The sequence below is a fragment of the Lucilia sericata genome, unplaced genomic scaffold, assembly GCF_015586225.1.
Source record: "Lucilia sericata isolate MDLA Ls3-8-SP2 unplaced genomic scaffold, ASM1558622v1 Contig000691F_arrow, whole genome shotgun sequence".
Classification (NCBI taxonomy): Eukaryota; Metazoa; Arthropoda; class Insecta; order Diptera; family Calliphoridae; genus Lucilia; species Lucilia sericata.
The window spans coordinates 63,714-180,000 of record NW_023994694.1 but is presented as its reverse complement, the minus strand read 5'-3'; the positions used below and the strand labels follow the sequence as shown (position 1 = coordinate 180,000).

At 30.6% G+C, this 116,287-nt stretch overlaps 8 protein-coding genes and 1 pseudogene across 12 annotated transcripts; 5 read left to right on the top strand and 4 right to left on the bottom strand.

Moving 5' to 3' along the window:
* The first annotated feature begins 2,067 nt into the window (after positions 1–2,067).
* LOC119607388 (pre-mRNA-splicing factor ATP-dependent RNA helicase DHX16) lies at positions 2,068–5,277 on the top strand. The gene is made up of 7 exons (XM_037961269.1): positions 2,068–2,488; positions 2,554–2,690; positions 2,746–3,062; positions 3,132–3,348; positions 3,412–3,680; positions 3,738–4,501; positions 4,564–5,277. The coding sequence occupies exons 1-7, from the start codon at positions 2,145–2,147 to the stop codon at positions 5,189–5,191; spliced, it is 2,676 nt and encodes an 891-aa protein (XP_037817197.1). The 5' UTR covers positions 2,068–2,144; the 3' UTR covers positions 5,192–5,277.
* A 7,341-nt stretch (positions 5,278–12,618) lies between these two features.
* On the bottom strand, positions 12,619–30,793 carry LOC119607376 (probable phospholipid-transporting ATPase IA). 4 transcript variants are annotated; one of them, XM_037961252.1, is made up of 3 exons: positions 30,296–30,561; positions 22,247–22,412; positions 12,619–17,859 (listed from the first exon to the last, which is right to left on the bottom strand). In XM_037961252.1, exons 2-3 carry the CDS (start codon positions 22,264–22,266, stop codon positions 14,322–14,324), a joined length of 3,558 nt encoding a protein of 1,185 aa, XP_037817180.1. In that variant the 5' UTR covers positions 22,267–22,412; positions 30,296–30,561; the 3' UTR covers positions 12,619–14,321. The 4 variants fall into 4 exon arrangements, with proteins under 4 accessions (XP_037817180.1, XP_037817181.1, XP_037817183.1 ...); XM_037961253.1 differs by having other exon boundaries at positions 22,247–22,407; XM_037961255.1 differs by lacking the exon at positions 22,247–22,412.
* An 825-nt stretch (positions 30,794–31,618) lies between these two features.
* Positions 31,619–33,409, top strand: LOC119607386 (protein l(2)37Cc). The gene is made up of 3 exons (XM_037961265.1): positions 31,619–31,758; positions 31,976–32,420; positions 32,492–33,409. The coding sequence occupies exons 2-3, from the start codon at positions 31,989–31,991 to the stop codon at positions 32,885–32,887; spliced, it is 828 nt and encodes a 275-aa protein (XP_037817193.1). The 5' UTR covers positions 31,619–31,758; positions 31,976–31,988; the 3' UTR covers positions 32,888–33,409.
* Positions 33,402–35,156, bottom strand: LOC119607385 (annotated as a pseudogene).
* Positions 35,157–45,356: 10,200 nt separating this feature from the next.
* LOC119607387 (aromatic-L-amino-acid decarboxylase) lies at positions 45,357–54,446 on the top strand. 2 transcript variants are annotated; one of them, XM_037961268.1, is made up of 5 exons: positions 45,357–45,884; positions 49,530–49,615; positions 52,572–52,806; positions 52,874–53,272; positions 53,340–54,446. In XM_037961268.1, exons 2-5 carry the CDS (start codon positions 49,536–49,538, stop codon positions 54,051–54,053), a joined length of 1,428 nt encoding a protein of 475 aa, XP_037817196.1. In that variant the 5' UTR covers positions 45,357–45,884; positions 49,530–49,535; the 3' UTR covers positions 54,054–54,446. The 2 variants fall into 2 exon arrangements, with proteins under 2 accessions (XP_037817196.1, XP_037817195.1); XM_037961267.1 differs by lacking the exon at positions 45,357–45,884 and adding an exon at positions 48,076–48,177 and having other exon boundaries at positions 53,340–54,438.
* A 1,651-nt stretch (positions 54,447–56,097) lies between these two features.
* On the bottom strand, positions 56,098–58,119 carry LOC119607390 (protein anon-37Cs). Its single transcript, XM_037961271.1, has 2 exons — positions 57,925–58,119; positions 56,098–57,721 (listed from the first exon to the last, which is right to left on the bottom strand). The coding sequence occupies exons 1-2, from the start codon at positions 57,930–57,932 to the stop codon at positions 56,230–56,232; spliced, it is 1,500 nt and encodes a 499-aa protein (XP_037817199.1). The 5' UTR covers positions 57,933–58,119; the 3' UTR covers positions 56,098–56,229.
* Positions 58,120–65,975: 7,856 nt separating this feature from the next.
* Positions 65,976–74,933, top strand: LOC119607392 (3,4-dihydroxyphenylacetaldehyde synthase 2). The gene is made up of 3 exons (XM_037961275.1): positions 65,976–66,192; positions 66,288–66,522; positions 73,698–74,933. Exons 1-3 carry the CDS (start codon positions 66,113–66,115, stop codon positions 74,922–74,924), a joined length of 1,542 nt encoding a protein of 513 aa, XP_037817203.1. The 5' UTR covers positions 65,976–66,112; the 3' UTR covers positions 74,925–74,933.
* A 9,442-nt stretch (positions 74,934–84,375) lies between these two features.
* Positions 84,376–85,206, top strand: LOC119607389. The gene has a single exon (XM_037961270.1). The coding sequence runs from the start codon at positions 84,376–84,378 to the stop codon at positions 85,204–85,206; it is 831 nt and encodes a 276-aa protein (XP_037817198.1).
* Positions 85,207–108,591: 23,385 nt separating this feature from the next.
* Positions 108,592–109,563, bottom strand: LOC119607403 (protein roadkill-like). The gene has a single exon (XM_037961286.1). The coding sequence runs from the start codon at positions 109,511–109,513 to the stop codon at positions 108,689–108,691; it is 825 nt and encodes a 274-aa protein (XP_037817214.1). The 5' UTR covers positions 109,514–109,563; the 3' UTR covers positions 108,592–108,688.
* Positions 109,564–116,287: the final 6,724 nt, after the last annotated feature.

Sequence of the window (116,287 nt, the reverse complement as noted above, 5' to 3'; positions counted from 1 at the left end):
TATCTATCTATCTATCTATCTATCTATCTATCTATCTATCTATCTATCAATCTATCTATCTATCTATCTATCTATCTATCTATCTATCTATCTATCTATCTATCTATCTATCTATCTATCTATCTATCTATCTATCTATCTGTCTATCTATCTATCTATCTATCTATCTATCTATCTATCTATCTATCTATCTATCTATCTATCTATCTATCTATCTCTATCTATTTATCTACCTACCACCATCTATCTATCTATCTACCTATCTATCTAACTGTCTATGTACAATGTACATACTTATGGATGTGGTATAGGGTATAGAATTCTTTATAGTTCAGATTTCATTTATAACGCGAGACCAAAAATAATCAGATTTTCATATAACCTGTTTTTAGCAATATTTGCGAGAGATTGATCGATTATATTTACTGGATAAACTTACAGTTTCTCTCTGTAATGTCTGATTGATGTGATATATGACATACATATGTATACATACATATATATATACTGTAAAAAAAGTGAATACAATTATGAAAATACAAAGGGACCAGCATTTCACATGCAAGTTTAGCTGTGTGTTTGTTGCTGAATCTGAACTAAATATGTTTGAGTCGTGATCACTTAGTAGGCAATTGAATGTCAGCTAAACCAATTACCGGAAAAATGTTATTATCATGTAAGTTAAATGATAAATTAATACATACATATGTGTATTCTGCAAGAATAACGGTTAAAATTTATCAAATTTAAAATTTATAAAAAATACAAATTCTCTTATAAAAGTGAAACTTGTAGTGTTTATTTTCAGAGTATTTCTATTAAATTTAGTAAAAACGATGCATTAATGCTAAAATTTACACAAGTAGTAGTTGAAATCCTCTTTTTTATATCAAACATTTTTATTTAAACTTATTATTTGTTTAATGCTAACATATTTGACGGTTTGTTAATTATACCTATGTTTCAAACTGTAACCACAAAGTCTACATCTCAATTACCAACAGTTCAAATAAAAGTGATTTATTGAGAGAATAAATTTGCTTTTCCGCAGCATGATCATACAATTATTTAGGGAATTTGTAACTAAAACAAAGGGGGACTTTGTGTATTTGATACTATGTACATACATTGAACATACTTTGCTGCACAGTTTAATTAAACTAATATAGGAAATAAATGTATACAGTGACTATAGTATGACTACACAGCATTAACCCCTTGAATATTTGACATCATTTTGTTTAAACATAATATGGGGGTGAGTGGGGTGTTTGTACGATCAACAAAATTATGATAAATGCCATAAAATGCAGACCGATGGAAAAATTGTATACAAAATATTAAGAGGAGAACATAAACATACTGTAAATTTAAAATTAAACCATCCAATGTTTAAAATATAAAATGAGCTACAGTAGGGCAGAAGTAAAACAAAATTAAAACTAAATCTCTTATTTGTGATGGAATCATGAGGTTTCTGAACATACCTTAAAGCCAGTTTAGACTATACCACAAGTCAAAATTTAGTTTACGGATGTAATCAAACCATCTTAATTTTTTTAAATAAATAAAAACACAAGCACATTTCTTTTGTTTTTCTTTAATACTTAAAGTCTTTCATTGTACCACAACTAATATGATCTGTCGAAATTTGCATTATTTATTTAATTATTTATTTATTTATTTATCAAAAATATAAAAAAATCATGAAATCCTCAAAAACCTTTTATTCATTGATTTACCCCACCAAATATTGACGCAGAATAAAAATTCTGAGAAACGGTATCATAATGTACATACTTTATGGGGTTACAAAATGTATTATGGATAGCAGTACAAACAAAATGACAATCTAATATATAACCTTTTCATGAAGGTATGTATAGAAATCACCTGTTTTTTTAATAAATAATACATACTCATTAATCCACTCTCCCACAAACTAAAAAATTCAACAACAAAAGTTTATGAAAACCCACTTAAAAAAACGCCATTTAATTTGTTAACAATATGGCATCTCTAATGCACAGCTGTATATGTTTATCGATTATTATCGTTTATTTGTTTTGTTTACAAACACATCTCTAATGATTGTGGGTTAAAAACGTTTAAACGCTGCCGCAAGTTGGAATACCATTGAAATCATGTCCAGAAATCGTAAACGCGATGCTCAAAGTAGCAGCTCCGAAGAAATTGACAGTGAGGAGGAGACACGACGTAAAGATTTAAAGGAAAGAGATGAATTTGCCGAAAGACTAAAGAAAAAAGATGAAGGACGAACACGCAAAGTACTGGAGTCTAGCTCCAGTCGTAAGGCAATTGAAGAAGCTGCTAAGCGTTTAAAATTAGAACATGATGATAGAGATAAAATTTTGCCACAATTACGTATACAATCGAGAAGAAAGTATTTGGAAAAACGGAAAGAAGATAAAGTGGCTGAATTGGAAGCGGATATATTGGATGATGAATATTTGTTTGAGGAGTCGGTGTAAGTTGAATGAAAAAAGAAAATGTTAGTTAACTATTTCAACTAAATTATGTAATTTATTACAGTTTAACCGACAAGGAGCGTCAGGAAAGAGAATACAAGAAGCAATTGTTAACCATAGCCAAGGAACATGAAAAGGCACGTGAATTGGAACGCATACAGCGTTATCATATGCCTAGAGATTTAAAAAAGGGAGAAAAAGGTAGATTGTTATAAAAATATTAATATAAACCATGTTAAAGTATGAATATTTGCAGAGGAGTATGTGGAAGTTGATGAAAATGAAAGACTACCCAATTCCGAACAAAAAAAATGGGAGGCAGAACAATTGGCTTCAGCCAGATTTCAATTTGGTGCTAAAGATGCTAAAGCTCAAGAAGAATATGAACTTTTACTAGATGATCAAATCGATTTCATACAAGCCCTTACCATGGACGGTTCAAAAGATAAAATCTCAAAAGAACCTGAAATGACAGAAGCAGAACGTAAACGTATGACTATAGAGGAAACACGTAAATCTCTACCGGTGTATCCCTTTAAGGAGGATTTAATAACAGCCATTAAAGAGCATCAAGTAAGTGTAAAAGCTAAATAAAGTTATAAAAGGAAAAAAGTTTAACACCTATGTATATGATAAAAATAGATTCTCATAATTGAAGGAGAAACTGGTTCGGGTAAGACAACACAAATACCACAATTTTTGGTGGATGCAGGTTTTACAAAAGATAAAAAGAAAATTGGTTGTACCCAACCACGTCGTGTGGCGGCTATGTCTGTGGCGGCACGTGTGGCCGAAGAAATGGGTGTTAAATTAGGCAATGAAGTAGGCTACAGTATACGTTTTGAGGATTGTACTTCGGGTAAGTAGTTAAATAAAGTTTCTTTTTATTCATTACTAATTTGTTATTAAAACGTTATTTTAGAAAGAACTGTTTTAAAATACATGACTGATGGTACTTTACATAGAGAATTTTTGTCAGAACCAGATTTAGGTTCTTATAGTGTTATGATTATTGATGAGGCTCATGAACGTACCTTACATACCGATATTTTATTTGGTCTAGTTAAAGATATAGCACGTTTTCGTCCTGAATTAAAATTATTAATATCAAGTGCCACTTTAGATGCTGAGAAATTTTCACAATTCTTTGATGATGCTCCCATATTTCGTATACCAGGCAGAAGATATCCAGTGAGTTAAAGCTATTAAAATAATTACTTTATTATTAATATTGTATCTTATCTATAGGTGGATATATTTTATACTAAAGCTCCAGAAGCTGATTACATTGATGCTTGTTGTGTGTCCGTTTTGCAAATTCATGCTACTCAACCTCTGGGAGATATTTTAGTGTTCCTTACGGGTCAAGATGAAATTGAGACTTGTCAGGAGATTCTGCAAGATCGTGTTAAACGTTTAGGCTCTAAAATTCGCGAACTGGTTATAATACCGGTCTATGCAAATTTACCCAGTGACATGCAGGCGAAAATTTTCGAACCCACTCCTCCCAATGCCCGCAAAGTTATTTTGGCCACCAATATTGCTGAAACTTCTCTAACCATAGACAATATTATTTATGTTATTGATCCTGGTTTTGCTAAACAGAATAATTTCAACTCTCGCACAGGCATGGAATCCTTAATGGTTGTGCCGATTTCAAAAGCCTCAGCTAATCAAAGAGCTGGTCGTGCTGGACGTACAGCACCAGGAAAATGTTTTCGTTTATATACCGCCTGGGCCTACAAGCATGAATTGGAAGATAATACAGTGCCCGAAATACAACGTATTAATTTGGGAAATGCTGTACTAATGCTTAAAGCTTTAGGCATAAATGATTTGATACATTTTGATTTTCTGGATCCCCCACCTCATGAAACTTTAGTGTTGGCTTTAGAGCAGTTGTATGCTTTGGGCGCATTAAATCATCATGGAGAATTAACAAAATTAGGCAGACGTATGGCCGAATTTCCAGTAGATCCTATGATGGGGAAAATGTTGCTGGCTAGTGAAAAGCAAGTATTGGTATCTAAAAAAAACCTTAAAAACATTCTTAACACACAATTTTTCCTTACAGGTACAAATGTTCCGAAGAATTGGTGACCATAGCAGCTATGCTTTCGGTTAATAGTGCAATTTTCTATAGACCCAAAGACAAAATCATACATGCCGATACAGCACGTAAAAATTTCAATCACATACACGGCGATCACTTATCTCTTATGCAGGTTTACAATCAATGGGCCGAAACAGACTACAGTACCCAATGGTGTTATGAGAATTTCATACAATATCGTTCCATGAAGAGAGCACGCGACGTTCGTGAGCAATTGGTGGGTCTAATGCAAAGAGTTGAAATCGATATGGTCTCCTGTTTGCCAGAAACAATTAATATACGCAAATCAATAACAGCTGGTTATTTTTATCATGTGGCACGCCTATCGAAAGGTGGTAATTACAAGACAATTAAACACAATCAAACAGTAATGATCCATCCAAATTCATCTTTATTCGAGGAGTTACCACGCTGGGTACTGTATCATGAGCTGGTATTTACAACGAAAGAATATATGAGACAAGTAATAGAAATCGAAAGTAAATGGTTGTTGGAAGTAGCGCCACACTACTATAAGGCCAAGGAGCTGGAAGATTCAACAAATAAAAAAATGCCTAAAGGACAGGGTAGAGCTACAATGACTGAGTAATGTTTTTGTCTGGGGAGTGCCGAAATAAAGAGTTTACATGTTAGTTTTTTTGTAAATATATGAATAAAGTACATTTTTGTAAAAAAGTTTTTTTTTTAATTTTTTAAGATGTCTCTAAAATAAAGAAACAAATTTCGAAAATTTTTAAATAAAAAGAGCTACAGTCAAAGAATAAATGCTACAGTCATCAAATTTTGTATGAAAAGCATTGACATCCATATGAACACATGAGGATTAAATGGGCAGCCTAGCTTTAGTGGGCGTGGCTCCTCCCATATAAAGAAAACTTTCGGTGACACTTTAGTATCAATATGACTGTTTGGGACAAAAAATGGGCAGACTAGAAATAGGGGGTCCCATCCCATACTGATTGAATACAAAAATTTTATAATTTTGGACGAACTACTGTGACATCCATGTGAATATTTGGGTAATAAATTGGCGGACTAGATTATGAGTTAGAATCTAGCTATTGGAGCTAGAGTCTTTAAATTTTGTACGAAGAATTTTAACATCCATTCGAACATTTTATTAGGGTGGCCTGTAACCTCCATATGACTTAAGTACAAAAATTCATATATCTGGGAAACTATTAGAGCTAGAATCTTAAATTATGCACGAAGAACTCTGATACTCATGTGAACATTTGGGTAATAATTTAGCGGACTTTCAATAGGGGTTTGGCACCTCCCATTTGAATTAAATATAAAAATTCGTATATCTGGGAAACTGTTAGAGCAGTTAGAGTTAGAGAGGGTAGCAAAGCACACAATTTTCGATAGTTTTCTACAAAAAAAAAGTAAAATCTTCAAAGATTTTCTAAAATTTTAAAAAATTGTCAAAAAAAAGTTCGAAAATTGAAATTTTCTACAAAAAAAAAATTTCGAAAAATTTCCCTAAAATTAAGAAGTTTTTGCAAATTTTTCATAAAATTGAGAAATTTTCTATATAAAATCTAATTGAATCTGCAAAGATTTCCTATAAATAGTTATTCGAAAATATTCTTTAAGTAACGAAATTATTTAAAAAATTTTTGCATTTAGAAACTTTTTCGTAAAAAGAAAGTAAAACTCACCTTTTTTCAGCCCTGTTCAAATGATTTTCTGAAGGGACACTTGCATGGGACCGACCGCACCCATGTTATAGACCGATCATGAAAAAATCTTGAAATAGAATTTTTGTATACCAAACTAATATTTGTGCCAAATTTTGTATCAATAGCTTTATTTGGTAATGAGTAATGTGCGTATAAGGGATTTTCGTAAAAGGACCTTGTATGGGAGCTAGGACCAATTATGCATATAAAGACAAAATTTCAAAATTCTGTATCTATATCATTATTTGGCAATGAATATTGTGCATTTAAGTGATTTTCGGGAGGTGACCTTGTATGGGAGCTGTGACCAATTATGGACCGATCGGAAAAAACGTCCATACTAATATTTCTGTATATATGAGCAATATTTGTATCAAATTTTATATGAATATCTTAATTTAGTAATGAGTTATGTGCGTTTAAGTGATTTTCGGAAGGGGACCTTGTAAAGGAGCTATGACAAATTATGGACTGATCGGAAAAAAACTTCATAGTAATATTTCTATATGTGAGAGCTATACTTGCACCAAACTTTATATGGATATTTTAATTTAGTAATGAGTTATGTGTGTTTAAGTGATTTTCGGGAGGGGACCTTGTATGGGAGCTATGACCAATTATGGACCGATCGGAAAAAAATTTCATAGTAATATTTCTGTATGCGAGAGCAATAATTGTATCAAATTTTATATGGATATCTTGATTTAGTAATAAGTTATGTGTGTTTAAGTGATTTTCGGGAGGGGACCTTGTATGGGAGCTATGACCAATTATGGACCGATCGGAAAAAAATTTCATAGTAATTTTTCTGTGCATATGAGCAATACTTGTACCAAATTTTATATGGATATCTTAATTTAGTAATGAGTTATGCGCGTTTAAGTGATTTTCGGGAGGGGACCTTGTATGGGAGCTATGTCCAATTTTGGACCGATCCAGAAAATGTTTTCTCCCAATGAATTCTATTGACATAAGATTTTAACTTGTAAAATTTTGTGAAGATATCAACATTCTAACGGAAGTTATTAACAAAAAACTCATTTTCCGGGAATATGTACTTTTGTATGGGAGGTATATGAAATTATGGACCGATTCTTGCAATTTTCAGCAGAAATCAATATCTTGTGTAGAAACGAATGTATGATGACTTTCATGAAATTATCTTGCCTAGTTTTCGAGAAAATTACATCAGAATGTGTAAAAAATGCTTATTTTTTTCGGAGTTGTTTTAAATTTTGATTCATAAATTTTCCCGATGTGAACCGATTTTGCTCATTTTCAATACCAAACTGTACCGGATAATAATGAATATTTTGGGTGAATTTGGTTAAATTATATTGCTTCGTTTTAACGTGAGTGTGTTTTACACAGACAGACAGACAGACGGACGGACGGACATAGCTAAATCGACTCAGAATTTCATAAGGACCCAGAATATATATACTTTGTTGGGTCTCAGATGAATATTTCTTGGTGTTACACACGGAATGACAAAGTTATATATACCCTCTATCACCACTGATGGTGGTGGAGGGTATAAAAATTCGTATATCTGGGAAACTGTTAGAGCAGTTAGAGTTAGAGAGGGTAGCAAAGCACACTGTGTATAACTAGTTTTCTATAAAAATATAAAATTTTCGATAGTTTTCTACAAAAAAGTAAAATCTTCAAAGATTTTCTGTAAAGACAGATAATTTTCAAAAATTGTTAAAAAAAATTCGAAAATTGAAATTTTCTACAAAAAAAAAAAAAAATGTTGAAAAATTTCCCTAAAATTAAGAAGTTTTTGCAAATTTTTCATAAAATTTAGAAATTTTCTATATAAAATCTAATTGAATCTGCAAAGATTTCCTATAAATAGTTATTCGAAAATATTCTTTAAGTAACGAAATTATTTAAAAAATTTTTGCATTTAGAAACTTTTTCGTAAAAAGAAAGTAAAACTCACCTTTTTTAAGCCGTTAATAAATAATTAATAAACATTAATTGTATATCTATTATGTTGTTGTTGAGATTTAACAAAAAGAAAAAGCATTATAGTTTTATTATTAAAATAAACCATTATAATTTAATACATGTAATTGTAAAATAAGAAAATAAATAAAAACAAAATGCCCAAAATAAAGATCATAAATATTAATTAATTACAAAATACTTATTACACTATACAGAATTTCAAAATGAAATTTATAAAATAAATATTAAGAGAAGGATTTCGATTTTTTTTAAGGTTTTCATATATAAATTTGAAATTTTCAACTAACAGTTAGGTTTGGTGCTAAATTTTTATTAAAATAGTGTAACAAAGGTTTTGGTTTTTACGTTTTTTTTTTTTGTTTATTAGTATTGAATTTATTTATTTATTTATAATTTAAGTTATATATATAAATAATGACTTATAAAATATATTAAGAAAGAAAAAAAACAATAAACAAATACAATTAGTATAAAAATATATGTATGCTGGTAATTATAATAAGAAGTTTTGGGGTTTCTTTTTAATATTTAATAATGTCTTGTTATATGAAATTTCAGTTTAATAATAAATTATGTTTTTTTTAAGAATAATGAAAACTATAAAATAATAAATAATTAACACTTAAGTATTAAATTTATTAAGACACGTAGAATAGTTTTTAGGAGATTATGTATGTATATAAAATATATGCATGTGTATTTAAGTATAGTTTTAATGTAAAGTAAATATTTATGATTTTGTTTTGTATACATATATATAGTTTTGTTCTTTGAGAAGTGAAATATGTAGTTAAATACTAATATTCTGAGCTTATAAATGATACATTTTCAAATACATTATTGTAACTTAAAACTTAATTAATTTAAAGTTTAGTTTTTGCTTGTGTTGTCTTACAAATAAGCTCAGAATATTTTAGTTTTAAGTGTTGTAGTTTTTTGTTCTTTTATTTATTTTTTATTTTATAAATTTAGTAATTTTTTCTTTTTTTTTACACTTTACTGCAATTAACAACATATAAGTTTTTGCACTTTTTGTTATTTAAAACTTAAAAACTATTGAAAACATAAAATTGTTTAACAACATAGTATTTTTGCATGTAATATGTTTTTGATATTAATTATGTATTTTCTACATATTGTTTTTAACATTTTCCATTTAACTAATATTAATGATACACATATTTTTTGAAAATATAATTTTTAAATAGTTTTTTTTTAGTTTTTTTTCTTTTGTTTATAGTGCTTCTTTGGCCTTTAAAATATTTTGACTATATATTCGTTTTCTTTATGTATGTTGATTGATTTGTTTTATCTCTTTTGTTTTTAAGTTATAAATTTAAAATATTTTTAACAATTTGTTTATTGTTGTTATAAAAAAAATAAGAAATATTTGTGGTTAACATAAACTGTTTCACAGTGTTGTACAAGACAAAAATTTAATATAAGATGGTTTATTTTAAGAAACGTATGATAGAATAGCGAAAGAAATGTTTAAGAAAAAAATGTTTTTCCAAATGATTTGTTTGTTTAAGAAATAATTTTTATAAGTTAAACAATAATTAAGGCAATTATTAATTTTTAGATTATATTCGAAATAGAAGAAGAAATCTAGTACAATTACCTATGGGTCAGTTTGGCCCCTGATTATTAATATTTTTCTCATGCACTGCCTATGAAAAACTCTTTCTAACTGATAATGTTAGAATTGCTTTTGATTAAGAGAAAATTCTTAAATGTTTTTGGTTAGCAAACGTATCAATTGAAAAACAAGTAAGAAAGTATAGTCGGGCGTGGCCGACCATATGATACCCTACACCAGTTATGAATATTAAATGTGATTTATTTTTCATAATATCGCATTTATCTTCAATATTCCCTTGTTCCGATACATATAAGCAATTTATGGATGAAAAACTAATTTTCTGAAAGAGGCTTTATATGGGGGCTAGGGGCAAATATGGACCAAGCCCGATAAAATTTTGTGAATATATTTACATAATATTTTATTGTGCTGAATTTCATCGCGATATTTGTGTTTATAAGTTAATTTGGGACATTCAAGTAATTTTCTGAAGGGGACTTTGTATGGGAGCTAGGGTCAAATGGGGCCCGATCTTTATGAAATTTGGCAGGGTTATCAAGACTTCTATAAAACTTAGTTGTGCCGTATTTTATCGATATATCTGTATATTTAACATAATTATGAGCTCAGAAGCCCTTTTCGGGCAGTTCTGTTCTATGGGGGCTAGGTGAAATAATGGACCGATTTTAACCATTTTCAATAGGCTTCGTCCTTGGGTCAAATAAAACGTGCGTGCCAAATTTCATCCAATTATCTTGAAAATTGCGACCTGTAGCTTGCGCACAAGGTTTACATGGACAGCCAGCCAGCCAGACGGACGGACGGACATAGCTTAATCGACTCAGAAAACGATTCTAAGCCGATTGGTATACTTTAAGGTCTAGGACGAATATTTTTATATGTTACAAACATCAGCACAAATCCAATATACCCTCCCCACTAAAGTGGTGTAGGGTATAACAATATTACTTAATATTCCATCTCTGCTTAAGATTTATATAAATAGCATCTTATACTCTATAAAAAAGTAGTGTATACTTTTAGGCATGAAATAATTATTCCCTTAAGGGAATGAAGAGCTGATTTCAGTGACGCGTGACTGGATTATTATATTCCTTATAAACGAATGGGTGGAAAAACTTAAACAAATATTTGCAAAAGTTTTCTACGAATTACGTCTACTTGATCAGGGTAATTCCCTTCGCGGAATTACGGATTATGATATTAAGACTCTAGACATCGGGGATTGGCTTGTATACGATAGACTGTTTGAGGGGTGTGAAGTCTTCACTAAAGGGTCCAAGTGTCTATATCGCTTATATCAACATAAAACGGTCTTTCAGACTCTCTGACGAATGTAGTGTCTTCCAAGCAGAGATCCTAGCGATCTGGAAAGCGACGGAACTGATACGGAATCATATCGATCCGGGGTCGGTTGTAACTATATATGTTGATAGTCAAGCTGCTCTCAGTGACACGGTACATTAACACCTGGTTGCAGCTTGTAGGAAACTGTTTGTCGTTAGATTGTGTTGGGTGCCAGGGCACTGTAACGTGCATGGTAATAAGGTTGCGGACGAACTAGATAGATTAGATTCGAACCTTGATATTGCGGACCAGGGAAAGGATGGTAAAAAAAACCCATTTGTCACTATAATAGGTTGATATTCGAGAGAATATGTGATATCATCAACCAGTCCTAGAATAGTAGATTGGATTGCAAAATATCAAAGGCCCTCTGGCCAAAACTTGATATGGGTGCTACCAAAATACTTATAGGACTGGATAGACACAGTCTAAGGGCTCTGATAGGGATTTTAACTGGACACTGCTCAGTCAGCAACTTAGTCAGTAAATGGGACAGTAGTATACTGGACTTTGGCAGGTTATGCGAAGATGAGGAGGAGAATCTCAGGCTGAAATGACTAGGGAATAGGTTCCACGACGAATTGGGGGAAATTGCGGGACCTAACCTTAAAAAGAGAAATTTTCGCAAATATTCTAATAAAAAAAGGGAATTTTTGAAAAAATTTTATGGAAAAGTCACATTTTATTTTCTATAAAAAGAGAATTTATAGAAAATTTTCTATGGAAAAGAGAAATTTTCTATGAATAAAAGAGAAATTTTCGAATTTTTTTTATGAAGAGAAATTTCGGAAATTTTTCTATAAAAAAGAGTAATTTTCTATGCAAAAAGAAATTTCTGAACATTTTCTATAACAGTGAGAAATTTTCGAAGAATGCTATTTTTGAAAATTTTCCAATAAAGAGAGAAATTTTTGAAAATATGGTAAAGAAAAAATTTTTATAAAAAAGAGAAATTTTGGAAAATTTTCTAATAAAAAAAACTTTCAAAAATATTCCAAAAAACAGCAATTTTTGAAAATTTTCTAAAAAAAGTAAATTTCGAAGATTTTCAATCAAAAAGAGAAATTTATTGAAAAAATTTATGAAAAAGTGAAATTTTCGAATTTTTTAGAGAATTTTCAGAAAATTTTCTATAAAAAATGGCATTTTTGAAAAATGTTAATAAAATAAACATTTTCAATGATTTTGTATTAAAAAGAGAAATTTTTAAATAATTTCTATGATTTTATTTTTTTTTACAATTTTAAAGATTTTCTACAAAAAATATTTTAAAAATATTCTGATAAAAAGAAATATTTTCCAAAAACAATTCTAATATTTTAGAAAAAAAGTAAATTTTCGAAACTTTTTTATAAAAAAAAGTGGAATTTTCAAAAATTCTTTTGAACTTTTTCTCAAATGATTATCAATTAGATATAAAACTTTTATAAAAGAAAATAGTTAACATAGAAACAGACAACGGGATAATTTTAGGTAATTTGTTCATACATTTATTAGCTGAACTAATCCTAATTACTACAAATATTATAAAATTACTATACATGTTGTATATATGCCAATAATTAAATAAATTAATAATAATTTATATGTGTTACTTTAAGTAGATGTTACATAAAGTAATAATATCAATAGTAACTATTTCTTTAAACATACAAATCATTTGAAATAATTATGTATATAATTTCTGTGTTTTTTATTAATAACTTTAAAATGAATAAAAGTTGACAAAAGCGTTTCACACAGTGATAATTCAATATTAAATGCAATAAAAATACAAGTCTTAAAAAAGTTAAGATTAAAAAAAAAAAATTACCCAAAATACCAACTTATTTGGACAGTATATTACAAAAGATATGAACAAATCGGAATCACTTTTTTATCCTTAGTGATAACCGCAAAGTAATTTTAAATAATTGAGAATTTGTTAAGTATTTGCTATAAGAAAATAATGTGAAACCTTTTTTTTTAAATTTTCTTTAGGTTGCCTTTACAACAAAAACATTACATTTATAACAGCTTGATTGCCAATAAAGTTAAACGTAAAAATATATGATGTACTATAAAAATGTTTGGAAATAAAATTTCCTCCCTATATATGTTTGTTTTCGTTTGAATATTTTACTAAGTTAATATTTTACTAAATCCCTTGTATAGCTGATTTCAGCTAAAAATGGGGGGCGGGAAGATAATATAAACTATTTGGCAGTTATTAAGCAAGAACATTGAAAAATAACAAAAATTATTAAGAACAATACGTTTTAAAGATTTTAGTAATCGATAGTTTTCATTACAGCCTGACAATAGTTATTAGTTCATTGTATAGTGTCTTTACTTTAGTTTTGACTAGCAAGCAGTCTTTTTTCTAATCTATAATTTAGTTAATAGTCATGAGTATAGTTTAAAGTCTAAAGACTATTGACTAAACTATAGACCAAACTATAGACTAATCTGTATACTATAGTTTAGACAGAATACTTAAGACTATTGATTAAACTACTAGACTATAGACTAAGCTATTGCTTAGTATTTACTTTAGTATTGTACGGACTATAGTTTATAGACTATTTAATAGTCCATTTTCTAGTTAAGTCAAAAGTACAATTAAAACTGTAGATAAGATTATAGACTAGACTATAAACTCTCCTTTATGCAAGACTAGACTAATATTTAGCCTGGTCTAGTTTATAGTCAAGTCTATTATCTAATCTTGACTATAATTTAGTTTATAATCTAGTTAATAGTCTAGTATATGTGTTAGTCTTCGCTATAGTTAGGTATATTATTTCGTTAAGAGTTTAACTAAAATCTAGAAAATGAAACTGTGACTGCAAACATTTTTTTTCAAAAGGCCAAATATTTATTATCTGTCTCTCTCCCTTTAACAGCTGATCTTAATTATCTTTATAAATAAATAATAAATTGTTTGACTAAGGTGTTTTCTTGAAAAGTTAATAAAAAATCTATCGAATTTATTTTATATGTATTATGTATGATATTCAAGTAAGTATTAGTATGTATATGCACGTAGTAAGTAGATAATTAATGTATGTATATAATTTTTGTAATTTATATTAAAATCTTTGTCTTGCCCAATACTGTTTACTATTCTAGTTACCACGCGGTTTTTGTTTATTCGTATCATAAGATCGTATAATATCAGATTGTGATACAGCGCCGCCTTCCTCTTGTGAGAAAGCATAACCGTGTGATAATTCAACATCGGTATCAACCCGGGTATTGGCACGTCTTATAAAAACACTACGCAAAAGGCGAGCTGTTTCGGTAAACGATGATCGTGTTTCATTCATAACATCATCGGGATCATGTTTACGTATTTCGGATTCCCGTACGGCCTCGGTAAGAGATTTGAATACGGTGTTTTGTACAAGTTTAAAGATAACATCGACTAGTAGTGTAGTGATAGGTACTAATAATAAGCCAAACCAAAAGACGGGCGTGGTGAATATCATTCTTTCCATGCCCAAAAAGTTGGCTGCCACCGGTAGCACCGGCCAGAAGTTGGAATATATTACAATAAAAATAAACCATAGACCTATGGAACCCCATATGGAGCAGTGAGTTAGCCAAGTCCAAGAATTGGTAGAAAGACCAGCTTTCAAACAGACGGTAACCACCACATAGGTGTAAACAAAATTGCCTAATAAAAGATAATCGGATATTTTGCCGCTAGACCAGATAATTTCCGATTGTAGGGCACCCAGTGGCAGCCAGAATAGAATGATTGAATGCAACAAAGCATTGATGATCCACACCCAGAATACTTGTACATTGAAAAGTTTTGCACTTTGTGAGGGCTTATAGAGGAAGGGATATTTTAACATAGTTTCAGCTGAACATACCTTTTCAAAGATACCAATGGCGAAAGGAGGTAAGGCGGTAAATACCACATTGTATAAGCCAATAGTCCAACGTTCGAATAATATTTGTCCTGACCAGCCGGAATAAATTGCAAACCACAATTCTATAACATAAAGACAGACATTTTTATAAAATGAATATAAAATAAGTTTGGTAATACGTCTATAATTCCAAGCGCCATGGACAAGAAGTAAACGTTTCAAGAAACGAAATTGTCCTATGGAATAATCTGATGCACAGGCAGCTTGTAAGCCTTCGACTCCTGAAATACCTACGCCCACATTGGCTTTTTGTATCATGGCCACATCGTTGGCACCATCACCAATGGCCAGAGTAACAGCTTTAGTACTAGAAGTGACTAGTTCCACAACTTCGGCTTTTTGTATGGGAGAGACGCGACAGCAAATGACCACTCGACAGCCTGTGCAAAGTTCTTGAAATTCACGTCGTAAGTCACAGCTCAAAGCATATTTAAGTGTCTTGCCGTCTATGATTAGGGCTACATTACAGTTTTTATTAATGGAGGTTTGCAATTCACTCGAATGTCGATGTATAACTTCTCGTGTGGTATCTAAGCTTTCTTCATTCAGTATTATAATGTCCATAGTGGGTGATATCAGTTTGCAGGAGTGACCAATATTAATGGCGGTTTCTTGTTTGTCACCCGTTAATACCCATATATAGATGCCTGCATCTAGCAGAGAAGCTATTGTTTCAGGCACACCCTCTTGAAGTTTATCCTCTATAGCGGTGGCTCCTAAAAGGTGAAGATCGTTTTCTATCAAATTGGCCGCTTCATCTACTTTTCTTTCACGTTCATTTACAGCCGTCGAAGCCTTATGGTAAGTAGCCTGCCAATCGTTGTAGACATCATCGGGAATATTCGATACGGCACAACATAAAGTACGTAGACCTTCTGCTGCAAATTCTTCAAGATGGCTGAGAGTAACATCTCTAAACGATTGACCTTCTTGGGCCAAACGCTCATAGATAACACTATCGGCCCCTTTGCAATACAACTTTATGTTTCCTTCGGGAGTGCGAACAATTACCGACATGCGTTTACGGGTCGAGGTGAATTCTAAAACATTGAGTATTTCATAACGTTCTCGAGTGCCCAAAGCATTAATCTCGACATAATGAGGAGTGCGGGTGTCAAAAACAAAACCATATTGTTTAGCACCATCTACCAAAGCCCGTTCATCAGGACTGGCAGCATGATAGGTAATCGAACCATCAGGATTTTTCTCTGGTATAACGGTATGACATACTGACAGTAAGACTAGAAACTCTTTAATAATATTCGCACTTTGATGTTTACTTAACAAATGCTGAACCACTAAACTTTGTTCGGGAGTATTTTCGGTCTGATACATTTGTCGGGCTATGGAACATTTTTTAAAAACCATTTCATTGCGTGTCAAGGTACCGGTTTTATCTGAAAATATATACTTGACCATGCCCAATTCTTCATTCAGATTAGAGGTACGAGCCATAGCAGGAGTATTCGATTCCACATGATACATTTGTATGTCACAGTTGATAAACTGAGCCTGTAGAAATCTCACCAGTTCTAGGGTAACTTGCAGGGAGATGGGTATCAAGTTGTTGAATAATATAAAAAATGTTAAGAGATTATAGCCAAAGTTTTTACTTTTAAAATCATCCAAACCCAAATACCAATCGGAAACAAAATAGTTGCGGGTCCAGATGAAATTGAAGATGGCACTAGTTAGGCAAAGCACCAATAATATCATAAATAACATTAATATCTGCGTATTGGTCAGGCGATCTACAGTGGAACGCTTTAGGGGAGCAGAGGTAGAATTTTTCATAAGTTTTGTATCGTGTCCCGTATAAACAACAATACCAAATATCCATGAGGTGTTACGCAAAACAGCGCCTCTTTGTAAAATCTGATCGGGTCCCAAAGAAACCGCCGGTTTATCATGCTCCTTTAAAACACCATTGAATTCATACAACAATCTATTGGGCAGCTCACATTCCACCACCCCCTTTAGTTCTATCAAATCTTTAGTTTCCAATAATTTGGCTGTTGCCGGCACACCTTGTCTAATTTTCAAATTTGTTTCACCGTCCAAATTTGAGGTCTCTATAAAGCACATGGCTTGAGGCTCACTAGATGACATTAATATCAAATCGGCTGGGAAAAATGTATTATTTGGAATTTTTACTATATCGCCCACAGACAACTCTTCCCAGCGTACTGTTGTCCAGGCACCATCTTTTAGTTTCTCCACCGTTCTATGATTAATTTCATTATCCGCCCGATGTCTTTTATAATCTTCTACGATTTCCTTAATGCCACTCACCGATAAAATGAAAATCAATGGCACCAAAGTGGTATAACGACCCGTGGGCGATACATCGGGTATCTGCTGCAGCAGAGCAATAAGTAAGAAAAAACAATTTGAATAACGCCGAAATTGCTCGAATAGGAACGATGGTAGAAAACTTATAAAACTATATTTTGCCGTCGAAATATGATTATTGCAGAATTTCTGCATTTGCGGCCGATTAACAAAAATTACACGTTTTTCACCATCATCTAAGTTGGCGGACGATGGTGTCCTAACATCATCGCAGGGTGTAGTAAGCGGTGGTGTACGCATATGTATGCGTCCACGTAATTCTTGCCACAAACGTTGACCCCACCACAAATGCAGTTGTCGTCGTTCATGATTTAAATTTTCGTTTCCGCTTCCGTTTGAGTTATTGTAGTTGTTTTCCATATTAACATTGCTTCTACAAATAGAACAAAAAAAAAAAGGGAAAGAGAAGAAAAAAACCCAAGAAATTATTAGAAAATATTGATTTTCTGTTTTAGTTTGTAAGAAAAGGAGAAAAATGTAAAAAAAAACACAGTGTAAAGACGTGACTTGATGTTTGGGAAATAATAAATGTAAAATGAAACAGAATTTATGTTTTGATTTAATTAAGGTTTAAATACCAATGAATTTAAAATAAAACACACACACACAAATAAACAAAATACAGTTTCAATTGTTTGTAACCGAAAAACCCAATTTTTAACTATATTCGACATGCTTTAACTGACCGAAGACATCTTTGTTTATAAAATTTTTTATTACTTCTGAAAGTGTAATCTGTCGCCTTTAAATAAGGATTTAACATTTGTTGTATCTTCTTCCTACTTCGAGATATCTTTACCCAAAGTTAAAAGCAATTATAAATTCTAAGAAAATAGATATTGCCTTTATTTTAAGCTAAAATTTTAACTGGCGATGTCTCTTCAAATAGAAGATATTTTGAAGTAATAAAAAAGTAAAAAAAGTTTTATGGAACAAATTTGTCATTTATATTGGTTCTAAGTTTCAGTTTTAGATATCTAGAAGAATGAAGACAATATAAGATAGTTTAAACCTTTATATTAAAGCCGACAGTTTGGACTTTCAGATGATATAACAACGCGCTATTATAACGTCTGCAAAATGGCCAAAAACGCATATCTTTCAAACTTTATGACACGATATCTTAAAGAACGGATTTGATGGATAAATTCTGATATAAATTTATATTCTTATTAACCGTTACTCAATCTTTTACAAAAGTATACTTTGATGTCTGTATTTAACAATTGTTAGCCTTTGTAATTAACTAAAAATATGAAACTAATATACTTTAAATAATAAAACTTAACTGTAGCAAAAAACTATTACTAATTTTCAATTTTTTTACATTATTTGAAATGAAAATTTGTTATCATTTCCATAGGAAATATGTAATAGTTTTTTGTTACTAATAAATACTAAATATATTGTTTTAAACGAGAACTAAATTGAATGATAACTAAAATTAAACTAAAATACTGAATACTCAAATCAAATCAAAACACTGTTTTTTTTTTCTTTCATTTTTATTTAGTTACAATATGACATTTACTATTCGACCACAATTTAACACAACATGTACACATACACTATATAAAAGTAGAATATATATAGATAAATACGGCTAACTAAAAAGGACGAAATGTAATTACATTTATTACTTTCTGTGTACTAGTCTTTAGAGTAATTCAGAAATATTTTTAACATACATTTTCATATATTATATAGTATCTATTGGTTAGTCGGTTGGTATTAAAAAGTGCTAATCGCAGTAAACAGAATTTACAAAAATATCCTATATAAGAATAATAAATTACTTTGTCTATAGTATTAATATATTGTACATTGTTAACCATTTGTTAGGATGATGACGAGCAGTCACGCAAATGGACACAACACACTAGACAATATTAACCGAAAATATTCTATTGTAATTAAAGGCTTCTTTCCGCTTCAATAAAACGCACACACTATTTACGTGTGTTTATTAGAAAACAGCAGCTAACGTTGTAGTAATGTAAACAATAAATGTCAGTCAACTAGAAGGTGTTGTAAAAATTTTAATTTTGAGTACATTTTTCCATGTAATAATTAATTGTGTGAATATTAATTTTTAATTAAAAACAATCAGTTAGAAGTAAAGGTTTTACCAGTTAATTTATTGTAAAAATTAATCAATCACAAAATTTTTTCTATTTAGATAATTTCTATGAACTTTCTGTGTAACAGTTTCAAAAGGAAAACTAACCATTAGCTGTATTTCTCAAAGCTAGTTCGTCCATTAGGTTAGTCGACTTTATATAAAAAGAGAGAGAGAGTAAGATCTCTTCAAAGTAGTCGTCTCACAGGAGTAGTATAGTTTGAATTACTGCCTTTGCAAAATCGATTATTAAGTTAACAATGGTCATTAAAGCCTGTTTTTATATGGAAAAAGTGTGTAGTAAACCATTGTTAACTTTAATAATCGTTTTTGTATAAGGCAGTTAATCTTTAATCTTAATATAGTAAATACAAATTTTCAAATGTAATTACTTAACTATTTTAAAACTTTTAAATAAAGTTTAAAATTGTAAAAAATAATAAAGTTTTACTAGCACCATTTTAATAGGTATTGTGTTACTAACGAACAATAGCAATTTTAGAAAAAAATTTGAACTTATAACCGTGTAAAATTATAGATATTAACTTTCAGACATTAAAAAAAAATTAATTAAAAATATACTAATTAAGGAATGCAGTCAGCATTCTTCATAATATTTATTAGTATGTACGTTAAGTAAGCTTGGAAAATTCTAGTTACAGTACTAGATATAACAGATACACTCTAGTTCCCACGACAATTGGACCTTCGCTCCGGAACGACCCGAGTCATACTAGGCCAAAGATTGTCAACCCAGCGACAGCTGCATCAACCGAAAATTTTTCCCAAAAAATAACTATCGGCTATAGTTTCGTCTATAATCTAGTCTATAGTCTAGTCTATAGTCTAGTCTATAGTCTAGTCTATAGTCTAGTCTATAGTCTAGTCTATAGTCTAGTCTATAGTCTAGTCTATAGTCTAGTCTATAGTCTAGTCTATAGTCTAGTCTATAGTCTAGTCTATAGTCTAGTCTATAGTCTAGTCTATAGTCTAGTCTATAGTCTAGTCTATAGTCTAGTCTATAGTCTAGTCTATAGTCTAGTCTATAGTCTAGTCTATAGTCTAGTCTATAGTCTAGTCTATAGTCTAGTCTATAGTCTAGTCTATAGTCTAGTCTATAGTCTAGTCTATAGTCTAGTCTATAGTCTAGTCTATAGTCTAGTCTATAGTCTAGTCTATAGTCTAGTCTATAGTCTAGTCTATAGTCTAGTCTATAGTCTAGTCTATAGTCTAGTCTATAGTCTAGTCTATAGTCTAGTCTATAGTCTAGTCTATAGTCTAGTCTATAGTCTAGTCTATAGTCTAGTCTATAGTCTAGTCTATAGTCTAGTCTATAGTCTAGTCTATAGTCTAGTCTATAGTCTAGTCTATAGTCTAGTCTATAGTCTAGTCTATAGTCTAGTCTATAGTCTAGTCTATAGTCTAGTCTATAGTCTAGTCTATAGTCTAGTCTATAGTCTAGTCTATAGTCTAGTCTATAGTCTAGTCTATAGTCTAGTCTATAGTTTAGTCTATAGTCTAGTCTATAGTCTAGTCTATAGTCTAGTCTATAGTCTAGTGTATAGTTTAGTCTATAGTCTAGTCTATAGTCTAGTCTATAGTCTAGTCTATAGTCTAGTCTATAGTCTAGTCTATAGTCTAGTCTATAGTCTAGTCTATAGTCTAGTCTATAGTCTAGTCTATAGTCTAGTCTATAGTCTAGTCTATAGTCTAGTCTATAGTCTAGTCTATAGTCTAGTCTATAGTCTAGTCTATAGTCTAGTCTATAGTCTAGTCTAGTCTATAGTCTAGTCTAGTCTATAGTCTAGTCTATAGTCTAGTCTATAGTCTAGTCATAGCCTACTCTATAGTCTACTCTATAGTCTAGTCTATAGTCTAGTCTATAGTCTAGTCAATAGTCTAGTCTTTAGTCTAGTCTATAGTCTAGTCTATAGCCTATAGTGTAATCTATAGCATATAGTATAATCTATATCTATGGTATATCTATTAATCTAGTCTATAGTCTAGTCTTTGCAAATGATATTTTTTTAAATATTTTTGTTTATTCTCCCCACAAGTTGTACATATTAAATATTTTTTCTTGTTTGCGTGTAATAATTAAAAACTAATCGGAAATTATTTTATTTATATACAAAAAAAATATATGTTTATAATGACAAATCTAGACAAAAATAGAAAAAAAAATATTTATAGCCTAATAAATTTTAAACTTGTTTAAATAATTTACTTTATAATACTATAAAAATAAACATTTTGTCCAATTTGCCGCCAAATATTCGTAAGGAGAAACACACAAGAAAAAAAAACTGAAATAAGTTTTAGATGAAATTCTTATTAAAAATAATGGCAAAAGTATATTACAAATATATTATTTTAATGTATTTTTTACAATTTCAAATATGCTAGTTCCATAAATAACACAAAACACTTCACTATAAATAATAGAGGTACTTTTCAAACACAATCAAATCTATTAATCATAAACATTTATTAAGATTATACATAAATGAAGTGCTAAACAAATACAAAAAGTTTATTGAAATGAATAGTCAAGCAAATAATATAATGAATAATTTCAATTTATGTTTATAAAATATAAATATGAAGGAAAAGGAACAAGAATTTTTATTGTTTAAAATACCTTAAATCTTCATAAGACATTTTGGTAATTTAAAAATTTTGTGTTAGGCGTTTTTCCAATTTACTCGTTTCAATTTTAATTTTTTTTTTGTTTGCAATAAGAATGCGCAGCAACTCACACACTATTTACTTAATTATTATTTACTAGCTATACCCAGTGTGCTTCGCTACCCTCATCGTAATGGAATAAAATAAATATTATTGTAAATGTATATATATCTGCAATATCAAAAAGTCCCCTATTTAAATTTATGTTTATATATTCAATATTTAAGAAAACTCAAAAAGTACCAATGAAGTACGAAAAAGTAACAAAAGACCTCTTTTATTTAATTTCATGTTCCTAAGTTCAATATTATAGAAAATTAAAAAAGTACCAGTTGAAGAACGAAAAATTACTAAAGGGTCCCCTTTTATAGATTCTCATTAACTCCGGGCTCCACATGGTTAATTTCATGTTATAAAAAACACAAAAAGTACCTTTTGAAGAACGAAAAATTACCAAAAAGTCCTCTTTTATATGTTCTCACTTACTCCGGGCTCTACGTACTTAATTTCATGTTTCTAGGTTCAATATTATAGAAAATTCAAAAAGTACCTTTTGAAGAACGAAAAAGTGCCGAAAAGTCCCCTTTTATAGGTTATCACTTAATCTTGGCTGTAGTTGCTTAATTTCATGCTTCTAGGATCAATATTATAGAAAATTCAAAAAGTACCTTTTGAAGAACGAAAAAGTACCAAAAAGTCCCCTTTTATAGATTCTCATTTACTCCAGGCTCTACATGCTTAATTTCATGCTTCTAGGATCAATATTATAGAAAATTCAAAAAGTACTTTTTGAAGAACGAAAAAGTACCAAAAAGTCCCCTTTTATAGGTCCTCACTTAATTCGGTCTCTACATGTTTAATTTCATGTTTCTAGGTTCAATATTATAGAAAATTCAAAAAGTACCTTTTGAAGAACAAAAAAGTACCAAAAAGTCCCCTTTTATAGTTTCTCACTTAATCCAGGCTCTACATGCATACTTTCATGTTTCTATTTTCAATATTATAGAAAATTCATAAAGTACCTTTTGAAGAACGAAAAAGTACCAAAAAGTCCCCTTTTATAGATTCTCATTTACTACGGGCTCTAAATGCTTATTTTCATGTTTCTAGGTTCAATTTAATAGAAAACTCAAAAAGTACCAGTCGAAGGACGAAAAAGTACCAAAAAGTCCCCTTTTATAGATTCTCATTTACTCCGGGCTCTACATGCTTAATTTCATGTTTCTAGGTTAAATTTTATAGAAAACTCAAAAAGTACCAGTCGAAAGACGAAAAAGTACCAAATAGTCCCCTTTTATAGATTCTCATTTACTAAAGGCTCTACATGCTTAATTTTATGTTTCTAGGTTAAATTTTATAGAAAACTCAAAAAGTACCAGTCGAAGGACGAAAAAGTACCAAAAAGTCCCCTTTTATAGATTCTCATTAACTAAGGCCTCCGCATGCTTAATTTCATGTTTCTAGGTTAAATTTTATAGAAAACTCAAAAAGTACCAGTCGAAGGACGAAAAAGTACCAAAAAGTCCCCTTTTATAGATTCTCATTTACTCCGGGCTCTACATGCTTAATTTCATGTTTCTAGGTTAAATTTTATAGAAAACTCAAAAAGTACCAGTCGAAGGACGAAAAAGTACCAAAAAGTCCCCTTTTATAGATTCTCATTTACTCCGGTCTCTACATGTTTAATTTCACGTTTCTAGGTTCAATATTATAGAAAATTCAAAAAGTACCTTTTGAAGAACGAAAAAGTACCAAAAAGTCCCATTTTATAGATTCTCATTTACTCCGAGCTCTACATGCTTAATTTCATGTTTCTAGGTTTAATTTTAAAGAAAACTCAAAAAAGTACCTGTGTAGAACGAAAAAGTAGCGAAAAGTCCCTTTATTATTAATTTCATGTTTCTATTTCAATATCATAGAAAACTCAAAAAGGACCAGTTGGAGAATGAAAAGTACCAAAAAAATATCACTTGATACCGGGGTTAAAAATAACACCCCATTAGGATATTTAGTGTTTCTAAATTTAAAAATTTTATCTAAATTGGATCATTGTGGTTGAATAAAATCAAATTTCTCGTTTTTACCCCTTTTGGTACTTTTTTCTTCCCCATTAACGAAATAAAAATTCTATTCCAAAAATTTGCAACATCGTAGTGGGAGCTCGTTTTTATGTATTCATATGTATAAGTTAATAAACCAAAAACAATGTTTTATGAAAAAAGTACCAAAAATAGGTACAATTTTAACCCCTTAAATGTCCGAATATCCAAAAAGTACTAAATTCATATTTTTATTTTTTCGTTAAGTTATGAAGGAGTCAAAAATATTTTTTGAATGTGCACTGGTTTAAAAGATACATGGGGTGCGAAAAAAGTACCAAAATACAGTTTTTACCCGTTTATTCCCTAAAGGGGCCGAATTTTAAAAAAGTACCAGACACCTGTCCGTTTATTTTTTAAATGAACGGCGAGAAGCTTTAAACTGTTTTTGTATCTTTTCTAGTTTAGGAGATATAAGGTTACCGAATTTACCCGTTTTTACCCTTTTTTACCCCCTAAACATTCGAATTTCCAAAAATCCCGTCTTAGTGGATCTATTTGGCGGGAGACCAACCTCCTGTCCAAATTTCAGCTCTTTAGCTTCAACCGTTTAGGCTGTGCGATGATGAATCAGTCAGTGAATCAGTCAGTCAGTCAGTCAGTCAGTAACGTTAGAATTTTATATATATAGATGACTATAAACTAAAAACCGAAAAAAGTATTGCTGTAAATAAATAAAAATAAATGAATAGATTTTGTATTCGAAAAAAAAAAAAAAAACAGATAGTGCAATTTAAAAATGTTGTGAGAATAAACAAATGTCAGCATTATTGTATCAGATACGAGGGTTACTACTTTTCAATTGAAAAAGAAAATAACAAATGATTATTAATCAAGTCAATAGTCCAGAGCCAATGTTTCAAACTAATTATTAAAAGGTTTGAAACTATTTTTTTCTAAAACAAATTTCAATCGGAATCTTTTATAATTTATCCAAAAAATAAAAACTTATAATACAACTCTTTAACGTAAAACGTTATTGTTATATATCAACATTTAAATAGTAACCCTCGCATATCTGTTATCAAAATAAAAAATTACGATTAAAATTTTTAAATTATTTATATTTTAAAATAATTAGTCACTGCGATTTTCATACTTTAAGTCCAAGTTAAGTATTTTGTTAAAGTAATCTTTCCTTGAATTTTCTAATGAAATGAGTTTATTTCTAAATATGAACGCCCATTTTTTTATTAATAATGGGTATAAAAATCAAATTGTTTTGCAATCTTTATTAAAAAAACAACTAGGTAAATTGATAAGAAAGATTTCTTTATTGTCTTTATTCTGTGATAAGATTGTGTACGAAAGAAATTTGCTATAATTATCTATTTAACGTCATTGATATGTATTCTATGCATGTGAGTAATATAATAATGATAAAAAAAGAAAATAAATTATAATTACCACGTATAGACAAGGGTTTACTTAAGGTCATATGTATGTGTAAGTATTTACGTTTATTTATAAATAATATTATTGATCGAACATTAGTGAAAATTCATGTGTGTACTGTTGTTGTCTCTGTATATAGAAACTCCATAATTGATTCATACATGTATGGGCCATTAAGCCAACAAACAATTTACATATAAATTGTATTTAATGAAAAAAGAATATTTAAGTTCTCGATGAACACATTTACGTGGACAACAAATATTGAAAACAGCTTTCAAAGTTCCGGCAGATATAATGGGTTCTTATTATCACGTTGCTAAAATTCTAACCTATTGTCTAGAATTTATGTAGTTTTGTCTATAGTCGAATTTATAGTCTGAATTATTATCTTGTCTATATTAAGTACTCTTGTGAATTGTAAAAAGTGGAGCATAGTGCATAGTCTAGTTTATAGCCTAAGCTATAGTCAAGTCTTCAGTCTTGTCTATATTCTGGGCTATAGTCTAGTCTAAAGTATGGACTATAGATTGGCCTATAGTTTGTACTATCGATTAGCCTATAGTCTTGACCATAGTCTAGCTTATAGCCTGAAATATAGTCTATAGTCCACACTAAAGTCAATAGTATGGACTATAGTTTGTCTATTGGACTAAAGTCTAATCTATAGTCAGGGCTATAATATAATTTATAGTCTGGACTATAGTTTAGTCAGGGCTTTTCTCTGGAATAGCCTATAGTCTGGACTATAGTCAACTCTATAATCTGGACTATAATATAGTTTAGTCTTACATTAGAGTCTGAAAATTTTCATTGAAATTTGTTTTTGTTACCAAATTTCTTAATTATTTTACCAATAAATTAACCCATAATATACATTATTAAATATAACATATTTAACTTTTATCTTTAAAACTTTTTCATCATTTCTATTAAAGAGTGCAAAAGGCGAGGTCTTTTATCACACCTCTTACGGAAAACACAAATACATATTTCACAAGTATTGTACGAATACAACATAATAAAAAACTATATTAAAAGAAAAAAATCCTCCCAGCCCAACAGGTGGCAATAAAAAAAACAATAAAATAGGGAAATGGAAAAATTACAATAACGAAAATTAATGTAGTATATAAAATATACTACTTGTATGTCAACAAGAAAAATATAAAAACCACTGATTGTTTTTATATGATAAAATTTCATAATGATTTTAATGAAAACTCCATGGAGAGATGACATTAAAAGACAGCAACAAATAACACACTGACACACTCTCTAATCTATCTCAGCCTTTCTAAGTGTCCTTCAAAAATGTCCGTATGGTTTAGAAAATGTAATTATGGTCTTACACAAGGTAAAGAGAATGAGAGACACGGAAAATGTGTAATACTAAAGATAATGGAGAAAAATTGTCTTAAAAATAATCAGAATAAAATCGTCCTCATGATATCATCACTAACTTATAAAAACCAGAGAGAAAGAGTCATAAGCAAATGAATGAATAATATGGCATTGTGGGGTAAAATACAAAAATAATGTATATTTATACAGTTAACGACAAAAAGTTTGCACAATGCTTTACAATGTTTGTTTTTTTTAATTTAACTTCTTTAACAACTAACTTGAGATAAAAATCTATATAAAAATTAAAATGTAAATATTTATTTAGTGTTTGTTTACTTTTATATTATAAATTATTATCACAATCTGTGCTTGAGATAAGAAATTGTAGTATGGATGTAATTTTTTCTACAATATTACTTGTAAACACGAACATTGCTAAATGTTAAATATTACTTAGTCAGGTGTAGTTTCAACTATTTCTTTTTTCTTAACGATTTCGTTAAAGAAGAAAGTTGATGTGTGTTTTTGGGATGCTGGCCACCAGTAAATAAAATTTTAAGAAATATGTCCACATTTAAAGTTTTTTCTTTTCGTTAAATTAGAAAAGAAAAGTTTAATTATAAAAAATAAAGAACTATAACAAGAGCTAAATTTTTGGGTGTAAATACTTTGGGGACCACAAAATAATAGCTGAAGGCTAAATATATTTAATTTTTATCAGAAAAAAAAAATATAAAAACAAATGCATACGTTAAAAAATACATATGTATTTTTATCACTTTTAGCTTCAAATTTGTAAACTAAAACCACAAATCTAATCTAATATGCAGAACTGAGTACAAGATTAAATATTAGTACTTTACCAATAACAGGTTATAAGGTATATACAGTGGACGTCCAATAGTACGTACACTCTTTATTACGAATATCCAATAATACGAATGGCAAAATTGTTGCATTGTCTACTCTATAGTACGAATAAAGTCACAATTTTTCTGTTCGATAGTACGAAAAACGCATTTTTTATGGGAATTTTGGTTTTATTTACGTATGAATGAAGTTTTTATTATGTTTTTATTTTATTATTTCGGTATCATTCACCTTAAGCTCAGTAATTTTGAAGTTTTTTTGTATTTATTACAAGTGTTTTGTATTTTTAAAAATCCTATACACACAATTTACTGCATGTATATTTACAAATCAACAGTTATTTAGGAAAGTATTTTATTAGTTCCCGACATTAACTCTGCTGAGAACAATATTGAAGCCTCAAAAGCGCTGTTATTGAAAAAGCCCTAAGAATCATTTTACAATGTAATAAACATCGATGTTAAATGATTGATGTTTTAATAAGTAAAATGATATTTATATACATATGTATGAACTGTTAATTTTGAAAGTAGTGTGACTCCACATTCCAAACAATGGGTTTAAGGATAACTATTCTAATTTTTAAGAGAAAATTATAAATTAGAAAATTGTGGTATATTCCATTCAAGTTTCTAATAAAAGTTTTATGTAATCTGAACATTTTAATACATTTTAGAACACATATATAAATTGCAAATTGTCTTTGGCACACATCTTTTTAAAAACATTAAAATTTAAAACCTTCTACATATATCTCATTTCAACCATTGGACTCACGAGACTATCAAAATTAACAATTCATATACGTCAATATGTCCCTTTTATGCCTGTTTATGTACAAGAAATTTATTTAAAATAATACACATTTATTATATTTTGTTCCGTTATGTAATTTTTCATGAAAAATAAAACAAAAATAAATAAAATCCATTATTTTATGTGTATTATTTGAATTTAAACATACAAAATGTGTTGTTTAATAATACGAATTTTTCGGTATTACGAAAGGTCCTGACACTATATAATTCGTACTAGTGGACGTCCACTGTAAATAATAAAAAGGGTCTTACACTTAACCAATAGTTTATATCTAGTCTAGTATTCATTCTATACTCTATAGGTTACAGACCAGTCTGTAGTCTAATATATAGTAAAATTTATAGCCCAGTCCATAGTCTAGTCTACAGTTTATCCTATAGTCTAGTGTAATTTATTAACTAATCTATAGCTTTTTTTGTACATAGTCTAGTCTATAGTCTTGTTTAGTCTATAGTCCAATCTAGTCTAAGGTTTAGTCTATAGCAGGCGCGGATCCACGGGTGGAATAAAAGGAAATTTCCCCTCTCCCAAAGGAAAAAAGAAAATAAGTAAAAAAAATACTCCCGCCCAAACCCTTGAGCTGGTCTATAGTATAGTCTTTACTACAGTCTATATTATAGTCTAGAGTGTAGTCTATAGTGTGACATATAGTATAGTCTATAGTTTAGGTTATATTTTATCTATAGTCTAGTCTATATTATTGTATAATAGTCTAATCAATTGTCTATAGTCTACCCAATTCTATAAAAAGCTTTTTTTACAAAATTGGATCATTGATGTTGTTTTGGACTAATGGATAGGCAGGCTAAACGGTTTGAATGTTATACTTTGGTTTGAATCATATACAATAAACAATTAGATAAATTTGAACTTTAATTTAATATCTTCAACAATAATTTGTTTTTACATCCATATTTTATATCAGAGCAAAATTTATATGGATTCATTTTAAGCAGTACCTATTTATGTATGTATTTCATTTAAAAGGTGTGAGAAAAATGTATTTGGCACCCACTGTATATATACACCGTATATACCTCAAGCAAGTAAAAAACGACTCCAGTCAGCCAATAAACAAACAAAAAACAGCTAAGAGCCATAAATTGTATATATACGTTTATAAGTATGTATGTAGATATTAAATGTGCCATTTACAGACAGATAATAAGACAACGCAATAGAAAGATTTTGCCAAGAAAAATGTATGTATGTATTAAATTTTTTCTAACGAATCAAATATTTATAAACTCATTTTTTTCGTAATGTCATTCATGACTATAACGATGATGATAAACATGATAATGATGTTAATAATGACAACTTGGTCAAAATAAAGAAAATTAGTTGTTGTTATTATTGTCAATGTGTCACGTGTCTTTAAAAATTTTTTTTTTTTACAAAAAAAATAAATGTAGTAAAAAATCACTATTATTTTAAAACTTTTCCAATTATCGACGTTTGTTTACAATCACCTCGACAAAAATATTTATAAATGAATCATTTGTTTTTATTGTTAATTTTATATTTATCATATGGACTTTTAACCACTTTTCCACTTTTTATACGATTTTTTTTTTTTTTTTTGCATAAGTCACTTTTGAGAGAATTGCATGTATTATGTACTTATATATTCACTTTCATACGTATGTATATATGTATAGATATGTATATGATACATATTTTTTTGCGGTCGATAATTTTTTCTTCTTCAAACTTTGTAAAATTGTAAAAATAAAAATTTTCATTACTTTTTTCTTGACGCTTGTTTTTGCTTTCAGACAACTTTAACACATTTTTATTTCGTTTTTCTTTTAATTCTATATAGAATTATATATATTTTTAGTTTTTTTTTTGGAAACAGAAAAACTATTTTTATTTGCAAAATTTATTTTTTATTCTTTTATGAATAAATCCGTTTCTATTTTGTTCACACAATTTGTGAAGCCAAACAACAACAGAAAACCAAAACACAATTCAGCAGAATTCAAAGCCTAACAAATTTTACACGTCGGCGTTACACCCTAACAATGTCAGCGTCTTCAATAAATTTTATTTGCCGGTTTAAACAGAAAATTGCTTCAATTAAAAAAACTACGATTTAAATTGAAAAATTTAAGAAAAAAATCGAAATTGCTAACAATTATACAAAAAATTAAGAATATAATCAAACTACCTAATGCCGCCACATTTTTAGAGAGATTTTAGCTTTCAACATTAAATGGCGGCTTGTTTTAGATTGCTTTGTCATGTGTCAAATGACAATATTAAGGCGCAATTATAAAGGTGTATCTGTCTACTATAAAACATATTAAAATGGATCCATTATTAACCTAGTGCTAATTACTTTATATAAATCGACATTCGAATAATAGTGTTTTTGTGGAAATAAGTTATAGTCGTCGTTTTTGTTACAAATAATTGTTAACTCGACGATCTTATGGGAAAAAGTCGAAAAGTTGACTTTGCAAATGAAAGTCAAAATAAGTCGATAAGCGGGAAAAGGTTGAAAATTCAGAAAAAATAAACATGGAAACATTTTTTATAACATAATAATTGAAAAAGAAGTGAACAAAGTCAATATAAGATAATAAGTAAAAGCTTACTTAAAAGTAAATTGAAAATGTCGGATAGTCAACAATTTCAATGTTATAAAAAGTCAACTATTTTCATGCTTATATTATAGAAGGAAAATGACAAAGATTTTTTTAATAAATTTCCAGCATTATTGTGAAATGAATTTTTTGTCTTCTGGCAACCTTATTAATTCTTATCAGATTTTCTTCTCTCAAAACGTCAAATGTTCAAACGATAACTTTGACATATATTCAGAGATTTGCCATCACTATTATTATCGAAAGTTTTCCTCGTTTTGCTGCCGTGCGGTGATTTTGTAATAAGAATTTTCCATTAATTTAATAGTTTTTACGGTAAAAAAGGTAAATTTTTTAATGTGATCGAATTAAATTGCTATAAGAACAAATTGAATGAAAAATGTACAAAATAATGTAATTTCATCATAAAGCAAACAATTTACATGTTTGTCTTTTGTTAGATCTAACCTAAAAAAACTGATGAAACATCTAGTGAACTTTAATTACTTGCATTAATTTATCCGGCTAAAATTAATATTATTTAAATTTTCTTTTATTTACAGTCTACATAACAATGGCTGCTCAATTTTTCAACCGCATCGGCCAATTGGGTTTGGGTGTCGCCGTTATTGGAGGTGTTGTCAATTCAGCATTATATAATGTCGAAGGTGGTCACCGTGCTGTTATTTTCGATCGTTTTACCGGTGTTAAGAATGAGGTAACCGGCGAAGGTACTCACTTCTTCATTCCCTGGGTGCAACGTCCCATTATTTACGATATTCGCTCCCAGCCCCGTAACGTTCCCGTAGTGACTGGCAGTAAGGATTTGCAAAATGTCAACATTACATTGCGTATTTTATATCGTCCCATTCCCGATCAATTGCCCAAGATTTACACAATTTTGGGTCAAGATTACGATGAAAGAGTTTTGCCCTCTATTGCTCCTGAAGTATTGAAGTCTGTAGTGGCCCAATTCGATGCCGGTGAATTGATTACACAGCGTGAGGTAAGAAACAACAAATTTTGCTTTAAAAATTTATTTAAAAATTAAAAAATATTCTTAATTTATTTTCCTAGATGGTTTCTCAACGCGTTTCTGAAGATTTGACCGAACGTGCTAAACAGTTCGGTTTCATTTTGGATGATATTTCCATTACACATTTGACTTTCGGCCGTGAATTCACACAAGCCGTAGAAATGAAACAGGTTGCCCAACAAGAAGCCGAAAAGGCCCGTTTCGTTGTAGAGAAGGCTGAACAACAAAAGTTGGCTGCCATTATTTCCGCTGAGGGTGATGCCTCTGCTGCTGAACTTTTGGCCAAATCCTTCGCTGAAGCCGGTGACGGTCTTGTTGAATTGCGTCGTATTGAAGCCGCTGAAGATATTGCCTACCAACTATCCAGATCCCGTGGTGTTGCTTATTTGCCTGGCAATCAAAACACTCTCCTTAATCTTCCTTCATTGGCTCAATAAATTTTGTGTTAATTATCAAATTAAGTTTTAGCATTAAATGTTATCTATTTACTCCAACCCCTATGGCCTACATCTACAAGTTATCACATAAAATTGCAAAACTTTTTTCGTAAAAAAGTTTATTTTTTATTTTTGTTGTAAAGAAAACCATTTGTTTTTGGTTTGAAATGGAAACTCTTAAGAAGGGTTTTAAATTTGAGCACATTTTTTATAACAGTTTTAAGTGAAATCTGAAATAATTCTAATAATGATTTATAATTTTAGGAAAACATAATTAACTTGCTAAGCAAAGACTTATTTTAAATGTTTTGTGATTTGGGTTTAAAAGGATTAAATTTTTATTGTCTAAAATCCTTTCCCAAAAAATGGCAATATTAACTTATTTTGTAGTTTTAAAACAAACATTTAAAAGGAATACTTGGGCTTATTTAAAGATAATTATGTTTTATTAATTTTTCGTATTGGTCTAAGCATTTGTTATGTCACATAATAAATAAAAAACAAAAATGTTTTAAAAAATTTTAAATATGAACTTTAATTTATAAAAAACCACAGTTTGAATTTTAGGCTTAAAGTACATAAATGCATTACTGGAAGACTTTGTTTTATTCAACAATACACAATTTTCAATCGTGTTGTTTGGGATTAGCAATCAATGGTTTAATGTGTCCACAAGCTGGTGTGAAATTTTGACGTACTACAGCATCGTGGAGACTGTAAAACTCTAGACGATGTATGTTCTTTACACCATCTCGGAATTCTTTTACTCTTCTTTTTCAATGGGTATCATTTTATCCGAAGCATTAGGATCTTCTGGATACAATCATCACCGGGCAAAACACTTACTTGTCCATTTTTCAATTTGTATTGCACTGGCAGGGTTACTATGCTGCCTTCCGATGAACGTGTTGGGCAAATTCTTTAACTTTTTCCAGTTCGGTAAAGTTTAAGAGACGCGATAATTCGTAGAATTGTGGCGGTGGCAACCAGATTTCTTCGTAAATAGGATTTGAGGTAGTCGGATGGAGTTTTCCACTATGATAAAGAGAGAAAGTGAGAAAATTTATGAAATTTTGAAAAAAAATTCAGATTTTCAAAAGTTTGGGAAAAACATGTATATCTGATTATCTATCTACTATCTATCTATCTATCTATCTATCTATCTATCTATCTATCTATCTATATCCCTTTTTAAATGTTCATACCAAAACACTTTTTATATTTTTCACTCACCGCATAGTTTGTAACTTCATGTTCTTCCGCCAAAACTTCGGGCATATTTTCTAAAGCCACCATAAAGAAGGCAGTATCAAAACTTTAACAAATAAAATAAATTAAACTTATTATAGCTATAAAATAAACTCAATGTAATTACCGTTTCTTAAAAGAAGAAGGAGTAAACCAATTAGACCATTCATACAAACTCCATAAATCAGGTACAACATCTAATTCCTCACATAAGGTAAGAAATTTTGCTAGCATCATTATGAACTACATTTTGCCAATGTTTGCGATCAAAGTCCTCTCTAAAATTGCCATAACCTTTGCCATCGGGTGATGATAGAGATTTACGATCGCGACACAAAATAATACCTAATTCTTCAAAGGTTTCTCGAATGGCGGTTATTCTCAATGATAGTTCTCTATAAGAACAATCTGTTAAGATTTTTTGTAGAAAATTGTTAAAAACGCGTACTACCCACCTTTCTAATACATCATTATTATCATTTTAAAAATATTGGATACTTCACCCTTCACAGCAGTTAGAGGTTTTATTTGTGTTTTTGTTACTCCCAACTTTTCGAAATGTTTATGCCCAGAGTGGCGTTTCATCGGCTGCCTCACAAACACCGCCCGGGAATACAGAGGAGTTGGGCATAAAAGAAGCCTTTTCATGACGATTGAAAAGTAAAGCCTTAAAATTGGCCTGTTTATCTACTGGCAGTTTATGTTTAGCTCATACAATTAAACTAGCAGACTTACGGAACTTAATAGCCATTTGTTTAGCCATGGCTATATAGAAATATCTAAAAACAATAATATTGCACAAACCAAACTAATATTAATAAAATTAATAATAATAACAATAGTATTGGCTAAAAACACAGAGTCATCACATATTTTAACGGCGTTAAAAATTATAAAATACTAAATTAATTAAAAATGCACTTAATAATACTAATATTACATATTATTTAACTAGTAGTATTAATAGAGAATCAAAAATGATTTATATTTACATAAATCGTATGCATTTCTTTATATATCTCCTACTTACCAAGCAAATATGTTAATTACATTAAGTTGTCGACTTTGCACCTCTGCGTTGTGTTTTTGCAACTACCAGCTGATGTTTGTTTACATGTGCACTTTAATAAGTGTTGGTGAATGTAAACAAAAGAAAAGTGTTGGTAAACTTGTAAACAGTTTATATACAGCAACTCCTCGATTAACGTTTTTAAAATGATTGTTTCTTTTCTAATTTCACCACAAAGTATATAGAGGTCTCAATTGCGACACATAAAAAGTCTAAAATTAACTTTTGTATAAGTTTATAATATAAGTTTTTAATAAATAGTTGTTTTGCTCGTGACACCTTCGTATATTGGCTTTATGTTGCTCAAACCACTTTAACCCATTTGTACAACCGAAGTGCAAACTACTACATTATTCTAAAGATTAGAAGTGAACACAAGTCAAGGAAAATACTTTTTAGCGGTCTGAAAATAGTCGGTTCTTCAAAACTTTCATGGTTTCTGCAAAAAACTCCTAGTAAACATTAAATTCCAAATGTTTTTATGAACAACCACTGTCTTTTATAACCACTTATAAGTAATTGTTGCTTGGGTTATCTCGGAGAAATACACAACTTCTTCACTGGACGTCTAACCTGAAACTATCACCAGCGAAGTTTTCAGCAACACTTTTCACCACCTGGACGAAGGAGGTAACTTGAATTTAGGCGTCGTAGTCGATGGATCCCAAATACCGACTGTGAACCACCAAAGATTTTGGGGGATTACCTTTGACAGCCTGTTTACCTCCTCAGCTCATGCCACGCAGTTACAATCTGTGCGTAAGTAGAAACAAGGTCCATTCCTTTGGGGAATGGACAAAGAAACTATGTTGGCTATTTATGAAACAACTAGACGGTCAGTGGTTGCTCCAGTAAGGTTCCTTCACCGAGTGATACCCAATATTCAAAGCTGCCCAAAATGCTGCCCTACGGAATGTAACGGTCTGCATGCAAATCCCAATCAAGGAACATAATGTCATGCTGTCTAAACAGTTCCTCCTGGGATGTCATTGGAGGAGTCATCCCAACTTTAACATCACACAGTTGGATGCTCCCACAGGCAGTTCAGGAAGGACCTTCGTATATACTAGGAGGATCATACGAAGATATGTGCAGGATCCCTTGGATCGGAGTTCCTAGCAAAAATTGTCCAAAGAGTTCTGATAGCTATTTCTTCATTCTTTCCAATTTTTTTTAATTTCTATTTTTTTAAATAATTTTTTTTTAATTTCTTTTTTTAAAATGGGCCCCTTTTTTGCTTAAAAGGAAGCTTATACAATTTCCTTGAAGGGCTTTATAGTCCCATAATAGGATGGGAGTGAGATATCTGTCAAAAAAAAAAAATATTTTATTATAAAATTTAATTTTTTTTTTGGAAAATTTCCCATATGTAATTTTGTAATATTTTTGCTATTACAAATATCTAAAAGAATTTCCTGACCCATTGGTGTTACTTTTACTAGTGTACATATTTACAATTTTCAAAGAAGAATCTTAAACAAATAACACTATTCCTTCATGAAATTTTATATTTTCTTTAACCACCCACTCCTTTCCATTACACAAATTACAATAAATCACTCACCAGTATAATCCTGTCATCAATAGAATCTCTTAACGGAGCATAAAGAGGTCTTTAAAATACTACTTTTGCAACAAGTGGCAGCTGGGGGATTCCGATAGTAATGTGTATTTCAAAACTCATACATACATAATTCTGCCATTAAAAGCGAAGGAAAGAAGAAATGGAATATAAATAAAAACAGGCATACAAACAAAGTAACCAAGAAGGTACTTTTGGTAGTGCTTAGTGATTTATCGTCGCTTAGGATCCATATGTATTCATTTCTCTTAATCTCTAATTCTCATATTCACAAAAATAGTCCTGTCTGCACTATTATCTAAGTATATGTCAATAGTCTGCACTGGACTAGTTTTTTAGCCTGAATCATAGTCTAGTGTATAGTCGGAACAATAGTCAATTCTAGTCTATAGCCTGGACAAGGCGAATAGTTTATAAGGTGAATCATTTCATTTGTGAGGAATTTATGAATATATGGGTTTTGACAGCTTCGGGCTAAATTTCCATGGACAAAAAAACCAGTCAGCTGTTGAAATGACTTCACCTTATTAGTTTCGCCATGGTCTGGACTATTGTCTAGTCTATATTTTTAACTATAGTCTAGTTTATAGTCTGGATTGTAGTCTACTCTATAGTCTGGGCTATAGTATATTTCGGATTGTAGTCCATTCTACATCGTATAGTTTGGACTATAGTATAGTCTATAGTTTCACTATGATCTAATTTAAAGCATATTCTATATTGAGAGCAATAGTCTGGTCTATAGTCAAGACTATAATATACTCTATATTTAGGTCTATTATGTAAACATTGTCAGGGCTATTGTCCGCACTATAGTCCAATCTACTGTCTAGACTATTCGCCAGTTCAAGGAGCCTACACTAGCCTAGTCTAAATATTCACTATATTGTAGTCTGGTCTATAGTCTAGGCTGGACTGTGAATAATGGTCTGGCGAATCGTTTCAGCTAAACACTATAATTTTTATAATTAAAACCAATAAGATGTACTTTTATTGTACTTTTAGTACATCCCCTACACTCATACGTAAATCAAAACATATAGTATTTTCACGTATATATGTATACACATTAATACATATGTATGTATGAACGAGTGATTTATAAAGTTCATTCCGAAACAAAATACTGTTGACTCACTTGAAAATAATTTTTTTTTAAGTGGCCAAGTTAAACGTCATGAACATAACATCATTTACAGATTTTAGTAGGAAAACGTACGTTTGTACGTTTGTTTGAATCTAAAATATATCAAGTATGTAGTAAGTTTGTTTATTGGGGTTTCCACTTTGCTAGTGTGTACTCTTGTTTTTTCCTCACATTTACTCTACGCAGCTTCTCCGTTACTATTAACAAGAATTGTTTTTGTCGTTTTTGTTTTGCTCTTGTATTGTTGGGGGCTGAGGAAATCCCCCTCTCATTTATGTGCCAACATAATAAAAGTTAACGAGTTAGAACCGTCACAAATTGAATTAAGTTAAAATGGATTTGGTAACTACTGACTTTTTTTGTTTGAATGATATAGACAAAGCAACAGGCATTTGTGAATGTGTGTATGCATCTTTGTTGTTGAATATCTATTGTACTATAAGATGTCAACAGATATTTTTGTATATGGTCGAGAGTCTGGGACAGAGATGGAAGTTGTTTGTAAAGTTTTCGATAAATTAATTTTTTTAGAAATATTTAGACATTTTTCTATTTTTTTTTATAAAATTTTATTTTAAGCAAATTTTTGATAAATTTTATAATTTAATCGAATTTTTGATAAGTTTTAATTTAAAAAAATTTAATTTTCGATTTAACAAATTTTTAGATTAAAAAAAAAAACTATGATAATTTTATACATATATTTAGAAACCCTTTCTATTTACAGAAAACAATACAGTCTATAGTCTAGTCTATAGTCTAGTCTATAGTCTAGTCTATAGTCTAGTCTATAGTCTAGTCTATAGTCTAGTCTATAGTCTAGTCTATCGTCTAGGTACTATAGTCTAGTCTATAGTCTGTCTATAGTCTAGTCTATAGTCTAGTCTATAGTTCTAGTCTATAGTCTAGTCTATAGTCTAGTCTATTCTAGTCTAGCTATAGTCTAGTCTATAGTCTTGTCTATAGTCTAGTCTATAGTCTAGTCTATAGTCTAGTCTATAGTCTAGTCTATAGTCTAGTCTATAGTCTAGTCTATAGTCTAGTCCAGGGGTCGGCAACTTTTGAGTCGGAAGAGCCAAAACTTACATTTTACAAAACATGGGTTTTAAAAGAGCCACAAAATGTTTGTTTATTAAAACATTACAAATGAATTTTTGTGGGTCACTCGAATACGTTTTTAATTAACACTTGTTATATAGAGATATAAAAGTTTATTAGAGTGGGCCGACAGTGATATCATTTAAATACAGTATAAAGTGTCATAGTTATGTACATATATTAATTAGGCAGCAATCGAGATAAAATTTTGCACAAGTTTTTTTATGTAATGTATTGCGAACATCGAACCATAAGTGACCAACCCCAATATAAGGCCCCTTTAAAAAAATTACTCTAACGATCATAATTGACTTAAACAGTAGCAGTATAGCGACGAAATTCGAGACAAACAAGTTGTATAAGAACAAAAATCTATCTTCAAATTTTAATTTAACAATCAGAACTGGCTTAATAATAGCAGCATTATGACGAAATTCAACACAAACAGGAACAAAAAATTACTTTACCAAATTTCGTGATGATCGGCTCATAATTGATCCTATCCCCCATATTAGATCCCCACGCTTTAACGCTCAAAACTGGCAATACTAGCATAGTGGTGAAATTCGTCATAAACAAGTTTATAAGAACAAAAATACATACAACAGTCTAAATACAAGTATAGTGATGAAAATCAACACAAACAAGTTTCATAGGATACAAAATCTCATTACCAAATTTTGTAACGATGGGTCCATAATACGCTTTCTGGTCGCTTATTTATTTATAGCCAAAAATTTTATGCAAAAATATATCAATCTTTCATAGATCACTGTCATTAAAACGTGCAATATTTAAAAATTTTTAATTTTTGATAGACCAAGTTTCAAATAGACCAAGTTTTTAGTATTTAACTGTATCCAAACTGTCCAGATAAATTAGTTACTTATTTTAAATTTCCAAAAAATATCTTTTTATTCGAAAAACACGAAAATTTCGGAATGTATGATCATGTTTTACATCTTATTTAATGGCACTTCGTAGGAGCGCTAATATAATACCCCATTTGTTTATAGGAACTTTTCAATCAACACTTTAAAGAATCCAACATTTTCTTACAATATTAACTTGTACATGGAACAAATTCAATGGGAGTGATAGGTTTGTATGGCTTTAGAAAGATTGGATCATAACTTGTAGTTTAAAGTTTCAAAAATGACTCAAAATTTTCATTTATTAGTTGGCTTTTTACCTAACTCTTCCAACTTGCTTTTAAACATTGCATTTCTAGAGATCCAATACCAATTCCAAATGGTTCAATGAGGATTTTTTCTCAAATGTACGATTGTAAAAGCAAGGAAATGAGCGAAAAGCTAACTGTGTTGTTTTCTTTCTTTCTCACTCAAAAAGTATATATTTTGTTTCGTTCATGTACAGAACGATTAAGCAAAGTTAAAAAGTTGTGTATATATATTGTAGAAACTTTTGCGAATTGTTTTGTTAGTATTAATGCACTGCTCGTTAATCGATTCCGAAAAATTTTAAAATATATAAATATTTTTTTATAAAATAAATAAAATGTGTGTATGAAACTAAAGAGCCACAGCTCCACATCCAAAGAGCCGCATTTGGCTCGCGAGCCATAGTTTGCCGACCCCTGGTCTAGTCTATAGTCTAGTCTATAGTCTAGTCTATAGTCTAGTCTATAGTCTAGTCTATAGTCTAGTCTATAGTCTAGTCTATAGTCTAGTCTATAGTCTAGTCTATAGTCTAGTCTATAGTCTAGTCTATAGTCTAGTCTATAGTCATAGTTAGTCTATAGTCTAGTCTATAGTCTAGTCTATAGTCTAGTCTATAGTCTAGTCTTAGTCTAGTCTATAGTCTAGTCTATAGGTCTAGTCTATAGTCTAGTCTATAGTCTAGTCATATAGTCTAGTCTATAGTCTAGTCTATAGTTAGTCTATAGTCTAGTCTATAGTCTAGTCTATAGTCTAGTCATAGTCTAGTCTATAGTCTAGTCTATAGTCTAGTCTATAGCCTAGTCTAATCTAGTCTATAGTCTAGTCTTAGTCTATAGTCTAGTCTATAGTCTAGTCTATAGTCTAGTCTATAGTCTAGTCTATAGTCTAGTCTATAGTCTAGTCTATAGTCTAGTCTATAGTCTAGTCTATAGTCTAGTCTATAGTCTAGTCTATAGTCTAGTCTTATAGTCTAGTCTATAGTCTAGTCTATAGTCTAGTCTATAGTCTAGTCTATAGTCTAGTCTATAGTCTAGTCTATAGTCTAGTCTATAGTCTAGTCTATAGTCTAGTCTATAGTCTAGTCTATAGTCTAGTCTATAGTCTAGTTATAGTCTAGTCTATAGTCTAGTCTATAGTCTAGTCTATAGTATAGTCTAAGTCTAGTCTATAGTCTAGTCTATAGTCTAGTATTCTATATAGTCTAGTCTATAGTCTAGTCTATAGTCTAGTCTATATTCTAGTCTATAGTCTAGTCTATAGTCTAGTCTATAGTCTAGTCTATAGTCTAGTATATAGTCTAGCCTATAGTCTAGTCTATAGTCTAGTCTATAGTCTAGTCTATATCTAGTCTATAGTCTAGTCTATAGTATAGTCTATAGTCTAGTCCTAGGTATAGCTAGTCTATAGTCTAGTCTATAGTCTAGTCTAGAGTCTAGTCTATAGTCTAGTCTATAGTCTAGTCTATGTCTAGTCTATAGTCTAGTCTATAGTCTAGTCTATAGTCTAGTCTATAGTCTTAGTCTATAGTCTAGTCTATAGTCTAGTCTATAGTCTAGTCTATAGTCTAGTCTATAGTCTAGTCTAATAGTCTATTCTATAGTCTAGTCTATGTCTAGTCTATAGTCTAGTCTATAGTCCTAAGTCTATAGTCTAGTCTATAGTCTAGTCTATAGTCTAGTCTATAGTCTAGTCTATAGTCTAGTCTATAGTCTAGTCTATAGTCTAGTCTATAGTCTAGTCTATAGTCTAGTCTATAGTCTAGTCTATAGTCTAGTCTATAGTCTAGTCTATAGTCTAGTCTATAGTCTAGTCTATAGTCTAGTCTATAGTCTAGTCTATAGTCAAGTCTATAGTCTAGTCTATAGTCTAGTCTATAGTCTAGTCTATAGTCTAGTCTATAGTCTAGTCTATAGTCTAGTCTATAGCCTAGTCTATAATCTAGTCTATAGTCTAGTCTATAGTCTAGTCTATAGTCTAGTCTATAGTCTAGTCTATAGTCTAGTCTATAGTCTAGTCTATAGTCTAGTCTATAGTCTAGTCTATAGTCTAGTCTATAGTCTAGTCTATAGTCTAGTCTATAGTCTGGTCTACAGTCTAGTATATAGTCTAGTCTAAAATCTAGTGTACCTATAGTCAAGTCTAGTACATACAAGACTATAGATCAGTCTATATTTTTAAATATATGTATGTATGTTTGATAAATTGTATTTTTCTTAAGATTTTCGTGTTATCTTTAGAATTTTAAAAATTTTTAAAGAGTATTCTACTTTGAAAATCTTGATACATAATGATTATTATTCGATAAAGAATTCCCCTCCCTGATTTTAAACAATTTTCCAAATAAAACTGTTAAATCACTGCGAGAGCAAATGAAGCTAATAGAGCGAAAAAAAGAATGAAAAATTTAAGTACTAGCACGTACTATAGTTAAAGTGAGCTAAAATGCACATAAGTATGTATTTAATAGTAAATGAGATGAAACTCCCGAACTCTACAGTCGGTAGAGTAAAAATATTTTTAAAACAAATTCGATAGATTTTATTATACGTTCGCTAAAGACGTCATTAAAATTAAGATTAAAAATTAACAAAAAACGTGTTTGTAAGTATATATAAATATGTATGTATGCATGTATGTGTTATTAACTGTTTTGTTTAAAATTTTGCATTTTGAATAAATTAAATTCAAAATTTTTGTATGTTTTTAACAGAATAACTTGTTGTTGTGTTACTTAATTAATTGACGTTTTTAAATTCAATTTTAAATATAGAGTATTTTATTGGGGGATTTATTTTTAAATGTTAAAGTGTTATTCAACATGAAATGACTACGATTTTGGTTGTAGGGTGTCAAAGGATATTTTTATACATACATATGTATACAGATATAATATGTATATACTTTCATGTATGTGAAAGGATATTTAAAGAGGAGTAATTTTTTAATTTTTTTATAGTAGGGCCTTCTTTAAATTAATTCAGTTATATTAATGTAAGATCGTAAATATGTAAGTATGTATATTGGCGACATGTTGCGCCCTATCTATTATGTAAAGGAGGGCCTTATATAGAGATCTATAAAAGGAATTATCATTCAGTGTCCCGAAACTTAATTTCCTGGGTGTAGTTCCTTAGAAAGATTTTTAGATTTTCTTTTTGGAGAGAATATGACAATAACAGAAGGAAATAAATATGTAGATCGGAGCATATAATCAACACCAATTTACTTTTATATATTTTATAAATTAAGTCCCTTTGTTCAGAGACCTGCCATAGAAGTGTTAACTGGTCCTCTTCTAGGAAAATTTCATATTAAAACAATTAAGAATATAAGTCAGAACATATATGATAAAAATATGATATTTGAGCATAACAATATAAATCGTGTTTATTTTTCTTTCGATGCTGAAATTTAGAAGTGGGTCTTAAATGGAATCTAAGGGACCTATTTTAATTAACTGCCGCTCCTCATTATCATTATTAATAAGAGATTATATGTTAATACATTTCGTAAGCGCTTAGCGTGATATTGGCTGTCAAAGTTTACAAAAATCTGTTCACATCTGGCTTTCAAGATATCGTGTCTTAGAACTTTAGAAACCAGTTTTTGACCAGTCTACAGTCGTTAGTGTTCATCAGTTTGAGCCGAAATAACAGCGCCAGGACACATTTGTTTATAAAATCTGGCAACTTTAAAATAAAGATTTATTTTCTAGGTTTAGGTTAAGAAGGGTTATATACCATAGAATCAACGGTGTATATCCACTCGGAGACCATAAGGTCTATTTTTATTCCCTTCAAGAGGTGAAGATTCAAAAACAGAGAAACAAAAAGAAAGAACACTACAACAAGACAAGAAAATAGATAAAGAGGATATATGAATAGAACAACGGACCTTTTCCTAAGGGGATACAACCTATAATATCTGACAAGTTCCCACCCTAAGGAATAAGTAAATAAATAAAAGAGAGAGAAAATCGATGTCCCCTTATAAAGCCCAGCCAAAGAAGTGACTAATTCCCCTGACAAAACCTAGTAGATTGCAAGGGTTTAGTCCCGCAATTTCCCCGAGTTCGTCGTGGAACCTATTTCCTAGCCATTTCAGCCTGAGATTCTGTATCCTTGGCAAATAATGTGCTCGATCGTCTCTATTTCCTCCTCATCTTTGCATAACCTGCAAAAGTCCGGTAAACTACTGTCCCATTTACTGATAAAGTTTCTGACTGAGCAGTGTCCAGTTAGAATCACTATCAGAACCCTTAGACTGAGTCGATCCAGTCCTATAGGTATTTTGGTAGTACCCATATAAAGTTTTGGCCAGAGGGCCTTTGATATTTTGTGATCCAATCTACTATTCCAGGACTGGTTGATGATATCACGTATTCTCTCGAATATCAACCTATTATAGTGACAAATGGGTCTGTCCGCTATTCATTACCATGCATGTTACAGTGCCCTGGCATCCAACACAATCTAACGACAAACTGTCTCATAATTTCCCTAAGGGCATTCCTACAATCTGCAATCAGCTCTCCATGCCCTGAGAGCAGCTTGACTATCAACATAAATAGTCAGAACCACCCCGGATCGAAATGATTCCCTATCAGTTTCGTCCCTTTCCAGATCGCTAGGATCTCTGCTTGAAAGACAATACATTCGTCAGAGAGTCTGAAAGACCGTTTTATGTTGATATCAGCGATATAGTCACCGGCACCCGTGCTGGTATTTTCTAACTTCTTCCAGATATCTTAACCTTAAATATGAAACGACTACAAATATCTCAAAATGCTGATATGATGAAGAAATTCTGATTAAAGGTTTCCATGGGCGGACTTGGTCACACCGACGGACGGACAGAACAAAATCGTCTCAGAAAGTTATTCAGAGTTGATTGGCATGTTTTTAAAGCACAAACGAATAATACCCTACACCACTATAGTGGATAGGGTATTATTCGTTTGTGTTCTATTACTATAAAGAACAGCTTCTCTCTATTTATACTAATAGAACAAAAACGAATAATACCCTATCCACTATAGTGGTGTAGGGTGTATAAAGAACAGCTTCTCTCTCTTTATAGTAATAGAACTAGAACCGGTCTTTGTATTTAATCTAACAGGGCCCACTACCGAATCTTACTATTGCATATTAGTTCCGATTGTGCACACCCTTAAAATATCGGCTAGACTTCGTGACTTATCAAACAACAACATGTAAACTATAAAGGGCCCCCCAACTTAGTGCTAAAATAATGTGAGAGAGTCAACTGTTTGCACACACACTTAACCGGTCCTGCTGCAGAAAATTTTGCTTTAAAAAGCAGCCCCAAACTGTAATAGAGTCTCAGTTGAGATTTGATTGTTGCTTCGTTTAGCAGTTTTAACAACAAGTGTTAAATTGTAAAAAAAAATTACAAGAAATAAAAAAATATAAATTAAATACAATTGAATAAAATTCAAAGTATTTATTAAAACTGAGACAAACCCTATCCATCTAAAGTGTTTTAAGGTTTGTCAGTTTGTGTGTAAAAAAAATCTAAAAAATAATTGTATTAAAAATCAAATACAATTACAAATTAAATAAATTGCTTTAACAATAAAAGCTAAATTTTTAAGTAACAAACAACAAGTGTAATTTATCTCTACAACAAGTGACATCCACAAAAAAAGACTGGTAAGTGGGAACGCATTATAATAGAAATTGTATAGTATACAAACTATGGAGTCTATTTTTAAACAATTAAATTCAATTATATTTTCATGTACTTTAATTAATTGTATTTAATTTTGCACTTATTTGTCAAATAGTTTTTGTTTTTCTTCTTAATTTTAAACTTGGCATGCGTTATATTATAATTTTATGTTTAATGTTGTTGTTTGTTTAAATAATATCTATTTATTTATAATTTCGTAAATATTAACTTGGCTTTAAAAATCGTTTCAGTTCATTTATAAATCAAGGCTAACAAGAATATTTTTATTTATTTTTTTGTTAATTTTGACCAAGTTTTTTTTTATACTTGAATATTTATTGTTAACTGGCATAAATAAATTTCATTTAATTTTATGTATAATATAATTTAAATTATTGTAATTTTATGGCATTCTTAATAAAAAAAATTCATCTAATCTGTTTTCAATGTTTTTGTAATGAAATTTTTTTTTTTTTTTCATTTCAAATGCAAATTTTGTAGTATTTTTAAGAAAATTTGCATTAGAAATGAAATTATTACTAATTATAATAAAAATTATAATTTTATTCAAGAATTTTTGTTAGTTTTGTGTTAAATTTTAACTTGATTAAATTAATTTAAATTTCTATATTTATACAAAAAAAAAAAAAAAAAAAAACAATTTACCACAGTAGTCGTCATAAACATTAAAATATTATTAAATAAAAAAGATAAATTGTGGTCTGTGTAATATACATAATAATTATATTGCGTTCACATTAGTCTTTTCAGTTAATTTTTAAATGTCCTTTTGAAATTTATAAAAAATCCCGAAAAATTTTAGAACTTGTCCTAAGAAAATTAATTCTAGAACGAAAGTAAAGAAACTCACAACCGGTTGCTCGGAACATTGTTGCGATTCTAAAATAATTCTTAAGAGTTTTCAAGGAACTAGTTCATTGACATTAGTTATAAATAGTGAAGCAGACCACTCTCAGATTGATAAGCTAGAACACTACCAACTGGCCTACAGGAACACCACATATATTTAAAGAATCAAACATTATTCAAATTCTTTTAAATTGGCTTAGAGATCTATTATAGAATGTTAAGAAGATACTAGAACTGGTTTCCACTTCCTAAGAATCAGTTAATGAACTAGTTTTTTATAATTTTTCTTCACTTCAGTTTATTCTATTTACTCTAGAATCTAGATATAAAATCAGTTCATACAAATATCCCAGAGGGCCCGGAGCTACAGTACAACAAGTCCTGAGTCTGGTTACGTGGGGCTCATTTGAAACATCTTTTCTCAATGGCGCGCTTAAAAACCTTTTCAATTAAAAGAAATAGTTAAAAAAATTAATAAAAATTTATTCATATTTCTTTAAATTCATGTTCTCTCACATTTAGACACGCCTTATTTTACAATTTATGGAACTAGTTCTGATTTGTTTGACATCCAAATTATTTATTGTTCAATACTGTGTCCGAATTACCTCTTTCGATCACGAATAAGCATCCGTTATTGCTTCGGAAGAAACAAGACAACTGCACACTATTTTATGCGATTAAGAATTCGGGAACTCAGTTCCTGGACATATTTTCAAATTAAATCAAAATAGCATAAGAATAAAGCGACAGGAGTCATGTCGAGTTTCATTTTATTCCTATTCCAAAATCAATTACGAGTGGAACATTAACTAGTTCCGTGGATACCAAATTCAAAAAACAAAAATCATTGATAAAAAATCTAGTTCCAGAATCAAGTCGTAGACCGCTTCCACAGAATCAATTGAAAATAGTACTTCATATAAACAATTATCAACTGCTAATAATATATGTATGTACTTTGAGATGAAGTATACTATATTACAACTGTCTGGTTTAAAAAAATTCTAATAGGGATTTGTCATTCTATATAACAATCTTATCAACATGGAAACTAGACAGTACAACAATATTGCACTGTGAAAGTTTCGGTAAAAATCAATTTAAATTCTCAACACTTACAAAATTATTTATTAAACATTTGCTATTACATTTAAGTATCTATTAAATCTAATCTAAATTTCTAACTAAATAAATATGTATTTAATAAAAGTACAAAATCTAATCATATTTACTAATGGGTTTTATTGGCAATTTCTTTTATTCTAATATATTTGAATAATCTTAAAACTTGAACAAAATTTAGTACTAACCATGTCTTATAATATGGAGGATGAGAGAAAATCGAACGTTAATAATACTAAATATAATATAAATTTGGAAAAATTAGATCCTAAGGTGTCGGTGAGTGTAATATTTTATTCAAAATATATTTTTAATTAATTTGTTTATTGTTTTTATTAGTAATTGAAAGTATAAACTTGTTTTAATTTATGTTATTTTTTAATACAGCTAGTGACAAAAATTAGTTTTGGACTAAGGCCCGTATTCAGAAAGAAAAATGTCAAACAATACTTAAAATTTTGTATGAAAACTACTCAATTTTTGTTAGTGTTTTTCATACAACATTTTAAATATTGTTTTACATTCTTCCTTCTGAATACGGGCCTTAAGCGATAGGGAGAATATCGGTTTCTGTTTTAAATTAAAACACTTTCAAATGTTCTCTTGTTAATTACTCTCAAATCTGGTACATATATGTGTGTGATATTCAAAATTACTTTAAAATTTTTAATTGATATCGTTTTTTTTCGATTGATGATAAAGTTAAACGTCCATATCGATATTGAATATAAATTGAATTGACAAAGAACTAGTGTGTTTATTTGGTAATAGAGATTTTAAAAAGATCGAGAGATATCTTAGAATTTCATTGAGTCTAGATATAGATTATTCATCAATATAGTACAGTTGCCAAGGAATCTATACTTCTTAACGGGCTTTATCAGAGAAGATAGAATATTGTTACTTCTCACCACTCAACTCGACTTGCATTTCTAAATATCATTCAATATTCAGTCATTACTGCCAGCAACCCCGTTTTTCATCGATAGAAGACCATATTTAAAAACAGATACTATTCTGGCTAGCTCATCTGCTAGTTCATTTCCATAGTGCCGGTTCACACAGAACAATTTTTGACTTTGTTAAAGAAAATAGAAAAAAATATTACCATTCTTCCATTGATTCTTTCCTGGAAACTCAAAAAACGTGAGCTACAAAGTGTGAACTGGTACATAATAGGACCCAAACTAAGGTAATGTCAGACCGACAAATCAAACAGATCTTATGTTATCTGACCAATAGAGTTGTGATGGATTGTATTCAATGACTATTGAGAAACAAATTTCAATATTGCGACGAATACTGGAGTCGTATTGTACCTTTTATGCTGTTATTTATACTATCAAATGGCGATGCCCTAGAAAGAAATCAATTTAAAACTTTTAGGTATTCTGTTATAGGATGGAATTAAAAAAAATGACTTTAACAATCAAATTTGATTAAATAGTATTAGAAAACTGTCATATTTTGACAGATTTAGTGCCAAGTCGTGCTTTTTCATAGGAATTCCATATCACTCGGAATTTATTTTGTCACTAGGTGTATAAAAATTATTTTTGAATAATTTTTCTCTAACAAAACTTGTTTATTAAGAATGCATATAAAAACTCCCTCGATTTCTCTTTTAACAGATCGATATGGAAGCTCCAGAATTTCGTGATTTTGCCAAGAACATGGTTGATTATATAGCTGATTATTTGGAAAACATTAGAGACCGGTAAGTAAAAAAAAACAAATACAAACTTTAACAAATTGAAAAAATAAATAAATTAAAACCAAACCGACCGGTTTACAACAGGTGTTACTTTATTAGAATGCAAAATTTCAACAAAAAAAAAAAAAGAGCAATAAATTATGCAATAAATTCTTATAAAATTTACTTTCATTAAGGAAATCTTGAATGAAATAATGTTATTGAGTAAAGTGAAAAAAAAACGGAAATGAAAGTTATTAAACTGGATGTTAATGAATTTTCGTTAAAAGTTTTGTAAAGGGCATTTACTTTTAAAACAAAAATTATTAATTTAAAAAAAAAAACAGTTAATACTTTATTAGTCATTTTGATCTGGTTTAAATGTAATCTAGAAAAAACCCAACTAATTGCTAATTTACTGGTTTCAATACGACAAATAACGCAATCTACCAATATAAAAAAAAAATCCCCATAATGCTTGAAAGATTTTTTCTTCCACCAACTTTCAGATTTTATTTTTTATTAGCCAAACATGTACACGTACTTGAAATACGATGGATTTCAATATTTTGTTTTTAATTTTTGTTTAATTACAATTGTGTTTAAACATTTTCAAAAAAAAAAAAAAAATTATAACAATTTAACAATACAATTCTGTTGTCTATGTCAAGGTTTTTTTGGTTAAAAAGAAACTTTATGTATTAGTATGTATTTATAATGTTGTAGCTTTTATTGTGGCAAGTTAAGGTTAAAGTATCTATGTATGACTGTATCTGGTAGATTAGCAGTATATAAATTCATTCTACTTGTGGATTTACTTTATTTTATTGTGTGTATCCGTAAAGTTATTTTCTACATAATCATGCGATTTATTACCTTGACAGTTAAGTAGAATGGAGTGAGTGTATGTTTCTGATTTAAGGGTAGTACCAAAGTAAATTAATAAAGTAGCATCACTTGAACAGCTGACTATTTTTTTTAAACTAGATAAATTAAGCAAATTGTCAAAGTTTGTTTTGAAAATTGTTAACATTGTTTACGTCGCCATTTTTAAATTGTGTTTTGCTATTTGTTAAAATTTGTGAAAAGTTTAAAAAGTGAATTAAAAGTGGTTTTAAAGTAGTTTAAAAGTGTAATAAATTGTATAATATATAATAATATAATTAAATCGTTAATATCTTTAGCTTAAAAGTAATATTTTTTATTTATGTTTTGTTCACATTGTTTTTCAAGGAAATTTTATTTTGACACAATCTTAAATTTTCCAAAAACAAAATACATGTGGTTGTTGTAGATGTTGTTGTACAACAAGAGATGTCGCTACTTTATTAATATACTTTGGGTAGTACATGTAAATTATTTTAGAAGGGGGAAATGAAAGTGAAGTAGTGGAGATATGTATATGAGATTTAATGAGATTAAACGAAAGGGATTGTGGTCAAATGTTGTGGTTTTATATTCCTAATAGAAATAGCCGTAATCCTTTACGTGGTTAGTTATTTATTTAGTTAGTTAGTTACTTACTTAGTTACTTAGTCAGTTAGTTAGTTAGTTAGTTAGTTAGTTAGTTAGGTAGTTAGTTAGTTAGTTAGTTAGTTAGTTAGTTAGTTAGTTAGTTAGTTAGTTAGTAGTTAGTTAGTTAGTTAGTAGTTAGTTAGTTAGTTAGTTAGTTAGTTAGTTAGTAGTTAGTTAGTTAGTTAGTTAGTTAGTTAGTTAGTTAGTTAGTTAGTTAGTTAGTTAGTTAGTTAGTTAGTTAGTTAGTTAGTTAGTTAGTTAGTTAGTAGTTAGTTAGTTAGTTAGTTAGTTAGTTAGTTAGTTAGTTAGTTAGTTAGTTAGTTAGTTAGTTAGTTAGTTAGTTAGTTAGTTAGTTAGTTAGTTAGTTAGTTAGTTAGTTAGTTAGTTAGTTAGTTAGTTAGTTAGTTAGTTAGTTAGTTAGTTAGTTAGTTAGTTAGTTAGTTAGTTAGTTAGTTAGTTAGTTAGTTAGTTAGTAGTTAGTTAGTTAGTTAGTTAGTTAGTTAGTTAGTTAGTTAGTTAGTTAGTTAGTTAGTTAGTTAGTTAGTTAGTTAGTTAGTTAGTTAGTTAGTTAGTTAGTTAGTTAGTTAGTTAGTTAGTTAGTTAGTTAGTTAGTTAGTTAGTTAGTTAGTTAGTTAGTTAGTTAGTTAGTTAGTTAGTTAGTTAGTTAGTTAGTTAGGAAATAGGGATGTACTTTTAATATAAAAATGCATCTAATACTCCATCGCTGTTCACTCCTTTATCAGCCCCTCTGGTCGCAATCTAACCATGACATCCTGTCTGGCAGACTAGCACACTTACTTCTTAACATTCCGGAGTAGGTACAATTGGCCTCCAAATCGATTTTAAAAGAATTCACATTTTTTTTTTAATTAATTTAAAATGTTTATAAAAATATCAAAACTTTTTGACACAGATCCAGATTACAAAACAAAGAATAATTTACAAAATATTAAATACCGAGGTCTACACAATTTGTTTATATGATCCGAATTTATCCATCATTCCTTCGAGATAGCTCAGCATAAAGTTGGAAAATCTAGTTTTTCGACATTTTTGGGTCGAAAAACTGGAACCGAAGTCAACATTGCAACCTTGGTGAGATATTTAGGTCTGAACTACATGATATCTTGAGATTTCTCACGTCTACAGGCTGAGTCTAATATTATACAACACTACATGTGACGAGTGGAGTGGTTCTGTCAAAACGATAACCAACCAAGTTCGCTAATAAATGCCTAATACTATTTCGGATCAAACATTATGATCATTACGAATTTTTTTTATATTTTTGGGAATACATATTATATTTCCCTAAACTCTCCCAATAAGTCCTTATCGAGCCAAAAACAGTATCATATCCGAACACAAATTCTTCTTAATAGAAGTCTTAAGTAAACTTCTGGATATTTTAACAATTATGTAGTTCAAAGTTTTTTAATATTTATTGTTATTATTCTATTTACAGTCGTGTTTTACCCGATGTTAAGCCAGGTTATTTGCGTCCCCTCATACCCGAAACAGCACCTGAGAAACCCGATACCTGGGAAGATGTTATGAAAGATATAGAACGTGTCATCATGCCAGGTGTAACACACTGGCATAGTCCTAAGTTTCATGCCTACTTTCCTACAGCCAATTCATATCCAGCTATAGTAGCTGATATGTTAAGTGGAGCCATAGCATGCATAGGTTTTACTTGGGTAAGTAGCCTGTAATGCGCTGAAATGGATTATGAAAATAACAAAATGTTTTATATTTCTATTACAGATTGCCAGTCCCGCTTGTACAGAATTGGAGGTAGTGATGCTGGATTGGTTGGGTAAAATGTTGGAATTACCCAAGGAATTTTTAGCCTGTTCTGGTGGTAAGGGAGGCGGTGTTATTCAGGGTACTGCTAGTGAGGCCACATTGGTCGCTTTATTGGGCGCTAAGGCCAAGAAAATACAAGAAGTTAAGAAAGAACATCCTGATTGGGATGACAACACTATTATTTCGAAATTGGTGGGTTATAATTCAGCTCAGGCACATTCTTCCGTAGAACGCGCTGGTCTATTGGGTGGCATTAAATTGAGATCAGTACCAGCCGATGAACATAATCGCTTAAGAGGTGATGCCTTGGAGGCAGCTATTAAGAAGGATTTGGAGGATGGTTTGATACCATTTTATGTGAGTTATTCTTTAAACAATTTGCTTAGAATATTTGTTAAACATAATTTTATTGTTAAATTTTTAGGCTGTTGTTACATTGGGTACCACCAATTCCTGTGCTTTTGACCGTTTGGATGAATGCGGTGTAGTGGGTAATAAATACAATGTGTGGGTCCATGTAGATGCCGCCTATGCGGGTTCCGCTTTCATTTGCCCCGAATACAGACATTTAATGAAGGGCATCGAAAGAGCCGATTCTTTTAATTTCAATCCCCATAAATGGATGTTGGTTAACTTCGATTGCAGTGCCATGTGGCTTAAAGATCCCAGTTGGGTAGTGAATGCCTTCAACGTTGATCCTTTATACTTAAAACACGATATGCAAGGTTCAGCTCCCGACTATAGACATTGGCAAATTCCTTTGGGCCGCCGTTTCAGAGCCCTAAAATTATGGTTTGTTTTGCGTCTTTATGGTGTGGAAAATCTTCAAGCTCACATACGTCGTCATTGCAATTTCGCCAAACAATTTGAACAACTTTGCCGAGCAGATGATCGTTTCGAAATTGTGGGTGAAGTAAATATGGGATTGGTGTGTTTCCGTTTGAAAGGCTCGAATGAATTGAATGAGACCCTATTGAAACGTATTAATGGTCGTGGTAATATACACATGGTACCCGCCAAAATACGTGATGTTTACTTTTTGCGTATGGCTGTTTGTTCTCGTTTTACCAAAACCGAAGATATGGAATACTCCTGGAAAGAAGTAAGTGCTGCCGCCGATGAAGTTCTTAAACAGTAAAGTGTTCTAAAGGCAAATCGACTGGAATGTTAGCGACAGTATTTTTTGTTAATGTAAAGATTTTAAATGTGTCACTGTTACTGTTTATTTTAAAAACATAATGGGACCAATTGCAACATATTTAGGGAATTAAATGTGCTTCATTAAGTTAAATAATACATACATATATTTTTTTAGATTTTAAGCTGTTAAATAATTTAATTAAACTGCATACTATGCAGATATAGTTAATTAATATCAATGTTGTTAATTAGTTTAAATGGGACACCTTTTAAATTATAATATATTTACTTAACTATTTAATAAACAAATTCAAATACTCTCTCATAATATAGTTAAAGAATTCAAAATAATAAATGTAAATTAAAAATAAAACAAATAACTTGTGTCTACTATAAATATCTTACATATATTCGACTGAACTTTAATTGCAAACTATTAACTGGATTATAGTTTAGACTAACATTTACACTATATATGAACAAGACTAAAGAATAGACTATAGTTCCGGCTAAATACAAGACGATTGACCAGATTGTGGACGAAACTACAGCGCAGTCTCTAGTTAAGACTATAAACTAGAATCTAGTCTAGCCTAAAGAATTGACCATAGAAATAATAGATTAGATTATTGGACGAAACTACAGTCTCTAGTTAAAACTATAAACTAGAATCTAGTCTAGGCTAAAGAATTGACCATAGAAACAATAGATTAGATTATTGGTCTAAAATCCAGTCTATAAACTGGACTATAGACTGGATTATAATAGTAAGACTAGACTATAGTCCAGATCAAATACTAGGCTGCAGTAGAGAATAAAGACTAGACTATAGTGCAGACTATAGACTGGAATAAAGTCCAGACTATAGACTACTGTAAAGTCCAGATTCTGGACTACACTATAGTCCAGACTGCAGACTACACTACAGACTAAACTATAGTCCAGACTGTAGACAGATTATAGTGCAGACTACATACTATAGACCAAATTATAGTCCAAACTATAGAGCAAATTATAGTCCAAAATATAGAGTAGACTATAGCCCAGATTATATACTAGATTTTAGTTATATAAAAACAACTGTTTAGGATATATATTGGACTATAATTTACAGACATAACAAACTATCTAGACTATAGTTTGTATTATAGACTATAGTTTTTACTATAAACTAGAATATATAGTAGACTAGGCTGTAGTCCAGATTATGGACTAGACTGTAGCCCATACCATAGTCCAGAATATAGACTATTTTATAATTGTCTACACTATGGGATAGATAGAATACTAGAGTATAGTCCATAGACCATACTTTAAAATATTGGTTAAACTTTAATTCAGACTCTTAACTAGACTGTAATGCAGGCTATAGACTAGAGTATAATCCAGGCCATATACTATTTTTTAGTTCAGATTTATGCTTATGTTAGCAAATAATGAAACTTAACATACTATCTATAGTTTGTTTGACTATAGTTTGTACTATAAACTGGACTATAGTCCTAACTATAGATTAGACTACAGTGAAGTTTATAAACCAGACAATAGTCTAGACTATGGACAAGACTGTAGTTCAGACCATAGTCCAGAGTGTAGACTATTTTATAGTTATCTACACTATAGGACAGATTGTAGACTAGCCTATAGTCCATACACCATACTATAGTTTAAAATATTGGTTAAACTATATTTAAACTCTTAACTAGACTGTAGTGTAGGCTATAGAATAGACTATAATCCAGGTTACAGACTAATTTATGGTCCACACTATAGTCCAGATTTATGTGTGCAAATAATAAAACTTAAAGGCTACAGCGCACATGAGTTCAGCTTGTATGCTAGACTAAAGTTGAGAATACTGACTAGACTGTAGGCCAAACTGTATATATGTTATAGTCTAGACAATAAACTAGTCATAGATAATACAGACTATAATAGACCTTATTCCAGACTTATGGTTTTGGTAGCAAATAGTAAAACATAACAAACTATACTATAGACCACTTTCATCTTACGAAAACAAAAAGTAAGAGTTAGTTAAAGTATTTAAATAAAACTTAACAATTTTATTACACTTTTTTTATCATTTAATTATCCATCATGAATTTAATTATAATTAAGAATAAATAATCAATTAATTAAAACTTATACTAAATAATTTTAAGTGAAAAATTTTAAATTTTATTATTACAGTTATTTTTGGTATAATAATCAATTATACGTTGAGCCTCTCTTATACCACTCATTCTAGCACCATCAATTGTACCAAAACCATTTACTATAGTAGCATCACCGGCAAACAATAAACTGGGCGTCATGCCCAATGGTAGGGAGAGAGTTTGTATATCACGCACACTGCTGTTGGTGGAAAAGTATGGACGACCACCTAGATAACAGGCACTACTACCCCAATTTGAGCGTAATACCTCAGAGGGATAGGGAATTTTCGCATTTTTTAAACATTTTCTAAGGAGTTTTGTAATTTCATTCACCAGCTCGTTATCGGGTAGCTTTTCAATTTGATCATAGAAAGCACCGCCAATTGTGATTTCTAATACCCTATTGCTGGAGGGTAATTTTGAAATCTCCACCACTTGCTTAGTCCATTTGAGATCAGCAGCACGTTCCTCCGCAGACCACAGGGGACGCAAACTTGTGGAAAACCATGTTTTTATATGTTTTGGATATTCAAAATAAATTTTAACCGGACTGCCAAAGCCGATATTCTCTATGGATTTTATTTTCTCAGGTGGTAAGGCGGGCTTAAACATATAACCCGAAAAGGTTTTTAATACGCCCAATGGCAAGGTACATATTATATGATCCGCTGGTATAACCGAACCGTCTAAACAATTCACCTGTGACTTGTGTATATCCTTATTGGGTCCATACCATTTTATTTCACCCACTGGCTTTTCAATGTGCAAATGTTCTCCATTTATATTGGCAACAATTTCCTGTAAAATACTATCCAAACCGCTGGGTATATATAGGGGATAGGAAAACTGATTTTTAAATTTAATTAACTGTTCAACATTGAGGTTCTCTAGGTTACAACCCAATTTGCCACCATACTCTTTCATAAAGGCGGTGAAAATATCTCCCACTAATTTACGATCATTTTCCTTAAACATGCTTTTAATGATTTTGGAGGTTTCGGCTTGAAAATAGGTATGCACATTATCCAGTTCGTGGAGGTGACCTTTTTTGTAACGATTTTTCAATTCAATGCCAGCACATAGTTTCTTAAAGTACACATCTACTACATCGGGTATGTGCTTGGAGATTTTTTCACCTCTAGTGTCTACATACAGAGTTTCCGCTTTCTGTTCGATCTTTTTGGGTAAACCAGGAGCATGTCGCAGCAGTTCATAGATGGAATTTTGCGACACATCTATATTTATATATTTGGCGCCCAGTTCACAAAAAGCATCACCAAATTGTTTGGAATTGATGCGGCCACCATAACGATTGGTGGCCTCCAATATGATGGTGCGTTTAAAGCCATGTTTAATGAGATGATTTGCTGCCGACAGACCTGCCAAACCTGCTCCAATTATTACAGTTTGTACATCATTTATAGATTTTGCCGCATTTAAAGTACTTGGTGGTACTTCGGTTTTTAGCACTGTGGCATTGAATATTTTACGTTGTACACTTTTGAAGCTGTAAGATATTGAAGCAAAAGTAAATTTTTTTATAATAATTATCCTCATGAGTCTATAATTATCTAATTAAATCACTTCTATTAAGAACACTACTAGAACAAATTTTATTTCCTCTCCCCCCCCCTTTACATCCGTTTCCTACCATAATGCAAAAACAATAATAAGTTTTTCTCAAAAGAACTTAATTTCCTCTATACTTACCATTGCATGGCAGGCTGTTTATGGCTTAAAATTGTTTTCACTTAAAACTAAAAATGTTATCTGAAATATTATTTTCAAATTTTTAAATCAGTTTTTTTCCAAACTATTTTGTAAATAAAACAAATATATATTATTTATTTTTACTTCTTTGCTTTTGTCAAATTGTTCTTTTCTAAACTAAAGACAGCTGTTCTTGACAGCCAGTGTCGCCAGATGTGGCGATTTCATGTTTTATTTGGGGGAAAATTTGCGTATTTTATTTTTTATTGCGCCATCTATGTTTCATTAGTATAATGACAGTGTTAGAGTATACACTAAATTTCCACTAAACTACTGGTTAATAGATGGCGCCACTAACTTTCTAGTTCTGTAAAATTGTTCAAATTATTATATTAGGGTTTCCAATAAGAATATTATAATATACATATATAAAGGACTAAGGTTCTATAAATCGACTTTAGAATAATCGAACAATCGACTTTTTGTCGAAAAAAGTCGAAGTCGACTATTTTGTTACAAAAAAGTCGATAACTCGACTATGGTCTGTGAAAGTCGAAAAAAGTCAAAAAAAGTCGAAAAGTCTGAAAAAGTCGAAAAAAGTCGGAAAAAGTCGAAAACTCGACAATTGTAGAAACAAATCAAAAATAGTCGAAAATCTTAAAAAAAGTGGAAAAAAAGTCAAAAACTCTAAAATGGTCGGAAAAACTCGAAAAAAGTCAAAAAATAGTCGAAAAAAAGTCGAAAGAAGTCGAAAATAGTCAAAAAGTCAAAAAAATCGAAAAGTCGGAAAAATTCGAAAAAAATCGAAAAGTCGAAAAAAATTGAAAAGTCGAAAAAATTCGAAAAAAGTCGAAAAGTCGACTATTTATAAAATACTTATAGTCGAAAAGTTTAAAAGTCGACTTTTAATTAAATGAAAAAAGTCGAAAAATCTACTTTTCATAAAATGCAAAAAGTCGAGAAGTCGACTTTTAACTAAATGAAAAAAGTCGAAAAGTCGACTTTTCGTTTCAACTATAGAACCCTATAAAGGACGCAAACGTAAGTCTCTACTCTTTTAATAAAACCCTCAGAAAGATCGGGGAACTCAAACCTTAAATGTGCACTGGATGTACAGAGCGTTCATAAACAGACCTATGGCTGACTGGTCTGGTCAAAGGCGACGGAAATGAAATCACATAAGTCTATTTTACATAAATATTTGAAGGTAATGTTAAAAAGACCTTCCGATACTGAATACCAACAAGAGAATAGTCGAAAAATTCAGATTATGCCCTGGCTCTGACTTTTACGGGAAAGGATTTTGACTCTCATGGTTGTTGATAGAATCTCCTTAAGGCTCCAACAGGGAACTACATGATTCTTATACCCTTCACTTTCGTGAGAAGGGTATATATAAGTTTGTCATTCCGTTTGTAATTTCCAAAATATAATTTTCCGATCCCATAAAGTATATATATTCTGAATCCTTATAGATAGCGGAGTCGATTAAGCCATGTCCGTCTGTCTGACTGTCTGTCCGTCTATCTGTTAAAATCAGTTTTCTGAAGACCCCAGATATCTTCGGGATCCAAATCTTCAATAATTCTATCAGACATGCTTTCGAGAAGTTTCCTATTTAAAATCAGCAAAATCCGTTCATAAACAACAGAGATATAAGCAAAAATCCGTGACAACCTCTGAAAATTTCATAAAAAATAAACAACAACAACACTGCTTATTCATTGCCTTTGTATTTTGTTTTTGTTTTTTTGAGTATTTCGTTTCGTATGTTTGGATGGCTGTGTGTTTCATTGCCTTGTGTATATTGTTTTTGTTTCTTGGTGCATTCAATTTCGTATGTTTGGATGGCTGTGTGTTTCATTGCCTTGTGTATATTGTTTTCTTGGTGTATTCGTATGTTTGGATGGCTGTTGGTTTCATTGCGTTGTGTATTTTGTTTTTGTTTTTTTGTGTATTTCGTTTCGTATGTTTGGATGTCTGTTGGTTTAACTGCCTTGTGTATTTTGTTTTTTGTGTGTTTATATCGTTTAGCCTTGTTGTTGTTCATTATGTTTTGCTATTGCTATAATAATGATATACCTAGTCGGGAAAATGAGTTTTTAAATACACTATGGTGAAGGGTATATAAGATTCGGCACAGCCGAATATAGCACTCTTGTTTCTTATTGTATAGTTTACCTATGCAAAGTGGGTCACAATCAAAAATGTTTGGAAATAAATCTGGAATTTCTAAACATCGCTAAATCGAGAGCCTTTTGTTTTAATTAATTCCAATTAACCAAATGTGTAGCATATTTTAAGGCCTTTAATAATAACATATTATTATTTGCAGTTCAATTTTAAATTTTCACATGACCTCGTAAAAACAAAATCTAAACAAAACTGATCAAAACAAAATTAAACAACAAATATTTGGTAATAAATTTGTGTAAACAATGACGTCAGAGTCATATAAAATTGCATACAATTCATTAAAATTTGGGGGTCAACACTAATAAAGACATCACATAAATTTTTGAAATGAAAACAATTTAATATTCAAATACGAAAAATTGAATTTAAATATTAAAAGAACTAAAAATTTGTATTATCATTATTTTTTGAATGCAACAGCATAAAATATGAATTCACCTTAAAACGCATAATAGCTCTTTGTTGTTATTGTAATGGTTAATGGGTGCAATAAAATTTTCATAATTTTACACAATTAATTATTATAGAGTGTCGCTGTGTATTGTAAATTACAGACTAAATCAAATTTTGATAAAGAAATAGAGTAGACAATAAAAATTACAAACAAACAATGGTTAAATACAAGTATATATTTATTTAATAAACAATTTTAATAGTTTAACACTCTTTAACAATAATTTTTCATTGACATTGAGATCTACTTCATCATCATCACCATAGTCGGCAGTGTGTGGTGAAAATAATTTGTAAATTTTTGTTTTTTGCTGACCAAATCTTTTAAAGTCAAGTGGGGTTTCCGAAAAGTACTCAATACATTAGTGAATTGTAACAGCAACGGTTAACTTAAATCAACAGCGATTCGTAATAAAACTAAAATAAATAAAAAATTAAAAAAAAACATTCTTTAACATGGATATGGATCCAAATGAATTTCGGGAATTTGGTCAGGCTTCCATAGAATTTATAATCAATTATTTGCAAACTATACGAGAGCGGTAAGTCTGATGTTTAAATGAAAATTGTGTAAATCTCATTTGCCTTATTAAAATGTGTCCGTTTGTGTTTGCAGCAATGTTTTACCCACAACTACTCCATTTTCACTGGTTCAAAGTTTACCCAAGGAAATTCCGGAACAAGCTGAACATTGGAAAACTATTTTACACGATTTAGAACATATTATTTTGCCAGATTTAGCTCATTGGCAATCACCCCATTTTCATGCCTACTTTCCGTCCTCATCATCTGGAGGTTCTATTATTGGTGAATTACTTATAGCCGGTATAGGCGCTTTGGGTTTCAGCTGGGTAAGTGTGTGCTACATAATTTTTGAGAGCATTTGTTTTCTCTTAAAATTTTAAAAAAATTGCTTATAGAAAATTGACCACAGAGAAAATTCATTGAAATTTTTCTTTAGTCTATAATATAGTATACAGTCTAGCCTCCAGTCTAGTCTCTAGTCTAGTCAATATTCTAGTCTATACTCTAGTCTAGTCTATAGTCTATTCTATAGTCTAGTCTATATTCTAATTTATAGTCTAATCTATAGTCTTGGGTATAGTCTAATCTATAGTCTAGTTTATAGTGTTAGTTTTATGCTACTAACACCTTTTGCAGATTAGTTCAATCCTTCAGGCATTGTAAGCGAACAAAATTAAATACATTTAATTTTACAATTGGATAGGAATAATACTGATCTGAATCGAATGCTAGTTTTATGCTTTTCATTCAATTTTCCTATTGATATATTAGCATACAATCGGATGCTTTTTAATTTGTAATAACCTGAGTACTGCTGGGCTTTTAAGAACTAGAACAGAACTAGAACTAGAACAAAACGAGAACAGAACTAGAACAGAACTAGAACAGAACTAGAACAGAACTAGAACAGAACTAGAACAGAACTAGAACAGAACTAGAACAGAACTAGAACAGAACTAGAACAGAACTAGAACAGAACTAGAACAGAACTAGAACAGAACTAGAACAGAACTAGAACTGAACTAGAACAGAACTAGAACAGAACTAGAACAGAACTAGAACAGAACTAGAACAGAACTAGAACAGAACTAGAACAGAACTAGAACAGAACTAGAACAGAACTAGAACAGAACTAGAACAGAACTAGAACTGAACTAGAACAGAACTAGAACAGAACTAGAACAGAACTAGAACAGAACTAGAACAGAACTAGAACAGAACTAGACAGAACTAGAACAGAACTAGAACAGAACTAGAACAGAACTAGAACAGAACTAGAACAGAACTAGAACAGAACTAGAACAGAACTAGAACAGAACTAGAACAGAACTAGAACAGAACTAGAACAGAACTAGAACAGAACTAGAACAGAACTAGAACAGAACTAGAACAGAACTAGAACAGAACTAGAACAGAACTAGAACAGAACTAGAACAGAACTGGAACAGAACTGGAACAGAACTAGAACAGAACTAGAACAGAACTAGAACAGAACTAGAACAGAACTAGAACAGAACTAGAACAGAACTAGAACAGAACTAGAACAGAACTAGAACAGAACTAGAACAGAACTAGAACAAAACTAGAACAGAACTAGAACAGAACTAAAACAGAACTAGAACAGAACTAGAGCAGAACTAGAACAGAACAGAACTAGTCAAGTTCTATAGTCTAGTCTATAGTCTAGTCTATAGTCTAGTCTATAGTCTAGTCTATAGTCTAGTCTATAGTCTAGTCTATATAGTCTAGTCTATAGTCTAGTCTATAGTCTAGTCTATAGTCTAGTCTATAGTCTAGTCTATAGTCTAGTCTATAGTCTAGTCTATAGTCTAGTCTATAGTCTAGTCTATAGTCTAGTCTATAGTCTAGTCTATAGTCTAGTCTATAGTCTAGTCTATAGTCTAGTCTATAGTCTAGTCTATAGTCTAGTCTATAGTCTAGTCTATAGTCTAGTCTATAGTCTAGTCTATAGTCTAGTCTATAGTCTAGTCTATAGTCTAGTCTATAGTCTAGTCTATAGTCTAGTCTATAGTCTAGTCTATAGTCTAGTCTAGTCTATAGTCTAGTCTAGTCTATAGTCTAGTCTATAGTCTAGTCTATAGTCTAGTCTATAGTCTAGTCTATAGTCTAGTCTATAGTCTAGTCTATAGTCTAGTCTATAGTCTAGTCTATAGTCTAGTCTATAGTCTAGTCTATAGTCTAGTCTATAGTCTAGTCTATAGTCTAGTCTATAGTCTAGTCTATAGTCTAGTCTATAGTCTAGTCTATAGTCTAGTCTATAGTGTAGTCTATAGTGTAGTCTATAGTCTAGTCTATAGTCTAGTCTATAGTCTAGTCTATAGTCTAGTCTATAGTCTAGTCTATAGTCTAGTCTATAGTCTAGTCTATAGTCTAGTCTATAGTCTAGTCTATAGTCTAGTCTATAGTATATGATATGCCGATGATGTAGCACTTGTTATTTCCCATACTTTGCCACAAGCTCTGGAAATAATAACTAATGATAGCCTCAGCCGCTGCGATAGGTGGTTAAACGAGCATGGTCTGAAATTAGCGGCCGAAAAAACAGAGTCGATATTAATTAAAAATCGTAGATCGTTTATAGCTCCAAAACTAAGAATACAAGGTAAAAGTATAACCTTTAGCAAAAGTTTAAGATATCTTGGAGTTCTTCTAGATAATCGATTAAACTTCAATATACATGTACAGAACATTCGAGACAAAGCCCTAAAAACTGCAAATGTGTTAACAAAAATTATGCCAAATATAAACGGACCTAAAGACTCCACTAGGAAGCTCATAAACAGTGTAGTTCACTCACAAATGCTGTATGCAGCACCTATAATTGCATCAGCTTTGAAAAGAAAGTGTGTAATCACACAACTGTTAAAACCACAGAGAGTTAGTGCCCTAAGGGTAATATCAGCGTACAGAGCTGTGTCCACAAGTGCAGCTTTAGTTCTCTCCGGAATTCCACCCATTGACCTCCTTATATTGGAGCGAGAAGAAAAATGAGGAGATCTTTATATGAATATATTGGAACTATATTAACTCCGGTAAACATTGTTTCGGAAATGTTGAAATCCGAAGAAACGTGGATGAAGTGTCAAGATTTTATCACACATATAATGAAATGCAGATCTGATCGCAACGCCGAACCCCTAATCTCATGTGAGGATGGGGGAGTAGGATAGCGATATATAAAATCGTCTGCCCCGATGAAATGCGAAAGTGGTACCGGGGTGGGACGGGGAGGTATTCGTGGGGCCACTAGTTGATAGTGTACTATCACTACGTCCTATAAAAAAAAAAAAAAAAAGTCTAGTCTATAGTCTAGTCATAGTCTAGTCTATAGTCTAGTCTATAGTCTAGTCTATAGTCTAGTCTATAGTCTAGTCTATAGTCTAGTCTATAGTCTAGTCTATAGTCTAGTCTATAGTCTAGTCTATAGTCTAGTCTATAGTCTAGTCTATAGTCTAGTATAGTCTAGTCTATAGTCTAGTCTATAGTCTAGTCTATAGTCTAGTCTATTAGTCTAGTCTATAGTCTAGTCATAGTCTAGTCTATAGTCTAGTCTATAGTCTAGTCTATAGTCTAGTCTATAGTCTAGTCTATAGTCTAGTCTATAGTCTAGTCTATAGTCTAGTCTATAGTCTAGTCCTATAGTCTAGTCTATAGTCTAGTCTAGTCTAGTCTATAGTCTAGTCTATAGTCTAGTCTATAGTCTATAGTCTAGTCTATAGTCTAGTCTATAGTCTAGTCTATAGTCTAGTCTATAGTCTATCTATAGTCTAGTCTATAGTCTAGTCTATAGTCTAGTCTATAGTCTAGTCTATAGTCTAGTCTATAGTCTAGTCTATAGTCTAGTCTATAGTCTAGTCTATAGTCTAGTCTATAGTCTAGTCTATAGTCTAGTCTATAGTCTAGTCTATAGTCTAGTCTATAGTCTAGTCTATAGTCTAGTCTATAGTCTAGTCTATAGTCTAGTATAGTCTAGTCTATAGTCTAGTCTATAGTATAGTCTATAGTCTAGTCTATAGTCTAGTCTATAGTCTAGTCTATAGTCTAGTCTATAGTCTAGTCTATAGTCTAGTCTATAGTCTAGTCTATAGTCTAGTCTATAGTATAGTCTATAGTCTAGTCTATAGTCTAGTCTATAGTCTAGTCTATAGTCTAGTCTATAGTCTAGTCTATAGTCTAGTCTATAGTCTAGTCTATAGTCTAGTCTATAGTCTAGTCTATAGTCTAGTCTATAGTCTAGTCTATAGTCTAGTCTATAGTCTAGTCTATAGTCTAGTCTATAGTCTAGTCTATAGTCTAGTCTATAGTCTAGTCTAGTCTAGTCTTAGTCTAGTCTATAGTCTAGTCTATAGTCTAGTCTATAGTCTAGTCTATAGTCTGTCTATAGTCTAGTCTATAGTCTAGTCTATAGTCTAGTCTATAGTCTAGTCTATAGTCTAGTCTATAGTCTAGTCTATAGGTCTAGTCTATAGTTTGGTCTATAGTTTTGCCTATAGTCAGGACGGAAAGGAGAAACAAATAAACCTTTTTGTTAAACAGTGCTGTTATCTATATTTTAGTAATTTTTAAAATCAATTTATTACCACAAACTATTTAAAATTTCAAACAAGAATTGTATCAGAGTATAACATGGTTGTTAGCAGTAATATATTTTACACCGTTACCTTTTAGATAGAAATGTTAAAAAACTTTTAGTCCACTGTAATGTTATCTTAAAAATGAAGTACATACATATAAACTTTCCTCGCTGCACACATAACTATTAACATTTCTGTTTATTTAAAATTCACTCTCTGCATTTTTATATCTTTTTCTACAATTTATAAAAAGAGCCAACGAAAGTTAAAACCTTAATAGTCGTACTTAAACCATTCCAACGTTAAAAACTAAATTTAAAATTTTATATTCAAGATTTGGTTTTAAAAGAAATAAAACAAATAAAAACGAAAAAAAATATTAAGTGTGGAGTTAATATAAACATAAAAGCAATTAAAAAATGGATGCAAATACCTTCAGAGAATTTGGCAAAGCTGCTGTTGATTTTATAGCTGATTATATGGAAAACATTAGAGATTGGTATTTTTAAAGAAATTACCATAAATTATTTTTGAAGAACCTATTTAACACAAGTGTGATTTTTGTTTATTTTCTTTTGTTTGTTAAAACTAAAGTGATATTTTGCCAACGGTACAACCTGGTTATCTCTTCGATCTGTTACCCAAAGAAATACCCGAAAAACCCCAAGATTGGAAGGAAGTTTTACAGGATATTGATCGTATTATTAAGCCAGGCATTACACATTGGCAATCACCAAATATGCATGCCTACTATCCAACAGCCTCATCGTATCCCTCAATTGTGGGCGATATGCTGGCAAATGGTTTCAGTGTTATTGGTTTTAGTTGGGTATGTTTATGTACAGAATGTTATATGTAAAATAATTCAGTGAATTAATATAGAAAATTTATATAGAAATTTGATATACATGAATTGGAAATTTAAAACAAAAGTTATGTATATTTTTTTTAACTTGAAATATTTTTAAACTGAAAATTTATTATAGTCTAGCCTATGGTATATGGACCACATTAAAGGGCAGATTCGTCTATAAAATATTTTCCATCCCTGCTAGTCTAGCCTATAGGTCCAATTTATAGTCTAGTCTATAGTCTTGTCTATAGTCTAGTCTATAGGTCTAGTCTATAGTCTAGTCTATAGTCTAGTCTATAGTCTAGTCCTAGTCTATAGTCTAGTCTATAGTCTAGTCTATAGTCTAGTCTATAGTCTAGTCTATAGTCTAGTCTATAGTCTAGTCTATAGTCTAGTCTATAGTCTAGTCTATAGTCTAGTCTATAGTCTAGTCTATAGTCTAGTCTATAGTCTAGTCTATAGTCTAGTCTATAGTCTAGTCTATAGTCTAGTCTATAGTCTAGTCTATAGTCTAGTCTATAGTCTAGTCTATAGTCTAGTCTATAGTCTAGTCTATAGTCTAGTCTATAGTCTAGTCTATAGTCTAGTCTATAGTCTAGTAGTCTATCTATAGTCTAGTCTATAGTCTAGTCTATAGTCTAGTCTATAGTCTAGTCTATAGTCTAGTCTATAGTCTAGTCTATAGTCTAGTCTATAGTCTAGTCTATAGTCTAGTCTATAGTCTAGTCTATAGTCTAGTCTATAGTCTAGTCTATAGTCTAGTCTATAGTCTAGTCTATAGTCTAGTCTATAGTCTAGTCTATAGTCTAGTCTATAGTCTAGTCTATAGTCTAGTCTATAGTCTAGTCTATAGTCTAGTCTATAGTCTAGTCTTGTCTAGTCTATAGTCTGGCTATAGTCTAGTCTATAGTCTAGTCTATAGTCTAGTCTATAGTCTTAGGTCTATAGTCTAGTCTATAGTCTAGTCTATGTCTAGTCTAGTCTAGTCTATAGTCTAGTCTATAGTCTAGTCTATAGTCTAGTCTATAGTCTAGTCATAGTTAGTCTAGTCTAGTCTATAGTCTAGTCTATAGTCTAGTCTATAGTTAGTCTAGTCTAGTCTAGTCTATAGTCAGTCTATAGTCTAGTCTATAGTCTAGTCTATAGTCTAGTCTATAGTCTAGTCTATAGTCTAGTCTATAGTCTAGTCTATAGTCTAGTCTATAGTCTAGTCTATAGTCTAGTCTATATGTCTAGTCTATAGTCTAGTCTATAGTCTAGTCTATAGTCTAGTCTATAGTCTAGTCTATAGTCCTAGTCTATAGTCTAGTCTATAGTCTAGTCTATAGTCTAGTCTATAGTCTAGTCTATAGTCTAGTCTATAGTCTAGTCTAGTCTATAGTCTAGTCTATAGTCTAGTCTATAGTCTAGTCTATAGTCTAGTCTATAGTCTAGTCTATAGTCTAGTCTATAGTCTAGTCTATAGTCTAGTCTATAGTCTAGTCTATAGTCTAGTCTATAGTCTAGTCTATAGTCTAGTCTATAGTACTAGTCTATAGTCTAGTCTATAGTCTAGTCTATAGTCTAGTCTATAGTCTAGTCTATAGTCTAGTCTATAGTCTAGTCTATAGTCTAGTCTATAGTCTAGTCTATAGTCTAGTCTATAGTCTAGTCTATAGTCTAGTCTATAGTCTAGTCTATAGTCTAGTCTATAGTCTAGTCTATAGTCTAGTCTATAGTCTAGTCTATAGTCTAGTCTATAGTCTAGTCTATAGTCTAGTCTATAGTCTAGTCTATAGTCTAGTCTATAGTCTAGTCTATAGTCTAGTCTATAGTCTAGTCTATAGTCTAGTCTATAGTCTAGTCTATAGTCTAGTCTATAGTCTAGTCTATAGTCTAGTCTATAGTCTAGTCTATAGTCTAGTCTATAGTCTAGTCTATAGTCTAGTCTATAGTCTAGTCTATAGTCTAGTCTATAGTCTAGTCTATAGCTAGCCTATAGTCTAGTCTATAGTCTAGCCTATAGTCTAGTCTATAGTCTAGTCTATAGTCTAGTCTATAGTCTAGTCTATAGACTATTCTATAGTCTAGTCTATAGTCTAGTCTATAGTCTAGTCTATAGTCTAGTCTATAGTCTAGTCTATAGTGTAGTCTATAGTGTAGTCTATAGTCTAGTCTATAGTCTAGTCTATAGTCTAGTCTATAGTCTAGTCTATAGTCTAGTCTATAGTCTAGTCTATAGTCTATAGTCTAGTCTATAGTCTAGTCTATAGTCTACAGTCTAGTCTATAGTCTAGTCTATAGTCTACAGTCTAGTCTATAGTCTAGTCTATAGTCTAGTCTATAGTCTAGTCTATAGTCTAGTCTATAGTCTATAGTCTAGTCTATAGTCTAGTCTATAGTCTAGTCTATAGTCTAGTCTATAGTCTAGTCTATAGTCTAGTCTATAGTCTAGTCTATAGTCTAGTCTATAGTCTAGTCTATAGTCTAGTCTATAGTCTAGTCTATAGTCTAGTCTATAGTCTAGTCTATAGTCTAGTCTATAGTCTAGTCTATAGTCTAGTCTATAGTCTAGTCTATAGTCTAGTCTATAGTCTAGTCTATAGTCTAGTCTATAGTCTAGTCTATAGTCTAGTCTATAGTCTAGTCTATAGTCTAGTCTATAGTCTAGTCTATAGTCTAGTCTGTATTCTAGTCTGTAGTCAAGTCTATAGTCTAGTCTTTTGGCTAATCTATAGGCTAGTCTATACGCTAGTCTATAGTCTAGTCTTGCCTATATTCTAGTCTATAGTCTGATTATTGTTTAGCCTATAGTCTAGCCTAGAGTCTGGTCAATATTCTAGTCTATAGTCTAATCTATAGTGTAGTCTATAGTCTGGTCTATAGACTAGTCTATTTTCTAGTCTGCAGTCGAGTCTATAATTTAGTCTATTTTCATTTGGTCTAAAATTTTGAATATATTTCATATTGTATTGTGGATTATGGTTCCAAATTTTTTAAAAATAGATAATTTCATAAAAATCTTCTATAAAGAGAAAATGTTCATTAGATTTAATGAAAATCTTCGATAAATATACATATAGAATAACTATTTAACAAAGCATTTTCTATAACAGCAATATTAATTTGTAAAAAAAAAAATATATATTTTTGTCCATCAATATGAAATTACTTAAAAAACATTTCTTTGTTTAATGTTAATAAAAACAAAATACGCTTTTGTTAAACAAAATTATTGGTATCCCAGAAGAGAGAGAGAACTTTCACTGTTATGGTTTAAAACAAGTTTTCCATTCATTCACTTGATCTGTTTCAAGCATCTTCATCTCATGTCTTTAAAATCAATTAACACATCTTTTGGACAGTATTACCTACCATGTTGTTTGTGGTTGGCCCATAAACAACATCTGATTATAATATATACATACATATGTATACATATATTAGGTACATCTGTTTTTATTAATGTTTTAAATTTATGTGTGTGTTAAAAGTGTGAATTAATTAATTATATCTTTGACTTTTTATGATTTGTTTGAAACTAAAAGAAATGTTATTTTTATTATTATTTATTTTATAATATTATGCAAATTTTTAAGATTATTTAACACTTTTACTTTCCGATAAACAAAATTTGATAACTATATTTTTAATAGTTTGTATTTGTATGTTTTAAATTTATTCCTTTGTAAGTTATTATCATGCTAAAGTCTGTCACCGAATTCGTTTTTCATTTTTATTGTATAATACATTTTTTTAAAATAGGATAAACTTTGGGAATGTTTAACCAGTGATTAAAATTACTAATATATTAGTAACCAAAATGCATATTTTCTCCTATGCATACGTATGTAATATTAAAATATAAATATATTTTATGAATATAATATATTTAATTGCTCCCATTCGAAATATTTCTAGTATTTTTGCTAAAAATATTTACCCATACAAACTATTGCATATTACAGCTTACAGACAAATATAAAATGTTTTCACATACAATATATTACGCAGCAACTCGCTAACATATATATAATACCCACATATATTTCATATGGCTTGCCTATAATATTAAAATATTTTCCTACACAAATTATTCGAAGTCAACAATATTGAAGCCATGCAAGCAGTAATATACGAACATGAAATGTACGCAAGCAGAGCATATATGTGCCGACGAAAACACGAAACAAAACGATAGTCGCGACTATCAGGTTACAATATTTTTACTATCAAACTTAAATATTATTTACTATAGGAAATGACTTATGGTCTAAAATTTAACATTTCATGTTGAACTTGAAAAATTATAAAATGTGAAAAATGTATGCAAGATATAACCAAATTTTATTTAGAAAATAATTGAAAACGTTTATATCTATGTATGTTTTATGTATATTATGGGAAAAATGTATGCATAAAATAACCAAATTTTAATTAGAAAATTTTTGAATTGAATTATTGAATGTATGTATTTATTAAATTTATGTTTAATTTTTATGTGGAGTATTAAAATGTGTGTATTTGTATTGATTGTAATATAATTAGAAAAAATTATATAAATACTTAGAGGATCATATGAATGTAAAAATATATTCAAATATGCAACACCATTTATATCTGGTTTTGTATATACATATGTATGTATGTAAGTATGTGTGAAACAATAACAAAAAACACATTCGTCATAAAAATGACCTGTAACAGCACTTTTCTTTCCTACTTTTCACGCACATTCCATAACGGTGGATTACGATAGGTCATTTTTTGCTTTACCTTTGAATTGGTGGAGGGAAGAAGATATGTACGTGTGATGCAAAAATACATTCGTCATAAAAATGACCTGTAGTAGAACTCTCTCATGCAAATTCAAAAGGTTGGCAATGGCATATGCAAATTTATTAACACCTATATATTTTTTTCTTCGCGCCTGTTCATTCATTATTGTAAGATAATTGAGAGTATGTAATAATAATTTATAGAAATGTGACATATGTATATGTACATGCATATGAAAAACATACATGTATATGTATGTAATACACTCATACATTTTTGTTGTTTTAACCTTTCACAATGTAAAATTACAAAAACAACTTTTTATGTTTTTATGTCCCCTCTTAATTTTTTGCCATCCTGTTACAAATTTCTAAAATACCTATAATTTCCTTCATTATTGATCATTTCATAGACACTACTAATGCATTACTACCTGTTTACAAACTTATTGTTAGTGTTTCTTCTTTATATTCATATCATCCTGTTACAAACAATATGTTTAAATATAGCCTGTAAAAACAATTTTTTACATACATATATACATATTTGAATACGCCTGTCCCTCGATTTGCACGATAGATTCGCTCCCGAAAAAATAGTGTAAAACGAATTCAAAAAAATTTGTATGGAAAATCGTGTAAATCGAAAAAAATTACAAAAACTGGTATATATAGTATTTTTAATATACTTTTATTTGTTTTAATGTGAATAACATAACAAAGCAAACAAAAATAAACAATTCCATTTTATTTCACAACCAAAATAGTTATAAAATTCATAAAACTTAAAAATTAAATGCAATACAAATTGGAAAAAACCAAAAATATACATACAAAAATATTATGAGCAAAAAATTAAGCAAAAAAATAAGTTATATTCAACCAATTTCAGTATATGTACCTACATAATCGAGGAATCCCCTTTTAAATATCGTTGATTATTATCGTTATTTAAAAAAAACTGTTAAATAACCTGTACAATTTTAGTATTTATATTGTTTAAGTACACAAACGGGAAATTCCCTTTCTAATGCTATTATTAATGTTGCCAGAATAATATTTATTATCTGTATTTTTAATAAAATAGTTAAATATCAGTAAATAAATGTTGTTTTAGTTATTTATTTACAATAAATTGTGTCGAAAGCTTGTTTTCATTTAAATAAAAAAATCGTGCAAAACGAGATATTTTTCATCCCTCGATTTACACGAGAAATAAAAAATCGTGTTAAATCGAAATCGTGCAAAACGAGGGATAGGTGTATATTTTTACATTCATATGATCCTCTAAGTATTTATATAATTTTTTTCTAATTATAATACAATCAATACAAATACATACATTTTAATACTCCACATAAAAATTAAACATAAATTTAATAAATACATACATTCAATAATTCAATTCAAAAATTTTCTAATTAAAATTTGGTTATTTTATGCATACATTTTTCCCATAATATACATAAAACATACATACATAGATATAAACGTTTTCAATTATTTTCTAAATAAAATTTGGTTATATCTTGCATACATTTTTCACATTTTATAATTTTTCAAGTTCAACATAAAATGTTAAATTTTAGACCATAAGTCATTTCCTATAGTAAATAATATTTAAGTTTGATAGTAAAAATATTGTAACCTGATAGTCGCGACTATCGTTTTGTTTCGTGTTTTCGTCGGCACATATATGCTCTGCTTGCGTACATTTCATGTTCGTATATTACTGCTTGCATGGCTTCAATATTGTTGACTTCGAATAATTTGTGTAGGAAAATATTTTAATATTATAAGCAAGCCATATGAAATATATGTGGGTATTATAAATATGTTAGCGAGTTGCTGCGTAATATATTGTATGTGAAAACATTTTATATTTGTCTGTAAGCTGTAATATGCAATAGTTTGTATGGGTAAATATTTTTAGCAAAAATACTAGAAATATTTTGAACAGAACCATTTTTTAAATATGCATATTTTTAAATATGAGGTAAATGCATATTTATTGCAAAGTCAAAAATAAAAATATAAAAGCATCTACTAATATTTAAACTCTGTGTTTAACCCCGCCTAATTCATATCTACAGGATCCGAACTAAAAGCTTTAAATTCTACTAAAACAAGACCTAATGTTTGGATCTCTAGACCTTCAGGAACCGTGTTAATATTTTATTAGAATCTAACTAACCATTAAGGAGTTACATATTTGTTACCGTTTTTCGAAATTCTCACACTGTTTATCATAATATTGTCTTAGAAAGTGATTTTGAGTCAATCAATCCTTCAACAAAATATTTGTTGATCAAAATATCCAATACATATAAGCATTTTAACTGAAGCATAGTTCAATTTTGAAATTAAATTGACCGAAATTTGTTTTTCTTTCAGATTTGTAGTCCCGCTTGTACAGAACTCGAGGTTGTTGTTATGGATTGGTTGGCGAAATTTCTCAAATTACCTCAACAATTTCTCCATACTACCGATGGTCCCGGTGGTGGTATAATTCAAGGTTCTGCTTCTGAATCCGTACTGGTGGCTGTTATAGCGGCTCGAGAACAAACTGTACGTCGTATGAAAGAAAAGCATCCCGAAATGACAGAAAGTGAAATTAGAGGAAAACTGGTGGCCTATTCCAGCGATCAGAGTAATAGTTGCATTGAAAAGGCTGGAGTGTTGTCAGCGGTACCCATACGTCTGTTGCCAGCTGGCGATGATTTGATTTTCAGAGGAGAAATGTTGCAAAAAGCATTAGATGAAGATTTGGCCAAAGGTTTAATACCTATTATTTGCATTGCCACTTTAGGTACGACCGGTACCTGTGCATACGATGACATCGAGTCTTTGGGTAAAATTTGTAATCAACATGATCTGTGGTTACATGTTGATGCTGCGTATGCTGGTGCTGCGTTTGCTTTGGAAGAGTTTTCAGAGTTGAGAAATGGTCTGGAAATGGTTGACTCCTTGAATTTCAATTTACACAAATTTCTTATGGTCAATTTTGATTGTAGTGCCATGTGGCTAAAGGATGCTAATAAAGTGGTCGACAGTTTTAATGTAGATCGCATCTATTTGAAGCACAAATATGAGGGTCAAACACAAATACCTGATTTCAGACATTGGCAAATACCTTTGGGTAGACGTTTTAGAGCTCTTAAAGTATGGATTACATTCCGTACTGTTGGTGCCGAGGGCTTAAGGGCTCACATACGTAAGCATATGGCTTTGGCAGAGAGATTTGAAAATTATGTACTATCCGATCCACGCTTCGAGGTGGTAACTAAGAGAACACTTGGTTTGGTTTGCTTCCGGCCCAAAGGTGAAAATAAACGCACTACCGATTTGTTGCATTATATTACTGAACGTAAGAAAATCTACATGATACAGGCCAAACATGCCGGTAAACATTTCTTACGTTTTGTTGTTTGCGGCATGGATCCCAAGGATGAAGATATTGATTTTGCTTGGAAAGAAATACAATCACAAATGGATATTGTTTTAGAGAAAGAGCAAGAACTTCTGATAGCATCTGTTAAGCCAGATATCACATCGATAAGTCAACAAATAACCTCAGATTTACATATAACAGCAACAATGGATAATGAAAAATCTAAATAATAATATAATGTATTTTTTAGTTTTAAAATTTATTTATTTTAATAAAAAAAAAAAATTATTAAAAAACAAGTTAGAGTGCTATATAAGGATATGCTGAATCTCCCCCTATAAGCTACTTATTATCAAAACCCCTCTAAATATTTTTAGATACATATTTAAAAAACACATTCATTTAAGTCGATTTTAAGTTCTGAACTTGGACCTCATGGGCCTACCAGGGAAATGGACAGAGGTCCCCAAAGTAAGACATCTTGGGTATGTACAATTTTTAAAACGATTATATCTCTTCGTTTATCGTCCGATTTCAAAAGAATTATTATAAATGAAATCTGCTATAAATTGTCTTTTAAATAAATTTATTAATTTTTTTACAATGCAATAACAATAATTTTTTCTATTTGTCATAAAAAAATGTAGAAAAACAAAATAATTTTTTTTAAGATATTCAAGGATAAAGGACATTTTTTCACTTTATGGTCCTTGTTCCAGGACTTAATGTAATTTTAATGAAATGTCAAAAACAAGTAATCGAAGTACTGTCGAACAAAACATTATTTGTTTAAATCAGATAACTGGTTCCAAAGTTATTTAGTCATCAATATTTATAATTTTGAACAAAAGTACCCGATATGCCCACTTTAGAGACCCATAAAATATGAACCTTATAAGATCCAATATATACGCCATAGAAACTGCAAATAAGAGTAGAATATAGGTTTCGAGTTATAACTAAATCGAAAAGGTTGCCAATTTTACGTAATTATGAATAAGTACAGAGTTGTGTTTCGTGAAATTTATTCATAAAATGGCAGCAATATAGCACCAATAAACGTCAGTCGGGGAATTACGCATAATTTAATGACAAATGGAATATCCCGGGTTTATTTTATATTGTTACGAAATTGTATTTGCGTTTAAACTAAACGGATTTTAACAGCCTGTTCTTGGTGACCAACATTTGGTTGGTAGCACTAAATCGTTAAAGGGCCCTTCAGACGATCACACTTTACGTACGACAAGTCTAATGAAAAAGTAAAATGAAATTCCATCCGTATGACAAAAAAATAGAATAAAAGTCGTAAAATTTATATTTTTTGTATATGATGGAAACAGCTGTTTCACTTCTTTTGCATGTGTTTATATAAAAATGCAACCCTGATCTAATGCGACTTGCTTGTTTTTTGAATCATTTCAAAAAATGAAGAGAACCATTCAACTGTCAAATTTTTTATCCGTATTTTCTCTCAATGTGATGATTTCGTTACATATTGCGTTTAAACGATCACATCCGATTTCTTCAACACAAAATTTTGACAGATCATATTACTTGTGTGCACGTGTCAAGGGGCCTTTAGATGTACCAGAAAATGTATGCCAGAAATATTCGGAAGGTGTCGCTAGAATGTCCTAGAAATGTCTAGAGGTGATGCCTACGCAGCGCTGTCAACTTAGTGCTTTTAACACTGTTTTAGTGCTTTTAACAAACAAATTTCAAGTTAGTGCATAGTGCTTTTTTTAGTGTCTTTTTAAAAAATATTGGTGGAACTAAATTGAACATCGAAACTGTAATTTTTGTTATGGGAAATATACAACAATTAGTTATGAAACATTTTGAAAAACATAAGATAAGATAATTTTATAGAAATTATTAAAAAAAATTCTTCAGAAATTATATTAGAGTACACAGAAAAAACTGAAAAACGATTTCAATTACCAAAACTTCGTTTCAATAATTTTATTCATTAAAGTTCAACCAATAACAAAAACTGTATATTCAATTACTATTTCTTTTTCATTTTTGTTGTTGTTTAAAACGTATTTGAGTTTACAATTTCATGATTCAAATAAAATTTTTGATTAATCGTTTTATTGAAAAAAATTTTTTTCTGTGTATATTTTGTCCGTGTTTTCGTTTAATATTAGAAAAAAACAGATTGGCATTAAGACTAAATTATTTTTTTCCAAATATGTATATGTATGTAGTACATACTATGTACATATGTATAACCTGATTATAGACGAGCTTGTCCTTTTAACAATTGATATGGTTCAAAATTGTCACCCTATAAATACCCTAGTTTTAGATAACTTATTCATTTTCTTTTAAACAGTTCTATAATCAGAAATTTATATTTCGATAACATATTAAACTAGAACCGAACTAAAAAGAAACTGAACTAAAAGAACTAAAAAGAAATGTTTGAATAAAATTTTGCAATTATCAAATAAATAAGTTTTCAATAATTTTTATACCTTTCACCTTCGTGAGAAGGGTATATATAAGTTTGTCATTCCGTTTGTAATTTCTATAATATAATTTTCCGACCCCATAAAGTATATATATTCTGGATCCTTATAGGTAGCGGAGTTGATTAAGCTATGACCGTCTGTCTGTCTGTCCGTCTGTGTGTTTGTTGAAATCAGTTTTTAGAGGACCCCAGATATCGGCGAGATCCAAATCTTCAATAATTCTGTTAGACATGCTTTCGAGAAGATCGCTATTTAAAATCAGCAAAATCGGTCCATAAATACCGGAGATATGAGCAAAAATCCGAGACAACCTCTGAAAATTTCATAAAAAAGACAATTTTTTTTCATGCTTTGATATACGCAACAACAACAACACTGCTCATTCATTTAGTATTTCGTTTCATGTGTTTGGATGGCTGTGTGTTTCATTGCCTTGTGTATATTGTTTTTGTTTCTTGGTGCATTCAGTTTCGTATGTTTGGATGTCTGTTGGTTTCATTGCGTTGTGTATTTTGTTTTTGCTTTTTTTTGGAGTATTTCGTTTCGTATGTTTCATTGCCTTGTGTATATTGTTTTTGTTTTTTGGTGTATTCAGTTTCGTATGTTTGGATATCTGTTGGTTTCATTGCCTTGTCTATTTTGTTTTTGTTTTTTGTGTATTTCGTTTCGTATGTTTGGATGTCTGTTGGTTTTACTGCCTTGTGTATTTTGTTTTTTTTTTTGTTTGTTTATTTCGTTTAGCGTTGTTGTTGTTCGTTTTGCTATGGCTATAATAATGATATAAACGGGAAAATTAAATAAACTAAAATTTTATAGAATTGATATTTTTAAATACACTGTGGTTCGGCACAGCCGAATATAGCACTCTTGTTTTTTATACCCTCCACCACCATCAGTGGGGATAGAGGGTATATATAAGTTTGTCATTCCGTGTGTAACACCAAGAAATATTGGTCTGAGACCCAACAAAGTATATATATTCTGGGTCCCTATGAAATTCTGAGTCGATTTAGCTATGTCCGTCTGTCTGTCTGTCTGGTTAAAACACGCTCACGTCAAAACTAAGCAAAAGAAATCAGCCAAATTCACTAAGAATATTCATTATTTTCCTAAGCAGTTTGGTATTGAAAATCAGCAAAATCGGTTCACAACGTAAAAAGTTATAAGTAAAAATTTTAGACTACCTCGAAAAAAATTACGGTTTTTTCATAATTCTTTTGAAGTTTTCTCGGAAACTACCAAAGATATTTCGATGAATTTTGTCACACATTATTTTTTCAGCGCAGTAATCAATTATGTTCAAAATCTTTACAATCGATCCAATATTTCCCATAGCCCCCATACAAAGGTATATATTCCCGGAAATTAGTTTATCGTTAATAACTCTCTCAAATATATCGGTATCAACATAAAATTTTGTACATGCAAATATAATATGAATAGAAATCATACTATCAACGCAGATCTCAGTCGGTCCACAATTGGTCATAGCTCTCATATAAGGTCCACTTCCGAAAATCACCTAAACGCACATATTTCTTTGATGAGTAAAGCTATTGTGATAAAAGTCGAGTTAAATGTGTTTTGTATACATACAAATCATTCTACCAAATTTTTTACGGATCGGTCCATTATTGGTCATAGCTCCCATATAAGGCCCACTTCCGGAAATCATTTAAAAGCTCATATATCATTGTCAAACAAAGCTATCTTGATAAAATTCGACACAAATATGTTTAGTCTAAATATGAATCACTCTACGAAATTTTTTCCGGATAGGCCAATAATTGGTCATAGCTCCCATATAAAGTCCACTTCCGAAAATCACTTAAACGCATATATTTCAATGAATTATAAAGCTATTGGGATAAAATTCGACACAAATATGTTTTGTATACATACAAATCATTTTACAATTTCTTTTACGGATCGGTCCATTATTGGTCATAGCTCCCATATAAGGCCCACTTCCGAAAATCACTTAAAAACACATATTTCATTGTCAAATAAAGCTATCGTGATAAAATTCGACATAAATAGATTTTGTCTAAATATGAATTACTCTACTAAATTTTTTCCGAATAGGCCCATAATTGGTCATAGCTCCCATATAAGGTCCACTTCCGAAAATCACTTAAACGCATATATTTCATTGAATTCTAAAGTTATCGGGTTAAAATTCGACAAAAATATGTTTTGTGTACATTAAAATCATTCCACCAAATTTTTTACGGATCGGTTCATTATTGGTCATAGCTCCCATATAAGGCCCACTTCCGAAAATCACTTAAAAGCACATATTTCATTGTCAAATAAAGCTATCTTGATAAAATCGACACAAATATGTATTGTCTTTATATGAATCACTCTACGAAATTTTTTCCGGATAGGCTCCCATAGAGGGTCCACATACGAAAATCACTTAAACGCATATATTTCTTTGAATAATAAGGATATCGGGATGAAGTACGACTTGAATATGTTTTGTGAGCATATAAATCATTCTACCAAATTTTTTCCGGATTGATCCATATATTGTAGTAGCTCATATATAAGGTCCACTTCAAAAAAATCACTTAAACGCACATATTTCATTATCAAATAAAGGTATCTTGATAAAATTCGACACAAATATGTTTTGTGTAAGGTCATAGCTCCTATACATATAAAGTCCACTTCCGAAAATCACCTAAACGCAAATATTTCACTAATTAATAAATCTATTGTAGTAATCATTATAATAAATTTTTTCTTTATCGGTTGATAATTGGTCACAACTCCCATATAAGGTCCATTTCCGAAAATTACTCAAATGCACTTGATAATCAAAGTTATCGGGATAAAATTCGACATAAATGTTTATTTTGTATATATAAATCATTCTACGGATTTTTTTCTTCCGGATCGGTCCATAGGTTGTCTTAGCTCCCATATAAGGTATACTTCTGAAAATCACTTAATATCACTTAATTCGTAATTAAATGATTATATCCGGATAAAATTCAAAATGAGTATGTTCTGTGTACAGATATATCATTATATTAAAATGTTTTCAAACTGGCCTATTAATATACATACATATTTCTCGACATAATTAAAATTAGTTTGACATATGCATAAATGTTAGTACCCTCAATAAGGAAACAAATATTTCGCCAAGTTATCTAAAAATTAGATAGTTAAATGGGTCTCAATGAAAAGTAGCTTGCTGGTGGAGGGTATTTAAGATTCGGGAGAGCCGAATATAGCACTCTAACTTGTTTTTTTTAATTTTAAATGACATTTTATTGTTAACTTAAAACTAACATCTATTTATAGGAAATTGTTCGTTAAAATGTTTGTTTATAGAAAATTTAATATTAAAAAATCGTTATTGAAAATTCGTTATTGATATCTAATTATGGAAAATATCCAATAACGTATTGATATAGTTTCTTTATGTAAGTATATGTACATATAAAAATTATTGATGAAATTTTCTATTTATTCCACTTACCTTTGTAATAGATTTTAATTGATTACATTACATATAATTTTTATTTATTTTTGTTTAAAACGTTTCCGAACCGTTTTATTTATACTATTTCATTAAATTGCAACTCTGCTGTACATTAACTTTAACATAAATCCACTAAAAACTATAGCTTTTTGCTTGCTCTGCTTTTATCGAAGAGTAAGATTATCTTCCTTTTTATTAATATGATGCAAAAGCTTTAACCAACCAACAACATATTAACAATTGACATCTTTATATTAAAACACTTTGCCCCTGCACTCTCCCACCCAACAATCACACATACCAATGCGCAAAGGGCTTTTGAATAGACAAAAACAATAACAGCTATGAACCACTAAACACAAAAATAACTAGAATACACTTTTGAGTATACACATTTTTTCTTAATGATTTTTTTTTATTTTGCCGACTTATTTGAATGAAAAACTATATTTTAACACAGATATTTGACGATTTTTATGGATATTTTATTAATTTACATTAAAACAATTTATATTTTATAAATTTTATTAAAATTCAAACACTTTCACTAAATCTAATTTACAAGTTCAAAACAAATGACGGATTAGAACGTGTCATTTTAGTAGCGGCCGAGTATGAACTGAAATTGTTTAAAGAAATATTAAATGATAGAGGAATTATCAGTTCGGTGGGAAATTATTAAATAAAGGGATTTTTGTAAATTGAGTTGTTAACATAATGGAATAATTTGTCAAATAGAAGATGAATATTGAAAAGGATTTGTTAAAAAGATGTATGTAGATGTATTTTAGGCCAATATGTAAGTCAACTAATGAACGATTTTAATTTTTTTGAACATTTTGTTTTATAAATTTCAATTATCTTTTATAAGGTGAAGGTGATAACGTAACACTATCGGTAACGATATTTTAGCGGTATCGGTATTTTGGCTTAATTTTGACTTTTCGGTATTGGTATTTTAGCGTTATCGGTATTTTGGCATATTTCGTTAATGGCTTGGAAAAAAATTAAAATTCTTTGCATAAATTATTATTAGAAAAGTACCAAATAGTTCCTTTTTCCTTTCCTTTGATTCCTTTAACCCACCTTAAAGTGTACCAATCGGATCTGAATCACTTTCTAAGTAAAACTACGAAAATTTTCTATTAAAAGAGAATTTTTATTGAAAATTTCCAATTTAAAGAAAATTTTTGTCGATAATTTTATGGAAAATTGTCTATTATTAGGAAAATTTTTATCGAACATTTTCTACTAAAGAAATATTTCTATGGAAAATTTTCTATTTTCTATATTCTATTAAAAGAATATATTTATCGAAAATTTTCTATTAAAAGATTTCTATTATTAGGAAAGTTTATATAGAAAATTTTCTATTCTATTCGATAAAAATGTTCTTTTAATAGAATATAGAAAATAGAATAGAAAATTTTCGATATAAATATTCCTTTAATAGAAAATTTTCGATAAAAACTTTCCTAATAATAGAAAATTTTCCATACAAATTTTCATTTAATAGCAAATTTTCGATATAAATTTTCATTTAATAGAAAATTTTTGACAAAACTTTTCTTTAAATTGAAAATTTTCAATAAAAATTCTCTTTTAATAGAAAATATTCGGTAAAAATTTTCTTTTAATAGAAAATTTTCGTAGTTTGTCTTAGAAAGTGATTCTGATCCGATTGGTATACTCTAAGGTGGGTTAAAAGAATCAGCACAAACCCATAGTTTTTAGAGATTTTACTCAAATCTGAATAATTTATGTACAGAATTTTAATTTTTTTCCAAGTCATTTACGAAATATGCCAAAATACCGATAACGCTAAAATACCAATACCGAAATAAGTCAAAATTAAGCCAAAATACCGATACCGCTAAAATATCGTTACCGATAGCGTTACCTTATCACCTTATAAAATACTAGCATACCCTGGGTGCTTCGCAACCCTAACTTAAATTAAATACATACAAAATTTTGTTTACTTCCATACAAAATTAAAATTGATTAAACATTTTTTAATGTTTCTGTTTTATACGTTCAATATCACGTGATTAAATTCGCACTCAGTAACAAGCTTGTATTTTTAGTTTCATTCATTTAGCTTCCACATTATAGAAAATTTCGAAAGTACTATTTGAAAAAAAAAAAAATACTATAATATACCTCTAATAGATTATCATTTAATCAAAAATTGTATGTCCCTAAATTTTAAATTTTATTTTCAATATCTATGTTCAATATCGTAAAAATATCAAAAAGTACCATCGGAAAAACGAAAAAGTACATAAACTCTCTCAATAAATTATCATTTAATAAGGACCGCATGTTCCGCCCAGCAAAAAAAGTGTGGAAAAAGACGTAGAATTTTCATCACAACTAGTAACCCGAAGTGCTTCAAATTCAGGTGAAAAACCTATGAATTTTACATAAGCGTGTCATTGGAGGGATGTTGTTCATTTTTGACAACTTTAAACTACATCTAATCTTATCTTTAGAAGCTGTAAAAATCCGATATTTGTATTTCAAAAATAAACCACATTCTTTCAATGAAACGCTTATGTAAATTTCATTGGTTTTTCATCAAAATTTGAAGTACTTCGAATATGTTGTTTGTAGTGACTTTTCTACATCTCTTTTCTCATTTTTAACTGTATTTTAATTTGTAAGTATATGTTTGGTTTATAAAAGCGAAAAGTATGCAATCGCATTTTTGGATGTGATTAAGATGTCGTTTGTAAAGTATGACATCAATTATTTTTTGCTGGGGGTTAACCATTATAAAGAATCTAAAAGGTACCATTTGAAGAATAGAAAAGTACCAAATAGTTCCCACTTACAGAATATTATACAGACCATGTATGTTAAAATTAATGTTCCTAGGTTGAATATTTTAGAAAATTAAAAAAAGTACCATTTATGAGATAAAAAGTACTAAAAGGTTCTCTCTTAAAGAATCTTATTCAATGAGGACCGTGTATGTTTAATAATCATTTGTTTTGAATTCATATTAAAAAACATACAAAGAGTACCATTTGAAGAAAGAAAAAGCACCAAAAGTGGAATAAATTTTACCTAAGTGGAAAGTACTAATAAAGAGTACAATTTTTCCCCTTTTCGTACTTTTTCGAAAATTAAGTTTACAAAATGTTCCGTATTTAAATCTATATATCACAGATAAAAGTGCAAAACGTGTAAAACGTCATATCTCGTTACGAACGCACGTTCTTAAAGATCAGTCCTATTGTTTTTATTTTTATTTCGGTAAAACAACAAGTTTGAATATTTAATGTGCATTTATTTATTTTGTAATAAAATTACGAACTGTTGCAAGCCATACTGGTGACTGAAAATAATTTCTATTTACTTAATTTTCATCAAAAAATCTTCGAAGTTTATTTTTTTTTGCGAACATATACACAAACATTCTTAATTATCATTAAAATTTCACTCAACTTAAACAATTTTGATCGTAAACAAACATTGACTCGTAAACAAAAGTCATATCAGCTGAATATCATCTGTCAATTTCTGATCAGTGCTACCAAGTCATCTATCGTAAGTGTTGTATTTCTTAATAATAAACGGCATTATCGACATACACTTAAAGAAATTATCATGAGTGATCAATTTAAATGTCTCAACAAAAACTGCACTCTATCATGTGTTGATGAGAGAATGTTGGTTTGTTGGCTTTGTCATGGAATGTGTCATTTCAAGTGCAGTGGATTGTCCGGTTTAGTTGCTGAAGCTGTCTGTAAAACTAAAGGTTTACACTGGTGCTGCAATGCCTGTCAGAAAATTGGTGTTGAATATTATCGCTTTTTTCAAGGCACTAAAAATACGTTTTTAAATATTCAAAATAAGTTATCTGCATTATCTAATGAAGTATCTGCCTATGGAAACCTATTTGAGGAATTTAAACAATTGAATTGTCTTAATTCCCCACCACAATCTTCGCCTAAACGCCGTAAATCGTCTAGAAACAAAAACAAATTTTCCCAGAGTCCTGGTCCTACTTCCAATGTTGATGATTCCGACTCAATCACACCAATTACATCAATAACTTTTTCCAATAACTGTGCTACTGCTCCGAAACCTATTAGTGATTCGGTAAATCAATCACAAACTCCCATCAAAGTAAAGGATGGTATTGTTTCTGATACTGCTCCAACTGTAAGTCAAATATCAAACGTTGGTTTAAAAATTATTCCGCCGAATAAATCAATTTTTATATCTCGTTTCGCATCCGATACTACTGTTGAACAAATAAACTCTTATATTAAATCGAAATTGAACTCTGAAGTAGATTTTACGACACATAAATTTTCTTATTCGCAACCTAGGAGGATTACATCTTTTAAAATTAATGTTCCTTGCGATGAACAAATAGTTAATCCTGAATTCTGGCCTGAGAATACTTTAGTTCGTGAATATGAATTTAAAGAATATCCAAGAAAACAACACGTTGCTATACTTCCGTCTGGTCATCAATTAAATAATAATTTAAACTCCAACAACACTTCAAAAAACTAATCTATAAATCTTTCGATCGATTAATCATTATTTATCAGAATGTTCGTGGCTTAAACACCAAAATGTCAAATTTACTTGTAAATAGTTATGACTTTAATTATGATGTTATTATCTTTACGGAAACATGGCTGAAGGACAATGTATTCGATTCTGAACTTTTATGTAATAAATATCAAATTTACAGATATAATAGAAATAATCGTAATGGTGGTGGAGTTTTAAATTGCAGTTTCTTGCCGTTATGCCTCCGAAAATATTGGCTCCTGTTTTTCTGAGAATATTGAGTTTGTCAGTGTATTAATAAGACTCAAATTTAAAAAGATTTACCTAACCTGTTCATACATCCCTCCAAACTCCAATGAAATTGTTTATCAACAACATGTAAATGCTATAACAAATATTGCTGATCTTGCTCAACCTGATGATGCTGTTTTTATATTTGGTGACTTTAACCTACCCTCTATCACATGGACAAAATTACCTGACGCTCCCAACTTAATTCCAACGAAATCTAAAAACTTTGATGATAATTTTTTAAACAATATATTTGATATTTGCCTGTATCAGCTTAATAACGTCTATAATGAATATGGAAAATTATTAGATTTGTTATTTGTAAATGATCCATGCAATTGTATTATATCCCGCTCTGAACCTGTAACTTTACCTGAAGATAAATTCCATCCTACATTCGAATTTGTTTTCTTATTGCCTCCTGCACAAAAATCTTCAACACAACCTTCTAATCTAAAAGTATATAATTTCAAACAAACTGATTACGTCAAATTAAATGACTTAATATCTAATACCAATTGGAACGATTTGCTGTGTATCCCCTACTTAAATAACTCTACATTGGACGTCATGATTGATACTTTTTATAATAAAATATATTCTTTTGTGGATGAATGCACTCCTAAACTGAGATCTTTCACACATTCTGGCCCTCCTTGGAATTCTAAACAGTTGACTAAACTAAAGAATTTAAAGAACAAATATTATAAAAAATTTAAAAAAACTGGATTGGTCATAGATTATGGTAAATATTCTGTTACTCGTGCTGAATACAACACTCTCAACAACTCCCTATATCATAATTATTTAATTAAAGTGAAGAACGAGTTTAAACGTAATTCAAAAGCATTTTACAATTTTGTTAACTCTAAAAGGAAAACAAATGGATATCCTTCAGTAATGAAATTTAACAACTGCGAATCTTCTGATGACCTCATGATAAGTAATATGTTTGCAAATTTTTTCGCTAGTACTTATTCGAACACACAATACATCTCTGATAGTTACCCCTTTACATTATACACTAATCGTGATATATCTTTTCCACTTATTGGCACTGCAGATCTACTGAAAAGTTTAAATAAACTAAAAATTTCTTATAATTATGGTCCTGATGGCGTTCCAAGCAGTATATTACATCATTGTTCTAATTCGTTAGTTTACCCATTAATAATATTGTTCAACACCTCCATTAAATATGGTTATTTTCCAAAAATTTGGAAATTCCATTGTATAAATCTGGTAGTAAATCTGATGTCTCCAATTACAGAGGAATAGCTAAACTCAGTGTAATACCTAAAATCTTTGAGAGTTTTATCACCGATTATATTTACCATCAATCATCATCTATACTGTCATCTTGTCAACATGGATTTCGGAAAGGTTGTTCCTACCACAAATGTCCTTCACCTTACAACACATGTAAACCGTGGCTTTGTGCAGAGAAAACAAACTGATGCCGTATATACCGATTTCAGCAAGGCTTTTGATAAAGTGAACCACAATCTCCTACTTATTAAGCTGGGCCTTCTAGGATTTACAAGCCGAAGCCTAAACTGGATAAAATCGTATCTTCGTAATAGAACTCAATGTGTCAGATTTAATGATAAATATTCTAAAAATATTTTGGTTACTTCTGGTGTCCCTCAGGGTAGCCATCTTGGTCCAATTCTTTTTTCCCTGTTCATAAATGACCTTCCGAATGTTTTAAATTTTTGCAACATTTTAATGTATGCTGATGATGTTAAAATATTTTTGAGTTTCTCCCGATATGAGGATCATTATTTTCTTCAATCCGATCTAAACAATTTCTTTTCGTGGTGCAATCTAAACTTAATGGATTTAAATTTAAAAAAATGTAAACTTATGCGATTTTCCAGAAATAATTACATTCCTGCCAACTATACTTTAGGAAATTACCAGTTCGAATCTGTTGAAACCTTTCTTGACCTCGGAATTTTACTGGATCATAAATTAAATTTTGTTTCACACATTACCATGACTATAAATAAGGCTAGAGGTGTACTTGCATTCATAAAACGTTGGGCTAAGGAATTCAGTGATCCCTACATCACTAAACAACTTTACATTTCCTTAGTAAGACCTATACTGGAATATGGCTCTGTTATCTGGGATCCTTATTACAATATTCATATACAGCGTATAGAGTTTGTACAAAAACAATTTCTGCTATTCTGTTTACGTGGTCTGCCTTGGAGTCCTGATGTGAACCTACCATCCTACACTTACAGACTTAAATTAATAAAACTACCTACACTGCACAGTAGAAGAACTATGCTTAATGTATTATTTATGATTAATATAATTAATGGCGAAGTCTGTTCAGAATTTCTTGTAAATAATGTTACTTTTAACATTCCTCAACGATCGTCTCGTCATTTTAAGCCACTTTATATCAGAAATGCTAGAACTAATTATGCCCAAGCTGATGCGTTAAGGAGATTATGCTGTGACTATAATAATCTTTTTCATATCATCGATTTTTGTACTAATACTAATGTAATTAAAAATAACATAATTAATTTTTTAAATAATTCATTTATGTAATTGTTAACTATTTGTATATTATTATAAAAGTCTGTAAGGATTTAATCCATTGACTTATAAATAAATAAATAAAAACGCAAACGATTCAAATCTGCATTCATTTGTTCCAGAAAAATAGTGCTTTCACAGAGTTAGTCCGTAATTTAATAGGAGTAATTCAATAAACCGAAAAAGTTTTCTTAATGTGCTAAAAAAAAGTACCATAAATACAGTTTTCTTAATTTTACACCCAAAAAGGACTGAATTTTAAAAAAGTACGAAACAGGTGTCTCCTAATTTTGGGAGATGTATCCAAAATATTTATAAAAATTTTATTATGTTAATTAGTTCAAAAGTTATAAAGGGCCAAAAAAGGTACCAAAATCACCTTTTTTACACATTTTTACCCCTTAAAAGTACGAATTTCAAAAAAGTAGCAGACACCCATCTGCTTATTTTAGAGTAGATACATGTGCATTTAAAATTTTTCTTGTATCACTAATATTAGGTAAGATAATTAAGAAAACCTGTTTTACCCGTTTTACCCGCAAATGTACAAATTTCCAAAAGTCCCTCCTTAGTGGATCTACATAATCAAAAACACATCTACTGTCAAAATTTCATGATTCTAGGTTCAGCCGTTTGGGCTGTGCGATGATGAATCAGTCAGTCAGTATATATGTAGATATATATATGTAGATAATTGAAATTTATAAAAAAAATTAAAATCCTTCATTAGTGGACTTACATATTTGGCCTAAAATACATCTACATCTTTTTAACAAATCCTTTTCAATGTTCATCTTCTATTTGACAAATTATCCCATTATGTTAACAACTCAATTTATAAAAATCCCTTTATTTAATAATTTCCCACCGAACTGATATTTCATCTATCAATGAATATTTCCTTAAACAATTTCAGTTCATACTCGGCCGCTACTAAAATGACACGTTCTAATCCGTCATTTCTTTCGAACTTGTAAATTAAATTTAGTGAAAGTGTTTGAATTTTTATAAAATTTATAAAATATCAATTGTTTTAATGTAATTTAAAAAAAATATCCATAAAAATCGTCAAATATCTGTGTTAAAATATAGTTTTACATTAAAAAAAATCAAGAAAAAATGTGTATACGCAAAAGTGTGTTCTAGTTGTTTTTGTGTTTAGTGGTTCATAGCTGTTATTGTTTTTGTCTATTCAAAAGCCCTTTGCGCATTGGTATGTGTGATTGTTGGGTGGGAGAGTGCAAGGGCAAAGTGTTTTAATATAAAGATGTCAATTGATAATATATTGTTGTTGGTTAAAGCTTTTGCATCTTATTAATAAAAAGGAAGAGAATCTAATTTTTCGGTAAAAGCAGAGCAAGCAAAAAGCTATAGTTTTTGGGGGATTTATTTTCTAAGTTAAAGTTAATGTACAGCAGAGTTGCAATTTAATGAAATATTATAAATAAAACGGTAAACGGTTTGGAAACGTTTTAAACAAAAAATAAATAAAAATTAGTTGTAATGTAATCAATTAAAATCTATTACAAAGGTAAGTGGAATAAATAGAAAATTTCATCAATAATTTGTATAGGTACACTAGCTATACCCGGTGTGCTTCGCTACCCTAAAAGGAATTTGTATAAATAAATACCAGATTTATTACATATGAAAGATGTCAAGCAAATTATTGCAAGTTCGCCAGTTTCTATCTATCGCCAATTTCTATCTATCTATAAAAAATTTGAATAATATAAGAGTTTCCAAAATGCACGAAATTTTGTATTTAATTCATATATGTTGCGCCAAGCCACCCATTGAAAGTCCGCCCGTTATGCTCTAAATGTTCACATGAATTTCAAAGTTCTCCATGTTAAATTTGAAGAATCTAGCTCTAATAGTTTCTCAGATATACGAATTTTTCTATTTGATTCATGTGGGGGCTTCAAGACCCCCCAGATGAAAGTCCGCTTTTTTTTTCCTCCAAAATGTTCAGATGAATATTTAAGTTCTTCGTGCGAAATTTGAAGAATTTAGTTCCATTAGTTTTCCAGATAAACGAATTTTTGTCTTTAATTAATATAGGAGGTGCCGCTCCCCTCATGGGTAGTCCGCCAATTTATTACCCAAAATGTTTAGATGGATGTTAAAGTTTTTCGTTTCGTTTTTTGAAGATTCTAACTGTAAGTTTCCAAGATAAACGTATTTTTGTATTTAATTTATATGGGAGGTGCCACGCCCCCTAATGATAGTCCGCCTACTTTTTGTGCTAAATAATTATATTGACACTAAAGTTGCTCCGACAAAATTTGAGGACTCTAGCTGTTATATTATCTAAAATATACGGATTTAATATTTTCTTAATATAGGCGTGGCTCCTCGCCCACTTGGAATTTCAAAATAAAAAGTAGCCTATTACCTATTCCAGACATACAGGAATACGCTGTGAGAATTTGAATAAAATCGGTTCAGCCGTTTATTAGTCTATAACGTTCAAACATACGAACAAACGCACATTCATTTTTATATATATATATAGATAGATAGAATAGATAAGAATATACAATTTTTTTTAATTACTTCACGTGAGAGGCACCAAAATTGGGGACTCTAGCTGTTATAATTTTCTAGATATACAGATTTTAATAATTAGATTTTAGTATTTACTTCATATGGGAGGTGCCACGCCCGCTTTTGCTGAACTCCCTATTTTTGACCAAAATATTTGTATTTAAACAAAAGTTACTTGTACAAAATTTGGGGACTCTATACGTGGGACCTCGCTCATTTGAAATTTCAACATAAAAATCGGTTATAACTCCTTCCAGACATACAGGAAGATATTGTGAAAATTTCAAGAAAATCAGTTTAGCCGTTTAAACTGATTAAATAAAAAACCCACCTAACGATTTTGAAAATTCTAATTACAATAGTTTTCCAACAATATGTTACATATGAGAGATGCCAAGCAAATTATTGCAAGTTCGCCAATTTCTATCTATCTATGAAAAATTTGTATTTAATTCATACACAATTGTTTTTATTTAAAAAAGAATATTATTTTTTCAAAAATCAAAAAAGTAACACATTTATTTATTAAAAACAATTATGATAATTATTATTCACTACTTTTTTCCGGGTTATTTTGGTTACTTGAGTTCTCATTTAAGGTGTAGTTAAATAGGTGCAAAATTTACGTCACAAAAGTAAGTATACAGATAATTTCAATATGTATTTGGCTTAATGATATTTACAAAATTCATGAAAATTTTACCTGTTTGAATGTAATTATTTTATAATAAAATATTCTGTACACTATAACATGGGAAAAATTCACTTTTTGTTCCGAAAAATTGAAATTTTTGGTAATTGATCTGAATATTATTTATAGGAGCATTTTTTCCTATTTAAGAACATTTGACTATTTAAACCCCCGGAGTTTTGGATCGGGTATTCAATAATATCCATCGTTTGTTCATTATGATGCATTGGAAGACGATATTTTAACTTTTAAATTAATTGTTTCTTTACAATAATTTCAATCCATTGCGGAACATTGCCGTTTTTAAGATAGTGTAGCGTTCATATTCGATATTTAACGGCGATTTCCTAAAATTTATATCTTAAAATGCGATATTAATAATATTTGTACTAGTATCCATTAATTAAAACAAGTTTTTTGGTTCCAATCATCCATTACACTCTCCTAAATGCTACCAATAATCAAATGGTGACCATGTCAATAACTTACACTACATATCGGTTCTGAAATTGATTATTGTCCAAAATAGTAAGATTTTTATATTAAATCAGGCTCAAGTGGTGGTATGAATACGAATTGAACAATTTTTAAAACGGATACATCTTAATTTGCTGCTATAACAAATAAAATGTGCGATCCATAAAACATGGTTATTGTATCGAGTATATCAAGATAGCATTATTGTATGCTTTGGAAATCGGAGTATTTGGAAAACTTGTTAAAATTAAAGGAAATATATAGAATTATTCAAATTTTTAAGTTTATGTTCTAATTCTTAAGATATCGGAGTTAAATTTCTGTTTTTTAAGAACGTACTGTGTTCAAAATGGCTAAATCCATGCATATAACATTAATTTCGAAATAACAACTCTTTTCAAAAGTTAAAAATTATATTTCCAATGCATCATTTGGAGGGTTCAATGACCACAAAATCCAAAATCCGGGGTCTAAAGTAGAAAAAATCGTAGAAATGAGAAAAAAACTGTTCTACTAATTAATTCCGGAGCCAATCGGCCCAAATTTCAAGATTTCGGAACTAAGAGTAGATTTTTTCCAAGTTATTGTGTAAAAAATATTTTATTAAAAAGTATGTAATTATATAAATACAAGTAAAATTTTCATAAATTTTGATAATATTATTAAACCAAATGTATACTGAAATGATCTGTATACTTACTTTTGTGACGTAAATTTTGCACCATTTTAACATCAGCTTAAATGAGAACTCAAAGAACCAAAATATGAAGAAAAAAAGTAGTGAATAATAATTATCATAATTGTTTTTAATAAATAAATGTGTTACTTTTTTTTTTTTTTAATAATATCCTTTTTAAATAAAACCAATCGTCAGTATTTCTGTATACTTATTTTTGTGATTAACTGTATGTGGTGCCAAGCGCCCCATTGAAAGTCCGCCCGTTATTCTCTAAATGTTTACATGAATGTTAAAGTTCTTCATGTAAAATTTGAAGATTCTAGCTCTAATAGTTTCTCAGATATACGAATTTAATTCATGTGGGGGCTTTATGCTCCCCGTTTTCCTCCAAAATATTCAGATGAATATTAAAATAATTTGTGCAAAATTTGAAGAATCTAGTTCTATTAGTTTCCCAGTTAAAGGAAATTTTGTATTTTATTAATATGGAAGGTAGTACCCCATTGGAAGTCCGCCCGTTATACTCTAAATGTTCAGATGAATGTCAAAGTTCTTCAAGTAAAATTTAAAGATTCTAGCTCTAATAGTTTCTCAGATATACGAATTTTTCTACTTTATTCATATGGAGGCTCCAAGCCCCCCCCCCCCAGATGAAAGTCCGCTCTTTTTTCCTTAAAAATGTTCAGATGAATATTAAAGTTCTTCGTGCAAAATTTTAAGAATTTAGTTCTATTAGTTTCCCAGATAAACGAAATTTTGTTTTTAATTAATATGGGAGGTGCCGCTCCCCTCATGGGTAGTCCGCCAATTTATTACCCAAAATGTTTGCATGGATGTTAAAGTTCTTTGTGCAAAATTTTAAGAATTTAGTTCTATTAGTTTCCCAGATAAACGAATTTTTGTATTTAATTAATATGGCAGGTGCCGCTCCCCTCATGAGTAGTCCGCCAATTTATTACCCAAAATGTTTACATGGATGTTAAAGTTCTTCGTGCTAAATTTTAAGAATTTATTTCCATTAGTTTCCCAGATAAACGAATTTTTGTATTTAATTTATATGGGAGGTACCACGCCCCCTAATGCTAAATGATCATATTGACACTAAAGTGGCTCCGACAAAATTTGAGGACTCTAACTGTTATATTATCTCAAATATACGGATTTTATATTTTCTTAATGTGGGCGTGGCTCATCGCCCACTTGAAATTTCGAAATAAAAAGTAGTTATTTTATATTGAGAAAATTTCAATTGAATTTGAGGTTTTCAGTTTCAAATTGAGAACATTCTAAATGAAAATGCGAATTTCCATTTGAAATTTAGAAAAGTACAATTGAAATGGAGAATTTTGAATTGAAATTGAGAAAATTCCAATTGAATTTGGGGAACTTTCAAATGAAATTGAGAAAATTGCAAATGATTTTCAGAAAATTTTAATTTTTAATTTGCAAATAAATATATATGTACATACATATATATGTATGTAGTGCAATACATGAATGTTCCGTGAAAGCTTAAAATTTTAACATTTTGACAATCATTTCGAAAAATTCTACGAAACTTTTTATACTTTATACTGGGATCTGAACTTTTAACCTAATCAGCGGGAAATTCAGACCACATTTTAATATTTTTTTTTACTTTGACGTAGTCAGACTACCAACACATATCGAGTGGTATTCCTAGACCTGGTCCACACTAGGAAACTTTTGTTGAGAAACTTTTTCTTAATTCTCTTTTAAAGTTTCCTTAATGTCCACTAGGGTGATCGATTATTCGACATTTTCCAAAAACCGGTTTTCGAATAGTTTGAATAGCTGACATTTAAAAAAAACCGGTTGATATTTTACAAATTCAGAAAAAAACCGGTTAACCGGTTTTTTTTATAAATAAAAAAATATATTTTAATTTGAAAAACTTAAATTTGATTAATAAAACATGACCCGAAATGATTTTTAACAGTTTAAAAGATTATAACTTTAGATCTAGTCGTCTGATTTACATTATTTCTATAATATAAAAAAATTAGGAAAAAAGTGGGACACTTCTGTTAAACATGAGGTACTATGTAATCCTAGCTTATTTTAAAAGCCCTGTTTAGGAAATTTGCATAGGCATTCCAACACGTCCATAAAATTTCAGCCGTAAATTAATTATCGTAATTGGAATATAATCTTAAGATTGATAAAATTTTATCAAACAATTATCAGTTTTACAAATTATTTTTTTTAATTAATTAGGAAAATCAAAATAGTTAAAGCTAGTTCCTCGACTCGAATATTTTTAAAATTTAGACAGGCTGTATTATTATTTACTTAAAAATTTCATTTAAATAATCTTTGAATACAAAGCAAATAAAAGTATTCGAAACCGGTTTTTAAAAAATGAAAAAACCGGGTTATTCGATATTCGAAAAATCAACATTAAGAAAAAACCGACACTGGTAAAGCTGAAAAAACCGGTTTTAAAACCGGTTGAAAAATCGAGTCGATCACCCTAATGTCCACACATGAAAACTTTTGTTTCAGAAACTACGTATTAATTGCATTGATTTGTTGTTGTACGAATGAGGAGAATAACAAAACAAAACAAGTTTCCGAGTACGGGAAAGTCCGTACCGCGAGATAGATGGATGATATTCTTTCTCTTTCTCTCTCACGCAAAATCAAAAGTTTCCCAAAAAAAGTTTACTAGTGTGGACCGGCAGCTACATAGTAGTCATGATAAACCAGCCATTGTTCCTCGACAATCGGTGGATTAACATTGGAATTTCTTTATTATTTGTTTTTTTTTTTAAATGTGTTATATAAAATTTATATAACACATTTTAAAATGGGGATTATTTTTGCCATTCCGTTTGTAACACATCGAAGTATATCCACAAAAGTATACATACATACATACATATATTCCTAGGGCTTACTGAATTCTAAGTCTATCTAGCCATGTCCGTCCGTCTATCTGTTGAAAGCATAATAGAGACCGAACAGAGAGAGTTAGAGCAATGTTACACAAATATTTCCTAAGGTAAGGTTTGTTTAATATTGAAAATGGACAATATTAGTCAAATTTTTCGCATATCCCCCATACAAGTGCCTTCCGATAAACAACAGACATACCCCATTTGCTCAATGTCTGGTTACCCCGCAAAAATAAAACGAAGTACTTCCAAAAGAATAACATTTGTCACCACTTCGAAAGTAGCACTAATTAAATTTTTTACCTTCTGAGGTAGTGATGTTTTAAGACTTCCGAAGAAGCAAAAACAGTTCTATTTTTTCAATGTTGAAAATCTATTTTTTTGTTCTTACATTTTTATGAGATAAACAAGTAAGAAATTATAGTCGGGCGAGGCCGACCATATAATACCCTACACCAAAATATAAAGTGATTTATTTGCCATAATAAAGCATTTAAATTGAATTGTTTTTGCAGCTTTTTGTCAAGATATGAGTATATTAAATATAATTATGAACTAAAAGCCCTATTCGGCGGGTTCAGTTGTATGGGGGCTAGGTGAAATAATGAACCGATGTAAACCATTTTCAACAGGCTTCGTTTACGGTACCATAAAAGATCATGTGCCAAATTTCATTGAATTATCTCCAAAATTGCGACCTGTAGTTTGATTACAAAGTTTAAAAGCCCTATTCGGGGTGTTCAGTTGTATGGGGGCTAGGTGAAATAATAGACCGATATTAACCATTTTCAATAGACTTTGTCTACGGTACCATAAAAGATCATGTGCCAAATTTCATTGAATTATCTCCAAAATTGCGACCTGTAGTTTGATTACAAAGTTTAAAAGCCCTATTCGGGGGGTTCAGTTGTATGGGGGCTAGGTGAAATAATGGCACGATCTTAACCATTTTCAATAGGCTTCGTCCCTGGGACAATAGAAGATCATGTACCAAATTTCATTGAATTATCTTCAAAATTGCGACCTGTAGTCGCAGAATACCAATCGGCTCAGAAAATTATTCTGAGCGGATTGGTATACTTTAAGGTGGGTATATGACCAATATTATTGTGCGTTACAAACATCAGCACAGTCAATATACCCTCCCCACTGAAGTGGTGTAGGGTATAAAAATATTATATTTGGGCTTTTGTAGTAAATGTGTCTATTACCCTAATTAATGTTAATATTATTTAAGTCAAATTAGTTGTAATACTACAATTTCACTTCCGAATAAATTCCAAAAAAAAGCATTAAAATTACTTCTTGAGAATGACTTCAGAAGTAGTGAATTTGGAATCAAATAAAAAGGACATCCCTCCTATGACAAGCCTGTGTTAAAATCATCACTTCTTCAGGTCTTTTTCAGTACTTCCATGGAGTAAATTCTACTTCTTTTTCGCTTCTTTGGAAGTTCATTTTTTGCTGGGTATATTTTATCGGAACGATAGATTGACAGTTTTCATACAAAAATATGTTTAACCGGCAGAATATCTAGAGGTTAAACGATAACCGATAACATATTTAAGGTCCGCTTCAGAAAATTACTTTAATGCTAAATACTGGCTTGAAAAACCTGTTTATATGTTTCTTTAAAATGTATATCCCCCAGAAAAAAAAGTACAGCAATGAAATTCGACAAAAACTCATTTTATATTAACCGAAATATTTTTGTTAAGTTCTAATAAAAATCGGTCCATAATTGATATTTCTCCCTGTAGACGGTCACCTTTAAAATGTAAGTTTAACGCTCATAATAGTCTTTAACTTCTATAGAATCCGAAAACTGCATACTAAATTTTATGAGGATCGTGATATAATTAACCCATAAGAAATAAACAAATTATGTAGGTGCCAAAATCTTTTTACCAAATTTTATGAAGATCTGTTTATATGTATGTAGGACCATTGGACCTTCATCTCCTACAGAAAATAACTTTAACACTCATTACAGATTTAAAAATATTGTTATACTTATGAAATTGGGCATAAATACATTTTAAAGAAACTAAAATATTCTTGCCAATCTTTATGTGAATGCACTATTCCGAAAATATTATTGAAGTTCGTGTAACTATTGATAATGAAATTCAGTATTATTGATTAAACCGTGGTCAAATATAGGATTTTATTCCGAGAATCGCTAAAAATTTGGTCCAAGATGTGCCATATTTTACAAAATTATCTTGTAATTTGCGGTTAAGCCATGAGCCCATAAATTTCATAGAAAAAATATGTTTTTACAAGTAGAAGACGCTCAACGATTTTATTTAAGCTTTTATACTGTTCTAGGCATGAATGGGCCCATAAATACTGAGCATGGGAAGTGGAATTTTTCAAACATATTCTGAGTTGATCAGGGAGTTTACTCTGTATTTCGATTCGAAAGATCTTTCGCAACACAATTTAACATACAAATTCGAAAATTTGTTCATTCGAATCGAGTTACAAAGTAAACCCCGAGTATTATATTCTAAATTGGTGAATCGCCTAACTGGAAAATATTTTATGAATGTCCTTAATATGCTGAAACCTTAAAGCTGACAGCTAGAGAATGATTTAGAAAATATAAAAAAACGTTGATTTAATACAAATTCATGTCTCTTCTCAGCCTCCGTTTATTATATTTCGGAAAGATATTATGACGATAAATGCAGAAGATGGGGTAAATTATTTCATAGTGGGTGCATTGACTGATTTATTATTTTACATCTGAGCATTATTATTATAATTTAATTGCTAATTAAAATATGGTTAATTATTTTGATTTATTTACTAATTTAATACACATTTAAATACAAATGAAATGATTTTACCTACGTTGACACTTTGCGCTAAAAATCCCCTTTCAGTGCGACTTTTTCCAGAAAAATCCCCTTTTTGTGCGACTTTTCGAAATTTTCCAACGGTAACGCTGCGTACGATGAGAGTCACATTGTTACGCTCATTGTTTTGGCTTCATTTCCTTCTGTCTTCCCTCCCGCATCTAGAATTGTTTTTAAAAATATTCGGATTTTTATTGATTTCACAACAAGTTAGAGTGCTATATTCGGCTGAGCCGAATCTTAAATACCCTCCACCAAGTATATATATAATTTTGTTCTACACAAATTGATAATGCAAATAGTTAAATAAGGTTAAAGCGCTTTTAGGGGCAGTTCCTAGTATGGGAGATAAGATCAATTATAGACCGATCGTAAAAAATTCTTTAAGCAAAATTTTTGTACATAAAAGCTATATTTCAGTCAAATTTTGTATCTATATCGTAATTTAGTATAGCTTTAATTGGTAATGAGTAATGTGCGTTTAAGAGATTTTCGTAAAAGGACCTTGTATGGGAGCTATGACCAATTATATATATAAAGACAAAATTTCAAAATTCTGTATCTATATCATTATTTGGTAATGAATATTGTACATTTAAGTGATTTTCTGGAGGGGATCTAGTATGAGAGCTATGACCAAATATGGACCGATCGTAAAACAATTTTATAGTGTAATTTATGTATATAAAAGCAATATTTTTGCTAAATGTATGAATATCAAGGTTTTGTAATGAGTTATGTGCGTTTAAGTGATTTTTGGGAGGGAACATTGTATGGGAGCTATGACTAAGGATGGAGCGATCGTGAAAAAAAATTTGAAATAACATTTATGTGTACAAAAATATTATTTATGTACAAAAATAGTATTTATTTATATCAATATTTGGTAATGAGTTATGTGCCTTTAAGTGTTTTTCTGAAAGGGCCCAGCAAAAACTCGGTAATGGGTTGTACTTCCATAACCACTTACTTTTCAATGACTACTACTTACCGTCTGCATTACATAGAAGTACTCTAGTAATGACTTTCTTATAATCTGATATAGAAGTACTTTATTTTCGGCTTTGTCATTTTGTTTGCACATTTTATTTAATTGCGTTTTAAGAATTGTGTTTTAAAAAAATAAAACAAAATTAGTTTTGTTTGTGAAAACCATTATTTGACGCGCAATAAAATAGCTAAGCAGTGGTGCAGTGTGTAGAACATTTGACTAACAAACCGAAGCCCCTGGTTCGTATTCTAGCTGGCTCTTTTTATTATTAAAAAACAAAACAACTTACTCAACAACTGTTTTGTAAGGGAAATTGCAAGTACTTCTTTAAGTCCCTATTTGTAAGCGTGCGTAGAAGTACTTGCCTCCAATGACATCACCGTGTTAAAATAATGACTTAAAATGCTAATGAAGAAGTAGTGAAAAGAGGTTTTATTAGCTATTTAACTCATTACTTTTCAATGTAAGTTTTTCCTGGGGGACTTTGTATAGCAGCTATGATCAATTATGGACCGATAGGAAAACAATTTCACAGTAATATTTCTCTGTATATGAGCAATACTACTGCCAAACTTTGTATGGATATCTTAGTTTAGTAATGAGTTATGTGCGTTTAACTGATTTTCTGGAGGGGACCTTGTATGGGAGCTATGACCAGTTATTCTCAGTAATATTTCTGTGCATATAAGCAATACTTGTACCAAATTTTATATGGATATCTTAATTAAGTAATGAGTTATGCGCGTTTAAGTGATTTTCGGGAGGGTACCTTGTATGGGAGCTATGACCAATTATGGACCGATCGAAAAAACTTTCACAGTAATATTTCTGTATATGTGAGCAATACCTGTACCAAATTTTATATGGATATCTTAATTAAGTAATGAGTTATGTGCGTTTAAGTGATTTTCGGGAGGGGACCTTGTATGGGAGCTATGACCAATTATGGACCGATCGGAAAAAAATTTTATAGTAATATTTCTGAGCATATGAGTAATATAATTTTGCTTTGGATGAATTTTCTGCAGGGATCAAGCTCTTGTATAGAAACGAATGTATGGTGATTTTCATGGAATTACCTTGCATAGTTTTCGAGAAAATCAGAATGTGTAAAAAATGCTTATTTTTTTCGAGGTTGTTTTAAATTTTGATTCATAACTTTTCCCGGTGTGAACCGATTTTGCCCATTTTCAATACCAAACAACTTAGGAAAATGAGGAACATTTTGGGTGAATTTGGTTAAACTCTATTGCTTCGTTTTATCGTGAGCGTGTTTTACACAGACAGACGGACATAGCTAAATCGACTCAGAATTTGATAAGGACCCAGAATATATATACTTTGTTGGGTTTCAGATGAATATATCTTGGTGTTACACACGGAACGACAAACTTATATATACCCTCTATCACCACTGATGGTGGTGGAGGGTATAACAAAGAAATAAAAAGTGGTCAAACAACAAAAACGATCAAATAACATACATATGAATGTACGATGAGAGCCACACATTGTTACGCTATTTGTTTGTGTTTATTTTTCTTGATGATAGAGCCCGCCATAAGAAATATTACTTCTACATGATGCGTTATCTTTATATCCATAGTGTTTGGTAAAACCAAAGACTATAAATACATATATATATTATAGACTATATATATGTATATCAATGTTGCCCAAAATCGCGATCCCCTATCACGCGAGATAGGGCATTATATACATTGTATATTTATAGTCTTTGGTAGAACTCTTGTATAAAAACAAGTTGGAATGCTGTGCCGAATCTTAAATACCCTCTATACATCTATACATAAACGCACGATGAGAGCAACGCATTTACATTTTGTGAACGCAAATGTATTATATATGTATAATTTTATCAACGTATTATTATAAATGAAATTTATCATCTAACTATTTAATAGCTACATCAATATATTATATTTATATTTTTTGTAATAAACAATTCACAATGGATGCGAATAAAAAAATTCTTTGTTATCAGGCGTAAAATGTTGCATAAAAACATGCCAAAAATCGAGACGACATTTTAAATGCTTAAAAATATTTAAATTTCCTTCTTCAGACATGATGCTAGGACAAATTTGGCGGGAGAAATGTCGAATTCCTGAGAAGGATTTCGTTAAAAATCTTTACATATGCGAAAATCATTTTTCGTGTTCATACGTTGGGAGAAAAAAATTAAAGGCGGAAGCCATTCCAACTGAAGACATGGGTGAAAAAGACGAGGAATCGAAAGATTTTAGCTTAGAGTTCCGTTTCTCCCCAAAAACTATAGAATGTAAAAATGTCGAAGCCCCCTTTTGCACAAATTGCGAAAAACAAATGCAGCTAATAAATCAGTACAGGAAAAAAATCAAAGAGACGCACTAAATCTGTAAGAAAGTTTAGTCGTAAAAATAAAGAAAAGTCTCTTAGAAAATCGATTGATAATTTAAACAAGTAGGAAGGTATAGTCGGGCATGGCCGACCATATAATACCCTACACCATGAGTATATTTTAAAAATTTTTATTTTTCATAAAGAAACTTTTATGTTGAATTTTACCTTAATTCCAAAGTATTTAAGCAATTTATTGATAAAAAACAAATTTTCTAAATGAGGCTTTTTATAGGAGTATAGGTCAAACATGGGCCGATCCTCATTAAATTTGGGAAAAAGATACATTTTTAAATAATAGTTAATTATGTTGAGTTTCATTGCGATACAAATGGTTACAAGTCAATTTTAGACGTTTAAGACATTTTTTGAAGGGGGGTTTGTATGGGGGCTAGGGACAAATAAGGGCCGATCATTACGAAAATCTGCAGTGTCATTTATACTTATATAAAACTTATTTGTGCCAATTTTTAGAGAGATAATAGCATATTTGACGTAATTATGGCATAAAAAGCCCAAATCGGGAGGTACGGTTGTATGGGGGCTAGGTGAAATAATAGACCGATTTCAACCATTTTCAATAGGCTTCGTCCTTGTGCCAAAAAACATGCTTGGTCCAAATTTTCTTGAAAATTGCGGCCTGTACCTTGCGCACAAGGTTTACATGGACAGCCAGCCAGCCGGACAGACGGACGTACGGACGGACATGTCTTAATCGACTCAAAATGTGATTTTGAGTCGATCGGTATACTTAAAGGTGGGTGTAGCACCAATATTTTTATGTGTTACAAACATCAGCACAAACGTATAATACCCTCCCCACTATAGTGGTGTAGGGTATAAAAATATTAGCGCAGAAAGCAAAACCTTTTGTAAGCTTCTATTGACCTCTCGGCCAAAGGAATATTCTGAAAAAGTTAAGTATTTAGCCCAGAATATATTTTACAAGTCCCACTCCACATATTTTTTTTAAGGGATAAATTAAATTTACGTCTGCCACATGTTTCCACCTTAAATCGGTGGGCATCTATTAAATTTCTTCAACCAGGGTTAAAAAATAATGCTTTTGAATTCGTAAAAACAAAAATGCGCCCATTTGGATGACAGAGATGCAAAACATATGGTCTTAATAATGGATGAGATGAGCATTAGAAAAGTGTTGAGGTATAATGCAAGTTTGGATTTAGTAGATGGATTCGAAACCCTAGCATTAGAAAGAACCAATGGAATTGTCAAAATGCGAAACTACAAAATTTAAGAAGAGTTCCGCAGAATTGGCTTTGTCTACTGCTCAGTTTGTGGAAAAAATTGACAAAATTTTCGATTGTCTTAATAGTGGCTCTCTTTACGGTGATAACTGTAACAGATCTGCAATTCAACTAAAATCAAACAAGTTAGAGTACTATATTCGGCTGAGCCGAATCTTAAATACCCTCCACCAGCTACTTTTATATTAATACTTTTTTAATGGATCAAATATTTGTAGAAATAAGTTTTCTCATGTCTTAAATAGAAAAACCCCAACATTTAAACAGCTTAAATCTGTTACAATTCCAAGATTTATTGAACATTACAAACCCCATTTTCTTTTATATTTTTATAGCGCCCTAAGATATGCTTTAACGATATTTAATAATGTGCATATATGCATGTGTGTGTAAGATTTAAGGATTTTCAAAATACATATATATAATTTTGTTCTACACAAATTGATAATGCAACTAGTTAAATACGGTTAAATTGGTTTTAGGGGCAGCACCTAGTATGGGAGATACGACCAATTATAGACCGATCGTAAAAAATTTAAGCTAAATTTCTGTACATAAAAGCTATATTTCAGTATTTTTGTATCTATGTCGTAATTTAGTAATAAGTAATGTGTGTTCAAGTGATTTTCTGAAGGGACACTTGCATGGGACCTATCGCACCCATGTTATGGACCGATCGTGAAAAAATTTTGAAATAGAATTTTTGTATACCAAACTAATATTTGTGCCAAATTTTGTATCAATAGCTTTATTTGGTAATGAGTAACGTGCGTTTAAGAGATTTTCGTAAAAGGACCTTGTATGACCAATTATGTATATAAAGACAAAATTTCAAAATTCTGTATCTATATCATTATTTGGCAATGAATATTGTGCATTTAAGTGATTTTCTGGAGGAGACCTAGTATGAGTGCTATGACCAAATATGGACCGATCGTAAAAAATTTTTATAGTGTAATTTATGTATATAAGAGCAATATTTGTGCTAAATGTATGGATATCAATATTTTGTAATGAGTTATGTGCGTTTAAGTGATTTTCGTGAGGAAACCTTGTATGGGAGCTATGACCAGTTATGGACCGATCCGAAAAAATCTTCCATAATAATATTTCTGTATATGTGAGCAATACTTGTACCAAATTTTATATGGATATCTTAATTTAGTAATGAGTTATGTGCGTTGAAGTGATTTTCAGAAGAGGACTTTGTATAGAAGCTATGACCAATTATGGACCGATCGGAAAAAAATTTCACAGTAATATTTCTGTGCATATGAGCAATACTTGTACCAAACTTTATACGGATATCTTAATTTAGTAATGAGTTATGTGCGTTTAAGTGATTTTCGGGAGGGGACCTTGTATGGGAGCTATGAACAACTATGGACCGATCGGAAAAAAATTTCACAGTAATAATTCTGTGCATATGGGCAATACTTATTCCAAATTTTATATGGATATCTTAATTTAGTAATGAGTTATGCGCGTTTAAGTGATTTTCGGGAGGGGACCTTGTATGGGAGCTATGACTGATTATGGACCGATCGGAAAAAACTTTCATAGTAATATTTCTGTGCATATGAGCAATACTTATTCTAAATTTTATATGGATATCTTAATTTAGTAATGAGTTATGCGCGTTTAAGTGATTTTCGGGAAGGGTCCTTGTATGGGAGCTATGACCAATTATGGACCGATCGGAAAAAAATTTCATAGTAATATTTCTGTGTATATGAGCAATACTTGTTCCAAATATTATATGGATATTTTAATTTAGTAGTGAGTTATGTGCGTTTAAGTGATTTTCGGGAGGGGACCTTGTATAGGAGCTATGTCCAATTATGGAACGATCCAGAAAATTTTTTCTCTTAATGAATTCTATTGACATAAGATTTTAACTTGTAAAATTTTGTGAAGATATCAACATTCTGACAGAAGTTATTAACAAAAAACTCATTTTCCGTGAATATGTACTTTTGTATTGGAGGTATATGAAATTATGGACCGATTCTGTCAATTTTCAGCAGGAATCAAGATCTTGTGTAAAAACGAATGTATGATGACTTTCATGAAATTATCTTGCATAGTTTTCGAGAAAATTCCATCAGAATGTGTAAAAAATGCTTATTTTTTTCGGAGTTGTTTTAAATTTTGATTCCTAACTTTCCCGATGTCAACCTATTTTGCTCATTTTCAATACCAAACTGTACCGGATAATAGTGAATAGGTTGGGAGAATTCGGTTAAATTACATTGCTTCGTTTTAACGTGAGCGTGTTTTACACAGACAGACAGACAGATGGACGGACGGACAGACGGACATAGCTAAATCGACTCAGAATTTCATAAGGACCCAGAATATATATACTTTGTTGGGTCTCAGATGAATATTTCTTGGTGTTACACACGGAATGACAAACTTATATATACCCTCTATCAGCACTGATGGTGGTGGAGGGTATAAAAATGTCTAATAAAATATTGAAAGTTATCTATAGTTATACCCTACACCACTTTAGTGGGGTATATTGGGTTTGTGCTGACGTTTGTAACATACAAAAATATTCGTCTTATAACTACCTTAAAGTATACCAATCGGCTTAGAATCGTTTTCAGAGTCGATTAAGCTATGTCCGTCCGTCCGTCTTATTGGCTGGCTGTTTCAGCTAGAAAAAATTAGTTTTTCATTCATAAATTGCTTAAATGTATCGGAACAATTACTTGAATGTCCAAAATTAACTTATAAACACAAATATCGCGATGAAATTCAGCACTATAAAATATTATGTACATATAAATATGTGTATTCACAAAATGTTATCAGTCTTGGTCCATATTTGAATTTTTATTGACGATGTTGTCTTATTCTGTTGAAAGCTGACAAGAGAATAAGTGATTTCACAAAAAGAAATAAAACGTGGTCAAACAACAAAAACGATCAAAGAACATACATACAGTGTTGCCAGAAAATGAATTTCAAAATATGCTAAAACTTGAAAAACTAAGTGCTAAAATGTTCTACGGAAGAAAAAAAGTACTAAAATTTTTTAATCTAAAATACTGATGATGTAGTGCATGTACCAATATTTCTGGTACTATATCTTCATCGTAATCCTCATTTTGATATTTTTCAAATGATCGTATTTTATTTGTAATATAATTTTTTATATATTCATAAACAACATTTTATTTTGTAAAAGATTTTTAATAAGGCCTTAAGTGTAACAGCATGCATTTTCGAATTTCAATTATTTTCGAATTTGTATTATTGAACATAAAAATTCATCTTAAATACGATTTCGAATTTTATTTTAATTATAGCCTTTGATATAAAAAGCCTTTCAAGTTCGGCATTAGAAAAAAGTGAAACGAGTAATGACAATACAAAAATAGACAATTCATTAAATTAATTTTCACCTATAAAATTTTCAAAATTATATACTTGAATTTAAAAAGCTATTGTATCAGATTTTTGTCATAATGTTGTTTTATTTTTTTATCCAACCACTGATTTTCAATAATATTTTTATCAGTTAAACTATACTTAATTTTTTATAAAAAACATAGAAATATTTTTGATTTTTTTTTTTTATCAAGCAAATTATGCTAAAAAGCATTTAGCATAATTTTTAAAAACTTCAATGCATTTTCAAGGTGCAAAATGCTAAATCTAGCACTGAAAGTGCTAAAATGGCAACACTGCATACATATGAATGTACGATGAGAGCAACACATTGTTACTTTATTTGTTTGTGTTTATTTTTCTTGATGATAGATCCCGCCATAAGAAATATTACAAGGCGAATTCATATAAGGTGGTGTTATTCAATCAGCTGATAATTTTTTTCTTAATTCGCCTGGTTTACGTAGCTGTCAAATTTTGTTATTGTTTACATTTTTATATTTAAAAATGTCCGTTAAACGGAGAAAAACTTCGTTAATAATTTGAATTATTAATGTAAAAATCTGAAAATACCAAGCATCTCGTAAACAAATATCATTTTATTTAAATAATGGCATAATTGGTATGTATACAAATATGTTATTTAAGAAAAATATTTTTTTCTATTAAATGTTAACATATTGCACAATATTGTTTTATATTTTATATTAAAATTATGTAGATAACTACGTTATGGCTTAATTTTGAAATCTATTAAATCTTAACAAATTAAACAATATTGTTTTATATATACACTATGTAGATAAAGAGATTAACTAAAAAAAGTCTGTTCCGGAACGCTTTATATAACAAAACCCATATGAGGTATTTACCCGTCCGGCGGCTGTTACATTATGGCCAAATATTAAAAATTACTCCGCCGGAGTAGAATTATCCATTTGCAACAAATATTCATTCATTCGTAATATAACATTTTCATGAGTATATCGAGGGACTATATTCAATAGTCCCTATCTAAAACAATACAAGTTTTCAGGAGAGCAAAAAAAAACTGTTTATTTCGCTAGTTAGTGAAGATTTTTAAATTTTTTCTTCTACAATATATTTCTACGACCATATACTAAACCCTTATATAAAAAGAATTTTAAATTTTGCATTATTTGCAAAATTATTCACAAATTTATATCAGATAGAGCTTATTTTTCTACGAAAATATTCATTCAACCAACAGATAGAGAGTTTTTCATGGAAATATAAAATTTTTATTTGAATTAAAATCAATAAATATTATATTTTATACAATTTAATGGAGGAAAATAAACCAAATTGTTGAAAAAGCAACAGATTATAATGTTTTGGTCCAAAATCAATGTTATATGGTTAAACACGACAATAAAATTGATTTAATTAGTATCATATTGAGCGATATCTCAAAAACTATTAGACCGATTTTAAATATTTTGACGGATTTGTGTTCAGCATGTCCAAATTATTAAGAAGACTTGTTTTGCAACAGAAATTATCCAAAGGGATAGAGTTTGAAGCAATTTTTGGATAAGATAGAGAGTTTTGCATTCAGAATTTTTCTTTTAAGATAGAGAAATTTAAAAAAAGCTATAAAATTGCCAAAAAATATTTTTTTTTCTTTGAAATTTTTATCACTGATGCGGTATAGTTTGCTGAATATTTTGCCATCAAAATCTCATTTTCATGAAAATGACAGATAGCGACTATTGAATATAGTCCCTCGATATACTTTTTTATGTTTATTTTTCACAAAAAATTAAGTTTTACTTAACTTCAGGCACCCACTTCAATTTTGCAAATTAATCTGCCGGAATAGAATTTTTCTTTTGAAACAAACATTATTCAATTCAGAATATATTTTCCTCACAAATATTTGTTTACGAGAGGCTTGGTATTTTCAGATTTTTTACATAAATAATTCAAAATATTAACGAAGTTTTTCTCCGTTTAACGGACATTTTTAAATATAAAAATGCAAACAATAACAAACTTTGACAGCTACGTAAACCAGGCGAATTTAGAAAAAATTATCAGCTGATTGAATAACACCACCTTATATGAATTCGCCTTGATACTTACTTACTTACTTGCTGCAAAGATCTGTTCACAATTACTGTTACTACACTTTAGTAGGTGAATTGAACATTTGTACAATTTATCGCACTTGGATACATATATAAGTATTTATTATGTAATAATTTCAAACCTATGGGCCTGTAGTAGCCGCCAAATATAGTTCATTTAATAATTCCGGATATAAATTAGACATTTTTCCAAATTCAACCGATTATTTTATTTTAAATTTTATAGTATGTTTTTCAAACGATACAATCTATAACGATGTAACAAATATTAGTACACTATATCAATTATTAGTACGAGCATCTAGATTGAATTCAGTATACAGTTGTCGCTCACACTCGGATTTTAGATCTGGCAATTGGTACTTATCGGCTGCAATTAAAAGTTGTTCTAACGTTGTACTTAAATTTTTCACTTTGCCAGAGTAAATAAAACGCAGCATTTCCTCACATACGGCACTATCAACATCGGTTATGGCAACACAGTTCTCGTCATTTTCCTTCATTTTATGATCAAACAATGCAGCGAAGACTTCACTACGAGCAGATAATATAGCTTTATGAGCTTTAAATTCATGACCATCCTTCACTTTTATTGTTACATCGGCAAACTTCGGATTTAGAAAAAGGTTGGCAAAATCAGAATTCAACTTCTCATAACGTGATTCAAAAAAATCTGATTGTTTTATAATCACACAATTGTTTTTAAGATAAATTTCACAATATATAGTTAAGGTGTTGTCAGGGAAGTGTCTTGATGCTCTTAGCCTGCTCATATGACATATAAGTATGTCAATAGAATTACTAGTAGACATATACTTGCCGCAATTTCCGGAAATTGGCCACCCTTCAGAATCTATTATGGACACTTCTGCATATATATCAATAGGGGGGTCAAAGCATTTAAAAATACTGCAATGTATCGAGCCATCCGTGGTGCTGAACAATTTCAATTTCCAACATAAAGTATTACCAGCAACATCCTTAGAAAATAACTCACTTGATATTGTTTCTCCAAAACCTCTAAGATGAAAGTCGTTTATAGTCCATTTTAATTTATGTGGCCTTAATTGAGTGACGGACGAATCATCAACCGTAAGAGTCGACATTTTGATACTAAATGATTCATCATCTAGAATAATATTAATTGCCAACTAGCTCTTTTGAATTTGTATATTTTGTGCAAGGGGAATTCACATGAGGTGGTGTTATCAATCAGCTGATAATTATACCCTTCACCTTCGTGGGAAGGGTATATATAAGTTTGTCATTCCGTTTGTAATTTCTATAATATAATTTTCCGACCCTATAAAGTATATATGTATATTCTGGATCCTTATAGATAGCGGAGTCGATTAAGCCATGTCCGTCTGTCTGTCTGTTGAAATCAGTTTTTAGAGGACCCCAGATATCGGCGAGATCCGAATCTTCAATAATTCTGTTAGACATGCTTTCGAGAAGATCGCTATTTAAAAATCGGTCCATAAATGACGGAGATATAAGCAAAAATCCGAGAAAACCTCTGAAAATTTCATAAAAATAGACAATTTTTTCATGTTTTGATTAATAAGCAACAACAACAACACTGCTTATTCATTGAGTATTTCGTTTCACATGTTTGGATGGCTGTGTGTTTCATTGGCATGTGTATATTGTTTTTGTTTCTTGGTGTATTCAGTTTCGTATGTTTGGATGTCTGTTGGTTTGATTGCGTTGTGTATTTTGTTTTTGTTTTTTTTTTCGAGTATTTCGTTTCGTATGTTTGGATGGCTGTGTGTTTCATTGCCTTGTGTATATTGTTTTTGTTTCTTGGTCTATTCAGTTTTGTATGTTTGGATGGCTGTGTGTTTCATTGCCTTGTGTATATTGTTTTTGTTTCTTGGTGTATTCAGTTTTGTATGTTTGGATGGCTATGTGTTTCATTGCCTTGTGTATATTGTTTTTGTTTGTTGGTGTACAGTTTCGTATGTTTGATGTCTGTTGGTTTCATTGCGTTGTGTATTTTGTTTTTGTTTTTTTGTGTATTTCGTTTCGTATGTTCGGATGTCTGTTGGTTTTACTGCCTTGTGTATTTTGTTTTTTGAGTGTTTATTTCGTTTAGCGTTGTTGTTGTTCATTTTGTTTTGCTATTGCTATAATAATGATATAATCGGGAAAATTAAATATGTACATAGGTACATAAATTTAAATTTTATAAAATTTATATTTTTTAAATATACTATGGTGAAGGGTATATAAGATTCGGCACAGCCGAATATAGCACTCTTACTTGTTTTTTTATAAGTTCGCTTCGTACGCAATGCTATTAAATTTTGTTATTGTTTTAATTTGTATCAAGGCGAATTCACATAAGGTAGTGTTATTCAATCAGCTGATTATTTTTATTCCCTCCACCATCATCAGTGGTGATAGAGGGTATATATAAGTTTGTCGTTCCGTGTGTAACACCAAGAAATATTCATCTAAGACCCAACAAAGTATATATATATTCTGGGTCCTTATGAAATTCTGAGTCGATTTACCCATGTCCGTCTGTCTGTCTGTGTAAAACACGCTTAAAACTAAGCAAATGAAACCAACCAAATTCCCCCAAAATATTTATTATTATCCTAAGCAGTTTGGTATTGAAAATCAGCAAAATCGGTTCAAAACGTAAAAAGTTATGAGACAAAATTTCAGATTACCTCGAAAAAAAAAATTACGTTTTTTTCATAATTCTTTTGATGTTTTCTCAGAAACTACCAAAGATATTTCGGTGAATTTAATTACACGTTATTTATTCAGGGCAGTGATCAATTGTGTTCAAAATCTTTACAATCGATTCAATATTTCCCATAGCCCCATACAAAGACTAATAACTCCCTCAACTATATCGGTATCAACACAAAATGTTGTACATGCAAATATAATATGAACAGAAATCATACTATCAACGTAGATCTCAGTTGGTCCACAATTGGTCATAGCTCACATATTTCATTGATGAATAAAGCTATTGTGATAAAATTCGAGTTAAATATGTTTTGTGTACATACAAATCATTCTACCAAATTTTTTATGGATCGGTCCATTATTGGTCATAGCTCCCATATAAAGCCCAGTTCCGAAAATCATTTAAAAGCTCATATTTAATTGTCAAATAAAGCTATCTTGATAAAATTCGACACAAATATGTTTAGTCTAAATATGAATTACTCTACGAAATGTTTCCGGATAGGCTGATAATTGGTCATAGCTCCCATATAAAGTCCACTTCCGAAAATCACTTAAACGCATATATTTCATTAAATTCTAAAACTATAAGGATAAAATTCGACTTGAATATATTTTGTGTGCATATAAATCATTCTACCACTTTTTTCCCGGATCGGTCCATTATTGGTCATAGCTCCCATATAAGTCCCACTTCCAAAAATCACTTAAACGCACATATTTAATTGTCACATAAAGTTATCTTGATAAAATTCGACACAAATATGTTTTTTATTTATATGAATCACTCTACGAAATTTTTTCCGGATAGGCTCCCATGTAAGGTCCGCTTTCAAAAATCACTAAATCTTCTTTGAATAATAAAGCTATCGGGATAAAGTACGACTTAAATATGTTTTGTGAGCATCATTCTACCAAGTTTTTTCTCCTTTGGCATATAAATCATTATACGAAATTGTTTCCTGATCGGTACATAATTGGTCACAACTCCCATATAAGGACCATTTCCGAAAATTACTTAAACGCACATTGAGAATTAAAGTTATAGGTATAAAATTTTACATAAATGTGTATTTTGTATATATGTATGTATATAAATCATTATACGGAATTTTTTCCGGACCGGTCCATAAGTTTTCTTAGCTCCCATATAAGGTTAACTTCTGAAAATCAGTTAATATCACTTAATTCGTTATTAAATGATTATATCCGGATAAAATTCGACATGAGTATATTCTGTGTATAGATAAATCATTCTATTAAAATGTTTTCGAACTGACCTATTAATATAAATTTTTCTGGACCTGATCAAAATAAGTTCGACAAAAATTTTGACAAGTTATCCAAAAATTAGATAGTTAAATGGGTTTTAATATAAAGTAGCTTGGAAGGTATTTAAGATTCGGCATAGCCGAATATAGCACTCTAACTTGTCTTTAATTCACCTGGTTTAAGTAGCTGTCAAAGTTTGTTATTGTTTACATCATATAGTAGGGATATAGGCGAAACTGAAGGGGTTGTCAAACAAAATTTGTTATTCTCTTCACACAGACGAGTTCTACTTTAGTAACGCATAGAAATATTGGCTCTACGGCGAACTTAAAGTATATCAATCGGCTCATAATAATTTTTTAAATCGATTTAGCTATGTCTGTCCGTCTATGTAAACCCTGTAATCAAACTACTAGTCGCAATTTTCAAGATAATTTGATGAAATTTTGGCAGAAACGTTTCTTAAGTTTTTAAGCCTAAAATTATGTCAAATGTTCTAGTATCCCAGCAAAATATTTTAAAATTTTGGTAATGAGTGGTCGTTATCAATAACATTAATTAATTTTTTGAATATGATTTGTAGCCAATTGTCTATAGCGTATGTCTAATATGGAATTAGTTAGTGGATCTAAACCTAGTCGATATTAGAAGTTTTTTTAAAGAAATATTGATTTTTACATTTGTGTAAAAACCATTCCACATAGAATAATAAAATAACTTGTAATTGAACATTGAGTAAGATGATAAAGCAATAAACATATAAAATAACTGTAAGCCAGTTTTAAATCCGGAAAATTCGAGTAAGTGTCGTGTGTACCCTGTAGAATCAAAGGAATTTTTATATTTTGACAGTTAAGAAGAAGAAGAGAAACAAAATAGCTGTAGAAAAAATTATATGAAGCAAACCAAATTGCAGAAGAATTTGTTGGAAAGGCATTATATTGGTAACAGAGGCTTCAGTCGGTTCTTCTGATTTTTGCCCGAAATAAAAGAAGCTGAAGGCCGTTGCCCCATCGTAAATAAAGAAAGAAACGCATTTTTATTATCAAATCTTTATTGTTTTAAAAGATAAAATTTTAAAATTTAAACTTAAAATTAAAGATAAATTCAAAGCAAACCTTAAAACAAAAAATTTAAAGAGCAAATCAACAAACCTTCAAAAGCCACTCCAACATCGACTACATCCAACGAGGGAACAGCAGTAATAGCACCACAAAGACTGAGGTGATTTGCTATTCGCTTATTTTTGGTTTTCAGACCTTTAAATAGATTTTTACCCGGACGACAAGACGAACGTGCAACAATTCCTTTATATATATATATATATAATAGAATAATTATACGTTAGGATAAAACGAACGGATATGCAACAGGAGATTGCAAATGCAGTTTCTCGAGCGATTCCTCCGGCATCCATTCCACAACCAGCCGCGCCACCTAGATCTGTTGGACCACAAAATAACTTTGATGGAACTACCAAATCAGTGAGTGCTCAACATTTCATTTTTCGGATCGACGTCTTGCGTCAAGATTACAACTGTTCCTTCAATGACGTATTAAGAAGCTTCCACTATTTATTGGAAGGGCCGGCGTTAGACTGATATTGGAGCCTTCGAAAATTGATGCCAATACACTCCTGGGACGATTAAGTTGGGGCTTTCCTGACACAGTGCAAAAGAAGTGAAATTGAATTTCAGCTCCAAAAACAGATCATGGATTGTCGCCAGATACCTCAGCAAAGTTTCGAAAACTTTTGTAATGCCGTCATGAGGTCGAGGAACCAGCAGAGAAATTCATATTCCGAACGACACCTCGAGGAGATCATGAAGGACAATTTGAAGCCTTTATTGGCCCATTTACTCTTTGCTGTGAGGACGGAGGATATGAACGAATTCTGCCAACAAGCAAAGAGAGCCGAAAATCTAGTGTCCAGTCAGAGACATCAATTCCAAGCAAGACAGCTAGTTCCGGGACGTGTTCACGAGTTGCAATTTGGTGACGACGAACCGCATAAACAGCCAGGCCACGGCTTCATGAACTGCCCGTCGTCATCCGGAAGGATTTTCTACTATAGATGTGGTTGTGATAATACAGTCACTTTTCTAAGTGCCCTAAATGTCAGGAAACCAGGCAGTGATCGAGTCCCAAACTAGAGAGACTCGTTCGAATCAGATTTAAACCCGATTAAGCCAGTCCTAAAAACCCAAAAGTCGGTCCAAATTTAACAAGCTTACCTTATCAAACCTTTACTTCAAAGATTGGAAGAATATAAAGAAGCGAAAATTATAATATTTGGTCAAGTTTCAGATAGGATAAAAAAAGCTAGATAAGGAAGAGTGTAAGACGTGAAATTATGTCGGCTAGTATGTTCAAAGGAGAAGATTCTCGCATCTATACTAAAATACCGATTAACGGACATCAAATAGAAGGCCTGGTGGACAGTGGAGCCACTGTATCATGACTAGGGAAGGTATGTCTAGAGTTCGTAGAGAACACAGGTCTCGAAATTACAAATTTCTTGTCCTCCATCAAAACTGCAGACGGTAGCCCTCATAAAATTGTTGGAAGAGTTAAGGCAACAATTAATTTTAACAATTTTTCTAAGTAGACCCTTCTTCCTAGGCGTAGATTTCATGAAAAGTCTCATGAAATGCCTTATGTAGCCTGCCCACGAACGAGGTAAACTTATGCCCGGAATCGGAAGAAGTGAAGAAGTATTAAAGTACATTGCCTTTCCATTGTCGTTCCCTAGATGTACGGATAAAGGTCTGGGTCAGACTTTACACGAATCCCATACAATACAATCTCCAGACTTTGAGACTTTCCTGAAATTGCTAGATCGGGTAGCGCATTGTCTGGATTCGGCGGGTCTGACCATAAACATGGCAAAATCCAAGTTCTGCTTTAAGGAGTTGAAGTACCTAGGGTATATGGTGGGAGGAGGAAAATTAAAACCAGCTCCAGATAAAATCTTAACTATTCTGAAATATCCTACATACCCAAAACCGCTATGCTAGTCAGAAGCTTCATGGGAGCTATCGGCTGGTATAGGTGTTTTATCCCAGACTACGCTGCTATATCAACACCAATATTTAATACGCCGAAAAAGGGAAAAGGCTTTAGCTTTCCTGACGATGCCAATGAAGCTTTTGATAATTTGAAATCAGCCCTCACTACTGCAGCAGTACTTAGGCATCCGGATTTTAAAAGCATTTCTGTGTGCAGTGCGATGCTTCCGATATCGGATTAGGAGCAGTTTAATTCCGGCCTTATATAGATTTTTTGCCATTTACAGTCATCACGGTCCTTATCAGCCTAAAATGGCTAATGTCCCACTAAGATTTGAGTGGTAGACTAGCAAGATGCAGTTAACATCTTCAGGCTTTTGCGTTTACTATTGAACACAGGCCCGGATCCAAAAATATCATACCTGATACCTTATCGAGGTACAATATGGCGGAAATATCTGCTGAGGTTAAAATTTAATAGATCTGGAGTCAAAATATTTTAAAGAACAAAGTTACTTGGACTTAATAACTACCATTAAGGAAAATGCTGATCGTTTGCCCGACTTAAAAGTAATAGACGGTCTACAAGCGAGTTCTACCTTATGATGGTGTTCCGATAAGAGAGGATTTTGCTTGGAAGTTATGGAAGTTATTTTTAAAATGTCGGATTGTCCAGCTTATATGTAATAGTCTATACGAGGTGGAAATCGTTGGGGGTATTTTATGCCAAAGGTTTGAAGCAATAGTTTCAACATCTTTGGTGGTTCTAGCCCCAACGATTACACCAAGCTCTAACCAAAATGATTAAACCTATTTTATTTTCTTTAGTTTTTATAAATGAGTTAGTAGATACTTTTCTACACAAAACACTTTGTTAACGATATTTTTGCC

Excerpts from the sequence above, each read along its gene's own strand:
- LOC119607376 (XM_037961252.1), bottom strand. The coding sequence starts at position 22,266 with ATGTCTTATGAAGATTTAAG. Across the intron at positions 17,860-22,246 it reads ATGTCTTATGAAGATTTAAG|AAGCAATGTTAATATGGAAA; the intron begins GTATTTTAAACA and ends TTCTATTTGTAG.
- LOC119607389 (XM_037961270.1), top strand. The coding sequence starts at position 84,376 with ATGTGTCATTTCAAGTGCAGTGGATTGTCCGGTTTAGTTGCTGAAGCT.
- LOC119607386 (XM_037961265.1), top strand. The coding sequence starts at position 31,989 with ATGGCTGCTCAATTTTTCAACCGCATCGGCCAATTGGGTTTGGGTGTC. Across the intron at positions 32,421-32,491 it reads AATTGATTACACAGCGTGAG|ATGGTTTCTCAACGCGTTTC; the intron begins GTAAGAAACAAC and ends TTATTTTCCTAG.
- LOC119607403 (XM_037961286.1), bottom strand. The coding sequence starts at position 109,513 with ATGTCGACTCTTACGGTTGATGATTCGTCCGTCACTCAATTAAGGCCA.
- LOC119607387 (XM_037961267.1), top strand. The coding sequence starts at position 48,088 with ATGTCTTATAATATGGAGGATGAGAGAAAATCGAACGTTAATAATACT. Across the intron at positions 48,178-49,529 it reads AATTAGATCCTAAGGTGTCG|ATCGATATGGAAGCTCCAGA; the intron begins GTGAGTGTAATA and ends CTCTTTTAACAG. Across the intron at positions 53,273-53,339 it reads ATGGTTTGATACCATTTTAT|GCTGTTGTTACATTGGGTAC; the intron begins GTGAGTTATTCT and ends TTAAATTTTTAG.
- LOC119607388 (XM_037961269.1), top strand. The coding sequence starts at position 2,145 with ATGTCCAGAAATCGTAAACGCGATGCTCAAAGTAGCAGCTCCGAAGAA. Across the intron at positions 2,489-2,553 it reads TATTTGTTTGAGGAGTCGGT|TTTAACCGACAAGGAGCGTC; the intron begins GTAAGTTGAATG and ends AATTTATTACAG. Across the intron at positions 3,063-3,131 it reads CAGCCATTAAAGAGCATCAA|ATTCTCATAATTGAAGGAGA; the intron begins GTAAGTGTAAAA and ends TGATAAAAATAG.
- LOC119607392 (XM_037961275.1), top strand. The coding sequence starts at position 66,113 with ATGGATGCAAATACCTTCAGAGAATTTGGCAAAGCTGCTGTTGATTTT. Across the intron at positions 66,193-66,287 it reads ATGGAAAACATTAGAGATTG|TGATATTTTGCCAACGGTAC; the intron begins GTATTTTTAAAG and ends TTAAAACTAAAG. Across the intron at positions 66,523-73,697 it reads GTGTTATTGGTTTTAGTTGG|ATTTGTAGTCCCGCTTGTAC; the intron begins GTATGTTTATGT and ends TTTTTCTTTCAG.